This window comes from Lucilia sericata, unplaced genomic scaffold, assembly GCF_015586225.1.
Source record: "Lucilia sericata isolate MDLA Ls3-8-SP2 unplaced genomic scaffold, ASM1558622v1 Contig000696F_arrow, whole genome shotgun sequence".
Classification (NCBI taxonomy): Eukaryota; Metazoa; Arthropoda; class Insecta; order Diptera; family Calliphoridae; genus Lucilia; species Lucilia sericata.
In genome coordinates this window covers 25,722-147,338 of record NW_023994699.1, presented here as the reverse complement: position 1 = coordinate 147,338, position 121,617 = coordinate 25,722, and the positions used below count along the sequence as shown (strand labels likewise).

At 29.9% G+C, this 121,617-nt stretch overlaps 10 protein-coding genes across 17 annotated transcripts; 7 read left to right on the top strand and 3 right to left on the bottom strand.

Moving 5' to 3' along the window:
* Window positions 1–3,210: 3,210 nt before the first annotated feature.
* LOC119607460 (xyloside xylosyltransferase 1) lies at window positions 3,211–4,874 on the bottom strand. Its single transcript, XM_037961376.1, has one exon. The coding sequence runs from the start codon at window positions 4,763–4,765 to the stop codon at window positions 3,308–3,310; it is 1,458 nt and encodes a 485-aa protein (XP_037817304.1). The 5' UTR covers window positions 4,766–4,874; the 3' UTR covers window positions 3,211–3,307.
* Window positions 4,875–10,254: 5,380 nt separating this feature from the next.
* Window positions 10,255–18,453, bottom strand: LOC119607461. Of its 3 annotated transcripts, none has more exons than XM_037961379.1 (3): window positions 18,371–18,453; window positions 17,664–18,070; window positions 10,255–10,748 (listed from the first exon to the last, which is right to left on the bottom strand). In XM_037961379.1, the coding sequence occupies exons 2-3, from the start codon at window positions 17,845–17,847 to the stop codon at window positions 10,609–10,611; spliced, it is 324 nt and encodes a 107-aa protein (XP_037817307.1). In that variant the 5' UTR covers window positions 17,848–18,070; window positions 18,371–18,453; the 3' UTR covers window positions 10,255–10,608. The 3 variants fall into 3 exon arrangements, with proteins under 3 accessions (XP_037817307.1, XP_037817305.1, XP_037817306.1); XM_037961377.1 differs by lacking the exon at window positions 18,371–18,453 and adding an exon at window positions 18,168–18,323; XM_037961378.1 differs by lacking the exon at window positions 18,371–18,453 and adding an exon at window positions 18,182–18,305.
* Window positions 18,454–28,706: 10,253 nt separating this feature from the next.
* Window positions 28,707–30,026, top strand: LOC119607448 (ejaculatory bulb-specific protein 3). The gene is made up of 2 exons (XM_037961351.1): window positions 28,707–28,921; window positions 29,236–30,026. The coding sequence occupies exon 2, from the start codon at window positions 29,243–29,245 to the stop codon at window positions 29,624–29,626; it is 384 nt and encodes a 127-aa protein (XP_037817279.1). The 5' UTR covers window positions 28,707–28,921; window positions 29,236–29,242; the 3' UTR covers window positions 29,627–30,026.
* A 1,830-nt stretch (window positions 30,027–31,856) lies between these two features.
* Window positions 31,857–44,834, bottom strand: LOC119607452 (lysosome membrane protein 2). 5 transcript variants are annotated; one of them, XM_037961356.1, is made up of 7 exons: window positions 44,557–44,834; window positions 40,766–41,143; window positions 38,308–38,399; window positions 38,012–38,239; window positions 37,653–37,934; window positions 36,999–37,590; window positions 31,857–32,612 (listed from the first exon to the last, which is right to left on the bottom strand). In XM_037961356.1, the coding sequence occupies exons 2-7, from the start codon at window positions 41,112–41,114 to the stop codon at window positions 32,302–32,304; spliced, it is 1,854 nt and encodes a 617-aa protein (XP_037817284.1). In that variant the 5' UTR covers window positions 41,115–41,143; window positions 44,557–44,834; the 3' UTR covers window positions 31,857–32,301. The 5 variants fall into 5 exon arrangements, with proteins under 5 accessions (XP_037817284.1, XP_037817288.1, XP_037817285.1 ...); XM_037961360.1 differs by having other exon boundaries at window positions 31,871–32,612; window positions 44,821–44,832; XM_037961357.1 differs by having other exon boundaries at window positions 31,871–32,612; window positions 44,537–44,808.
* A 5,981-nt stretch (window positions 44,835–50,815) lies between these two features.
* On the top strand, window positions 50,816–54,154 carry LOC119607453 (chromatin-remodeling ATPase INO80). The gene is made up of 2 exons (XM_037961361.1): window positions 50,816–52,970; window positions 53,551–54,154. Exons 1-2 carry the CDS (start codon window positions 52,104–52,106, stop codon window positions 53,935–53,937), a joined length of 1,254 nt encoding a protein of 417 aa, XP_037817289.1. The 5' UTR covers window positions 50,816–52,103; the 3' UTR covers window positions 53,938–54,154.
* A 617-nt stretch (window positions 54,155–54,771) lies between these two features.
* Window positions 54,772–57,886, top strand: LOC119607451 (anaphase-promoting complex subunit 2). The gene is made up of 8 exons (XM_037961355.1): window positions 54,772–54,908; window positions 54,975–55,419; window positions 55,492–55,736; window positions 55,795–55,990; window positions 56,049–56,753; window positions 56,810–57,073; window positions 57,130–57,377; window positions 57,440–57,886. Exons 1-8 carry the CDS (start codon window positions 54,855–54,857, stop codon window positions 57,638–57,640), a joined length of 2,358 nt encoding a protein of 785 aa, XP_037817283.1. The 5' UTR covers window positions 54,772–54,854; the 3' UTR covers window positions 57,641–57,886.
* A 48-nt stretch (window positions 57,887–57,934) lies between these two features.
* On the top strand, window positions 57,935–63,537 carry LOC119607454. Of its 2 annotated transcripts, none has more exons than XM_037961363.1 (8): window positions 57,935–58,064; window positions 60,315–60,569; window positions 60,642–60,816; window positions 60,887–61,203; window positions 62,564–62,743; window positions 62,811–62,942; window positions 63,007–63,159; window positions 63,245–63,537. In XM_037961363.1, the coding sequence occupies exons 1-8, from the start codon at window positions 58,062–58,064 to the stop codon at window positions 63,275–63,277; spliced, it is 1,248 nt and encodes a 415-aa protein (XP_037817291.1). In that variant the 5' UTR covers window positions 57,935–58,061; the 3' UTR covers window positions 63,278–63,537. The 2 variants fall into 2 exon arrangements, with proteins under 2 accessions (XP_037817291.1, XP_037817292.1); XM_037961364.1 differs by having other exon boundaries at window positions 57,935–58,081; window positions 63,245–63,359.
* Window positions 63,538–64,923: 1,386 nt separating this feature from the next.
* Window positions 64,924–68,386, top strand: LOC119607456 (adenylate kinase). Its single transcript, XM_037961366.1, has 4 exons — window positions 64,924–65,210; window positions 67,274–67,510; window positions 67,578–67,745; window positions 67,812–68,386. The coding sequence occupies exons 1-4, from the start codon at window positions 65,103–65,105 to the stop codon at window positions 68,025–68,027; spliced, it is 729 nt and encodes a 242-aa protein (XP_037817294.1). The 5' UTR covers window positions 64,924–65,102; the 3' UTR covers window positions 68,028–68,386.
* Window positions 68,387–73,209: 4,823 nt separating this feature from the next.
* LOC119607450 (obscurin) lies at window positions 73,210–107,177 on the top strand. The gene is made up of 31 exons (XM_037961354.1): window positions 73,210–73,532; window positions 73,832–73,946; window positions 77,363–77,481; window positions 79,399–79,551; window positions 79,614–79,784; window positions 79,865–80,030; window positions 90,528–90,620; window positions 91,625–94,007; window positions 94,764–95,036; window positions 95,224–95,466; window positions 95,535–95,670; window positions 95,733–97,339; window positions 98,240–98,527; window positions 98,595–98,761; window positions 98,827–98,941; window positions 99,003–99,236; window positions 99,295–99,663; window positions 99,723–99,979; window positions 100,043–100,254; window positions 100,318–100,457; window positions 100,515–100,707; window positions 100,775–101,767; window positions 101,838–102,139; window positions 102,200–102,554; window positions 102,621–102,761; window positions 102,827–103,012; window positions 103,076–103,895; window positions 103,958–104,658; window positions 104,732–106,516; window positions 106,683–106,788; window positions 106,853–107,177. Exons 2-31 carry the CDS (start codon window positions 73,938–73,940, stop codon window positions 106,982–106,984), a joined length of 12,849 nt encoding a protein of 4,282 aa, XP_037817282.1. The 5' UTR covers window positions 73,210–73,532; window positions 73,832–73,937; the 3' UTR covers window positions 106,985–107,177.
* A 979-nt stretch (window positions 107,178–108,156) lies between these two features.
* LOC119607455 (peptidylglycine alpha-hydroxylating monooxygenase) lies at window positions 108,157–115,705 on the top strand. The gene is made up of 8 exons (XM_037961365.1): window positions 108,157–108,605; window positions 111,418–111,475; window positions 111,598–111,685; window positions 111,934–112,006; window positions 112,069–112,201; window positions 112,270–112,318; window positions 112,384–112,722; window positions 114,705–115,705. The coding sequence occupies exons 1-8, from the start codon at window positions 108,405–108,407 to the stop codon at window positions 114,871–114,873; spliced, it is 1,110 nt and encodes a 369-aa protein (XP_037817293.1). The 5' UTR covers window positions 108,157–108,404; the 3' UTR covers window positions 114,874–115,705.
* Window positions 115,706–121,617: the final 5,912 nt, after the last annotated feature.

The following is a 121,617-nucleotide window of genomic DNA, read 5'->3' as shown; positions in this document are numbered from 1 at the left end:
CAATTACAACTTAATTTAAAATAAGTATAAAATAATAATAATAATAAGTATATGTATGTACAATTTATATACTTTTATGTATTTTGTTTTCTCTCTAACTCTCTCTATCTCTTAACTATATACATACACATACATATATATTTACACCACTATATATACATACTAATTATATATATATATATACACAATATTATATATAAATATATACAATTCATATTTATTATTATTTTTTTTAATAGAATTAAGGTGTTACTATTTTTAATAAAACAAAAAAAAGAAAAAGATCAGTGAAAAACAACAAAAATCATTAATGTTAGTAAGCAATAAGAAAAAAAACTAAAAAAATATTTAATTGCGAATTTAATTTCTTATTTTTTTTTATAAATTTTCACTTGTTCAACATGTTTTTGATTTTTGTTTTATAACAAAGTATAAAGTGTATAGAGTGGTAAATATTTATGTTCTTCTTAACGTGGTTTAACATAATTTAAACAAAATATTTAACAACAACAATTTTATATTATTATTACTATTATTTTCAATAACAACATATTAACAATTTATTTAGTTTTAATATTTCTTGAAAAAAACAAAAAAAAACAAAACACAATCTAGTACATTTATTAAATAAATGCTTTAATTAGAATTATATTTTGAAAAAATAATAAAAAAAAGATTATGAAAAAACACTTAAATAACAATATTTAGAGATTTGAAGATATTACAATAACAATTTGCCTGTTGTCAGTTAAAGAAGAAGAAAGTTTTTTTTCTTATAGAACAGCATTTAGGTTATGACTGATACTCATTTCTGGGAGGGAGGATATATATATGAAGGTAGCAATGTTTGTGAATATTCATTTAAATTTGCAGTGACAATAAAAGCCTTCAGGGAGTAGTTTTTCCACATACGAACAATATGGCTAAAGGACGAGTTTTGCAGTAATACATTGTAAGGACCCACTGGACAATCGACTACAAAAGGGCGTAATCTTGAAAAGAGATCCATAATTTCGGAGGAACACATTCCATCCAGTGCACCAGAGAATAGATAAGTAATAATAAGTAAGTAAGTAAGCAGTCGAGTTACCCTAAAACTCGTTCCCACGACAATTGGATCTTCGCTCCGTACCAACTCGTTTCCCAATATTGCCAAAAAGCTGAAAGAACGTCTAGTCACAGTGAATCTGTTACAACAACAACGTTGAACTCCATTCCATTTTTTTGTTGGATATACATAAGTGGTGTAAATAATATCAGGAGGTGGTTTATAGTCCCCCCTATTCTATTCGAAAATTGGAATTCCAATAAAAAAAAAGGAATCGTAAGAAAAAGAAGAAGCAATTCCATTTTATTTCAATACTTTACGATTGTGTGTATTCTGCATTACCTTTATGTAAGTTGTTTATGTGGCGGAGTGTCGTATCGATACGCAGAATACCAAAGTTGCCAAATGCAGAAAATTCTATTCGAAAATTTATAGTTTATTATACTCCTTCAAGTTTGCAAGACAAAAACTCATCGCAAATAGGTCATGAAAGTATGCAAGACTAAAATAAATGAATACACAGGTGAACAAATTTTTAACCTAGTGACGAGAATTTTTATAAAGGATTGAACTTCAGATCAACATAGCTCAAAGAAGAAACAACATATAACAGAGTTTATATTGAAGCCAATGGATAGCACTTGCAGACGATATAACAAGTTTTACAAATAGAAGTTAGTTTGCTTTGTTATAACTTCTCGAATATGTTAAAAAATTGGAATCTTCAACATTTAGTCTAAAGTATCTAGAAAAGCTGATGTGGAGAATATCGTCAGTTCAGATTCGGATACATTGAGACTTAATTAATTCTTATGAAATGTAGAATTTATTTCCTGGTACATATTTGACATTTTTAAATTATGTCGGTCTATGATAATTTTAGGTTTTATATATGTATATGTCTTTAGCAGAGTTTCTGTGTAGAAACAACAAGTATGTATGTTATACAGTAATGTATCGCGTTCCGATCGTAACGGTTTCAATTTCGATCGATTTTTCTTAAAATTTCGAATTATTTTGTTAATAAAAGTTCATGATTTTATTTAAAATTGCTTCTGTTTTTAACTTCTTAAAATAAGAATCAAGTTTTTAATTTGAAGTGTCAGAAATATTGGCCTGAATCTATGGCAAAATTGGACCAAAAGTATTAAGTGGTTAAAGATTTTTATTTATTTTAAAATAATTTTCGAAATTGCTCCAGAAAATGTTCTTTTTGATGGTTTGTTAGTATAGTCTATAGTTTGGAATATAACCTCGACTTAGTCCGGTGTTTATTCTGATATATTGACGAGACAATAATGTGCTCTACAGTCCTATCTATAATTGATGAAATTCGCTACACCTTTCTGTTTTAACTAAACAAATGCTCTTGCAAAAAGTAAACTAATTAACCAATCGTTACTACGCTCCGGAACGAACCGAGTCATACTCGGCCAAAGATTGTCAAGCCAGCAACAGCTGTATCAAAAGAAATTTTTTCCCCCAGGAAAGAACTGTTGTCGGCCACAGTCTGTTACAACAACAACCAATTTTGAAATCGATTAAATACCGGTTCTGATACCAATAACGGAAAAAAACTAGTTTACGTTATTAAATTTGTTTAGTTTAAGGTTTTTTTTATACGAAATAAAACACAAAATTTTTATAATTTAAGGAATGTCCAATTTTTTATTATATATTTTTTTGTTAATTAAATATATGTATTTATTTACTGAATATATATACTATAAACTATTATTGTACATAACGTTGTATGTACTTTCTTTCTAACTTACATAAAATGTATGTAATAATGGTAACTTTGAGTTTCGTTTTAAACTACTTAAATTTCGAGTATAATTTCGAAGAGTTAATAAGAAGAATAAGAAATAGATTCGTAAATATTTTTTTTTGTTTAGTTTGAATTGTTTTGTTATTGTTGTTGTATATTTCAAATATATGTAGTAAGTATATAATATACGAGCGATATCACAAATAAAAACTAATTACTATATATTTTTGTTTAATTTAGATTTCTTTAATTTTGTTTGTTTAATTTTCGATAAGTATTCGAAGTTTATCATTTTTTCGTCTTTTTGATATTCTTATTAACACCTAACTACCGGCTAAAGGCTAAATTATTGTTGATACAATCATTGTCTTGAGAGAAAGAGATGATTTGATGTTGTTGATGATTTCATGTAGTGAATCTGTGAGCTAGTGAGTAAATGAACACACGTTAACGGTACATTTTATGTGGGTCTTCTGTGGTAAACAGAATCATTCGGGCACTCGGGCATTACAGTTGCCGTGATACATTTTGATGCGTCCCTTACAAGTGAAATATTTATCAAAGACATCACTATAGCCATGATCCTTCCACCACGTACACAACTGGCGATTCCACACACAATCGAGGCGATAGATGAGATTGGGGAATTCATAGCCGAGTAAAGTGAAAAAGTCCTGATCACCCAAATGTCCTTTAAACATATATTTAGAGGTAAGTTTCCGAACTTCCGAATCATGTAGCTGTTGATGATACACCTGTGATTTGCGTATTCGTTTCAGATGCAACAACACCACACCCGAATTGAGTCCAGGATAACCATGTCTTAGGCTATGCCTTTCTGATTTTCTTAGTTTATGTTGAGTATGTTGGGACTCTTCGGAAACCATATTATGCATTTCACTTGTAGACATATAAAAGGGACTACCAAAGTCGGTATTTGGATAATTGGCCCGATATCTATAGAGTATGTGGCGATAGACAGGCGTCAATTCCGGCGCCAAACCATATAGATGATCGGGAGAAAATCTATCGAATTCATTGAACAATAGACGGACATCGGTACGGAAGACTATGTCACAATCTAGCAATATTGCACGTTCCATATTCTCGTCGGCTATGCGATGCAAGCCTAACGATAGGAAGAATAACGAATCACTATAGTACGATTTGGGTGTTGAGCTAAAGTACGGTGTCATTGTATTGACAATGTCCACTACTTCCTCGGCACACAAACGCATATTGTATAAACTATAAATAATAGAACGTCTATAACGACGCACTTCAATTTCTAAAATCTGATCCACAGAATGTCCACTCGTTTCATCCGTAAGTACGTGCAAATGCAGCAGGACTCCCGAGTTGGCGAATTTCAAAAGGCTTTTAATGAATAATTCAAATTTAACATGCAACTGATAGTTTTCCTTTGTGTATATCACAAAGATATTGTAATCTGAGCTGGCGGTTCCTATTCCCGATCCTAATACTGTTGAGCTTAAGTTGAATATTTGCACCGAGGCATTTCTGGTGGATGGTGGCTTAACGAGCAAAGTTTTCATAATTAACGACTTGCGAGATCTCTTTCGGGTTGTCGTCGAGGCAAAGTCTTGAGATCTATATCTAAGAGTGTCTTCAAAATCAGCTTTCTGTTGTACTTGTTCATTTTGTGGTCGTTGTGGGTCTTGCGGCAGTGTTGTGGCCTTTTCAGGACTTGTTAATAATTCGCCACCGTATGTGGTGCCTGCCTCAGCCGTAGCTGCTGCTGAATTACGATTGCTAAGAAACAGTGCAAACAGTGACCGTCTACCAATTACGCTGGTATTGGCATAAAAAATGATTATACAAACAATTGCTGATATGATTAAGAACATTACTTTGGCCATCTTCAGATGGCCCAATTTGCGTGTAGCACCACTTAATAATTTATCTCCCGGAGACATCTCGGCCATGTTATCTTTCGTCCAGATAGAATTAAAAACAACTTCTTTTTCTTGACCCTTTTTTTGCAATCCGTTCCAGAGCCCTGCGCCGACAAATATTAACGGCGGCGAGGACTGACACTAAATATGTCGGCAGCGGCTTAAAATCGACTCTAAGCCGGCTATTATTTCAACTATGTTTAGTTTTAAATTTTCAACGATTTTAAATAAAAACCGAATCCGAGAGATCAGAAAATGGGATTTTGGAAGCAAATATATTGTTTATAACAACAAAACAGAGAGAGCACAAAAGTTATGCAGGGATGTATAAAAAAAATCTTAAAAATTATAAACAAAAGCTTTCGAAAAATATTAGTAAAATAACAAAATAGTACCAGAATCCTTTTTAAATTTTCGTTCAATTAGGATACTGCGTGTTTAATTTTATGTTTATATATTCAATATTTTAGAAAACTAAAAAAGTACCAGTTGAAGTACGAAAAAGTACCAAAATGTCTATTTTATATAATTTCATGTTCCTAAGTTCAATATTATAGACAATTCAAAAAGTACCAGTTAAAGAACGAAAAAGTACCAGAAAATACTCCAGTTTAAATTTTATAGATCCTCATTTACTCCGGGCTCTATATGCTTAATTTCATGTTTATAGGTTTAATTTTAAAGAAAACTCAAAAAAGTACCTGTGTAGAACGAAAAAGTTCCGAAAAGTCTCTTTATTATTAATTTCATGTTTCGATTTCAATAACATAGAAAACTTAAAAAGTACCAGTTGGATAATGAAAAAGTACCAAAAAATGTCATTTGGTACCGGGGTTCCAAATAACACCCCATTAGCATATTTAGTGTTTCTAAATCTAAACATTTTATCTAAATTGTATCATTGCGTTTGAATAAAATCAAATTTCCCATTTTTACCCCTTTTGGTAATTTTTTTCTCCCCATTAACGAAACAAAAATTCTATTCCAAAAAGTTGCAACATCGTAGTGGGAGCCAATTATTATGTATAAACAATGTTTTATGAAAAAAGTACCAAAAATAGGTACAATTTTCACCCCTTAAACGTCCGAATATCCAAAAAGTACTAAATTCATATTTTTATTTTTTCGTCAAGTTATGAAGGAGTCAAAAATATTGTTTGAATGTTCACTGGTTTAAAAGATACATGGGGTGGAAAAAGTACCAAAATACAGTTTTTACCCGTTTATTCCCTAAAGGGGCCGAATTTAAAAAAAGTGCCAGGCACCGCTTATTTTTTAAATGAACAATTATGGCGCAATTTACATTAAGACTTTTCAGACGTCTGTTTTTTCCAATTCTCTTTTGAGAATCTTCCAAAAAATCATGAACATTTATACGGTGATTTTTCACTATGCATGTCTATTTTTGATGTTTAATTGTATAATCCTTTTTAATTACTTATTCGTAATAAAAATAAAATGAAATTTTTAACATAAAAACCATTTAATTTGATTTAAAAAAATTTAATTACACGCTATAGTATTTTTTTAATGCAAATTTTAATGTTTTCATGTAAAAAAAGACATAATTATTTTTTTACATGAGCATAATATCAACAGTACGAATGAGTTTAAAGAGGAATGTCAAAAACAATCATAAAAATCCCAAATCATGTTTGTTTTCTTACCCCCCATTCTTCTCTACCCCGCTCACCGCCAATCATCGACAAACATGAAAACAGACGTCTGGGCAAACATGAAAAAAATCATCGTGTAAATTGGGTGTATGTTAAATAACCAAGATATATTAATTATAAGGTAGTGTTATCAGAACAGCTGATCGTTTTTTGCTATTATGTTCATTTTTCGCCATGGTGTATAATTAATGTCAAACTTTGTTTACATTTTGTAAATGTCAAACTTTGTTTTCATTTTGTTAATGTCAAACTGGTTTCATTTTGTATATGTGCATTTTGTGATTAAAGTGAAATTGTGTGATTAGGGCATATTTTTGTGTTTTTAATCTTTAAAAGTTAAAACATCAGAATAAATTATAAACAGATTCAAATTTATAAAAATTTTTTGTTTAATATAAATTCGCTTTGATTTATTTGTCAGCTGTTTTTGAAATTTTTCCCTTACAGCAAATTCGCCTTCAAGTGCAGGCACAATGTCAAACTACATATAAAAAAAATATGACCAATTCGCTTGGTATTCTGAATTCGCCGATGACACTACCTTATAAAATTAATATACCTTGTTAAATAACGACGTTTTTACCCTTTTTTAACCCCCAAAAAAATAGTATTTGGTTTCAATAAAAGTAAATTTTTTCAATATCCTATCCTTCAATTTAGAAGATAAACCTACGCCGTTTAAAACTAATGTGGCCGGCTAACACATAACATCTCAAAAGCGGCTTTATCACTACTTTCAGCTGGATTAGTATATTTAACGGAATTAAAATTTAAAAAATTTTTCAGAAGCCTAAAATTTTAAGCAAAAATCTTTTTAATTATTTAGTATTTACGAAAAACAAAAATAAACGTTTTTTCTCCATATCTGCTTTTTTAATCTAACAAAGAAATTATAAAATTTTATAACATGCGCAGGAACAATATGGAAATGGATAACACACATAATAACTAATGGATAACAGTAACAGTGTTACTTATGCAAATGTTAAATACTAAAATTTTATTGTTGTGTATTTTACTAAAAATTGTACTGATAAATTAACCGTTAAAAATTTTTTAATTGAGCTGTTTTAAAATTTTGTTTTTCTGATTATTTTGCCAATTGAGACATTATTTATTAATGTTGAAATGGAATGAATTATATCTTTTGTTTTTCTGTTTAATAGAATTGTTAATAATTTCTATATTTTCAATACATTATAATATTAAAAGGAACTGGTATAAAACTTGTCAATTGACATGATCTTCTTAATCTTATAAACCCGTTTTAGTTAAATTTTTGATCAGTTCTACTATATATAATATATACTATTCTATATCATTTCTAGTGCAGTTCTATTTCAGTTCTAGTTCAGTACTAGTTCAGTACTAGTTCAGTTCTAGTTCAGTTCTATTTCAGTTCTAGTTCAGTACTAGTTCAGTACTAGTTCAGTTCTAGTTCAGTTCTATTTCAGTTCTAGTTCAGTTCTAGTTCAGTTCTAGTTCAGTTCTAGTTCAGTTCTAGTTCAGTTCTAGTTCAGTTCTAGTTCAGTTCTAGTTCAGTTCTAGTTCAGTTCTAGTTCAGTTCTAGTTCAGTTCTAGTTCAATTCTAGTTCAGTTCTAGTTCAGTTCTAGTTCAGTTCTAGTTCAGTTCTAGTTCAGTTCTAGTTCAGTTCTAGTTCAGTTCTAGTTCAGTTCTAGTTCAGTTCTAGTTCAGTTCTAGTTCAGTTCTAGTTCTAGTTCAGTTCTAGTTCAGTTCTAGTTCAGTTCTAGTTCAGTTCTAGTTCAGTTCTAGTTCAGTTCTAGTTCAGTTCTAGTTCAGTTCTAGTTCAGTTCTAGTTCAGTTCTAGTTCAGTTCTAGTTCAGTTCTAGTTCAGTTCTAGTTCAGTTCTAGTTCAGTTCTAGTTCAGTTCTAGTTCAGTTCTAGTTCTTCAGTTCAGTTCTAGTTCAGTTCTAGTGTCAGTTCTAGTTCAGTTCTAGTTCAGTTCTAGTTCAGTTCTAGTTCTAGTTCAGTTTCTAGTTCAGTTGTTCAGTTTGTTCAGTTCAAGTTCAGTTCAAGTTAGTTCAAGTTAAGTTCCAGTTTAGTTCTAGTAGTTTTAGTTCAGTTCTAGTTCATTCAGTTCAGTTTTTGTCAGTTCTAGTTCAGTTCTAGTTCAGTTCTAGTTCAGTTCTAGTTCAGTTCTAGTTCAGTTCTAGTTCAGTTCTAGTTCAGTTCTAGTTCAGTTCTAGTTCAGTTCTAGTTCAGTTCTAGTTCAGTTCTAGTTCAGTTCTAGTTCAGTTCTAGTTCAGTTTAGTTCAGTTCTAGTTCAGTTTCTAGTTCAGCAGTTCTAGTTCAGTTCTAGTTCAGTTCTAGTTCAGTTCTAGTTCAGTTCTAGTTCAGTTCTAGTTCAGTTCTAGTTCAGTTCTAGTTCAGTTCTAGTTCAGTTCTAGTTCAGTTCTAGTTCAGTTCTAGTTCAGTTCTAGTTCAGTTTAGTTCAGTTCTAGTTCAGTTCTAGTTCAGTTCTAGTTCAGTTCTAGTTCAGTTCTAGTTCAGTTCTAGTTCAGTTCTAGTTAAGTTCCAGTTTAGTTCTAGTTCAGTTCTAGTTCAGTTCCAGTTTAGTTCTAGTTCAGTTCTAGTTCAGTTCTAGTTCAGTTCTAGTTCAGTTCTAGTTCAGTTCTAGTTCAGTTCTAGTTCAGTTCTAGTTCAGTTCTAGTTCAGTTCTAGTTCAGTTCTAGTTCAGTTCTAGTTCAGTTCTAGTTTCAGTTCTAGTTCAGTTCTAGTTCAGTTCTAGTTCAGTTCTAGTTCAGTTCTAGTTCTAGTTCAGTTCTAGTTCAGTTCTAGTTCAGTTCTAGTTCAGTTTTAGTTCAGTTTTAGTTCAGTTCAAGTTCAGTTCAAGTTCAGTTCTAGTTCAGTTCTAGTTTAGTTCTAGTTTAGTTCTAGTTTAGTTCTAGTTTAGTTCTAGTTTAGTTCTAGTTCAGTTCTAGTTCAGTTCAAGTTCAGTTCTAGTTCAGTTCTAGTTCAGTTCTAGTTCAGTTCTAGTTCAGTTCTAGTTCAGTTCTAGTTCAGTTCTAGTTCAGTTCTAGTTCAGATCTAGTTCAGTTCTAGTTCAGTTTTAGTTCAGTTCTAGATCAGTTCTAATTCAGCTCTGGTTCTAGTTCTGTTCTAGTTCAGTTTTTGTTCAGTTCTAGTAACTATTTATTTATAAATCGTGTAGTATAATGGAACCATAAAGGGTTAACGATTTAAGTTACACAAAATGTGTAGTTTAATCACGTGTGATCAATATTTAACACAGTTAAGAAATGATTAACTTCAGTTCCAAAGTATCTTATGTCTTAAGCTTTTTATTAATTTAAACCACAGGAAGTTCATTGTCGATTTTTTGTGCAATAAATTGCAGTAAATAATAAAAACCAACAAAAAGTAAATACATTTAAAATTTTTATTATTTCATATACATAGATGTATGTAATTATTTTATTGGATGTATGTAATAGTAGTTGTTGTTTTTAGTTTTAGTATTATATAGCAGTAAAGTCTTTGAAATTAAAGCAATTATAATTAATAATAATTTTTAGGTTATGGTTTCTTTTTCTTTATTTTTTATTTGTTTTTGCAACTAATTGTTAATGAAAAATCACAAAAACACGCAGAAACATAAAATTATTATTATTATTTTTTTTTTTTTGATATTTATGAGCAATCATTGGGAAACGTTTTGAGCATAACTCCATAGTCCATTACTATTTAAAGTATATGATTATGTAGTCTGTTCATATCGTCCTAGTAAAACAGTGTAAATTCTTTTTATTTAATTATAAAAATACAAATTTTGTTTAGTTAAAACCACACATTTATAAATGAATCGAATGAATAAAAAATTGTAAAAACTAATTTGAAATTTATTTTTAAAATGTTAATCTTAAATTTTATTATGTGATTAATTAAAGCAATTACTACATATCGGTAGTAGTAAAGTGTAACAAGTTTGTGCTATTTTGATAAATGAACATTTAGTTGACAATTAGGAACTGTTAAATATTACTATTTAAAACATAAATACATGCATTTATCTATTTATAATTTTGTTTTACGTAGACGATACATTCATACAATATAATTTTCTGTTTTTCTTTAATTTGTTAATTTTTCAATACATTTAGTTTAGAATTAAAATTGCATATTTCGAAATTGTTGCTCAAATTTTATATCTTTTAAATTTCAATTGTTTTTATAATTTATGTCTTGTATTTTCTTAAAAGCATAGCCCAGACATCAGGATATTTCGTTTGTAAAAATGTTGTCAATTTCTGAGCATTTTGGGCCTGCTGGGGTGAACAATTGCGACAGTTACGTACAATCACCTCAGGTAGAGCAGCTGAAATAATATTAGAATACAATTAAAACAGATTTCAATTACAGTAGTTTTTCGATTTAACGAACCTATATGTTGTCAGGCCTGTTCGTTAAATCGAAAAGTTCGTTATATGCAGTTCTAACTCGAAAGTAACCTTTGGGGTACATAAATAATTAAAATTACATAAAATCTAATTTATAAAAATATGTTCCATGTATTTTATAAGAATTTTATGAAAAACTAGCAATTTATATCACAATGTAAAAACAATAAAGAAATTTGAAAAAACTCAGTTTATTTCGTATAACTAATCTACGTTGTGGAAAAGCACTCGGACGACATAATTCTTAAAGAAGTTTAAACCCAATGGCTGGAATTGCGATGAATCTGAACCTGGCCTCAGAATTCCTTAGGAAATAGATTAATGTAAAGTTATTAAAGCGTTTCATTGTTTCACAGTTTCATTGTTTTCATTCTTTGAAATATCTGAACCCAAAGTTGTATAAAATATTTTTTCCTTTATTTCACAGCTATTCCTGTAAATATCCTTTTTCCAAAAGAAAAACTATTTATATTGTTTATTCTATAACATATCGTTTCTTACAATTTCTTAGAATTGATTTTTATTGGAAAAAATTATGGTCACAGTGGGGACTTGTTAGTTTGGCGAAAAATAAAAGCGAAATGTTAAGGTATACGATTGGCAAAGTCTTTATTTTGAACACCAATTTCTATGATTTCAAATTCTGAGGCCAAATTCGGGTTGAGCACGAGCTTATAGAAAAGTATACTTTGGCCTCTCTAAACATTTTTTGTTCCGATTTTCTAATTCGATCAACATTAGTTTTTGCGACATTAAGGATTATAGATTTGATTATCTCATATTTTTGTATAAATCTTTAATAAAAAAATCTCAGATTATCTAGATTCTTCATTTTACTAAATTAGAAAAAATCAACTCTCGAAATCCATATTCGAAAGCAATGGAAAAGTAAATACCCCTCCTAATAACGTCAAAGCTTTTCTGGCATGATTTTTAGTTATTTTTGTTAATTTAACTCTAATTTAAATTATTTTATTTATATTTGTTCGTTAAACTGAGTACAAAAAATATTTTTTGTTCGTTATGTAAGGTACTCAATGCAAAAATATTGATAGTTCGCTAAATGCGATGTTCGTAGAAACGAATGTTCGTTAAATCGGAAAACTACTGTAAATACAATAACATGTTAATGAAAATAAAATAATGAATCGTTAAAAATATATAAAACAAAAATTAACATTTACAAATATAATGAATAGGGGTAACAATGCTATAATTACTAATGAATTCTAATAAATTATAAAGTTTAAATTATTAACGTTTACTGGCTACATAGTGTGTTGGATACAAAATATGTATCTAAACACCCTGCGTTTTTAGACGGGGTCAATATTGCTCCTTTAGAAATTATTAAACCAAATCTGTTATTATTATGTGCAAATAGGAAATTAGTTCAGTTCTGTTCTAGTTTAGTTCTAGTTCAGTTCTAGTTCAGTTCTAGTTCAGTTCTAGTTCAGTTCTAGTTCAGTTCTAGTTCAGTTCTAGTTCAGTTCTAGTTCAGTTCTAGTTCAGTTCTAGTTCAGCTCTAGTTCAGTTCTAGTTCAGTTCTAGTTCAGTTCTAGTTCAGTTCTAGTTCAGTTCTAGTTCAGTTCTAGTTCAGTTCAGTTCAGTTCAGTTCAGTTCAGTTCAGTTCTAGTTCAGTTCTAGTTCAGTTCTAGTTCAGTTTCTAGTTCAGTTCTAGTTCAGTTCTAGTTCAGTTCTAGTTCAGTTCTAGTTCAGTTCTAGTTCAGTTCTAGTTCAGTTCTAGTTCAGTTCTAGTTCAGTTCTAGTTCAGTTCTAGTTCAGTTCTAGTTCAGTTCTAGTTCAGTTCTAGTTCAGTTCTAGTTCAGTTCTAGTTCAGTTCTAGTTCAGTTCTAGTTCAGTTCTAGTTCAGTTCTAGTTCAGTTCTAGTTCAGTTCTAGTTCAGTTCTAGTTCAGTTCTAGTTCAGTTCTAGTTCAGTTCTAGTTCAGTTCTAGTTCAGTTCTAGTTCAGTTCTAGTTCAGTTCTAGTTCAGTTCTAGTTCAGTTCTAGTTCAGTTCTAGTTCAGTTCTAGTTCAGTTCTAGTTCAGTTTCTAGTTCAGTCTAGTTCAGTTCTAGTTCAGTTCTAGTTCAGTTCTAGTTCAGTTCTAGTTCAGTTCTAGTTCAGTTCTAGTTCAGTTCTAGTTCAGTTCTAGTTCAGTTCTAGTTCAGTTCTAGTTCAGTTCTAGTTCAGCTCTAGTTCAGTTCTAGTTCAGTTCTAGTTCAGTTCTAGTTCAGTTCTAGTTCAGTTCTAGTTCAGTTCAGTTCAGTTCTAGTTCAGTTCTAGTTCAGTTCTAGTTCATTTCTAGTTCATTCTAGTTCAGTTCTAGTTCAGTTCTAGTTCAGTTCTAGTTCAGTTCTAGTTCAGTTCTAGTTCAGTTCTAGTTCAGTTCTAGTTCAGTTCTAGTTCTAGTTAGTCTAGTTCAGTTCTAGTTCAGTTTCTAGTTCAGTTTCTAGTTCAGTTCTAGTTCAGTTCTAGTTCATTTCTAGTTCATTTCTAGTTCATTTCTAGTTCAGTTCTAGTTCAGTTCTAGTTCAGTTCTAGTTCAGTTCTAGTTTCAGTTCTAGTTCAGTTCTAGTTCAGTTCTAGTTCAGTTCTAGTTCAGTTCTAGTTCAGTTCTAGTTCAGTTCTAGTTCAGTTCTAGTTCAGTTCTAGTTCAGTTCTAGTTCAGTTCTAGTTCAGTTCTAGTTCAGTTCTAGTTCAGTTCTAGTTCAGTTCTAGTTCAGTTCTAGTTCAGTTCTAGTTCAGTTCTAGTTCAGTTCTAGTTCAGTTCTAGTTCAGTTCTAGTTCAGTTCTAGTTCAGTTCTAGTTCAGTTCAGTTCTAGTTCAGTTCTACTTCAGTTCTAGTTCAGTTCTACTTTAGTTCAGTTTTAGTTCATTTCTAGTTCAGTTCTAGTTCAGTTCTAGTTCAGTTCTAGTTCAGTTCTAGTTCAGTTCTAGTTCAGTTCTAGTTCAGTTCTAGTTCAGTTCTAGTTCAGTTCTAGTTCAGTTCTAGTTCAGTTCTAGTTCAGTTCTAGTTCAGTTCTAGTTCAGTTCTAGTTCAGTTCTAGTTCAGTTCTAGTTCAGTTCTAGTTCAGTTCTAGTTCAATTCTAGTTCAGTTCTAGTTCAGTTCTAGTTCAGTTCTAGTTCAGTTCTAGTTCAGTTCTAGTTCTAGTTCAGTTCTAGTTCAGTTCTAGTTCAGTTCTAGTTCAGTTCTAGTTCAGTTCTAGTTCATTTCTAGTTCAGTTCTAGTTCAGTTCTAGTTCAGTTCTAGTTCAGTTGTAGTTCAGTTGTAGTTCAGTTCTAGTTCAGTTCTAGTTCAGTTCTAGTTCAGTTCTAGTTCAGTTCTAGTTCAGTTCTAGTTCAGTTCTAGTTCAGTTCTAGTTCAATTCTAGTTCAGTTCTAGTTCAGTTCTAATTCAGTTCTAGTTCAGTTCTAGTTCAGTTCTAGTCCAGTTCTAGTTCAGTTCTAGTTCAGTTCTAGTTCAGTTCTAGTTCAGTTCTAATTTTGTTCTAGTTTATTTCCAGTAAATAAGATGATTAAAATTTTCCAACTTATTTCCAAGTATATTTATCATGAATATTATTATTTAATTTTACATTTATAGACGAATAATAATTAAATAATTTGTTAGCGTTAACGAAAATTTCTTGCCAATAAAATTGAATAAAAAAATATTAAAGTTAATATTAATAGAAAAAAGATTAGACAAAAAAAAAAAAAAAAAACATAAATGACTGGCAAACTTAGTCATGTGTAAAATAAATTCTTGCTTAATATTAACGAAGTTTGTATAGATATCTGTACATTATATACATAGATTGATATCGAGAAGTTTTCAAAACTTTTTATTACAATTTCAAAACACGCAACTTCAATATGACGTCAATTTTTTATTTTTAACCCTACAATCAAACAAAGGGATTCTAACTAACTGACTAACTAACTACTAACTATTGATGTTAAATATATAAAACAATGATTAATTTTTATATAGTATTTATTCGAAATTGTATAATAAAATGAAATTTTCAGTTTAAAACTTATATTTGAAAGTAAGTATTTAATATTTGGAAAACCAAATTAATTTCATATAAAATGAATTGGCAACTAATTTTTTATCAAAGCCTGATTTTTGATTTTGTTCCCGAATAAAATTAGTTTAAATTTAACAGTCTTCTTAGAATAGAGTATATACAGATTATTTAATAAAACTGGAAATATACCGGAAGGGGAATAATAATATTATATTTATGTACATATATTAATACAACAATAAACCTAGTTATGCAAAAACTTTTTCTAAATCAAAATGCTTTTTAATTAAAGATGAATTTTATTAACCTAAATTTTGGAATATATGATCAAAAAGACAATTAATATGTATTTCTCGTTTAAAGAAATGTATATTCCAGATGTTTTATTTTAAAATTTAATGATTTTAAATTGAGTTTTAATTTTACTATTCTGGTTCTTATATTCTCATGCATTTCAGACTCAAATTGGGGTCAAACTACTGGATAAAAACGTGCTCCTGAATATGAGATAACATGCAGGCTCTTAAAGGGTTAACATACATAAATATTTATTGATGTTTTTGTTTCGTTTTATTGGCAAATTCACAATCATCCGAAGAATAAATAATTATTAATTTATGAATAGATACCATATGCATGCATTAATTTGTCTGCATATTAAGGTGGTTCGACTTACAAAATAGACCCCTTAATGTTGGTATTTTATAAGATTTTAGATATTCCGTAAAAGTTTAAATTTTGTAATTTGGGTTGGAAAGGAAGCCATTTCGAATATAGTCTAACGCTTTCATTTTCATATAGAGAGTTTTGAAATATAGAAAGATTGACACTCCTAATACTAATAGTTCTGGTTCAGTTCTAGTTAAGTTCTAGTTAAGTTCTAGTTCAGTTTTAGTTTAGTTCTGGTTTAGTTCTAGTTCAGTTCTAGTTCAGTTCTAGTTCAGTTCTAGTTCTAGTTCAGTTCTAGTTCAGTTCTAGTTCTAGTTCAGTTCTAGTTCAGTTCTAGTTCAGTTCTAGTTCAGTTCTAGTTCAGTTCTAGTTCAGTTCTAGTTCAGTTCTAGTTCAGTTCTAGTTCAGTTCTAGTTCAGTTCTAGTTCAGTTCTAGTTCAGTTCTAGTTCAGTTCTAGTTCAGTTCTAGTTCAGTTCTAGTTCAGTTCTAGTTCAGTTCTAGTTCAGTTCTAGTTCAGTTCTAGTTCAGTTCTAGTTCAGTTCTAGTTCAGTTCTAGTTCAGTTCTAATTCAGTTCTAGTTCAGTTCTAGTTCAGTTCTAGTTCAGTTCTAGTTCAGTTCTAGTTCAGTTCTAGTTCAGTTCTAGTTCAGTTCTAGTTCAGTTCTTGTTCAGTTCTAGTTCAGTTCTAGTTCAGTTCTAGTTCAGTTCTAGTTCAGTTCTAGTTCAGTTCTAGTTTAGTTCTAGTTCAGTTCTAGTTCAGTTCCAGTTCAGGGCTTTAAAAATTTTCTTGAATTTTGACTCAAATGTTAACAACATTTAGAAATTTAAAAAAGTTTGCAGATATAATCCGTTATCTTCAAAATGTAGAAGGAATAAGATGAACTTTGACCTTTTAATAAATTATTTATATGCATTCTTCATAGTTGAAAATACATTATGGACATACATACCTACAAAAATCAGGTATTCATTGTTCGTGATGATATAAAAATCTTTCGGCTCAGAATCATTTTTAGGGTCTAATTAGCAACGTCCGTCTGTCTGTCATCCATGTAATGCTTGTTATCAAACTACTGGTTACAATTTTGCAAATAATTATATTATATTTGAAATATTATCTTCTAAAGACAAAGCCTATTGAAAATGGATGAAATTGTTTTATTATATTACCTAGGCCCCATACAACCGGACCTTTCAATACGCCTTTAAAACTTATAATTATGTTAAATATAATAGTATCTGTACAAAAATAAGCACAACTAACTTTCGTATAAAGTAATACGATACTGCTGATTTTCATAAAGATCGTATTCACTTGATCCATATATAGTCCCCTGTAGAAACGGACTTGAATATCTATAATTCACTTAAAAACAATAGTTTCATGATGAAATTCGCAATAAATAGCTTTTGTATGAAATTAAATTAAAAGTTTCTGAAATTCAATTGGAAATTCGTGAGAAAATGTCGAGTAACTGAAACAAATAATAATTTGAAACATGAGTAGTACCTCCCTAATGTTTAAACATGCACGTGTATGTGAAAATGTATATGAATTTATGATATGAACGTCAGATTCATAATTTATGTATTCAACTACTGATACTTAAATACAACAAGAACAACTAATTTTTGGATATTAAAACCACAAAATAATATTTTATGCATTTTAGTGGAAATTTTCGTTTACAGTTTGCAAAAACAACAAAAAAAAAACTTGAAATTTTTCCATTTCAATAAACATAAAATAAAAAAAATTAATTAAAAATTAAACAAAAAACTTGTCCTGATTTTAAGCGATTCATAATTTTATAAAAATGCATATACATACATACACATACATATGTACATATATGCATAGCTATAACTATATATTCATAAAAATTGATTAATGAATGAGTGAGTGAATAAATGGATGGATGGATAAACTAGTAGCTATAGATAGACCTTTATAAGATCTTGCAAAAAAATAACTGGGTTATGAGCACGTCAAAAAAAAAAAAAAAAATAATAAAAGAAAAGAAATAATAATTTTGATTTAACACATACACAACAAAACTCATACTAACAAACTTTAGTATATAATCTAATCCTGCTTTTAAACAGAAAATCTTTGATAAATAAAATAAAAACTAGACATAATTTTACCTTTTAATTGGCGGCCCAATTGATCACAGGGACTCTTTTCGAGAACACACATTATTTGACGACTAACAATGACCTGATTATTAAGTAATTTATTTATGTTCTTTTCATCACAGTTTACCACCACAGCAGCAAAGATTAAATAAATCATAAAGGACATGACAACACGCGACATAATGGGTTTCATTTTACAAATTTTTTGTCCTTTTCTTCTGGCTGGTTGGCTATCTGTCTGTCTGACTAATTGATTAATTAACTTAAATCACTCACTGACTAATGAGTTGTTTGTCTGTCTATCTGTCTGCTTGCCTGTGTGTGTTTTGTTCTGGTTCCTTCCGCTGTTGGCTGCTGACTAATTTTATTATGTATTGTGGAAGTTTTTGTTGTTGTTTTAATTATTTTGTTTATAACTAAAATCATATAATAAAATAAAATTTTATATAAAAATCATCACAAGTTTAAGTTTAACAATAATAAACAGCAATTGTTTTTTGTTTATAGATTTACTTTAATTTAATTACGTTTATGGAATTTTTAAACAATTTTATTTGTTGTCTACGACAGATGACACACGTAGTCGCCTGTTAAATGTTTCAAAAATCACCGTCCAAATGTGTTTTTTTTCGCACTCGATGACGGAGTAAATAAAAACCAGAAAAAATATAAACAAAATTATGCATGCGCATCACACATCCTTTATGTATGTATACCTCTTTATGCTGGCTACCGGAGTCACATCAATAGCACCAACAGCCACCAATACCAGCACCATATACATCCATCCTCAACCCATCAGTACCAGCTGCTGCCGCAACATGATGTTAGTTAATATCGTAAAAAAACGAAAAAAAACTGCAAAATATCGTATTTAAGGAAATACTTGTTAAGACATTTTTAAAACATGTAGACGTTACTTTTTTTTTAACATAACATTTCCGCATTTGTTTTGAATTGTATTTTAAATTTACAAATATTTTGTTTGTGTCTTATTGACAATAGCTTTTTAATTATTCCACAATTTATAAAGTGTTAAACATACAAAATTTGTTCATAGAGTAGGCCCGGGTAGCATTATTCTCAAAACACCAGTAGACTATCAATTACATTTGACGTCATGTCTTACGATTTGTTTGCGAAAGTTGTGTGACATATTACGATTGTAAAAGATTTAATAAGGAATTCCATTCTGTTTGTAAGTGGAAAGGAATCGATTCAAATTTGGTCCCTTCACTTCTTTTGATTTTCAGTACAGTTTCATTAAGATTTAATTTATTAAATATTTAGTTTGATATATTCTACAACCTTTACCATAAAATACATAATTCATAATTATAAAATTTTCTAAATACATACAATTATTATAGGAAAGTTTTCAATTATTTGCATTGAATAAAGAATGATAATGAAAATCTTCCATAGTGATCATTATAAATAAATGAATATTTGTGAGTAAATTTAATTGGAAAATGTTTGTGCATAAATACAATTAAATACATATTTATGATTGAATTAAGCAATTGTTTAATTATAAAATTATGCATGTGCATGTCATTACAATTAATAATTTTCCAAAAAAAAAAGTATTGAAATTATTTTTCTTAAGAAAAAGCATACAATTTTCGCAACAAATAAATAAATAAATATTTGATATTATAAGTTAAATCATTAGTATTTATTAGTTTGTTATTTTTTTCTTAAGATTTAATTAGTTATTAATTTGTAAGTAATATTTTTTGTTTTATTAACAACAACACAACCTTAACTAATTTTTAAATACAAAACTCTATTCAGTGTCAGCTGATTAGAGTTAAATCAACTTTGGACTTTTCAATTTCAATATTAAAAAAAAAATTAATAAAGAATAACAAAATAATAATAAAACACAACTTAATCGTATACATGTGGGAAATATGTAAGTACTTGTCAAGAAATTATTAGTAGTAGAGTAGCGATTTGGGAAAATTTAAATTTTGAAATAGTACTAACTTTTTCTAAAAAAAGTATATTAATTAGTCTTTTAAACAGTCTGTGGACTAGTATGTTGACTAATATGTTTGCTAGTCTATTGACTAGTCAATAGATCATATCATAACTAGTGATTATTATATTGAGTGGACCATGGATAAGTCTCTTGATTTGTATGAGCTTATAGACTCGTCTGTGGACTAGTCTATAGATCATTCTATTGACTAGTATATTGACTGGTCTACTAATTGATCCCAATCTATTAACTACTCTATTGTCTAATCTATTGACTAGTCTATTAACTATTCTATGGACTAGTTTATTGCCTAGTCAATAGATTATATCATATGTAATGACTATTATATTGAGTGGTACATGGACTAGTCTACTGATTTGTATGTGCTTATAGACTAATCTGCGGAATAGTATATTAACTAGTCTGTGGACTAGTCTATTGATCATTCTATTAACTAGTATATTGAATAGTCTACTGACTGAGCCTAGTCTATTGTCTAATTCATTGACTATATACTATTGTCTAATCTATTGACTAGTCTATGGACAGTACAGTCTATTGCCTAGTCTATTTTCAAATCTAATGACAAATCTATGAATAAGTCTGTTTACCAATATATGCTAGTCTATTGACTAGTCCATTAACTAGTCTATGACTTGTCTATTGCCTACAGGCTACATTATGGAGGAGATACTGTATTAGTATATAGACTAGTCTAATAAATAGTCCATGGACAAGATTATGGACTAGTCCATTGACTGGTATATTGGCTAAGTAGTCTATTGTATAGTCTGTAGACTAGTCTCTTCTACAGTCTATTGACTAGTCTATTTTCTAATCTAATGACAAATCTATGAATTGACCAATATAGTTTAGTCTATTAACTATGCTGTGGACCATTCTATTGTCTAGTCTCTTTACTGGCACATGGCTCTATTCTACTCTACTCTATTAAATGGTCTATGGACTAGTCTATTGTCTAATCTATTGACTAGCTTATTGAACACTCTAGAGTCTAATCTAAAAACCAGTCTATAGACCAGTCTATCCACCAGATTATCGAACAGTCTATTTACTATATAGTTTAATCTATTGGTTAGTCTATAGTCTAATCTAATGGCTAGTTTATTGGCCAGTCTATTCACTAGTATATTGACTAGTTTATAGAATAGTCTATGGGCAAGACTATGGACTTGTCGATTAACTAATCAATAGACTAGTCTATTGATTACAGACTAGTATATGGACTGGTATATAAATCTGTGTATTGACTAGTTTATAGAATAGTCTATGGACAAGACTATGGACTTGTTGATTAACTAATCAATAGAGTAGTCTATTGACTACAGACTAGTATATGGACGAGACTATAGACTACTTTATAAACTAGTCTATTGACTAATCTACAGTCTATTATATTGACTAGTCTATTAACTAGTCTATGTACGAGACTAGTATGTGGGCTAGTCTATTGACTACAGGCAATATTATAGACTAGTCTATGAACTAGTCCATTGACTAGTCTATTTTTTAATATATTGACTTATCTATGGACTAGTCTATGCATTATTCTATGGACTAGTCTGTTGACTAATATTTGCATAATCTATGGAACAGTCTATTGCCTAGACTATTGATCAGTCTATTGTCTGATCTGTTAACTAAACTTTTTCACACAATCTGCTGCTAAGAGTCACCCTAATAAAAGTTTATTTGTAGTAATATAAGTGCTAATACCAATAACAATAATAATAATGTCTAAAATTACAGGTCGCTAATAATTTTTTCTGTACTTTTTTTTCCATTTCTCAAAAAAATCGAAATTGTATTTTAATATTTAGAGAAAAAAAAAAAAAAAACAAAATAACACATGTATGAATCTAATGTAAATACTAATTTTGTTTAACATCAATGCAAGTATTGATATTCATTTAAATGTAGTCATGTATTTGAAGAATAGTTTCAATAGAAAATCAATACAAAAGATTATATTTTTTCTATTTAATTTATTGACTTAACAATATAACGTTAAACAATATTATAGTGTGAGCAAAAAAATAAAAAAAAACTCTGAAAACAAGAGGTATTTTCCATTGGATTTAAAAGTTTAAACAATTTGTATGCGGTTACAAACAATCAATGAATTGATTGAATGAATGAAACAGTATTGAAATTCTACGTAAACTAATTTACAAGTTTAAATTTGAATACTGATTGTTGGCGATTTAACACCACATTAACAGACAATTAAGGATTTATATAGAAAAATAAAACAAACAAACAGACATACACATTCGTACATACATAAATCTAGTTTTAAATTACTAAATACAATAAATAATAACAAATATAAATATAATTGTTTTTGCAAAAAAAATATATAAACAAATAATAACACTAAGAATACTTAGAAGAAACCCAATAACAACAACAACATCAACCATAATATTAATAATAAATTCTATACTTATTTCAAATTGACCCTAATATGCGTCCAAGCATTTCGGTTTAAAAAAAAATAAGTAAGTAAATAAATAAATGGAAAATTTTAAAACAACAAGTTTCATGATATTGAACTCGAAATTGAATAAAGTTATAACCCTGGATTTGCAACCCCCAACAAACACAAAAAACATTTATTTAAATCTTTATAAAATTCTAAAATTTCCAAAACCTTATAGTCAAAACTTGTACGGTTTGTTCTATATTTTAGATGCATATGACGTTATTTGTTTAATTAATTGTTTTTTATTTATTATAGCATTTTTAACCTTATAAACAATTAAAAATTGTTAAACAAAATAATTCCTTATTTTAATGCATAAGTATTTACCTGGTAGCCGGTGAGCAATTATTAAAGTTCGCAGTTGTTTGTTATAATTGTAACGCCTCAATTATTTATTCAATAAGGTTAATTAAACAACAATAATTGTTAAAAATTTTAGTGGAAATGTAATTTGTTTTTTTTTTATATGTATATATATTTTATTTTCTATTAAATGTCTATATGTTTTGTATAAAAAAATGTTAATACAAATAACTACCGTATTAAAGGGGAAAGAATCCTATTGAGTAGAAGTGGGATTTGAATAAGTAGCAGGTTTTAAATAAATGTTTACAATTAACTTCGATACGATTTGGGTTTACTTTGGAACTAACGGTTGAAGTACACGACACGCGTTGAGGCACGCGTTTTACGCTTTCCAAACGTTTCGCGCTTTATAAGCTGCAAGTTAGGCACACACCACGCGTCATTTTGATCTTTGTTTTAATGTTTTGTAAGACTATTACAGTTTAGTTAGTTAGTTAGTTAGTATAGTAGTTAGTTATTTAGTAGTAGTTATTAGTTAGTTAGTTAGTTAGTTAGTTAGTTAGTTAGTAGTAGTTAGTTAGTTAGTTAGTTAGTTAGTAGTAGTTAGTTAGTTAGTTGTTAGTTAGTTGTTAGTTAGTTAGTTAGTAGTTAGTTAGTTAGTTAGTTAGTAGTTAGTTAGTTAGTTAGTTTGTTAGTTAGTTAGTAGTTAGTTAGTAGTAGTTAGTTAGTTAGTTAGTTAGTTAGTAGTTAGTTAGTAGTTATTAGTTAGTTAGTTAGTTAGTTAGTTAGTTAGTTAGTAGTTAGTTTTAGTTAGAGTTAGTTAGTTAGTTAGTTAGTTGGTTGTTAGTTAGTTAGTAGTAAGTTAGTTAGTTAGTAGTTAGTTAGTTAGTAGTTAGTTAGTAGTTAGTTTAGTTAGTTAGTTAGTAGTTAGTTGTTAGTAGAGTTAGGTAGTTAGTTAGTTAGTTAGTTAGTTAGTTAGTTAGTTAGTTAGTTAGTTAGTTAGTTAGTTAGTTAGTTAGTTAGTTAGTTAGTTAGTTAGTTAGTTAGTAGTTAGTAGTTAGTTAGTTAGTTAGTTAGTTAGTAGTTAGTTAGTAGTTAGTTAGTAGTTAGTTAGTTAGTTAGTAGTAGTTAGTTAGGTAGTAGTTAGTTAGTTAGTTAGTTAGTAGTAGTTAGGAGGTAGTTAGTTAGTAGTTAGTTAGTTAGTAGTTAGTAGTTAGTTAGTTTAGTTAGTTAGTTAGTTAGTTAGTAGTTAGTTCGTAGTTAGTTAGTTAGTTAGTAGTTAGTAGTTAGTTAGTTAGTTAGTTAGTTAGTTAGTTAGTTGTTAGTTAGTTAGTTAGTTAGTAGTTAGTTAGTTAGTTAGGTTAGTTAGTTAGTTAGGTTAGTTAGTTGTAGTTAGTAGTTAGTTAGTTAGTTAGTAGTTAGTTAGTTAGTTAGTAGTTAGTTAGTTAGTTAGTTAGTTAGTAGTTAGTTAGTTAGTTAGTTAGGTAGTTAGTTAGTTAGTAGTTAGTTAGTTAGTTAGTTAGTTAGTTAGTAGTTAGTTAGAGTTAGTTAGTCGTTAGTAGTTAGTTAGTTAGTTAGTAGTTAGTTAGTTAGTTAGTTAGTTAGAGTTAGTAGTTTAGTTAGTAGTTAGTTGTTAGTTAGTTAGTTAGTTAGTTAGTTATAGTTAGTTAGTTAGTTAGTTAGTTAGTAGTTGTTAGTTAGTTAGTTAGTTAGGTTAGTAGTTAGTTAGTTAGTTAGTTAGTTAGTTAGTTAGTTAGTTAGTTAGTTAGTTAGTAGTAGTAGTTAGTTAGTTAGTTAGTTAGTTAGTTAGTAGTTAGTTAGTAGTAGTTAGTAGTTTAGTTAGTTAGTTAGTTAGTTAGTTAGTTAGTAGTTAGTTAGTTAGTTAGTTAGTTAGTAGTTAGTTAGTTAGGTAGTAGTAGTTAGTTAGTTAGTTAGTAGTTAGTTAGTTAGTTAGTTAGTTAGTTATTAGTTAGTTAGTTAGTTAGTTAGTAGTAGTTAGTTAGTTAGTTAGTTAGTTAGTTAGTAGTTAGTTAGTTAGTTAGTTAGTTTAGTTAGTAGTTAGTTAGTTAGTTAGTAGTAGTTAGTTAGTTAGTTAGTTAGTTAGTTAGTTAGTTAGTTAGTTAGTTAGTTAGTTAGTTAGTTAGTTAGTTAGTAGTTAGTTTAGTTAGTTAGTTAGTATAGTTAGTTAGTTAGTTAGTTAGTTAGTTAGTTAGTTAGTTAGTTAGTTAGTTAGTTAGTTAGTTAGTTAGTTAGTTAGTTAGTTAGTTAGTTAGTTAGTTAGTTAGTTAGTTAGTTAGTTAGTTAGTTAGTTAGTAGGTAGTTAGTTAGTTAGTTAGTTAGTTAGTTAGTTAGTTAGTTAGTTAGTAGTTAGTTAGTTAGTTAGTTAGTTAGTAGTTAGTTAGTAGTTAGTTAGTTAGTTAGTTAGTTAGTTCGTTAGTTAGTTAGTTAGTTAGTTAGTTAGTTAGTAGTAGTTAGTTAGTTATTAGTAGTAGTTAGTTAGTTAGTTAGTGTAGTTAGTTAGTTAGTTAGTTAGTTAGTTAGTTAGTTAGTTAGTTAGTTAGTTAGTTAGTAGTTAGTTAGTTAGTTAGTTAGTTAGTTAGTTAGTTAGTTAGTAGTAGTTAGTTAGTTAGTTAGTTAGTTAGTTAGTTAGTTAGTTAGTTAGTTAGGTAGTTAGTTAGTTAGTTAGTTAGTTAGTAGTTAGTTAGTTAGTTAGTTAGTTAGTTAGTTAGTAGTTAGTTAGTTAGTTAGTTAGTTAGTTAGTTAGTTAGTTAGTTAGTTAGTTAGTTAGTTAGTTAGTTAGTTAGTTAGTTAGTTAGTTAGTTAGTTAGTTAGTTAGTTAGTTAGTTAGTTAGTTAGTTAGTTAGTTAGTTAGTTAGTTAGTAGTTAGTTAGTTAGTTAGTTAGTTAGTTAGTTAGTAGTTAGTTAGTTAGTTAGTTAGTTAGTTAGTTAGTTAGTTAGTAGTTAGTTAGTTAGTTAGTTAGTTAGTAGTTAGTTAGTTAGTTAGTTAGTTAGTTAGTTAGTTAGTTAGTAGTTAGTTAGTTAGTTAGTTAGTAGTTAGTTAGTAGTTAGTTAGTTAGTTAGTTAGTTAGTTAGTTAGTTAGTTAGTTAGTTAGTTAGTTAGTTAGTTAGTTAGTTAGTTAGTTAGTTAGTTAGTTAGTTAGTAGTTAGTTAGTTAGTTAGTTAGTTAGTTAGTTAGTTAGTTAGTTAGTTAGTTAGTTAGTTAGTTAGTTAGTAGTTAGTTAGTTAGTTAGTAGTTAGTTAGTTAGTTAGTTAGTTAGTTAGTTAGTAGTTAGTTAGTAGTTAGTTAGTTAGTTAGTTAGTAGTTAGTTAGTTAGTAGTTAGTTAGTTAGTTAGTTAGTTAGTTAGTTAGTTAGTAGTAGTTAGTTAGTTAGTTAGTTAGTTAGTTAGTTAGTTAGTTAGTTAGTTAGTTAGTTAGTTAGTTAGTTAGTTAGTTAGTTAGTTAGTTAGTAGGTTAGTTAGTTAGTTAGTTAGTTAGTTAGTTAGTAGTTAGTAGTTAGTTAGTTTAGTTAGTAGTTAGTTAGTTAGTTAGTAGTTAGTTAGTTAGTTAGTTAGTTAGTTAGTTAGTTAGTTAGTTAGTTAGTTAGTAGTTAGTTAGTTAGTTAGTTAGTTAGTTAGTTAGTTAGTTAGTTAGTTAGTTATTAGTTAGTTAGTTAGTTAGTTAGTTAGTTAGTTAGTAGTTAGTTAGTTAGTTAGTAGTTAGTTAGTAGTTAGTTAGTTAGTTAGTTAGTTAGTTAGTTAGTTAGTTAGTTAGTAGTTAGTTAGTTAGTTAGTTAGTTAGTTAGTTAGTTAGTAGTTAGTTAGTTAGTTAGTTAGTTAGTTAGTTAGTTAGTTAGTTAGTTAGTTAGTTAGTTAGTTAGTTAGTTAGTTAGTTAGTTAGTTAGTTAGTTAGTTAGTTAGTAGTTAGTTAGTTAGTAGTTAGTTAGTTAGTTAGTTAGTTAGTTAGTTAGTTAGTTAGTTAGTTAGTTAGTTAGTTAGTTAGTTAGTTAGTTAGTTAGTTAGTTAGTTAGTTAGTTAGTTAGTTAGTTAGTTAGTTAGTTAGTTAGTTAGTTAGTTAGTTAGTTAGTTAGTTAGTTAGTTAGTTAGTTAGTTAGTTAGTTAGTTAGTTAGTTAGTTAGTTAGTTAGTTAGTTAGTTAGTTAGTTAGTTAGTTAGTTAGTTAGTTAGTTAGTTAGTTAGTTAGTTAGTTAGTTAGTTAGTTAGTTAGTTAGTTAGTTAGTTAGTTAGTTAGTTAGTTAGTTAGTTAGTTAGTTAGTTAGTTAGTTAGTTAGTTAGTTAGTTAGTTAGTTAGTTAGTTAGTTAGTTAGTTAGTTAGTTAGTTAGTTAGTTAGTTAGTTAGTTAGTTAGTTAGTTAGTTAGTTAGTTAGTTAGTTAGTTAGTTAGTTAGTTAGTTAGTTAGTTAGTTAGTTAGTTAGTTAGTTAGTTAGTAGTTAGTTAGTTAGTTAGTTAGTTAGTTAGTTAGTTAGTTAGTTAGTTAGTTAGTTAGTTAGTTAGTTAGTTAGTAGTTAGTTAGTTAGTTAGTTAGTTAGTTAGTTAGTTAGTTAGTTAGTTAGTTAGTTAGTTAGTTAGTTAGTTAGTTAGTTAGTTAGTTAGTTAGTTTAGTTAGTTAGTTAGTTAGTTAGTTAGTTAGTTAGTTAGTTAGTTAGTAGTTAGTTAGTTAGTTAGTTAGTTAGTTAGTTAGTGTATTAGTTAGTAGTTAGTTAGTAGTAGTTAGTTAGTAGTTAGTTAGTTAGTTAGTAGTTAGTTAGTTTAGTTAGTTAGTTAGTTAGTTAGTTAGTTAGTTAGTTAGTTAGTTAGTAGTAGTTAGTTCGTTAGTTAGTTAGTTAAGTTAGTTAGTTAGTTAGTTAGTTAGTTAGTTAGTTAGTTAGTTAGTTAGTTAGTTAGTTAGCTAGTTAGTCAGTTAGTTGTTAGTTAGTTAGTTAGTTATTTAGTAGTAGTTAGTTAGTGTAGTCAGTAGGCTAGTTAGTAGTTAGTTAGTTAGTTTTAGTTAGTTAGTTTAGTTAGTTAGGTAGGTAGGTAGGAATGTAGGTGGAAAGAAGGATGTATGTTAGATCAAATCCTCAAAAATACATCTGGGCCTGTTGTATGATCCTTTACCTGATTTTTGTTGGTAATCGAACCTACAACCTCCGGTCGGACAGTCTACAACATTAATTACTAACCTGCCGGAAGCAACTTAGTTAGTTTTTAGTTACAAATTTTATATGTTTCGTCCAATCCGAAGAAACACACCTAGGACACTATCGAGCTAATTCATTTCTGGTGGGAACCTAAATTACTACCCATGCTCTGACAGCATAGAACTCTAACTACTAGCGAAGTTACCCTCAATTGAATAAAGTGTCCTAATTTAAACACGGGGGAACATTCGCCAATTGTCAATTCTTTCCATCATTACAAGTTTTTGACATTTATTACCATATTTTACTTGACTCCAGTTGCCGAATTCTCAGATAGTTATTTACCAAAAAGTAAATACAAATTTGGCGTAATTTCAAAAATTTTTTACGGGGGTTTTGCAAACATTTATTTTAGTTAAAATTTTCTTTAACTTGTTGTTTACAAATGATTCAATCAATCCTTCACCCCAAATGTGTTTAACTAATAATTTATTACAACAATAGTATTGATAGTATTTTATAACGTTGTAATGGCAATAACATTAATTTTATTATTTAAACAATTTAAGTGCGTGTGTCAGAGTAACTATAAAATATTTATGTGTTATTTTTTTGCTTCTCTTCTTAGTAATGAAAAAAGATTAAAATGTAATTTTATTAATTTTTAATTGAGTTTATAAAATTATAATGGAAAAATATTGATACAAACAAATGGTGTTTATGTAAAATTATAAGAGAAAAAAATAAATTAAGAAAATTAAAAACAATCAACCAGACGGACTTGTTGTTAAGTATGTGCGAATGTAGTTGTTGCCAATCTACGTAAATAAATTAGTCAGACTGACCGACCGACCGACCGACCGAACGTTTGTCTATCCAACAGTCGTTTAACGAAGTTGGCAAGTGAGTAAACAAGAGTCTAAGTTGTATGTTAGTATGAATATCTGATCGTTTGTTAGTCCGTCCCCCTTTTTGTCTGTTTATCTCTGAATGTATGTAGATTTTATCACTGGGTCGCAGAGATCACTTTTAGCTGGATAAAAAAAAAACAAAAATAACACAACAACTACGTAACTTTGTTTTTTTCCGAATACTACAATGACGTTTTACGAGTACTTCAAGTTAAATATGTACTCGCAACACATCTCTAAACACAGCCAAAGCTGAGCTAAATTGAACTGAGCTGAACTGAGCTGAATCAAGCCGAGCTTAAAGTTATTTTGACCAGCTCAATAATATAAAAGGTATAGTGGATTCACTACTGAAGTTAGTCGTTTGTCTACAGCTTTTAACTAAACATATCTTGTCTTGGTTCAATATCAAACAAACTTGTAAGTGTTTTTTCTTTAAATTGAAATGTTTAAATTTCAATTGAATTTAAAAAAAATAAATCAATAGTTTTGGTGTTTACAAAATCAACAAAAATAAAATCTTAAAAAATTCAAAAACAAATTTTCCTTAATTAAGAAAAGAAACAAATTAAAATAAATAAACGTGTTTTTGTTGTTGTTTTAGTGGTTGTTGTAGTCGGGTGTCTCCAACTACAACTAGTTTTATGGGAAATTTATTGATTAAATGATTTTGCAATAAACCCATATTTTTATTAATTTATTTATTAATTTTTGTGCTGGTTTTCTTGTTGTAGACCAAAAATGAAACTCGCCATTGTTGTTGTCGCCTTCATGGCCATCGCCGCCGTAACTGCTGAAGAGAAATACACAACCAAATTCGATAACATCGATGTTGATGAAATTTTGAAATCCGATCGTTTATTCACCAACTACTACAAATGTTTGATCGATGAAGGCAAATGTACTCCTGATGGTCGTGAATTGAAGAAAACTTTGCCCGATGCCCTCCAAACCGGTTGCAAAAAGTGCAGTGACAAGCAACGTGAAAACTCCGATAAAGTAGTCCGTTTCATCATTGACAACAAGCCCGAAGAATGGAAGGTCTTGCAACAGAAATACGATCCCGAGAATGTCTACTACAACAAATACAAGGATGAAGCTGCTGCCCGTGGCATCAAGATCTAAATCAACTCCCAAACAATTGTGATGTGATGAACAAAACACTTCTTTTAAAGTCAAATTTTGTTGTCCTAAATACTCAGTAGTAAATCCGATGACAAGTTTTCTCTTTTTCTATAAATCCAAAAAAAAAAAAAAAAATCCAAAAATATTTGAAAAACTTGTTATTAAGAAGAAAAAGGCTTTAAAATGAAATTTTGTACATAGAAATACCTTTTAAATATTTGTATTTGTAAATTTCTATTTTTTATTATTTGTTATTTGTAGTTACACATTATGGACCCAATTACTTAACTAAAGAAAAAAATTACATTTATATTTTCTTGTAAAATACCAAAAGGAAGCACATTTTAGTTTGTAGTTTTTTATTTGAAGAAAAAAAATGAAATAAAAATTCATTGGCTGTTACAAAAACCATTTTTAAATATAAATCAAGAGTGTTTTTTATTTAATTTGATAAAAAAAGAATTGTTACATTTATAATTTTTAAATCATGATACTTAGACAACTTTAAGTTTTTTAGTGTGAGTATCAAAGGTCAATTTATCCACAAACTTGTCAATATACTAGCCATAGACTAGACAAAAGAAGAGAACATACACTAGTCCATAGACCAGCCAATAGCACAGTCCATAGATTAGTAAATTAAATGTTAATAGACAAGTCCGTAAACTAACCTAGAGACTACTTAATAAACTAGTCCATAGACTATTCAATAGTCTAATACTCAATGGACTAGTCCATAATCAATGGACTAATCCACAGAATAGTCAATAGATTAGTCATTAGACTAGTCAATAGATTTGTCTAGTCTATTGACTATAGATTTGTCCATGGACTAGTCAATGAACTAGTTGGTAGAATAGTCAACAGCCTATTCCATAGACTACTCCATAAACTAGTACATAGACTAGTTCATAGAATAGTCAAAGGACTAGTCCATCGAATAGTCAATATAGTTAATATAGTAATCCATAGAATAGTTCATAGAATAGTAAATGAACTAGTCCATAGACTAGTCCACAGATTAGTCCATGGAATAGTTAATAGACTAGTCAATAAAATAGTCAAAAGGCTAGTCCATAGACTAGTCCTCAGATTAGTCCATAGAATAGTCAATAGACTAGTTCATAGAATAGTTAATCAACTAGTCCATAGATTAGTTAATAGACTACTCCATAGTTCACTCAAAGGACTAGTCCACAGAATAGCCAATATACTAGTTAATATAGTAATCCCTAGAATAGTTGATAGAATATTCTGTAGGCTAGTCCATAAAATAGACAAAAGACTTATCCATAGACTACTCCACAGATTAGTCCATAGAATAGTCAATAGACTAGTTCATAGCCAATAGAATTGTCAGTAGACTGGTCCATAGATAAGTCAATAGACTAGTCCATATACTAGTCAATATTCTTGTCTATAGACCAGTCAATATTTTGATAAACAGACTAGTCAATAATAAGGCAATAGACTAGTCCATTGACTAGTAAATAGACAGGGCCATTGACTAGTCAATAGACTATTTTATAGTCTAGTCAATAATTTAGTTCATAAGCTAGCCAATAGACCAATCCATAGACTAGTCAATAGACTACTTAATAGGCTAGCTCATAGAATAGTCCATAGAATAGTCAATAGACTACTCCACAGATTAGTCCAGAGAATAGTCAATAGACTAGTCCATAGCCAATAGAATTGTCAATAGACTAGTTTATAGACGAGTTAATAAACTGGTCCATATATAAGTCAATAGACTAGTCCATAGAATAGTCAATATTCTAGTCTATAGACTAGTCAATATTCTAATCCACAGACTAGTCAATAATAAGACAATAGACTCGTCCATAGATTAGTAAATAGAATACTTAATAGACTAGCTCATAGTATAGTCATTAGACTAATCAATAAACTAGTCCATATACTACTCAAAGAACCATAGTCTGGTCTAGTCCACAGATTAGTCCATAGAATAGCCAATAGACTAGTCCAAAGACCAGTCCACAGATGACTCCATAGAACAGTCAATAGTCTAGTCAATTTGATAGTTAATAGATCAGTCTATAGAATAGTCAATAGACAAAATAATTGATTATTCTATTGAATTGTCAATAGACTAGTCCATAGACCGGACTAGTCAATAAACTAATCCATAGTATAGTCAATAGACTAGTCCACAGACATAGATATTAAATAAATAATTATTTATTAAAAAAAACTCAATATTTATATTATTTATATTTAAAGTGTATAAAAAATGGCCTTTATTTTTCTTAAAATTTAAAGAAAATAGCAAAAACTAAAAAAAATAAAAATAAACGAGAATAATCGAAACTAAAAATTAACAATATAAAAAAAAAACAAAAAAAAAAAATATAAAAAATTTGTCATTATTAAAAAAAAAAATATGTAATAATAGTAATCTAATCAGCATGATAATGCAGATTCATCTTTCTACTTAAAACTGACTAAAAACTAAAACTAAACATACTCTTACAAACATACTAGATACAGCTAAAATAAACTCACACAGAAACATACATATACAAATATTGTCAAAGTATCTGTGAGAGTGTCTGAAATTCCTATTTATATTTGTTTACAAAATTTGTATGGAGTTTGTTTCAATTTAATATTTGATAATATTTTGTTTATAATTTATTTTAGTTATTCACAAATCATGATTGTTGCATCTGTGACAAACTGACCGATGACAGGTGTAATGCCCGCAGTTCGGCATTTAAAAATTTCTCATTTTGCATCAGATACTCTTCACGCTTACGAGCCAAATAATAAAAACCGGCCACAATTAAGGCAAACGTTACCAAACACATCAATAGTGTGCCATACTTGAGGGTATACTGAATGAGATTTAGACCAAAAGTACTGGCATACAAGGTGTCGATCACTTCATCCGTAAAATCACCCGAAGTAATTTCAATCCATATCAAGGGTAAAATCATGCCATGATCAAGACGCTTCAATTTATCTTAAAAAACAAAACAAAACAAAACAAAATACATAAAATTAATTATTATTAAAGAGTCATAAATAAAACAAAAATCAAATATACAACAAGTGTGTCTACGAAATTATATTTAAATATTAAACAAAATTCAAATTAAGCATAAATATGTTTATTTTAATTATAAATGTTTATAAATCTGATACGAGTTTATAGATTAATGTGATTGCGTTTTTATGACTGAAGCTGTTGTATTTGTTTTTATTTTTTCTTTAAATGTTTATCAAATATTCAGATCACATAATAGCAACAAAAAAATTAACATATTCTTCTCATTTAATGGAAATATTTATACAAATATAAAATATTAATTAATTTGCAGCTTATAAATTTGTGTTTAGAGTACAGCAAATAATGAAAAAAAAAAAAAAAAAAAAATACTAAATACAAACACAAATTCATAAGAAATGAACTAAATTAACATAAATAAATACACAGTAGTTGAGATAAGACGGCCAGTCAGACTGTTCTTTTTTTCTTCGGAAATTGATTTTAAATTATAACCTTTAATTCAATCAATAAAATGGTGCGACTCCGTGACAGTTGTGTCTATCGAGAAGATATTATTAAAAAACTCAACTTCCATAAGCTTCTGAAACTTAAAACAACATATAATTTTATTTCAGCATCAATTACTAAAAGATCTGTTCAGTTTTGAAACTAGAAACAATGTATAGTTGAGTTTCAGCATCGATTACTGAAAGTTCAGTTCAAGTAATAATTGCGATTTTAAAGATTATCTTTTACACTTTAAGATTTAATTTAATTTTAAAAAATGCAAAAATAGACTTTGGGCATTGACTATTTTATATCTTAACGCAGTGTGTTATAGTTTTATCTTTTATTTGAATAATCTGTTTACTTCCGAAACTTGTGAAAATATGATGATTGGTTTGTTGCCATTAGCCCATACAAATATGCAAGACTTTTTATGCTAATTAGAAAAGGAAATAATTAATTAATTGCAATGTCTAAAAAATAAGAAGTTGGTTTAGATTAGTTCAAAAATCTAGCAAAGAATGCCTAAAGAAAAAGATAAGGCAGAGGGTTAGTTTTCCGGCGAGGATGATAAATTAATTTCTTAATTTAACTCGATCAAGAGTAGTCCACTAAATAAGTAACAAACTAACTGACTAACTAACTAACTAACTAACTAACTAACTAACTAACTAACTAACTAACTACTAACTAACTAACTACTACTAACTAACTAACTAACTAACTAACTAACTAACTAACTAACTAACTAACTAACTAACTAACTAACTACTAACTAACTAACTAACTAACTAACTAACTAACTAACTACTAACTACTAACTAACTAACTAACTAACTAACTAACTAACTAACTAACTAACTAACTAACTAACTAACTAACTAACTAACTAACTAACTAACTAACTACTAACTAACTAACTAACTAACTAACTAACTAACTAACTAACTACTAACTAACTAACTAACTAACTAACTACTACTAACTACTAACTAACTAACTAACTAACTAACTACTAACTAACTAACTAACTAACTAACTAACTAACTAACTAACTAACTACTAACTAACTAACTAACTAACTAACTAACTAACTAACTAACTACTAACTAACTAACTAACTAACTAACTAACTAACTAACTAACTAACTACTAACTAACTAACTACTAACTAACTACTAACTACTAACTAACTAACTAACTAACTAACTAACTAACTAACTAACTAACTAACTACTAACTAACTAACTAACTAACTAACTAACTAACTAACTACTACTAACTACTAACTAACTAACTAACTAACTACTACTAACTAACTAACTAACTAACTAACTAACTAACTAACTAACTAACTAACTAACTAACTAACTAACTAACTAACTAACTAACTAACTACTAACTAACTAACTAACTAACTAACTAACTAACTAACTAACTAACTAACTAACTAACTACTAACTAACTAACTAACTAACTAACTAACTAACTAACTAACTAACTAACTACTAACTAACTAACTAACTAACTAACTAACTAACTAACTAACTAACTAACTAACTAACTAACTAACTAACTAACTAACTAACTACTAACTAACTAACTAACTAACTAACTAACTAACTACTAACTAACTAACTAACTAACTAACTAACTAACTAACTAACTAACTAACTAACTAACTAACTAACTAACTAACTAACTAACTAACTAACTAACTAACTAACTAACTAACTAACTAACTAACTAACTAACTAACTAACTAACTAACTAACTAACTAACTAACTAACTAACTAACTAACTAACTACTAACTAACTAACTAACTAACTAACTAACTAACTAACTAACTAACTAACTAACTAACTAACTAACTAACTAACTAACTAACTAACTAACTAACTAACTAACTAACTAACTAACTAACTAACTAACTAACTAACTAACTACTAACTAACTAACTAACTAACTAACTAACTAACTAACTAACTAACTAACTAACTAACTAACTAACTAACTAACTAACTAACTAACTAACTACTAACTAACTAACTAACTAACTAACTAACTAACTAACTAACTAACTAACTAACTAACTAACTAACTAACTACTAACTAACTAACTAACTAACTAACTAACTAACTAACTAACTAACTAACTACTAACTAACTAACTAACTAACTAACTAACTAACTAACTAACTAACTAACTACTAACTAACTAACTAACTAACTAACTAACTAACTAACTAACTAACTAACTAACTAACTAACTAACTAACTAACTAACTAACTAACTAACTAACTAACTAACTAACTAACTAACTAACTAACTAACTACTAACTAACTAACTAACTAACTAACTAACTAACTAACTAACTAACTACTAACTAACTAACTAACTAACTACTAACTAACTAACTAACTAACTACTAACTAACTAACTAACTAACTACTAACTAACTAACTAACTAACTAACTAACTAACTAACTAACTAACTAACTACTAACTTACTAACTAACTAACTAACTAAACTAACTACTAACTGACTAACTAACTAACTAACTAACTAACTATCTAACTAACTAACTAACTAACTAATCTTCTCGTCCAAAATCTAATTTACCACAAAAAATAATTTTATTTTTCATTAAACAAAACGTTTTCAGACCAAGTACAAAAGTATAGTCGGGAATAGCCGATCATATAATACCCTATACCTATTATGAGTGTATTTTATATAGAATTTATATCTGATTTCTGTATAGATACTTGTTCATTTGTCGGTCCGGTTGTATGGGGACTAGTTAAATAATGGACCAATTTCAAAAATTTCCAAAAGGCTTTGTCCCTAGATCGAAAATCATGTATGTTTCAAAATATCTTGAATATTGCGGCCTGTACCTTGCGTACAAGGTTTACGTGGACAGCCAGCCAGACGGATGACTCAGAATATTCTCAGTCAATCGGTATACTTTAAGCAGGCCGTAAGACCAATATTTTTTTGCGTTCAAAGTTATTTATAAATATTCTTATGGCTAATTTATTCTGAAAATATTTAAGATTTAATTCTTCTAATTCTTTTAATAAAACGATTTCCGGTTTAGAAATTATGTAATTTAAAACAAATAGTAAATAGTGAAAGCAAAAATAATGTTTTTAATGAATTTTTAACTATTACTAATGAGGGGAGTTTGAAAACTTTCCTCATCATTTTCTAAGTAAAAAAACGCTGACCTTTGTTTATAAAGTTTATTTTATATATTAAATAATTTATCAAAATCTACACATGTTTCCAATTACAGTAATACATTTCTTAAATGTTTTTGAAATCTATTTACGTTTTCATTATCTTACAGTGGTTCAGATTATTAAAAGACAAAAATCCAAGATGAAATAATAAATATCCTAGAACCTTCTTTAAATTGTTTTTAAACTAAGAGTTATCTATTATTTAATAACTTTCATATTTATGTTAAATCTGATTGCACACAAATGTTTGAACCCACTGTTAAGCCCCTGCAGGGGTTTTTAATTTTAAACACACTCTTGCAATGAATATGCAAATAAATTATTTATTTTTAAAGTTACGTATAAATTTGTTTTTTTTTCTTCACTTTATTTACTATTTACACAACTCATTCATAAATAATTTACAATGAATGATCAATATTTAGATGATCAATTTACTTTTCACAATACAACTTATAAAAAAAACCTTCATCATGTTTAGTAATGATTTAGTTTTGTTTTGTGCAAGACAGTGAAGTAAACAAATCAAACCTATTAACTGGCTATATAATATCGGATATGTAAGATTTGATTTCATAGTTTTGAAACTCTGCACTTACCTTTAACAAGTTGTCCCTTATGCAAACCGAGATTAATTTGTATGCGTGATGCTCCACTTATTGGAAATCCAAATCGTGGATGCACATCTGCATATGTCTGATGCAATTCCTGTTTTGGTTCTATGCCCTCAAAGTCTTTATAAATAATTGGATCACCCGAAAAGAAATGTGGAAAGGAGGGATAAATGGGGGCATCATCATAACAACGTGTGGCATTTATAACACCACTGGGCAAACAGGTTTCTGTATTGTGACAATAACAGGCATTATTGGGATTTTCTTCGGGATTTGAGAATACATTAAGGGGAGTGCGATAACGTAAAGCATCGATATTATTGAAAATGGTGACTTCTTTTTCAAAATGCAGCGGTATTTTGCGACATAAAACCTGCAGGAAAACATTGAGTGGTTCTCTGGTCTCCACCATATGAGGTGGAAACATGGAGGGATCTGAACCGTCGACACGATTGCACTCATCATCAGTCCAAAAATCCAAACTTGGTTTACCATTAAATTGTGTTATAATGCTAAATTTGTGTATATCATCTTCGCCGGTATTGATTTGTAAAGAATCTACACTGGTGCCATTGCGCTGAAATAAATTTGAAAGTTATTAAATGTTTCTATTCCTTAATAAAATTCCACTGGACCTACATTCATTAATAAACCAAATTTAGAATTACCACCACTGGAAAATAAATTCTTTAACGATAATATCTTATCCGTATAACCCCACAGAAAATCTTTGGCTACGAGTTTCTTAAAAGGTTGTTCTCCAGTATTTTTGACAGCATTAAAAGTAATGGTTTTGGAGATAAAACTTTTGATCTTATCCACAGTTAGTGAGGCAGCTAAAAATGGTACATTTGGCACTATAACATTAATATCTTCCTCATGAGAAGATTTTTCTGGTAAAAATTCATAACTTCTATGATCCTATAAATATTGAAAATAAATAAAACTATTAATTACATTTCAGAATAAAATAAAAAACATAAAATCATTTAACTTACCCGGAATGTTACTGTATAATTATCATTAAAGACCACATTGGCTTTTGTGGTGTGTTCCTTATAGATCAAGGGACCAATATCATCAACTTTTATCTTATCAGCCTTGTACTCTAAATAATCTTGTATATTTGTATAATTGAAAATGTGTACTTTAAGTAAGGTGTCATATTTTGGATTAGGATTCATCCAGGATTTAGCTGTTTCTGAATTATTAGCTAAAATAAGATTCTGTAAAAACAAATACATCAAACATGATTAAAAATAACATTAGCTTATCGTTATAGTAATTAACAAACCTCTAACATTGTGTTGTTGTAATACTCTGTAAACCACATGACAAAAAATCCTGTTAAACTTATAATAAATAACAAGAAGACAACCCCCAGAACTGTAAATAAAATAATACAATTTTATACATTTTTATACAAATTTCTAATAAATTATATTCTAAATAAAGATATTGCTAATATTTTAAAATAAAAAGTAACAATTTCAATAAAATGTTTAAAAAGTTTATCTGTTTTTAGCGGGCAATAAACAAATAATAAATTCTGAAATAACAACGACTTTTAACAAAAAGTACTAAGTTAACAAAAATTAAATTGTTTAGTATTTTAACAACGTAATACACATAAAAATAATAATAATAATGAACCTAAAAATAAAATTAAGTTTAGCAAACAAATAGGCGGCGCCGAATTTTGTATTAATTTTAATAAACTGTAGACACTTAGTATAGAGTGATACATCTTAAAATAATGATAAGTCCATGCAAAGGTCAAATCCTTAAATAAAAATGTTTATTTATAATATATACTCTATGGAGTAGTCTATTGACTACTCTATGGACTAGTCTATTGACTACTATATGGTGTACTCTGTTGACTACTTTATGATGTAGTCAATTAAATACTGTATGTAGAAATCTATTGACTAATCTATGGACTAGTCGATTGACTATTCTATGAACTAGTCTATTGAGTAATCTATGGCCTAGTCTTTTGACTATTCTATGGACTAGTCTGTCTATTGACTATTCTATGGACTAGTCTATTGACTACTCTATGGCCTAGTCTATTGACTATTCTGAGGACTAGTCTATTGACTATTCTATGTCCTAGTCTATTGACTATTCTCTGGAATAGTCTACTGACTACTCTATGGACTAGTCTATTGACTACTCTATGGTCTAGTCTATTGACTACTTTATAGTCTAGTCTATTGAATACTATATGTAGTAGTCTATTGACTAATCTATGTAGTAGTCTATTGACTAATATATGGACTAGTCTATTGGCTACTCTATGGTCTAGTCCATTGACTAATCTATGGACTAGTCTATTGACTATTCTATGGACTAGTCAATTGACTATTCTATGGATTAGTCTATTGACTATTCTATTGAAATCCTTAAATAAAAGTGTTTATTTATGATATATACTTTATGGAGTAGTCTATTGACTACTATATGGTGTACTCTGTTGACTACTTTATGGTCTAGTCAATGGACTAGTCTTTTGACTATTCTATGGACTAGTGTATTGACTATTCTATGGCCCAGTCTATTGACTATTCTGAGGACTATTCTATTGACTATTTTATGGCCTAGTCTATTGACTATTCTATGGAATAGTCTACTGACTACTCTATGGACTAGTCTATTGACTACTCTATGGTCTAGTCTATTGACTACTTTATGGTGTAGTCTATTGAATACTATATGTGGTAGTCTATTGACTAATCTATGGACTAGTCTATTGGCTACTCTATGGTGTAGTCTATTGACTACTTTATTGTTTAGTTTATTAACTACTCTATGGAATAGTCTATTGACTAATCTATGGACTATTCTATGGACTACTATTCTATTGACTACTTTATGGACTAGTCTATTGACTACTCTATGGTCTAGTCTATTGACAACTCTATGGAGACGTATATTGACTACTCTGTTAACTACTCTATGGAGTAGTCGAGAGACAGTTAATAGAATAGTCAATTGACTACTCTAGAGTAGTCGACAGACTACTCCATAGAGTAGTCAATTGACTATTCTGACTAGTCTATTCACTAAAACATAAATTGCTATACAATTACCAATTATATAAACTACATACTTGAAAAGTTTTTAATTTTAACATAAATGTATTCAATATGTATACCAAAAATACAATAGTACTGAATTTTCCATCCCTGTAGATTCAATCTATTAATAACTTCGGTACTATAACAATTTTAATAATGCAGACCAGTGTAAAATAATAAACAAAATTATAAAAATATACAAATAAATGCTCTTTAATCTGTGTTTTTTAATTAAATGAAAATTGTCTAAGATTCCATGAACATCAATCATTACTTTTTTTTGCCAAAATTCGGAAACCTCAAAACAATTTTTTTTCTATTTTTAATTGTCAAAATGTTATTTTTATTCGCATTGAGAATGAAAAAAATTAGTGCGATTATAAATGTAAACAAAGCAAACAAACAAACAACGAGTATTATCAGTGTATCATTTCATTTATTGTTGTTGTCATAAATTGTTTATCACGTTTTTATGATGACTGTTGTTGTTGTTGTTATTATTATAAAAATTACTTTTATTTTAATTGTTTTCATGGTTTTGTTATTGTTTACATAAATGCAAAATGCACCTACTTACAGCTATAAAAATATGTATGTATGTATGTTTTGTGTGTATGTATGATAAAGTACATTTTTAAATAAGACAATTGTATGTTTGTAAATACTTACGTATCAATGTTCCCATTTCTTTTGTTCGCTGTTCTTTTTCTCCAATTATTTCATAAACTAATTCGAAAAGACTTTGTTGTGTTTTTTTACTTTCACTGCGATTGTATTTAACAACTGCAGCAGCAGCAGCAGCCCCACCACCATTTTCGCCATTGCAATGTTCTGTCATTTTTTTGTCATTCATATGATTTTCCTTGTTGTTATGTTGTTCTTGTTGCTGCTGCTGCTGTTGTTCATTGACATCTTTGTTGCTGCAATCATCATTTGTGGCTTCAGGAGAATTTAGTGGCACATCAGATTCTGTTTTATCACTGTGGTTGAGTTTTTGTTCTTGCTGACCTAAAGCCATATTTGAGCGAGTATTATCACTACTTTATTCTGGCAATATGAAAAAAGAAAAAGATGAGTAGTTTCATTAAATATTGAATTGTTCGATCTTGTTTTTGTGCTTAAAAGAGTTGCCGGAAGTAAAGGGAATCTTTTAATATCAATAGGGAAAAGGAAACATTTCTAGCAAATCTATGCGGAAGTGTATTGAAAAGAGAACACATCTTTGCTAAAGTACATAAAGTATATACATACTCACAGTATGTATGGGATGTCTACGGCGTAGTGTAAAATAGGGTCGTTTGTTTGTTCTCATGTATTAGTAAAAACTGATAAGTCTACTTGAATTTGCTGATTTTTTCTGTCTATAAGAATTTGATAAGAAGACGCGAGTTTTAAAAAGAACTGATAGTGGCTTTTGCTTATATACAAAAAAAAGCAAAAACTTTCTAGTTCAATGACATTTCTTTGCACTTAATAACTATAAAGTCACCTCTAGTATTAATAATTTAAAAAAATATGGAATTATAGTATAGGATATAGTATATTTAAAAGGAATCTGTACACTAAGCACCATTGCCAAAATTATTTTGTCACTCTGTTACATATTGCAGGTCTATACTCTTCGAGAGTTTTAATCTCAAAAATATAAAATATTAAACACTTTACAAAATCTCGATTAATTTCGATTGTGGTTGCGATTCTCACTCTTTAATTATGTTTAACACTCTTTTTAAATAAATTATTTTTAATTATTTATATTATATAAACATTCAAATTTATTTAAATTACTTTCTCGTAACGTTAATATACAACTTTGCTGTTTTAGGGTTTAACGACTAATAAATTTTATTGTTTTTAACAATTGTCTAGTTGAATTTAGAATTTTTCATTTATTTAAATTTTACTTAAAATGTCAATGTAAGTTTCTAACTAATTATCTTAAAAAATATTTACATTTCACAATATTTAAATATTTTCTAATAAGTTTATATATTTGACAATTTTGTGTTTTTATTAATAAATACTATATATCGTCATCTAAAATGCTAAATACCTAATTCTTTGCCGAAAAATATAGTACAGATCTATATATATAAAAATGAAAAAGTGTTTGTATGTATGTTTGTATTTTCCTGAAATTTTCACAGTGTCTTCCTATATGTCTGGAAGGAACTATTGGCTACTTTTTATTTTAAAATTTCATGTGGACAAAGTGCCACGCCCACATACATAATAAGTATTTAATATCACATATCTCAGAAACTGCAACAGCTAAAGTCCTCAAATTTTTTATGGACAACTTCGACATCCACATGAACATATGGGGACAATATAGGCGGACTAGCTTTAGTAGGCATGGCCCCTCCCATATAAATAAAACCTTAAATTAGTATATCTGAGAAAATATAACAGCTAGAGTCCTCCAATTTTTCGGATCCACTTTAGTATCAACATGTTTACTTATGACAAAAAAATAGCGGACTAGCAATAAGGGGCGTGGCACCTTCCATATGAATTAAATACAAAAAATCGTTTATTTGGGAAACTATTAGAGGTATAATCGTAAAATTAACATAAAAGTGAACATTTGGAAGTAAAATGTGCAGATATTCATTTGGGGTTCTTGGAACCTCATATATGATTTAAATACAAAAAGTTGTAAATCTGAGAAATTATTAGAGCTAAAATCCTTAAATTTTTCGCTAACAACTCTGAGATGTGAATATTTGAATCTAGAATCCTCAAATTTTGCACGAAGAATTTTCACATTCCTGTGAACATGGGAGGTACCATACCCCTATTGTGGACTATCAAAAGGGGCTATGGTACCTCCCATATGCATTAAAATAAAAATTCGACAAAGTTCAAAGAAGGTTATACACTTTAAGCCTATTACATTTACTTTTAAACGGCCTTTCTGTTAGACCTGTATTGCAGGCTTGGGGGTGGTTAATGACTACATTTTCAATTACAATTACATTTGACGTAATTGTAATTGAAGCTTTACCAATTACAATTACTTGTAATTGTAAATGAAGTTTTGCCAATTACAATTAGTGGTAAGCTCACTATTGACAAACAATCCGTTGCTTAGTGAGCTTACTACGTCTGTTAACATTTAGACAACGGATGTGTATAAAATTTAGATTTCGACAACGAATGGTTGCAATGTTGACAATGCAACGTTGATAAATTATAAACTCCTTGGTGTCAATTTGGTACCAGGCGTGTATATTTATTTTTCCCTCTGTGTAGGATTAATTTTAGACCAGTCCTGGTCATTTGCGGAGTTGTTTATATTTTTAATTGCTTGAAAATAACTTTTTCTAACATTTTGATCTTATTAAATTTATCACTAGTTTGCATTTTAGTTGACGATATGTATTTTTTTATTTATTTTTTGTACTTGTAAACAAATAATAATGATTCTAAAACGAAAAAAAATCGTTAGAAACAATGTGCAGATAATGCGCGCGTACAAGAAGAGTCCAAAGTTTATTGCAATGGGGAATGAAATCAACTCTGATGGATTGTTCATAGAAAATTCTAAACAGATAATATTTGTATTAAATAAAGTTTATTATCACAATTGTTTTTTTTTTTTACATTTATGTTTTACATTAGTAGTAGTATTTTATTATAAAAACTTAGTTCGAAAAAGTAGAGTTTTTGCCATTTTTTTTTTTAACACTTATTTACGAATTAATTAATTGATTTTTTTTTTAATTCTGCACTTTTATAATGTTTTTATTTAAAATGTTAAATAGATTAGTTTAAATTCAATATTTCACTTTTTATAATTTGTTTATAGTCCTTCAATCCATTCGTAAACTTCAAAATATCGAAACAAATTTATGTTTAATCCGCATTATTGTCATTTCCACTTTCACCAATTAAATGTTTAATTATAAATAGGTTTTCTTTTAATAATAAATAATTATTTAATCCTTTATTATACATGTTATTTTTAGACTGATTAATTGTTTTATCTTTTCCGATTAGAGCTGATAATTTAATTGTATTGAAAATAGTTTTTGGCACACTTTGATAATATTCAATATTTTATGAATTGTTTTTTTTTTTTTTGCTAAATTTCTTAATATTTTTTCTTAATAAAAATTTTGATAAGAATTTTTTTCTACTAATTTTAGAAACGTTTTTCTAGATGGATTCTAATTAATACACTTCCCCTAATAACTTTTTTAAAAAAACGTTGACATTAAATTATTAAGAAATAATTTTAAAAAAAATCCCACATAATTTATAATTTGTTTTAAAAAAAACACTTTTCACAATTATTTGTATAAAGAATTATTTTAATAAACTTAGACCTTGTTTTATTAGGAAATAATTTAGTAAAAATCACTTGTTTTTAATATTTTTTACATAAATTTTGTTATAAACGATAAAATAATTAAAATAATTGTGTAATTGTCTTACATTTACTGAAAATTACATACATTTTAATTTGAAACATTAAAAAATTATTCGAATTCTTTAAAAACTTTTCACTTTTGTTAGTTTATTTGAATAATTAGAATTAAAACACATTTAAGGATATTTTTTTTGCAATTATCTTTTTGACACTCCGTGTAAACGCGTTATTCTTAATTTTAATTAATTTTGAAGAAAAAGTTCTTTTAGAACATTTTTTTTTAATTTAATAGAGGTACGAGCTCTGCGATAAGGTAACGGCAACTGACTGACAACTTAATAATTTTTACCATATCGGTTCTACTAGGCAATGGGTGAAATATGAAATAATAAAATAATAATTCTAAAGATCACCCATAATAATAATCACACAAATAAAATATTAAATGAAACATACAATGAACAAAAACAAAAATATTTATAAAATAAAACCAAAACAATGTGTACGTTGAGGATTTTAATATAAAAATACATATTCTTATTTGAAACACACAAACATATTTACATGCATACATACAATATACTCTTATTATACTATATATTAATTATTTGTTTCAGAAATCACTGTGATGCCTGTTTTTTCCTACGAACAACAAAAGCCTTATCTACACTGTCCGAAATTCTAGACTTTACAAAAAACAATACGACGAAGTTGTCTTCCCAACTGAGAGAAAGACAAATTTTTTTTTACATTACTTTGACCATAAAGAACAAAAACAAAAACGAAAACATTTTGTTTTTACACAAATACTGTTGGAATCACTTATCCAAGATTATCAATCCATGATAAAGAATAATAGACCCAAAAAATGTGAGAGCGAGAGAAAAATTGAGTTTTCTTTGTTTTTGTTATGTATTTCTGCACATTTCCTGTTATCTTTATATAATATTTGTTGATTATAAATTTCTATTAAAATAGCGAGGATGTTCAAATTATTAAAATAGTACTTTTTTGGGGACAAATTAAAAAATAATTATAAGAGGCCATGTCTAAAGTTAGATCAATTGTCCAATCTATAGCCCAAAGTTGAGTCTATAGTCTAATACAGGCATGGGAAATTCAGTACTTTATATTTTTTGATATCGAAAAATTCTAACTTATTAACTTTAGATAAGAAGTCCAGATTGTAGTTAGTCTGAAGTAGACAAGATTGTAGTTAGTCTAGTCTATAGTCTAGACTCTGATCTAGTCTATAGTATAGTCTATAGTCTAGTCTCTGGTCCAGTCTATAGTCTAGTCTCTGGTCCAGTCTATAGTCTAGTTTATAGTCTAGTCTATAGTCTAGTTTATAGTCTAGTCTATAGTCTAGTCTATAGTCTAGTCTATAGTCTAGTCTATAGTCTAGTCTATAGTCTAGTCTATAGTCTAGTCTATAGTCTAGTCTATAGTCTAGTCTATAGTCTAGTCTATAGTCTAGTCTATAGTCTAGTCTATAGTCTATAGTCTAGTCTATAGTCTAGTCTATAGTCTAGTCTATAGTCTAGTCTATAGTCTAGTCTATAGTCTAGTCTATAGTCTAGTCTATAGTCTAGTCTATAGTCTAGTCTATAGTCTAGTCTATAGTCTAGTCTATAGTCTAGTCTATAGTCTAGTCTATAGTCTAGTCTATAGTCTAGTCTATAGTCTAGTCTATAGTCTAGTCTATAGTCTAGTCTATAGTCTAGTCTATAGTCTAGTCTATAGTCTAGTCTATAGTCTAGTCTATAGTCTAGTCTATAGTCTAGTCTATAGTCTAGTCTATAGTCTAGTCTATAGTCTAGTCTATAGTCTAGTCTATAGTCTAGTCTATAGTCTAGTCTATAGTCTAGTCTATAGTCTAGTCTATAGTCTAGTCTATAGTCTAGTATATAGTCTAGTCTATAGTCTAGTCTATAGTCTAGTCTATAGTCTAGTCTATAGTCTAGTCTATAGTCTAGTCTATAGTCTAGTCTATAGTCTAGTCTATAGTCTAGTCTATAGTCTAGTCTATAGTCTAGTCTATAGTCTAGTCTATAGTCTAGTCTATAGTCTAGTCTATAGTCTAGTCTATAGTCTAGTCTATAGTCTAGTCTATAGTCTAGTCTATAGTCTAGTCTATAGTCTAGTCTATAGTCTAGTCTATAGTCTAGTCTATAGTCTAGTCTATAGTCTAGTCTATAGTCTAGTCTATAGTCTAGTCTATAGTCTAGTCTATAGTCTAGTCTATAGTCTAGTCTAGTCTATAGTCTAGTCTATAGTCTAGTCTATAGTCTAGTCTATAGTCTAGTCTATAGTCTAGTCTATAGTCTAGTCTATAGTCTAGTCTATAGTCTAGTCTATAGTCTAGTCTATAGTCTAGTCTATAGTCTAGTCTATAGTCTAGTCTATAGTCTAGTCTATAGTCTAGTCTATAGTCTAGTCTATAGTCTAGTCTATAGTCTAGTCTATAGTCTAGTCTATAGTCTAGTCTATAGTCTAGTCTATAGTCTAGTCTATAGTCTAGTCTATAGTCTAGTCTATAGTCTAGTCTATAGTCTAGTCTATAGTCTAGTCTATAGTCTAGTCTATAGTCTAGTCTATAGTCTAGTCTATAGTCTAGTCTATAGTCTAGTCTATAGTCTAGTCTTAGTCTATAGTCTAGTCTATAGTCTAGTCTATAGTCTAGTCTATAGTCTAGTCTATAGTCTAGTCTATAGTCTAGTCTATAGTCTAGTCTATAGTCTAGTCTATAGTCTAGTCTATAGTCTAGTCTATAGTCTAGTCTATAGTCTAGTCTATAGTCTAGTCTATAGTCTAGTCTATAGTCTAGTCTATAGTCTAGTCTATAGTCTAGTCTATAGTCTAGTCTATAGTCTAGTCTATAGTCTAGTCTATAGTCTAGTCTATAGTCTAGTCTATAGTCTAGTCTATAGTCTAGTCTATAGTCTAGTCTATAGTCTAGTCTATAGTCTAGTCTATAGTCTAGTCTATAGTCTAGTCTATAGTCTAGTCTATAGTCTAGTCTATAGTCTAGTCTATAGTCTAGTCTATAGTCTAGTCTATAGTCTAGTCTAGTCTATAGTCTAGTCTATAGTCTAGTCTATAGTCTAGTCTATAGTCTAGTCTATAGTCTAGTCTATAGTCTAGTCTATAGTCTAGTCTATAGTCTAGTCTATAGTCTAGTCTATAGTCTAGTCTATAGTCTAGTCTATAGTCTAGTCTATAGTCTAGTCTATAGTCTAGTCTATAGTCTAGTCTATAGTCTAGTCTATAGTCTAGTCTATAGTCTAGTCTATAGTCTAGTCTATAGTCTAGTCTATAGTCTAGTCTATAGTCTAGTCTATAGTCTAGTCTATAGTCTAGTCTATAGTCTAGTCTATAGTCTAGTCTATAGTCTAGTCTATAGTCTAGTCTATAGTCTAGTCTATAGTCTAGTGTATTTTGAAATTTCCTCTAGATGATCGCATTAGTTTTCCTTGTTATAAAATCTATAACTGAAGCAATTCGATCATTTCTGCCATAGTTTCGAATTATTTTCAGTGTGACAATGGTATACTTGAGTACAATATTTACAGTTCATTATTACTTGGTGTGAGTTTTTGGTTCCTATTGAGCACTTCATGTTAAAGACTTTAATATTTGTGAAATTGTGCTCTCTTTAATCATTGTTGTTGTTGTTTTGTTCAACTGATTCTTCATGCTTTGAGGGATCTAGAAAAAACATTACTTCAATATGAATATGCAATTAAATGTATACCCCGTAGCTCGGTAGGATGATCCAGTAACTAATTAGGTATGAATTAATTATGTGACTAGTTTTTAAAACATGTTCGGTTATCCTAGGAGGAATTTAAGTGATCCTAAACAGATAATTACTATAATTTTCAATCGAAATCCCGTAATTTTAGATACATAAATATTTTTTCTTCTCTCGAGTTCTAAACACACTAAATTGACAATTGATATTCCCTCGGCATTACAAAGAGTATAGAACTGTCAAACCAAAAATAATACATATGATGTCTAACTTGAAAACATTACGTACTCTTTAAAAGGGATTAATGGACTCCCTCTAAAACTACGGGGTACTCTACATATTGTATGATGGTAGATAATGGTTTCATTATTTTTTAAGGTCTCTGGTGTTTGGACATTTACGACTTAAATACTCTATTCGAAGCCTACAACAAGTGATTGTCAAATACGATGTGAAAGAGTGATTGTGTTGTGGTTGTTGGTATTGTTTTCAGAATATCTGTTATCATTCGTAGTGAAATATACATTTTGCACAAACTATTTGTTTTATTATAGTTTATATCAGTTCTGTTTTAAACAATTTGGTATTTGGTACTTTTTAGTTAAATTTTAATTGTTGCTACAATTTATTTTAAAATCGACTGTAGTCAAGTTATTGAACTTTTGTTATTTGTTGTTGGTTTTTGCTAATTCTCCCATTGTTGTTGTCATTGGGGATTTTTGTTATCAGCTCCTTTATTTATTACAATTAACAACAAAATAATTTCAGTCTACTTGGGTGTTTTGTTTTATTTGTATTTTTCTGTAAATACTTGTACAAAAATACATATTTCTAGATTTTGTTTCTTTGTATAAATCCCTGGTACATAAGTAGTACAATATATTTTAATAAAAATTAATATTCAGTATAAAAATTAATAAGAACATGTTTAATCTTTTACTTAATTTTACTTGAAACACACTTTTTTTCTGATGATTTTGAGCACGAAGTTGATGTGATAGCCTTTTGTGAACTCGTTGTATACTTATCAAATCAAATAGAATATAATTTTAATAATTTGCGCAAAATATTAACATATATATTTTTTTTTCTTATTTCAAACTGATAAATAAAAATTGTATGTGAGAGTGAGTATATGTTATAGATTTGCTTGTCTTGAGATTTTTTATTACGATTTTATAGAATGAAAATCAGAATGATCGATAATTGAAAACATAATATTTTTTATTGAATATTGATCAATATGGATCAAGACCCATTTTAATATACTGATGAATAACTCGGGTATGCTACACGTTCAATATTTTTTTCTTCAGTATTTGTTATATTTTATGGTATACGAGTCGGCGGATGATTAAACAAATACCGCGAAAATACCGAAATAACAAAAATTTTGAAAAAATTAATTTTCTTTTATATTTTTTAACAATTTTTAAAACAATATTTCATTTTTATTTGCTTTATTTTATTTTTTTTTCCAAATTTTAAAAATGTATCGTGATTGATATCACAAAACATGCTACACATTCAATATTTATCACGTGATTCATTATAAATATTGATACGAATTTTGGATTTCAGAAAATTGGGGTTTTCTGTGATATGGAACACGATCCATCAATATTACATGCTACACGTTCAATACATATCACAATACAGCAAATATCACGATATATATTGAACGTGTGACACTGCCCATAGACTGATAAGAATCTTTAGGTTTTCTATAAAGATCGAAAAATTTCTTTAAAGTTTAAACTGAAAATTTAAGAAAACGTTTTTTAAAGAGAAAAACAGTCGAAAATTTTATAATAAAGAGAATTTTTGTCGAATAAAGAGAAAATTTATGTAAAATCTAGAATTTTATTAAATTAAAGAAAAATAAAATAATTTTGAAAGTTTTAAGAAAATGTGAACGAACAATTGATCTGAAATAAAACTGAAATTATATTTTTATGAATCATATTATATTAACAAATTTTCGAATATAAGTTTTTTTATTCTCATGATCCAGAAAGTATTTTAACAACTTCAATTATTTTCTAAAATATCTTTAAAACTACGAATTTCCGCATATTTGAAATTAAGAACTGGCTCAACATTCAATTTAAAATTTCAACCTAAATTGATAAATTAACCAAATACGTCAATGACGTAAAAATTCAACTTAAATCTTTTTAATTGAAGTACAAAATTTTATGCCGCAGTTAAACTAAACAAAATTATTGCCAACATTTTCTGTAAAATAGTCAAAAACATTTATCTAATACTTTTAAAATGGTATTTAACGGCTTTAACTCTTTCAAATAAATGAAACACTCTATATTTTTATTACATTTCAACGAATAAAAAATTAATTAATATTAATAACTTGCCTGTAACAAAATTTCCGCTTTAATTTATACATATACACTTGTATATGAACCACCCTGCATGTTTCGTTTCATATATCAACGACATTTTTCGCTTTTGTTGTCTCCTCTTTTCTAGATGTTCGAAAAACAATATGTAAACAAATACAACTCTGTTTCTTTGTTTTTTTACCACTCAAATTGACAATTACTGATTATTTTTTCTACATCACTATTTGACAAAAAATTTTTCATTGTATAAAAAAAAGCTGAAACAGAAAGTACGTATAAAAAATTTATTCCGAGCAATATTAATCATCAATTCTTAAAAAAATTAGCAAAGAAAGAACTTTAAACATTGAATATTATTGAGAATTAACATTTAAACAAATGAGTGCAAGCAAGAAATTGTTATGAACAATAACAAATGAACTTTTAAGAAAACTAAAAAATATATCACGAGTGTCCTTGAACAATTACAATACGTTCGTTATTTTGCTAAATAAAATATAGGAAAAAAATTATATAGTGCCTATAAAGATCACGTCGACATTAGACAACCAGATACTTGAAAACCAGTTGAAAAGAAAAAGTAAAAAAATTTACCCTGCGCACACATTCAAAGATACAAAAATAAAAATACACACACACACATTTAGTAGTGTTGTCAGTGCTGGTGGTATTAAAAATAAATAATCACACGAAACGAAAACAGTTCAACTGAACTGAACAGCAACTGTTCAAGAGAACATTTCAAAGAGGGGCAAAGAGAAAATTTGTCATTTCGTTAAAAACACAGAAATAAAAGCAAAAATATACATATATTTTACTTTATTTGATAACAAAGACACACAAGGAAAAACAGAAAGAAAAATATTAATAAAAACAACAACAATAACAAAAATATTGCAATCGTTCGACTGTTGCTTTCATCATCAAATTTTCCAATTTTACTAGGAGTTTTACCTGTATTTGTACAACAACACGAAATAGATTAACTAATTACAACAATACACAGGAAGAGTTTAGCTTCTTAATCCTTTTTCCAAAACCAATGTTATTTGTTGCCAATAATTACGATGTACAATTCAATGCAAAAGGAATGAACAACATGGAGCAATTCCGCTGCCATTATCGCCCGCTACCAGTATGTGGGACTATTAAAGTAAAAACTAATAAAAATAATACTATTACTGCTACTACTACAACTGCTGCTGAATTTATTACAACTAAACAACTACAAAAACAACAACCACAAGTTAAAGTACAACATGATGATTTTGAATCCTTGCAAGTTTTGAATGAAGCCATTGTTAACGAAGTAGACCATACTTACCCCAACAACGTTAGAAACGATATTTCCTCCTCTTCCCCCAACTCTATTTGCTGGTTTAAGAAACACAAACGTCAGCAACGTCACTTACGAGTACTACGCTCTTCTTTATTGAAAATCAATTTAAGAAGACAACGTTTAGATCCCTTTAAAAACTATTCCCGACTAAATTGGCATCATATACTATTGGACATATGATTTCCAATTGCCAGAAGACGACGACAACACAACAAAAACAAACAAAACAAAGACAGCTCAATACCTGCCTCCTAAAAAGCATACATAACAAATCATCCAGTTTAGATTCCAAAACATCCCATCCAACGCCTACTGAAAGTACAACGTCCACAATGTCAACATTGGCAGCGGACCTTAGAACCGCAGCGGTTGCTGCGTCAACTGGCCAGAAGAAATCAGGCGTTAAGCCTCCCATGGAGGCCGTGGTGGTGAATAGCATCATATATTCAAAGCCCTCATTTTGTAGAATAGCTGTAGATCTGGGTGATGTATCGGTAGATAAGAAACCTTCAACAAAATTGACAAATGGGTCTTGCCCAAATAATTTTCTCAATAGTGGCGCATTTTGTTCCTCAGCCTTGGGCTTGAAAGATGCAGCATTAAACATTAATGCTGCCACCACCTGTCTGGCGGGTTTGGCCGCTTCCTCCTCCTTAAATGTGGGGGAAGATACAAAAGTGTATAGAATGTGCACGACCATCAATGGCTCCATACATCATCAAATATCCGACCTGTGCGATAATCTTCTAGCCATGGCCGGATTTTTCGGTGTCACAAATAATGAACATGATGATATTGATGATAGTTTTATAGAGTTTGCCTACAGAGATGATGGCTGCGATGGCAATAATGATGATGATGATGAAGAGGAAGTCGACGACGACAATGATGATGACGATGAGGAGGATTACGTGGATGGTGAAGAAGACGACGACGATTATTATGATGAAGATCTTGATGACGATGATAATGATGTAGTCGATTTCTCATATGAATGTCCGATTATACCCGCACCAAAATTAAACTGTGATAAAAAGAAGAAGGTAAGGAAAACGTCATATGTGAAACTTTTATAGAAAGTTAATATTGGTTGGTTTGAAATAGTTAAAATATTGCCGTTTTTCCATATTCTCTATTCATATTGTCACAGTATTATTTTTATTTGCTGTTTTATCCATATGTTTTTTGTTGTACATATTTCAATTGCTTAGCAATCTTAACATATTTTAATTTTAAATGTCGTATTAGGTCATTGCACAAACAATATTTTGTTTCTAACGGAAGATATTTTATTTAACTATTTAAAATTCTAAAATAGATTTTATTTTCAAACAAAAAACAATAAACTATAAACCACAATTTTCAAGGTCAGCCAATGTTAAATACTGCTCTATTGATAATTTGATTTAGTTAAGCAAACCCTCTTATATTTATCTATAACAAAAGAGGACGAAAAAACCATATCATAAAGTATGTTTTCCTAAAAATACAATTATCTACTTAACGAATGTTTCAATTTTAAAATTAACTAAACTAGTTTTTTCCAAAGTATACACACATTTTTTAACACATCGAGGTCAAATGTAATTGATTTAATTTAATTTTTTTTTTTCAAATTCACAGGTACGTTTCAATACCAAACCCACAGTACATGTTATGCATACTTGGAGTTATGCTTACCGCGCTGCACGTAAAGGTGAATGGGAAATGTATGCACGTGATCGTGAACGTTTTAAATTGAGAATACAAAGAGCAGCCTCAACAATAAATCCCATATTGGAAAGAGAACATCGTCAGAAAATTTATGAAAAACGATTTGCCAACCTCTACGACAATGATGATGATAATGACGTCAATCAAGCTGAACAACCTCACACAGAAGCTGATCAAAAAACAGTTACGCCCGAGTTGAAGGAAACCTCCAATAATATTGAATCCAAAAAACCACACCAAAAAAAGAAACGCAGAAAGAAACGATTTTGCAAAATGGGAAACAAACATTATTTTTAATTTGTATTTTTGTTTGTTTTTATCCATTTTCATTCATTACTTTTATGATCATTTTATTACAAATACAATTAGAAATTTTTGTTAATGTTAATTGTTTTACTTAAATCTTTTTAAAATCATATTCGGTTTAAAATTGGTTGGTGAATTTACTGTATATAAAAGAAAATTAAAAAAAAAAAACATTTCTGAAATTTAATATAATTTTTTTAAGAAATTACTAATACATTTTTTTCATTTTATGCGGTTAATCTTAAGAGTTATTTATAGAAAATATATTTTAAATTTAGTAAATAAAAAAAGCACTGAAATAAACAAACGAAAATCTATTTTTATTTTGCAACAACAAACATTTGTTGAATCATTTTGTTAAATACCTATTCAAATTATTTTAGCGTGAGCAACAGTGGTTCAATAGAAAATATTGTTCTATACTAATACATAGTTCTGTTAAAAAGAAGATTGTCTTCTTTTTTATATAGAGATTTTCTTAATTTGGTTGAGGAGTACTAACCAAACCATTCCTATAATACACATGTTTTTGCGTAATGTTTTGCTCACTGGGTTCACGTGAGCCAAATTGGCTGTTGTGTTTGCTGCACGAATTAAAAATTGCGTTGGCAGCATGGGCGAATTTCTGAAATTTTTGTGTCTGGAGTTTGACGTCACATTTTTGTGAACATATTTTACATGTTTAATGCGAAACTTATCGTTAAATGTATTAATGAAATGAACTTAAAATTTAAATTCATTTCAATAGATTTAAAAACTATTCGTTAACACCCTGTTCTGCTACATATTTAAAATGACATTTATATGATATTTGATACAGCCTGTTTTGTTTTGATTTTATTGCGAAATTGTTTACATTTATTTTGTGCCGGCATCTGCCAAAATAAATTATTTTCTTTTTTTATAAAATGGAAATTGTTTGGTCAGATTTCAGTGAAACTTGCCCTATTCTCAAAGAGTGTGTTAGTACTTCAATTAAATTTGCTAAATATCAAATATTTTAGTATTAATATTCCAACATTTTCCAGCTGGACTCGTCTGACTTGGCTCTAGAGGACGCCTCTACTTTGGATTATATTTATGAAATCCTATGGATGGAAATTGGTACTTTTGTGCGTAGTAAATTATCTGTAAAATTTTGGTCTTGTCTTAATCACAGTCAAGCTATTACCAAATTCTATCGTGATGGAGAATCTTCCGAAGATATTCAATTGCAGTATAAATTATTTACAAATTTTGTTAATGCGGTTAAAAATCTAGATGCTTTCTATCAATTCATCAAAACCAGCTTGGAACGATTAAATGCAATACGAAAATTGGATCATAAAAAATCAATAGAAAAGTTGAATGAACTTTTGCGGGCATCATTGCTGGCTCAATTGCCTACACATTTCAATAATGTGGTGTTTTCCTTCTATAGTGTTTCATTTAGGGTTTTCTTTAATTTACATCAGAGTACTAGTGGATCTCAAGGTAAGATACAACATTTAGTTACAATTAATGTGCTACTAAATGATAACGGTTTCAATGATTTTTGCTAATCAGATGCTGAAGATTTAGATGAAAGTGGTTTAACCTGTAAAGGCTGCAACCAGGAACTGGAGAAATGTCAATGTTTAACTCTACTACAAACCATAAATGAAGTAAATCAAAAGTTATTAGATTTGGAGTTGTTAGATCGTCTTGCTGGACAATCGATGACATTTTTAGTTCAAATCAGAATAAAAGAACACATAAAAAATACATGTCTTGGCGTTTTCGATAGATCTCATTTGAAAACTCTGCTAACGGTAAATATCTAAAATATTTCCTAAATAATTAAACTTATTTGTTCTTTTCAAATTTTAGTGGCTAGATGATGTGGTCATAAAATGGTTAATGCAAATATTTCATACTAATGCAACTGATGAAGAAATGGATATAGATGCTGAAGCTGGCAATAAGAATTCAGATGTTATACAAAGTTTAAAAGTTAAACTAACTTTTTATGTTTATGAGAATTTTGCTTTAAGTGTAATTGATCAATTTTTTAGTATTATTATAGGTAAGTTAGTAACATACTAGGATTCCAATTAAACTTAAACTTGCTTCCTTTACAACAGATTTTCCGGATTCTATACCCGCCATAGAGGATCTTAAGATTTGTATGGAAAAAATAAACTTGCGTCGCCAAATCATCAACACTTTAAAGACTTCCTTAGAGGCTCGCATTTTGCATCCTGGTGTAAATACTATGGATATATTAACCGGTTATGTAGCGGCCATTAAGGCTATACGTTATTTAGATAATACCGGCGTTATACTGGAAACTGTTACGGCGCCCATTAAAGAGTATTTGAGAAAACGTACCGATACTGTTAGATGTGTGGTCACCAGTTTAACCGAAGAGGGACCCACAGATTTATCCGAAGAATTGGCCAAAGGAGATACAGTTAAAGAAGCTGCTGGCGGCAATGTTAATGATGAACTTAGCAATTGGGAAAATTGGCAACCAGATCCATTTGGTTTGGATTCTTCCACTCTACAAATGCGTGCTGTTAAAACTTCACGTTCGGCCGATATAATATCCATGGTAGTGGATATTTATGGCAGTAAAGAGTTGTTTATGAGTGAATACCGTAATTTATTAGCAGATCGCTTATTGACCCAATTGGAATTTAATCCCGAAAAAGAAATAAGAAATCTAGAGTTGTTAAAACTAAGATTTGGTGAATCTTTATTACACAATTGTGAGGTAATGCTTAAAGATATAGCCGATTCGAAGCGTATTAATGCTCATATCCATAGTGATTATAAATATGTGGAGAGTAAGTTATTTAGAAGATTTATTGGATGTAATGTAGTATAATTGTAACTTTTCCAGATAAACAATTTGATATTTCCTCTTTAATAATATCGGCTCAGTTTTGGCCTTCTTTCAACAAAGAAAGTGTTGAGTTACCCGAAGAAATTGCTAATGAATTTCAAAAGTATACAAAATCCTATGAAGAGTATAAAGGCAATCGTACTTTAAATTGGCGCACAGTTACAGGAAAGGTTAATATATCTATAGAATTGGGCGATCGGGTATTGGATATGACTGTGGCTCCTACACAAGCTGTTATCATATATCATTTTCAAAATAAAAGTATGAATAACAAAGTTTTTTTTTGCCTTTTTAAAAAAATAAACATATTCTTTTAGGTGAATGGTCTTTGGATGATTTAAGTTCTCTGGTTAAGATACCTCCTTCGGTGTTAAGAAGACGTATGGCTTTCTGGCAATCTCATGGTATTTTAGTAGAATCTCAACCTGGTATTTTCAAATTAATTGAAGAAGATTTACCCAAATCCCAATTGGAGAAGTTGCCAATAAATGAAATTATAGCAGAAGATGAAGATAATGAATCAGCCATGGCTAGTGCCAGTGATCAAAGAGAAGAGGAATTACAAGTAAGTTGTTAAGGCTTTTATGTTAAATAATTGACATTTACTTTGTTTGCTTTAATTTTTAGGTATTTTGGTCCTATATAGTTGGTATGCTTACCAACCTGGATTCTTTGCCCATAGAACGTATACATCAAATGCTGAAATTATTTGCCTCAAATGGCTTGGGCATTGAATTTACACAAGATGATCTTAAAGATTTTCTACAGCGTAAAGTACGCGATCATAAGTTGATATATTCGGGCGGTGTTTATCAATTAGCTAAATGATTTAACTAACACTTTAAGGAAATTTGCCATTAGCAGTGTTTTTTTGTGTTAATGTAATTTAAATTTTATATGATGAAAGAAAAAAATTAAATAATAAATTCCATGAATTGGCACTTTTGTGAGATATGAAAAAAAAAAAAAAAAAACTGCAAAATGTAAATAGTCGTCCCTCCCTGTCAATGCTGTAGATAAATACTGTTATTATAGCTCGTCTGTTATTGAACGTATACGACTGTGACTCTAGTGGTGCGTTCGGGGTAAGTGGGTATGAAATCTAACATTTTCTTATTATCATACAAATAAATCATTTATTAATAAAAATAACGCGATAAAGTATTTACTTATTATAACGGCAGTAGAACCAGACCGAAAAAAAGTTTTAATAATAATATAAAATTGTTTAATAAATAAAACTATAACAATGGTTTGTCATACAAAAAGATATACATATTTTAAAATTTATTTAAATTATTACAAAGAATTATTAGACAAGAAAGAGCTGTATTTCTAAGTATTTTCTTTTAGCATAAAAGGATTTGCTAAATAAAACTTATGAACCACTTGATTGACAATGTTATTGTGAAACTAGATATTTTTGTTGTGAAATTCACGTTTTTGTTTTGATCTAAGCGAAATTGTGTATTGTGTGAAAATATATTTTGTCTTTATTTTGGTCTTACAATAATATGCCAAAATTTGTTATATTTTGTCTTAAGATAAAATGACAAAATTTGTCATATTATGTCTTAAGATAAAATGCCAAATTCTGTCATATTTTGCCTTATGATAAAATGCCAAAACTTTGACATAATTAGCCTTAAGAGAATATGTCAAAATTTAACTTCTTTGCCTTATAATTAGATCCTGAAATTTTTCGTATTTTGTCTTAAGAAAATTTGTCAATATTTGACAGATTTTGTCTTAAGATAAAATGCCAAAATTATACATATTTTGTTTTAAGATAAAATGTCAAATTTTGGGCATATTTTGTTTTACGAAAATATAACAAAATTTGACATTTTTGTGTTAAGATAAAATGCCAAAATTTTACATATTTTGTTCTAATAAAATATGTTAGTATTTGGCATATTTTGTCTAAAGTTAAAATGCAAAAATTTGACATATTTTGTTCTAAGATAAAATGTCAAATTTTGGCATATTTCCTCTTAAGAAAGTCTCAGAGAAAATATGACAAAATTTAAAACATTTTGTCTTAAATATGTCAAAATTTGGCATATTTTGTCGTAAGATAAAATGTCAAAATTTGTCATATTGTGTTTTAAGATCAAATGTCAAATTTCGTCATATTAAGAAAATATGACATAATTTTATATATTTTGTCTTAGGAAAATATTTCAAAAATTTGTCCTAAAATGCAAAAAATTTGTCATATTTTGTCTTAAGATAAAATGCCTAAATTTTATATATTTTGTTTAAAGATAATGTGACAAATATTGGCAAACGTCCAGAGATTTTATATTTTTAACCTAACTGGAACCATAACGCTATAAAATAAACTCAAAGTCATCATAAAAATTTATAAATTTCTTAAATAAATCCTAATAAGAATTCGAGATTTAATTAAGTTTTCGCGCGAAAAAACCCTATTCGTTAGTATCATTATATCCAATATAAAGCTAAATACACACATATCCAATTATGTTTATGCGTGAATGAACCTCGTGACACTCCTCGATCCCCTCCCTTTGAGAAGGTTAAATAATTATAATTTGCTTTTACAATTATTTTTCGCGTTATCAATGTTTGTTTTTTTGTATTCAAACATGACGTTAAAGCTAATGCTCAATTCTATACATTTGCAAAGACTAATAATAATAATAATGGGTGTCGAGATAGGTATGGGGTATAAGGGTTCTAAATAGAGACACAGTAGCAGTATTAGTAGTATGATTTTATATGTATTAAATGTCGTGTGTATAGTTTAATATAACGTAAATATATTTATTGTTATGTATGGAATTTTTGTTGTATGTTTTTGTACTCAAATAAAAAAGAAAAGAGTTAATAATGGATGAATTGATAATGTACTTTTGTTAGTGTGGTTGTTGGAAATAATATTTAATTCAATGACAAATTTGACACAACTAACAAACGGTGAGAAATAAAATAAAAAAGAAGAAAACAACTCAATTTAACGTGTAGTAAACAAAACAAAAGAAAATTTTAAACAACATTTGAATGGATAGATGTCGGACGCATATAGAAAAGTAGTCAGAATAAAAAGTAGCAGTCAGCCAGTCAGTGCGCAAAATCTTGAAATGCATGTAAAGAAATTTCGAAAGTTGAAATGTCGTTTGAAATATTAAGGGTTGAGAGACAACTTGAGTCGAGTTTAGTTAAGTTTTCTATTGTTTAGCGACAGACAACCCAAAGCATTCGATACATAGAGACTAAAAAACCAAAAAACCTAAAGAAATCAATAATAATAATGTTTTTGTTAAAAATAACTTTACATCAGTTGTAAAGAAGCAAGGAAGAGGGACTAAATAAAGAAAAACATAGAACAATAAAACGCGAAAAGTGTTTGAGGCGTAGAAAGGAAGTTGTGTGACCGATTAAAATCGAGTCCTTTTTTATGCTGTAATTGTTGAATTTTTATTATAATTAAGTTATTAAATTATTAAATTAAAAAAAAATACTAAAAACTCTATAGTTTAAAATGGATTCTAGTCATCATGTTACGGTGCCACTACGTTATGGCATTAAGAAAATGCGAAAGCGTCGAGATTTAGATGCTCTTTTATCACAAAGTCATAATAAAAATGGTGGTAATGGCAGTGGTGGCGGGGGTGGAGGTTGTGGTGGTGGCGGAGCCTTAAGACGCTGTAATAATAGTCGAGGAGCTGTCTATTCACAAGATAAACTATTAAATAATGCCTCGACAGATGACCAAGAAGATTACACTTGGGTAAGTTTAAGCATAAATGTAAAATAGCTGAAATTCCTTTGTTTATTAATGATAATTTTTTTCATATGACAGCAACCTAAAATTAAACAACCTCCTCATCATTGTGGCCATAATAAACAAATGATATTTCGTTTATATGGCATATTATTGTTTGTGATTACTCTGTCCATATTTGTGGGCTTTACCTATTGGTTAAATTTCAATTTACAACAACAGATCTATGAATATAGACAAAAAGTTGAACAAGGTAAGTTTTAGTTGTTTTAAATTTACTACGTTTCTTTATTTTTAATTAATAAATCTTTGGTGATTTACAGTTTCTGCCGCTAGCCAAATTTTGCCGGACACTTTACAGGCCTGGCATGAAACTTCAAAAAGTTTGATCAAAAATCAAACTTCTATGTCTTTAAAAATCACCGAACTGCAACAGTCTTTGCAGGAGTTATGGAAAAACTTTAGCGAATATCGTTCGTCCCAAGAAGCTCAAAAAAGTTACGAAAAAGAAGAGAAAATTGTGGCCGATTTCGGGGCAAAAATCGAGGCTATAGCCACGGATGTTGAAAGTATGAAGGAGCATTATAATTCGGTTAAGGAGAAACAAACAGATTTGCAGCAAGTTTTTGAAAAATTAAAGGTAAGTTTATGCGAATATTTTAGGAATAACATAATTTGTTTGTGTCACATTTCAATGACCGGTATGAGGCCTGACCTCAATTTATTAGAGGTCAAATCTATATCACCTAAATATTATGTTTTGTTTTGTCACAGTTTATTTATTTAATGCTTTGGTCTAAGGGAAACATTTAGTTAAAAATTAACCTTTTAGTGAAAATTTTAAAAGGAAAATAATTAATTTCACTAAAATTTCAGTATTAAGTAAAAATTAGGGTTTTTTAAAACATCGAAATTTTAGTGAAATTTTGAATTTTAAGCAAAATTTTGATATTTTAGTGAAAATTTGAATTTTTAGTGAAAATTCAAATTTGTAATGTTTCACATTTCTAGGAAGTTTTGAATTTTTGGTGAAAATTTAAATTTGAATTTTTAATAATATTTAGTGAATTTTAGTGAAATTTCGAATTTTTTAGTGAAATTAAATATTTTGTGAAATTTAGAATTTTTTGGTGAAATTTTGAAATCTCAGCGGGATTTTTAAAATATTAGAAATTTCGAATTTTAAGTGAAATTTCAGATTTTTTGTGAAAATTTAAATTTTCAGTGAAAATAAGAATTTTAGTAGATTTCGAATTTGAAGAAATATATTAAATGTTAATTTTGAATTTTAGTGAAAATTTAAATTTGAATTTTTAATAATATTTCACATTTCTAGGAAATTTCGAATTTTTGCTGAAATTAAATATTTTGTGAAATTTAGAATTTTTAGTGAAATTTTGAAATCTCAGCGGGATTTTTAAAATATTAAAAATTTCGAATTTTAAGTGAAATTTCAGATTTTTTTTGAAAATTTAAATTTTCAGTGAAAATTCGAATTTTAGTAGATTTCGAATTTGAAGAAATATTTTAAATGTTAATTTCGAATTTTTAGTAAAAATTTAAATTTGAATTTTTTATAATATTTCACATTTCAAGGAAATTTCAAATTTTTAGTGAAATTTAGAATTTTTTTGTGAATTTTTAAAATATTCAAATTAGAAATTTCGAATTTTAAGATTTTTTGTGAAATTTAAAATTTTCAGTGAAATTTTGATTTCTTAGTAGATTTCGAATTTGAAGAAATATTTTAAATGTTAAGTTTAATTTCGAATTTTATTGAAATTTAAATTTTTTAATAAAATTTGGAATTTTAAAATTTTTAACTCAAATTATTAATTTTTATTTAAAACTTGAATTTTTATTTAAATTTTAGTTTTTATGAAATTTCGAAATTTTAATGAAAATTGGAATTTTTATAGTAGTGATTATCAAAATCCTATTTTTTTTTTTTTTAAATTATACAGCCTTAACATTCAATTTGTTTTCATTTCATATTTTAGTCCAATTTTAGTGACGGTTTGAAAAATATGGCCCTACCCATCAACTATACGGAGGAATTAAAGACCTTAAGAAGCGATTTACAAACAAAAATTGATAAACTCGAGTCCAATACCAGCTATATCAATGATACCTTAACGCAAAAGTCAATTATAATGCAAGAAGAGCTGGTTAAACACAAGGTAGGCTTAATATGCAATTAATAAACAATTAAAAATGAAATTTAATAAAACCATATCTCCTTAACAGACCAAATTGGATGAGCTATTTGATCGCAGTGCCAATATAACATCTCATGTAACATCTTTAGAAAACTCTTGGCCGGAATACAAACAAAAAGTCATTAATCTTGGTAACGATATACCAAGAATAGAAAAAGATGTTAGTTTTTATATTTTAAAAAAACATATTATAAAGATTTTCTAATATTTAAATTATTATTTAGATTTCCATGTTATCAGTGGCTAGCCAAAAAATGGAATTATCATTTAAGAACATTTGTAAAGAATGTCAAAATTCTTATATCGAAGCCTTACAGCACAATATTGAAGATGAAGAGAAACCTGTGGAAAAGGTTCCAACATCTCAAACCAAAACGGTATTTTCTTATTAAAATTTGTTTTTGAATAAATTTATTTACAGTTTTTAATAAATTGTTTTTTTCTCTTTTTTTAATTTACCAGACAACGAGCACTTTGCGTCCCCTTAATGTGTAGTATGTGATTATCGTCTAATGAAATAAAAATATATAAAAAAACACAATTTTATTACAATTGGTAGCATGTAATTAACAAAAAACCCCAACTTCTAATCCAAAATTTAAACTTAATTTTTAATTCACTATTAATAGACGATTTTAAACAAACAAAAATATTAAAATTAATAATTGGCCGCCATAGTTGATAATTTTATTGCAATGTTTTAAACTTAATTGAAAATTAAACGAAACATTTTTTGTTTAAATAAAAAAATAAAACTGAATGGTGTTTGTTTTTAATACGAGGAGAGGTTTTTATTAATAACTTTACCATCTTATTCATAAACCATATTTTATTTTATAAAAGGTTTATAAAACATAATTTCCAAAAAAAGTTTGGTTTATAAACAGTTTATAAAAAAATTTGGCCCTTAATCTTTAGCTTGAAAATATGGAAATCTAAATGTCAATACATATGTATCACCAGTGTAGAGAGAATTTCATTCTAACTGACAGTGGAATTATATCCGAACACAAAATGGATAGATAATAACTACGAATTTAAACCATTAGGAGCGGAAGTGTTCAATATGTTTTAAAAAGTGATTATCGAAACCGAAAAATACAACTTGGCCAGCAACGAGCCTGTTGTGCGCTCTTTTACTAGTGTCTCTGGTGGGAATCGAACCCACAATCTCCGGGCTAACAGACTAGGATACTAATCACTAATTCGCCGGAGGCATATAGAATTACTATATTTTTTTTTTACTCTTAAAGTTTGTTGGCGAGTATTAAAAAACTGTAAAGGTTATCACACGTTGATTCGGTGACAGTCCCCAAATTCACCTATATCTTTATATAGGAAGTTGGAACCCCGAAAAATTATTATTTGGTCTTCACCAGTTAAATTTAACATAACCTCAAACGAGGTAAATAAACCGAAAGCACGCAATTAATGCAATTTTTGAAACAGTTATACGAAGTAAAACATTCAATTGGTGCGAGTGAGAAGTGACTCTGTCGAAAGCTTGTCAATAAACACAAGCCTGAACGTTCTTATGATATAATAACGATGACGAGAGAGTTGTTCCCCAACTTAGATCTGAATAACGACTCGAATAGAATTACATACTGTTTTTGAATTATAAAAAAACAAAACATACACTCAATCTATTCCAAATGAAAACTTTTCTGAAAACTTTTTAAATTCAATTTGTAATAGATTGTATTGAAAACAATTAATTTTTAATTCAGTTTGTGAAATATTGAATGCAATAAAAATTCAAATTCATTCAAATACATTGAAAGATTTAAAAATTAAAGCCTCCATATTTCCATTCAATACAAAAACCAACATATTTTGCTCTATAACTTCTCTAAACTTAGAAAATACAACAAATTAATCGTTTAAAATTTATTATCAAATATTTTGCCAATTTGGCTTTTATTAATTCTTATGTTGTTTTTTTAATAAAAGAAACTAAACAAATTTAGTAGAAAGTGAAAATAAAATGTAAACATTTTAATGCTAATAAACAACATGGTTGTATTTTGTTATGACATTTTCTCCAGTTTCCATGTCATTCCCCCATATAATAAATAATACAACAACCATGTTGTTATCATTTTCAAAAAAAAAAAAAAACACCAACCACGTCACAGTAAATTTCTCGTTTCGTTCCCCTTCGTTTAGAATGACACTAGTAGTTAGTTAGTGGAAGTGTGTTTATTGTTTTTTTCTGCTGTCAATTTAGTTTTCATTAAACTCTACACGCTTCCTCGCGAGCCGTAAAGGGAAAACCTACACCAGACAAATCTCTGCTAAAAGCAATAAAGTAAAGAAAATGGCACCAAACGCAGCAGCTCAACCTGTTCCACGTTCACGTTATGAACCAGAAACTGGCATCAATGCTATTCTATTGGGTCCTCCTGGTTCCGGCAAAGGAACTCAAGTAAGTTTTGTCTCCCAACCAAAGTGTTTGACATACAATTGTACATTGTTCCATAAGAAGGAATATAAACAAAACACTGCCGAAAAAGAAGCACATTTTCTTTGATAAACTACTGCCGGGAAGAATGTTTAGCCAACATTCAAATGAATTGAGGCAATGGGGGCAAAAGTGAAAAACTAATAATTACATAACGCTATGTATGTATATTTAGACATAAACATGTTTGGGGTGATAGGAAGCTTTTCAATGGATTGATTAAATTGTTTAAAAGAAAATGAAAAAATCTTGAGAAAAAGTGTTCTTTCTTAAGTGGCACATGTATTTCAGCATTTTTATGCTATTTTTACGGTCAGTTCAAGGTCGTAAACATAATTTGCCGCTTTTTATTAAAGATATACATAAATTAAATTTCAATGTTTTCTTATCACACATAAGTTATTATAATTTCTGTTAATTTTCCATAATTAGTACTTAAATAACCAACCACTAGGTGGTACCTTTTTAATTGTTATTGAGTAATTAAAACATTATGTAAATAGTGAAGAAAGGGGGATAAAAGTGTAAGAAATGAAATGTTATGCATTGTTAATGTTACAAAATATTTTGCATAGTTTTCCATTAAATTAATTAATTTTTGTTGTTTTATTGCAAATAATTGATTATTATTTATAGTATTTGTACTTTTTGTTAAGTACCTTTGATTGGCCTTGAATAGTATTTTCATTTTTTATTTTGAAAACATCTACCCAATCAAAGTTTAGAATTTTTTTACTTTTGCGATAAATACTTTCCTATGATGACCGAAAATATATATTTCTGTATTGTTGATTGTATATTCTTATCTTTTTATTGTTATTTTTATAATTAAATAAGAAAAAAATACCCAGTCAAATGATTTTTTATTATTATTTGTTTAGCAAGTGAAAAGAAATTATTATTACTATTTTATTTAATTAATAAAATGTTAATCTATTATTTAAATACAATTAAAAGAAGTTGTTTTTGTAACAATGTTTGGCCGACTATGACTCGGGTCGTTTCGTAGCAAAAATCCAATTATCATGGGATTATTTAAAAGGAGTAAAAATAGGCAGTTTACATGAATAGCTTTCGTTCGTATAGTTTAAGATGGTTGCTATTGAAAGGTCTCGGCATAATTCAACTTACTTTTGAATGAGTACTTCATACCATCTGTATTACTTTTAAGTAATCTAGTAATGACTTATGTATAAATCAAAACTTCTTTTAAAAGTTATATTTGTTAGGCAAACTTTATTAACTTTATCTCTTAGAAATTACTAAATACGATGCTGTGCAGTTTGGCACGTACATATTTGTGAAATTATATAATTGCACTTTGCCCATAGTGCAATATTTTGAAACTACTTATTTAATCTATTAAAAAAAAAGAATAATCTATATTAAAAATATTGAACTTAAGATAATTTATTATCATGTGAACATTATTTTCTTGCAAAAATTATGTTCGATGTTATCGTTATAAACTATAAGTGATTGATGAATAATTCTTACCGTTTTTGACTTAAGGTTCAAATTGTTTAAATATTTGATAAGCTTTCGAAAAAAACATCAATAATTTTATGTTTATGAATACGAAGGAATACACCTAGGCTTCTATCACACCTGATGTGCTCTCCTTTACCAGTACCTCAGATAAGAATCGAATACACGACTTCCGGTCTACAGACCGGAACAATAACCTACCGGAGGCCACACAATATGCGGCTTAATCCCTAATATGTTTGCAAGTAAGAGTAGCTTCAACTGTGATTGATGATTTACTTTTCGAAATATTTCTCTTTTCAAACATCAAACCAAAAAGCGCAACAATTTGGCTAACAACTTTATTGAATAGTCTTTAATGAAGTTAGAACTGATCTACGACCAGTCATGTTATGTACCGTCTTGCAAGGAAAACTCCAAAAACTGTTTCCATACTTATTTCTGTTTAATCTAGAATTTTGACAAGTTTTTTCAGCATAAAACGTTGTTTTGTTGATTTAAATTGACATTTAACTAATAATTTTACATCTTCTTTCTAGGCCCCTTTGTTGAAGGAAAAATACTGTGTCTGCCACTTATCCACTGGTGATATGTTGCGTGCTGAAATCAGCTCTGGTTCCGAATTGGGTGCCACTCTCAAAAAAGTCATGGACGAAGGCAAATTGGTGTCTGATGAATTGGTAGTCAATATGATCGATAAGAATTTAGATAAACCTGAATGTAAAAATGGTTTCTTATTGGATGGCTTCCCACGTACCGTAGTACAAGCTGAGAAGGTGAGTTTAATACATAATAAAAAGCAAGAAAAGACAAATAATTAAAGTTTAATTAACTTTACTACAGTTGGATGAATTATTGGCCAAGAGAAAATCTGAATTAGATGCTGTTATTGAATTTGCCATTGATGATAGTTTGTTGGTGCGTCGTATTACCGGCCGTTTGATTCATCCCAGCAGTGGACGTTCTTATCATGAAGAATTTGCTCCACCCAAAGTAAACATGAAGGATGATGTAAGTTTTAAGCCTACCATTGAAATTAAACTTATGACTAAAATAAATATTGTCTCTTTTTTACAGGTCACTGGTGAACCTTTGATCAGACGTAGTGATGACAATGCTGAAGCTTTAAAGAAACGTTTGGAATCTTATCACAGACAAACCAAACCTTTGGTTGACTACTACGCCTTGAGAGGTTTACACTTCAGCGTTGATGCTGCCAGAAAATCTAGCGATGTCTTTGCCCATATTGATCAAATCTTTGTCCGTCAACGTCAACAAAGAGCGCAATCTTGATTAGGCTTGTTTTTAAGCAAATTATTTATTTAATACTTGATTTTTGTTTACAAACCTATTATTATTTTTTCTTTTTTTTTAACTGCCAGAAAAGTAATAAATGCAAGATTTTAATTGTTTCCCCTTTCTCACCTAAAGTTTTAGTAAATTTGAATTTATTATTTTAATTTAAATTTATAAAATAAAAACTTTATTTACAAATGCATAAGAGAAAAAAAAAGAAAACAAACATAAACAACCTGTACTATAACAAAATGACTAATTCTTCTTGTAAATGTGTAATAAACAAAACAAAATTTTAAAACAACAAAATAATATACTACTTAAATATAAATAAAAAAAAAAAAAAAAATCTAAATGTCCAAATATACATACACTCTTATATGAATGTTAATAAAACGTTCTTTTTAAAAATAGCCATCAAAATACACAGTAGTAGCTGCAGATGAAAAGTATAAACAAAATGGATACCACAAATATCCATAAAAATGATACATATTATTAGTGCATTTACAAAGAATTATAAAATACATTAATAAATAAATAAAGAATATTATTATTTAGGTGTCAGTATATACAAACAAACTTCTATATTAAATATATTTGTAATTTTAGTTGTTTTTCATTCATAAGGGTAATTAATTAATAATTTTTTTTGTGTGTGTATCTTATACAAAACAAAAAAAAAAAAGGAAAACAATCAAATAAAAGAAAAACTACTTGTTATCATGGTACTAAAAATAAATAAAAGAAATTATTCAAAATAAATTCAATTTTCTTTTATTTTAAGTGAGTAGTAGTTATGTTTAAGTTGAATTCATTTTCATCATTTTGCACAAAGATTTCATTAAAGATTATGAAGAAGTTAAATGTTTCTTCTGGAACTAGTTCTTTTCTCAACGATACTTATTTGAAATGACTGTGGCAGACTATACGAAATTTAATAGTTTTTAAAATTCCCAGTGATTCCAGAACCGTTTATAGAACGACATCACCAGTTTCATGAAGAGAACATAAACGTGAATTAATTATTATTTTTGAATTGAGTACTAATGTTAAAATTTTTTAATTCAAAATTAGCTGCTGCTTATGCAAGATAAAAATTTCTTTCTAGAATGTTAAATTTTATATTTATGCAAGTATTTATATGACATTTGGATTCTAGAACTGAGGCCTATTGCACAAGATCACACTTGTTATGTTGTTGACAACTTAGTCAAGTTTTGACAGGCACCATTAGGTCTTAATTATTGTAATGTTTTATTATTAAATTAAATAAAATTTATAGCAGAATAGAGCTAAAAAATATTCGAATCTTGCATTTAGAATTTACTAACTAACTATCTATCTATCTATCTATCTATCTATCTATCTATCTATCTATCTATCTATCTATCTATCTATCTATCTATCTATCTATCTATCTATCTATCTATCTATCTATCTATCTATCTATCTATCTATCTATCTATCTATCTATCTATCTATCTATCTATCTATCTATCTATCTATCTATCTATCTATCTATCTATCTATCTATCTATCTATCTATCTATCTATCTATCTATCTATCTATCTATCTATCTATCTATCTATCTATCTATCTATCTATCTATCTATCTATCTATCTATCTATCTATCTATCTATCTATCTATCTATCTATCTATCTATCTATCTATCTATCTATCTATCTATCTATCTATCTATCTATCTATCTATCTATCTATCTATCTATCTATCTATCTATCTATCTATCTATCTATCTATCTATCTATCTATCTATCTATCTATCTATCTATCTATCTATCTATCTATCTATCTATCTATCTATCTATCTATCTATCTATCTATCTATCTATCTATCTATCTATCTATCTATCTATCTATCTATCTATCTATCTATCTATCTATCTATCTATCTATCTATCTATCTATCTATCTATCTATCTATCTATCTATCTATCTATCTATCTATCTATCTATCTATCTATCTATCTATCTATCTATCTATCTATCTATCTATCTATCTATCTATCTATCTATCTATCTATCTATCTATCTATCTATCTATCTATCTATCTATCTATCTATCTATCTATCTATCTATCTATCTATCTATCTATCTATCTATCTATCTATCTATCTATCTATCTATCTATCTATCTATCTATCTATCTATCTATCTATCTCTATCTATCTATCTATCTATCTATCTATCTATCTATCTATCATCTATCTATCTATCTATCTATCTATCTATCTATCTATCTATCTATCTATCTATCTATCTATCTATCTATCTATCTATCTATCTATCTATCTATCTATCTATCTATCTATCTATCTATCTATCTATCTATCTCTCTATCTATCTATCTATCTATCTATCTATCTATCTATCTATCTATCTATCTATCTATCTATCTATCTATCTATCTATCTATCTATCTATCTATCTATCTATCTATCTCTATCTATCTATCTATCTATCTATCTATCTATCTATCTATCTATCTATCTATCTATCTATCTATCTATCTATCTATCTATCTATCTATCTATCTATCTATCTATCTATCTATCTATCTATCTATCTATCTATCTATCTATCTATCTATCTATCTATCTATCTATCTATCTATCTATCTATCTATCTATCTATCTATCTATCTATCTATCTATCTATCTATCTATCTATCTATCTATCTATCTATCTATCTATCTATCTATCTATCTATCTATCTATTTATCTATCTATCTAACTAACTAACTAACTAACTAACTAACTATCTAACTAACTAACTGTCATTCCAAAATGTTTCCCTTCGAATCGAAATTTACAATTTGAATTCCTCAGAGGCAACAGAGAACATAAGTCAAAACCCAGATTGGACTTTCACATGACAACAAATTTTATAAATTAAGGTGTCTTCGTGCAGTTATAGAGTGCCAAAAAATGGGGTTTTCCAACTTTATGATGCGATATCAGTTTCGGTTTCAGCGCTGCTCAAATCTATACAAAATATATATATTGGTTTCTGGGTTAAACATTTACTGGCATGCCCAATTATTAATTGTTTTGGGGAAGATATCGTTTACTCATGGGACTTTAGATGTAGTTTTGTAATTTGAAAGACTTTTGAAACTACTTTCAAACTTCTGGGGTCAAATCAAAACAATTTGAATGAATTTTAATATAAAATTCAATCTATTCGATCACGAATTTTGTGATTCGCCTTTCGGTTTAATCGAATAATTCGAATTAACAAATGTCAATCCTAATGAGCCAGTTTCGATGTAGTTGTTTTCGAAAATCTTCCGCCTTATATGTATTATTTAGTAGTTTTTGCAAAAAAAAAAAACATGCATTTTAATTTTTGTTACCTTCAATGATTAAGAGATTTTCTTCTGATTTAGTTATTTGTAGTTGTTGTTGTTATTTTCCTCTCACACAGGTGTATTTGAAATGTTTGTTTGTTCATGTTCGTTTGCCATTCATATGCCGATTGGCAGCGTGACTAAATTGAAAAGTATTTTTGTTTACAATTTTTCACTAATGAATTTCACTACCTCATTCGCAGTCATTATCGTCATATACTTATACATATATCTTTTTCAAACATTTAACATTATTTTTGGCAAGAATATATTTTAAACTATAAAAGGGTATACATTTTAGGATCCCAGAAAAAGTTATAGTTTTGTAAGGTTAAAGAAAAGATCTAAGCAGAATTAATAGAGTCAAAAATTGCTTTTTCTTTACAAATCTGTAAACGCTTTACTATATTTTTGTTAAGTTTCATGTTATGATGCTTTTGAAAATATACCCTTTATTTAAAATAATATGTATTTGAAATTTTTAAAAATTATTTCCATGTTAGCAACATAAACAAGCACTTTTAATTTAAAATCAACAATATTTAAAATTTGTTTTTTTTTTATTTTTTGCAACGAACGCTCAAGAAAGAGACTTCCGCTAAAAGACAAGGGCATTTTGAATAAAAATAAAAATTTAGAAAAACACTACTACAGACTACTTGAAAACATTATCAAAATGAAATTTATTAAAAGATTAAAATTTTTAATTTGACATTTTCTAAACATGTTGTTGTTTTGAAATTATAAAAATGTAAATGACACACATTACACACATCTATAGAACATGGGTACATGGATGTTTTTTTGTAAATATTTGAATTCAAAATTTTACAAAATGTTGCAATAATAAGCCAAAAAATAAAAGATACATTTGGATTTATAAATTTTATAAACGTATTAGATAGTTGGATGGATCTTTTTTAGCCTCATGTTTATAGTTTTTAGGGATTATAAGCGAAAATGCTTACAAAACAGACAGACATTCTCGTTAGGAATAAACTGAGAGGAAAACAGACGGAACCACTGGGGAATAGAATTAAAATTTTAAGAAAAAAACAAGAACAACAATGAACCTAACATCATATTAAATACAAAATATATTTTGCAATTGAGAAAAAAAGCTAAATATAAAACAGTTTTTTAAAAGAATGTATTGTTTAATATTAAGACAAATTCAATACAATTTGAATTCTTGACTATAGTTGTTATTTATTAGGTCTTAGCCCAGACTGGCTTAACCTAAACATGTGGTTAATACTAACTATAGACTAGACTATAGACTAGACTAGACTATAGACTAGACTATAGACTAGACTATAGACTAGACTATAGACTAGACTATAGACTAGACTATAGACTATAGACTAGACTATAGACTAGACTGTAGACTAGACTATAGACTAGACTATAGACTAGACTATAGACTAGACTATAGACTAGACTATAGACTAGACTAGTCTAGTTTATATGTTATAGACTAGATTATAGGCTAGACTATAGACTAGACATTCAAAATTCGGTCCTGTGTAATTATAACCACATCCATTTCATACTCTTAAAGAACTGGTCAACAGAACAACTAAATAGATTTGCACATGTATTTGCATTACCAACAAAATTTTGAAATTTCACAAAAAAAAAAATCACATTATATTTTCAGCTATAAATAACTAAAAATAAGTATAAAGTATATGAAATCAAAAAACAACAACAACAAAAGAAAACACAAATACAACAAAGAAAATTTCGTAAAAATCGACCGACTTTACTCAACAAGCACTTTGTTGTTTATTGTAACACGGATTGTGCCTCGTACATGTCGTTTAGTGATTTAGAGTGGCCAACAATTGACGGTTTTTATTTTTGAAAATTTCGAAAGGAAACACAAAAAACCACGAAAACCAAAAACCAAAAAAAAAAGTACAACAATTGTGATAAAATATCAATCAGTGAATCGAACGAAGAAGTAGTGATCGACTGGCACACAAATAATTTTCTTCACATTTAAACATCGAAGTAGATTTCGTGTACAACGGTTGATCCCATTAGTACGTTGATCGGGTTGTCGTTTGAAAAAAATATACTATACTCTTCGTCTCATGAAAAAAATCAAAATATTGAAATTTGTAATAATTCATAAACATTTACTAGTAAAGCAAGCGAAATTTTTGAATCAAAAACAAACGGAAAATTTGTTTTTTTCTAATTAGAAAAAAACTAACTCACCTTGTTGGAATTAATTAAAGAATTTTATTTCAAAAAAAATTAATTTTCTCTTAAATAAAGTTACATAATTGCTAGAAATTGTGAAAATTTTTTAAAGAAATATAAATATTTTTTATTAAAATATATTTTTTAAAGTGTATTAAAATTAAAAATTTATGGATGTAATTATTTTTTAATTTTGTTCATATTTTTATTTCAGTGAATTATTAAAAAAATAATATTTAACTACTTTAAAATGTAAAAAATTAAAAATCAAGAATTAATTAAAGAAAAGTAAAACAAAAATCAATTTAATATATAAAAATATGGAAACGGTGAGTTGAAATATGGGTAAAACAAGTAAAAATTTAAAAAATAAAAGTTATTTTCAAAATGTGTCAAATAAAAGTATAAATATATTCGAAATTAGAAAATAAAAATAGATAAAAGTTCATATGGCTTTTGCCGTTAAAAAGTGAATAAAAAAATAAAAAAAAAATCAATTGTTTAAAATGTGAAAAGTGCATAGAAACAATAAAATATTTTTAAATACACTGGCAAAAATTTTAGCTAAGAAAAGAAACAAATATGTATGAAGAAAATAAATTGAATATAATAAATTGTAAAAACAAATATTTTTTAAAACAAGTTTTAATAATAAAATTAAAGAATTTAAAATCAAAATTCAATCATTTTGTTAGAATGAATAAAATCTTAAGAAAACAAATAAAGTGATGGAAAACTGTTAAAAAGGAAAAATGCTGGCCGTATAAAAGGATCTAGTGAAATAGGTCAAAGTTTATATTAAATTTAAAACAATATAAAGAAATAAAATTCCAGGAGAAACTATCAGGAATTAAGATTTACTTGACGATCTTAAGAACTAATATATAGTTGCAAGGCGATCATTGTAAAAAAAGTGTTCAAATGTTTTCCGAAATTGGGTAATTCTTTAAATACTCCCTAAATGTTAATCAGCGGAGCGGAAAATAAACTGAAAAGTCAAATAAAAATGAAAAAGAATCGAAAAAAGCAAAGAATTAGGTATTTTCTTTAAACAATACAATTAAGTGAAAAAAGCGGGACTTAAACGATGTTTTAAATAAAAATTTGGTTTAAAAATTATTATAAAATCAAAGTGAAACTACATGAATTGGATATAATTTAAAAGAATCAAATCAGAGACTGAATCGGATAATTAATCCGATAAATTTTCATCATTACAACAACTAGATGTTATCTTCGAAAGTTTTCGAACGTGTCCAGTAAATCGGTTTGAAATAGTTCTGCATTTCAATTCGAATCGAAATTTTCTCCGTTTGGCAACTTTGGTATTCTATATTTCGACTTGATATTCGAACGTGTCCACTAAATCGCTTTGAAATAGTCACCTCTATTCTGCATTTCAAATCGAATCGAAATTTTCTCCATTTTACAACATTGGTATTCTATATTTCGATTCGATATTCCGTCTCTAATCTAACAACTGGAATGAAATGGAATTGCTTTTTCTTTATACGTTATTAGTTGATTGCCTTTTTTAGATCGTAGCTTTACTAATAAAAAAGATCAAGAAAACGTCATCGAAATGCAAAATAGACTGAGTCTTCTTACAGATTACTACAGAATAATCCAGTAGTTTAAAACACAAGATCTTGGAATCCAATTAAAATAGGTATATCTTCATTCTTGAATAAAATCCTGTAGTTCAAAAAACACATGATTTTGGAACCCAATTTAAAACCAAGTGTATATTCATACCTGAATGAAATTTGTTATATGATGCGTCAAGTAGAGTTCTAAAAATCTGAATTTTTCCATTACGTTAGGTGTTTGAGATATCATGTCCTAGATTAAAAAAACTCTGCTCTGGTTTGAGACGTTGTATCAGCGTGGAGACATATTTATTTATAAAATGCATAATGCTATCGGATATCTCTGTGGTAACGTCTCCGATTGCCGATAACATCGTCTAGTCTATAGTTGGCAAGTTTGGACTGTAGTTTAGTCTGCTCCATAGTATAATCTATAGCTTGCACTGTAGCCTATAGTTTGGACAATCATCTGGGCTAGCCTAGTCTATAGTATGATCTATAGTTTAGTCCATAGTTTGAACTAAAGTCCATCACTTTCGATCGGATTTGATTTCTGTGTCAGGCCTTAAAAAGGTTTTCCAAAAATCACTTCCGCACTCAAAATTTTAATATAATTTTAAGTTTTTTTGATTAATAACAGTAAATCCGAATAATAGAACGGATCAAATGGATTACATGTAAAGAAATATAAGGGTTCGGACGCTTTCCAAAAGATCCTAAATAATAGTAAAACCAGTTAGTTCTATACTTAATAAAATAAATCAATCACCTTAGGATAATTTAGATTAAAGATTAATACAGAAAGGAAAGTACAGGCGAAATGTAGCGAAACATTTATTGAAAAAGGAACCATTATTTTGAAGCCAGCAGATAGGACTTTCCGACTATATAAGAAATTGGATCTATAAAGATGACAGTTATTATATCGTATAGGACGTTATTACATCGTATAGGACGTAAATCGGATCTTTAACAATATGATATCTCGAAAACCGGGATTGATGAAGAAGACAAATTCAGGTACAACGCAGCTCAATCCTACAAAAAAGGCCTCTGGGTTAAACATTTTTTCGCCCACAGCTTTAATTAAAACTTGTACTAAAGTTTCTTCTGCCAATTTCTTCAAGTGTATGATGTACATACGTATATTTTTATTTTGCATAAAATTTTCGCATTTAATTAAAAATGCATTTTTCTTGTATTTGATTTGAAATTTTTGATGAAATTAAATTTATCGTTAATTTTACTTTATGAACCAATGACACAGTGAGGCAAAAACTCAAAATCTAAAAAAAAAGATCTTTAGAGGAATTTCTGCAGCAGACTCGTGCATAGAGGGGCGGCAAAATACCCACAAAAAATCTAACAATAACAACAAAATAAAACAAATTGCAACAAATAATAAAATTAAAGAAAACACTAGTGAATCGTGAAATAACACGAAAGCATCGTTTATATACAATTTAATTAATGTAATACACTCACAGAAATATATTTGTCTTATATATTTATAAATAAATAAAAAAATATATATTAAAAATAGTATACAAAGTGTTGTTGTTGCAAATGCATTGTTTATAAATGAAAAATGTAATGCATTTTAGCAGTTTTAGTCAATTTTAATTATCACATCAGCCAACCGTTGACAGATAATTTGACAGTTTTACACTTTCATTTATAAATTTGACTCCCTCTCGTTTTTGTTTTTTTTTTAATTTTGTCATTTCTCTTGCTCATTTTGTGTTTATTATTCGCGATTATTTTAAGATGAGACTGTTTTGTTTATGATTTCGACATGACAACATAACTGTAAACATATGAAACGTGAAAATGAAACATATTTAAGACTCAAACAATTTTATTTCAACCTTCAATTATGAAAGATTTATTAAATGTTAAATTAAGTATTTCAAAATCAAAAAAAAAAAAAAAAAAAAATGCATTTTAGTCAAGGCAACATCCAAATAATTTAAAATTTTAATTGATCGTGTATGAATATCAAAAGGATGGTGAATGAGAATGATGATATTAATATTTTAATTTCTTTTTTGTTTTCAATATTCAACATATTTTGAAAATAATTTATTATTTTTGTGTATATATGATTGATGTTTTATTTCATAAAAGTGCAATTTGTTAATGATTTGCTTTTCTAGGCATTTGATATATTAGTTGTAAATCAAGATTTCAAAGCGGAAACCTCGGACTCTGTCACTTTAACACGCGGTGACATTGTGGAAGTGCTGAAAACCACTGAAACCAATGGAAATTTGAAGTAAGTATTTTTCTCAATTTTAATTTGTTATTAAAAAGTAGTTAAGTTAGCATTAAGGTGTTTATATTTAAGATTTTGATATTTTATTTGAATAGACTGAGACCTGTACTTTTTATACAGTCTTCACTATAGTTTGGAATAATCTAATCTATAGTTTTGAATATAATCTAGTTTATGGTCTATATTATAATCTAGTATATAATCTGGATTCTAATCTATATTTTCTAACAAAGTCAAGTCTAGAGTCCGGACTATAAGAGTCTATAGTCTGTATTATAGTCTCGACTATATCGTAGCCTATTGGACAATATAGTTTAATCTATAGTCTGGACTATAGTCTAGTCTATAGTCTGGACTATAGTCTAGTCTATAGTCTGGATTATAGTCTAGTCTATAGTCTGGATTATAGTCTAGTCTATAGTCTGGACTATAGTCTAGTCTATAGTCTGGTCTATAGTCTAGTCTATAGTCTGGACTATAGTCTAGTCTATAGTCTGGACTATAGTCTAGTCTATAGTCTGGACTATAGTCTAGTCTATAGTCTGGACTATAGTCTAGTCTATAGTCTAGTCTAGAGTCGGGACTATAATCTGGACTATAGTCTAGTCTATAGTCTGGACTATAGTCTAGTCTATAGTCTGGACTATAGTCTAGTCTAGTTTATAGTCTGGAATATAGTCTAGTCTAGTTTATAGTCTGGACTATAGTCTAGTCTATAGTCTGGACTATAACCTAGTCTATAGTCTGGACTATAGTCTAGTCTATAGTCTGGACTATAACCTAGTCTATAGTCTGGACTATAGTCTAGTCTATAGTCTGGACTATAGTCTAGTCTATAGTCTGGACTATAGTCTAGTCTATAGTCTGGACTATAGTCTAGTCTATAGTCTGGACTATAGTCTAGTCTATAGTCTGGACTAAAGTCTCATCTATAGTCTGGACTATAGTCTTGTCTATAGTCTGGACTATAGTCTTGTCTATAGTCTGGACTATAGTCTTATCTATATTCTGCTCGATGATCTTGCCTATAATCTTGATGATAGTCTTGTCTGTGGTTTTATCTACAGTCTGGACCATATTCTGGAGTATAATCTAGTCTATTGTCTGAACTATATGCTAGTCTATTGCACTATAATCTAGATTGTAGTCTGATCTAAAGTCTATATTCTGAACTATAGTCTTAACTAAAGTCTATAATCTGAACTATAGTTAAGTCCATAGTCTGGAATATATTATCTACCATACTCTAGTCTATACACTCTACTATAGTCTACCCTATAGCCTCTATTTATTCTTATTTATAACTTCAACTACAGTTTAGCCTATTGTCTGGCCTATACTTTAGTCTAGTCTGGTCTTATCCTAGTCTACCATCTAGACTATAGTTTAGCTTGCAGTATAGACAGTATAATCCTGTCTATAGTTTAATTCATAATCTGGACTATAGTATGGTCTATAGTCTAATCTATTGTCTGTACTATAGTCAAGCCAAGTATTTGCTATAGTCTTATATGTAGTATATTCTAGTCAATAGTCTCCACTATATCCTAGTCTATTGGACTATATAGTTGAGTGTATTGTCAGGACTGGAATCTATATACTGACTCTAGTCTTCAGACTGACTCTAATCTACTCTATAGTCTGGACTATGGTTTTGTCTATAGTCTGGACTATAGTTTAGTCTATAGTCTAGTATATAGTCTGGACTATAGTTTAGTCTATAGTCTAGTCTATAGTCTGGACTATAGTTTAGTTTATAATCTGGACTATAGTCTAGTCTATAGTCTGGAAAATCTATAGTCTGGGCTATAGTATAGTCTATAGTTTATCTTATAGTCTGTAGTCTAGACTATAGTATAGTCCTCAGTCAAAATTTTCAAGTTTTATTAATTTCCGATAACTGTTATTTATTTTTAGAAATGTAGCAGATGCTGATGCTACTGCCAAATGGTTGGTTCGAGTATTCGGTGATAACGCCAAAGAGGGATGGGTGCCGAAAAATATTTTAGATGCCGGCCTAAATGCCATGTTAAATGGCAACGAAAAAGAAAGTGCTGATTTTCAGAAAAAGTAATTATTATTGTATTAAAAGGCAAAAGATAAATTATATTAATTAAATTTCCAATAAATAGAGCCGTTATACGAGAACTAATCGAAACAGAGGAGGAATTCAATCGTGATTTACAAAATGTAGTTGATCGTTATATTAAAGCCGTTGATGCGGCCACAGCGCCACGTAATGTACGCGATAGTAAAGATATAATATTTGGAAATTTTCAACAAATTGCTGAATTTCATAATATGTGAGTAGCATCAACCATTTGTATATGGAACTGAAGATTTTGAATATAAATTTGTATGTATTAACTTGATAATTTTTTAGGGTTTTCATTGATGGCGTCAAGTACTATGCGGATAAACCGAATATGGTGGTCAAAACCTTTTTACGTTTGGAAAGAGATTTTGATATGCATGTTAAATATTGTAAAACCGAACCTTTAGCCCAAGAATATTTAGCATCGAATAAAGAAGCCTTTACATTCTTTCAGGTATGTTGTAGTTGTTAGAATTATATAAAAACCACATTAAAAACTTCATCGACTTCGACTTAATAGAATCTGATTTGATTCACAACTTTTTTTTCGGCGTCAGTCTAATATTGTAGCACTTTTACTTTTGTTTACCTTTAGTTTTATATTCGAAATTTTGTCACATTTTTAAACGGTCTTCTATTTTAATAAAAATAGAATTTTATGTTTTTTTTTTATTTTCATCTCATCTTCAACCACCTGAGTTTGTGATCATTTTCTATTTAGGCTAAAAAAACATCATCATAATTTTCATTTACTTTCAATCTACAATATACGTGCGTGTTTCTTAAAAAAACAAGTTCAAGTTCATTTTACATCAAAGAATTTTCAAACTCATTAAAAACACAAAATTTTGTGTTTCACCTATATTTTTCTTTTTTTCCCAAGACTACAATTTAAAATTCCCCTTAAAAAAAAAAAACAAAATGACCTTGATCAGTGTGTTCATATAAATATTGAAAACTTCATTATAGAATTTTTCTAAATTGGAAAATTGTTGTTAACAAGTGTGTTGACTGTTAGAATTATCTAGATGATATTAAAAATATTTGAGTTTTTTTCTGATTTTTATTAAGTTTATTTTTCCCAGATTTGTGTGTTTGAATTTTTAATTATTTATTATAATTTGTGAAGTTGTTTGTTAAACAAATAAACAAACTATTATTTTGTGATTATTTGTCTGATGTCAGATCATGGTCATATTTACTATATAGAACAATTTTCATGGACCAGTTTATAAAAAAATTTAGTCTTTATTCTCTTATTTCTTTTACCAGTAGTTTTATTTTATTCCAGTGTATATTTATTTATTTTGTTTTTCTTCGGTTCACAGCAAATAAGATTTAAATTAAAAATATTTAATAAATTTTACCGCATGTTTTTTTTGTAAGTTATAATAGTATTAGTGCGTGTGTTTATATATGTATGTGTGTTTGAATATTTTTATGAAAAAGCTTTTATTTCCGCTCGTTATTTAAAAAATAATTTTCTTGTGATCTTTAAAGCTTTTGAGCAAAAAATTTCATAATATTTTTTTGTTATTTATTATTTCATTTTTTGTCTTTTACTTTAATTTTAGATAAATTTAAATTTTATTTTCTGTGTGGTCAACCCAATTTGTATTGACCACCAATTATCATTTAGCAATAATTTTATAAGATTTACAGAGATATTGAACACTGGTTAACAAGTTATATGCTTATACATATTTCAGAATTTTTCAATTTAAAAGCTCTCTAAAGTTTTTTCGTATATCGGACAAAAACCTGATCACAAATGCATAAACTAGTTCATAAACTACTCAGTAGACTTATCAATAAAATAATTAGAATACCAGTCCACATACTAGTCAATAGTTAGTTCAGTTCAATTCAGTTCTAGTTCAGTTCTAGTTCGGGTCTAGTTCAGTTCTAGTTCAGTTCTAGTTCAGTTCTAGTTCAGTTCTAGTTCAGTTCTAGTTCAGTTCTAGTTCAGTTCTAGTTCAGTTCTAGTTCAGTTCTAGTTCAGTTCTAGTTCAGTTCTAGTTGAGTTCTAGTTGAGTTCTAGTTCAGTTCTAGTTCAGTTCTAGTTCAGTTCTAGTTCAGTTCTAGTTCAGTTCTAGTTCAGTTTTCAGTTCTAGTTCAGTTCTAGTTCAGTTCTAGTTCAGTTCTAGTTCAGTTCTAGTTCAGTTCTAGTTCAGTTCTAGTTCAGTTCTAGTTCAGTTCTAGTTCAGTTCTAGTTCAGTTCTAGTTCAGTTCTAGTTCAGTTCTAGTTCAGTTCTAGTTCAGTTCTAGTTCAGTTCTAGTTCAGTTCTAGTTCAGTTCTAGTTCAGTTCTAGTTCAGTTCTAGTTCAGTTCTAGTTCAGTTCTAGTTCAGTTCTAGTTCAGTTCTAGTTCAGTTCTAGTTCAGTTCTAGTTCAGTTAGTTCAGTTCTAGTTCAGTTCTAGTTCAGTTCTAGTTCAGTTCTAGTTCAGTTCTAGTTCAGTTCTAGTTCAGTTCTAGTTCAGTTCTAGTTCAGTTCTAGTTCAGTTCTAGTTCAGTTCTAGTTCAGTTCTAGTTCAGTTCTAGTTCAGTTCTAGTTCAGTTCTAGTTCAGTTCTAGTTCAGTTCTAGTTCAGTTCTAGTTCAGTTCTAGTTCATCTAGTTCAGTTCTAGTTCTAGTTCAGTTCTAGTTCTGGTTCAGTTCTAGTTCTGGTTCAGTTCTAGTTCTGGTTCAGTTCTAGTTCTGGTTCAGTTCTAGTTCAGTTCTAGTTCAGTTCTAGTTCAGTTCTAGTTCAGTTCTAGTTCAGTTCTAGTTCAGTTCTAGTTCAGTTCTAGTTCAGTTCTAGTTCAGTTCTAGTTCAGTTCTAGTTCAGTTCTAGTTCAGTTCTAGTTCAGTTCTAGTTCAGTTCTAGTTCAGTTCTAGTTCAGTTCTAGTTCAGTTCTAGTTCAGTTCTAGTTCAGATCTAGTTCAGTTCTAGTTCAGTTCTAGTTCAGTTCTAGTTCAGTTCTAGTTCAGTTCTAGTTCAGTTCTAGTTCAGTTCTAGTTCAGTTCTAGTTCAGTTCTAGTTCAGTTCTAGTTCAGTTCTAGTTCAGTTCTAGTTCAGTTCTAGTTCAGTTCTAGTTCAGTTCTAGTTCAGTTCTAGTTCAGTTCTAGTTCAGTTCTAGTTCAGTTCTAGTTCAGTTCTAGTTCAGTTCTAGTTCTGGTTCAGTTCTAGTTCTGGTTCAGTTCTAGTTCTGGTTCAGTTCTAGTTCTGGTTCAGTTCTAGTTCTGGTTCAGTTCTAGTTCTGGTTCAGTTCTAGTTCTGGTTCAGTTCTAGTTCTGGTTCAGTTCTAGTTCTGGTTCAGTTCTAGTTCAGTTCTAGTTCAGTTCTAGTTCAGTTCTAGTTCAGTTCTAGTTCAGTTCTAGTTCAGTTCTAGTTCAGTTCTAGTTCAGTTCTAGTTCAGTTCTAGTTCAGTTCTAGTTCAGATCTAGTTCAGTTCTAGTTCAGTTCTAGTTCAGTTCTAGTTCAGTTCTAGTTCAGTTCTAGTTCAGTTCTAGTTCAGTTCTAGTTCTAGTTCAGTTCTAGTTCTAGTTCAGTTCTAGTTCTGGTTCAGTTCTAGTTCTGGTTCAGTTCTAGTTCTGGTTCAGTTCTAGTTCTGGTTCAGTTCTAGTTCTGGTTCAGTTCTAGTTCTGGTTCAGTTCTAGTTCAGTCTAGTTCAGTTCTAGTTCAGTTCTAGTTCAGTTCTAGTTCAGTTCTAGTTCAGTTCTAGTTCAGTTCTAGTTCAGTTCTAGTTCAGTTCTAGTTCAGTTCTAGTTCAGTTCTAGTTCAGTTCTAGTTCAGTTCTAGTTCAGTTCTAGTTCAGTTCTAGTTCAGTTAGTTCTAGTTCAGTTCTAGTTCAGTTCTAGTTCAGTTCTAGTTCAGTTCTAGTTCAGTTCTAGTTCAGTTCTAGTTCAGTTCTAGTTCAGTTCTAGTTCAGTTCAGTTCTAGTTCAGTTCTAGTTCAGTTCTAGTTCAGTTCTAGTTCAGTTCTAGTTCAGTTCTAGTTCAGTTCTAGTTCAGTTCTAGTTCAGTTCTAGTTCAGTTCTAGTTCAGTTCTAGTTCAGTTCTAGTTCAGTTCTAGTTCAGTTCTAGTTCAGTTCTAGTTCAGTTCTAGTTCAGTTCTAGTTCAGTTCTAGTTCAGTTCTAGTTCAGTTCTAGTTCAGTTCTAGTTCAGTTCTAGTTCAGTTCTAGTTCAGTTCTAGTTCAGTTCTAGTTCAGTCTAGTTCAGTTCTAGTCTTCTAGTTCAGTTCTAGTTCAGTTCTAGTTCAGTTCTAGTTCAGTTCTAGTTCAGTTCTAGTTCAGTTCTAGTTCAGTTCTAGTTCAGTTCTAGTTCAGTTCTAGTTCAGTTCTAGTTCAGTTCTAGTTCAGTTCTAGTTCAGTTCTAGTTCAGTTCTAGTCAGTTCTAGTTCAGTTCTAGTTCAGTTCTAGTTCAGTTCTAGTTCAGTTCTAGTTCAGTTCTAGTTCAGTTCTAGTTCAGTTCTAGTTCAGTTCTAGTTCAGTTCTAGTTCAGTTCTAGTTCAGTTCTAGTTCAGTTCTAGTTCAGTTCTAGTTCAGTTCAGTTCTAGTTCAGTTCTAGTTCAGTTCTAGTCAGTTCTAGTTCAGTTCTAGTTCAGTTCTAGTTCAGTTCTAGTTCAGTTCTAGTTCAGTTCTAGTTCAGTTCTAGTTCAGTTCTAGTTCAGTTCTAGTTCAGTTCTAGTTCAGTTCTAGTTCAGTTCTAGTTCAGTTCTAGTTCAGTTCTAGTTCAGTTCTAGTTCAGTTCTAGTTCAGTTCTAGTTCCTAAAAGTAATTAATTTCATTATTATAAATTAATGGAAATTTAGACGTTTTCATTTCCTCTATTACTACTGTAGTCATTAAAAACATCACCACCAGTACTTGGTCCTTCTTTCTTTTTCGTAAACAACACTTGTTGCCACAACAGACAACAATTAAATCTATTCATAGATTTAATTAACAACAAAATTCTTTACATTTACAACAAACAATTAAAACCAAGAAAAAAAGCTCTTAATGAATGAAAAAGTTCAAAATCCTTAAGGGCTGAGAGGTGAATTTACAAAATTGTAATTTTACAGAATTAAGTTGTTTAAGAGAAAATAATTAAAATCACAAAACCAAAATTTTACAAAATGTTTAAATTAAAAGTGGTAAAAGGAAAAAGCGAACACAATTGTTTTTCATTTTGCGGCTGTTTTTTCGTTTTTAATATTTTATTTGAAATAGAGCTAAAGACACATAATATTTATATTTAGATTTCCACCAAAAAATGAAAATTAAAGAAAAATAGAAATGAAAATCTTGTTGAAGCTTTTTTTCAAAGTTCTAGTAGAGCATTTTAGTCACTCTTTAGACGTTCGAGTGTACGTGTCGCGCTGAAACACCGTCTATTTGGATACAACGTGTTGGATATATATATTTTTTTTTAAATTTTCAAAATCTTCTCTGTTACTGATTCTAGCAGAAGAAGAAGCATATATAGATATATATTTTCTGAACCAGATACATATATTTCCAAGATATTCTAAATAGATATATGTACATTTATATATTGTATTTGTAGACGTCAAGTTATATTCAAATACATTCAAAAATATATATTTGTACTTGTGTGTGTAGTTTAAAGAAGTGAAAAAAATCCCAAAAAAAAAATAATTTATTTATTTGAAAAAGTATAAAAAAAAATTATATAAATTCAATTGAGAAAAAAATTGCAAAAAAAAAAATAAAATATTGAAGTTTTTAAAAGATTATTGTAAATTTATATATATATGTGTACTGAGCATATATAGACAATATAATTTACATAAAAGTGAGTGAAAGCTTGAAGTCAAATATTGAGTATTTATTTTGCACATCTCTAATCATTCATATGGAAATCATTAAAAAATATTATAACTTAATATCGGGTGACTTATAAAAATACTTTGTATGTAGATATAGTAATCATTTTATGAACTTTTAAAAAGAAAATATTATTTAATGGACTCTTAATGGACTTTTGTTTAAGAAAAAAAAAAAAAACATTGAAAATGAAAAGTGTTAAAAAAGTACTAAAAGAAATTAAATTGTATATACAATTTTGCATAATTTTAATTTTTCTATATTTATTTGAAAGTGTACAGTGAAAGCTTTTCTAACTGGACTTTCTAATGGCGGCATATTTAAAAAAACAACTTTTTGGAATCTCGCTGTTTTAACACTACTGTGCCCATATTTCAAATAATTTTTTTTAAATTCAAATATTCCTTTATGTTGTAGATGACTTTTTATATTTGGCTTTTTTGTTGTTTTACTTTTAAATAATGTCTGATTTTATTTGCCAGTTGTATTCTTAAACGCCCACTAATATTTCAAAATGATTATTCTAGGCCAAGACTTTTTCGTATAAAAAATATATAGAAATATCATACATTGATGCCACATTTTTTGAAAAATCATTCTTGTTTATTTTTTAAACATTTAGCAGGGTCGTAAATTATTTGTTTAGAAAAAGAATTTGTCAAATTATAAAGTTTTTTAAAGATATATTGTCAACTTGTCTAATGTTGACAATGTCAAAAGTAGGTTTTCATAATATTAGAACAGATAAACTAGTCACGTGACGGGTCACTTATGGTGATGGACTGCTTCTTGTAAAGGTCTTATAAGATCTAAAAACTTATGATAATCCATACATAATTCTATTTGGCAGTTTAGATTACCAAGTTAGTTCGATTCGAAATAAATCTAGTTGGAAATATATTGAAAAATAGAAAATTTCTATTTCAGTTTTAGTTCAGTTCTAGTTCAGTTCTAATTCAGTTCTAGTTCAGTTCTAGTTCAGTTCTAGTTCAGTTCTAGTTCAGTTCTAGTTCAGTTCTAGTTCAGTTCTAGTTCAGTTCTAGTTCAGTTCTAGTTCAGTTCTAGTTCAGTTCTAGCTCAGTTCTAGTTCAGTTCTAGTTGAGTTCTAGTTCAGTTCTAGTTCAGTTCTAGTTCAGTTCTAGTTCAGTTCTAGTTCAGTTCTAGTTCAGTTCTAGTTCAGTTCTAGTTCAGTTCTAGTTCAGTTCTAGTTCAGTTCTAGTTCAGTTCTAGTTCAGTTCTAGTTCAGTTCTAGTTCAGTTCTAGTTCAGTTCTAGTTCAGTTCTAGTTCAGTTCTAGTTCAGTTCTAGTTCAGTTCTAGTTCAGTTCTAGTTCAGTTCTAGTTCAGTTCTAGTTCAGTTCTAGTTCAGTTCTAGTTCAGTTCTAGTTCAGTTCTAGTTCAGTTCTAGTTCAGTTCTAGTTCAGTTCTAGTTCAGTTCTAGTTCAGTTCTAGTTCAGTTCTAGTTCAATTCTAGTTCAGTTCTAGTTCAGTTCTAGTTCAGTTCTAGTTTAGTTCTAGTTCAGTTCTAGTTCAGTTCTAGTTCAGTTCTAGTTCAGTTCTAGTTCAATTCTAGTTCAATTCTAGTTCAGTTGTAGTTCAGTTTTAGTTCACTTCTAGTTCGGTTTAAGTTCAGTTTTAGTTCAGTTCTAGTTCAGTTCTAGTTCCAGTTCAGTTCTAGTTCAGTTCTAGTTAAGTTCTGGTTCAGTTCTAGTTCAGTTCTAGTTAAGTTCTAGTTCACTTCTATTACACTTCTGGTTCAGTTCTAGTGCAGTTGTTACAGAATAAAATCAAATAGATTCTAATATGAAGGGGAATGGTTTGTGTGTTGTACAATAATATAGAGAAGGCTGTGTCCCCTAGATGCAACTGAAATTACACTAAATTAGTTCCGTGACAAGTTTTATGATGGTAGGGATTTCTTTCAATTCTTTATATGATAGTTGCAGATATTTAAACTAAACAAAATCAAATACTGCACAACAAATTTTAATTAATAATTTTTTTGTTTTGAAAATTTTTTAACGTTTTGTTAAATTATTTTATTCTTAATCAATTTGCTCAAATATCCCGTAGGTACGCTTCTGTTTTTCTGGTGTATTTAATTATTATTTACACAAAAAATAGTAATAAATAAAAACGCCACCCAAACAACAAAAAAATATTTTTAATTATTTGTATGTACTTTTTTTATTTTATATGCACACTTATATGTATGTAAACATTTTGTACATACATATGTATGTATGAGCATTTAATTTCTTTTGAATTTTGATATAGTTTATTGCCTTTCAAATACTTTTTTTGCAAAAATGTTTGCCAAAATTTATTTTTATAACAAAATTAATTGCAAAATTGTAAATACCACAAATATAATAATTTAAATTAACACATTTTTCATAAACAAATAGTTTTATTATATTTCACAAAATTGTTTCAAAATTTACAAGTAATTGCATTAATCTGGCAACACTTTTCCACCGTTAACTGTGCCATTAATTTTGACGAAAACAAAAATTATTTATTTATAATAATAAAAAAAAAGAAAAACGCACACAAAATATTCAAACATATTAGAGAATTTAAAAAAATGTTTTTCTTAATTTGTTGTTTGTTTGTCTAAATATTTTTAGACTTTTTTATAACAAAATTTTGTTGTTATCTAATAATGAAGGCCAATAGATTCATATATTTATGTAGATATGTACATATGTTTGTATATTGAATATTTAAACCACAATTTGTTGCAAATACAGATTTTGTAAATAATTTTTATTTTTTTTTTTTTTTAGAAAAATATTTAACTGGAACAGTAATAAGAATTAAAAGCTGTAAATGCATTTTTCTTGTTTTTGAATATTATTTTCAAAATTTATTGACATCTCCACATAATAACGGCACACAAGTGTTGTGCATTTGTCAAAAATTGACAAAGTTTAAAATTTATTTATTTGGCTTTGCTGTTTTTTAATGACTTTGGAAATTATTAGTCCATGTTTTAAATATTTATTAATAATATTTTAAAATTTGTTGTAAAAAATATTTTTTGGTAATTTTTTGACATAATCATAATTTTTTAAATAATTTACATGGTACAATAAATCTGTTCCAAGGTAAACTCAAAACGTCAAGTTGGTAAAACTATTTCTAAGGTGATAGCTTATAAAATCTTGTTAAATATTACAAGGTTTTTTTAGAATTCATAAAATATTATTGAGACCTTAATGAGTTATAATTGTAGGAATTAAATTATTCTTTTGGCGAATCTAAAAATGAATATTATCTATTAACAGATCGGATAGTTTTAACAGCTCGTTTCTAGTTCCGTTAATGTTTAATTCAAGTTCATTTCTAATTCACTTCTAGTTCAGTTTAAGTTCAGTTCTAGTTCAATTCTAGTTCAGTTCTAGTTCAGTTCTAGTTCAGTTCTAGTTCAGTTCTAGTTCAGTTCTAGTTCAGTGCTAGTTCAGTTCTAGTTCAGTTCTAGTTCAGTTCTAGTTCAGTTCTAGTTCAGTTCTAGTTCGGTTCTAGTTCAGTTCTAGTTCAGTTCTAGTTCAGTTCTAGTTCAGTTCTAGTTCAGTTCTAGTTCAGTTCTAGTTCAGTTCTAGTTCAGTTCTAGTTCAGTTCTAGTTCAGTTCTAGTTCAGTTCTAATTCAGTTCTAGTTCAGTTCTAGTTCAGTTCTAGTTCAGTTCTAGTTCAGTTCTAGTTCAGTTCTAGTTCAGTTCTAGTTCAGTTCTAGTTCAGTTCTAGTTCAGTTCTAGTTCAGTTCTAGTTCAGTTCTAGTTCAGTTCTAGTTCAGTTCTAGTTCAGTTCTAGTTCAGTTCTAGTTCAGTTCTAGTTCAGTTCTAGTTCAGTTCTAGTTCAGTTCTAGTTCAGTTCTAGTTCAGTTCTAGTTCAGTTCTAGTTCAGTTCTAGTTCAGTTCTAGTTCAGTTCTAGTTCAGTTCTAGTTCAGTTCTAGTTCAGTTCTAGTTCAGTTCTAGTTCAGTTCTAGTTCAGTTCTAGTTCAGTTCTAGTTCAGTTCTAGTTCAGTTCTAGTTCAGTTCTAGTTCAGTTCTAGTTCAGCTCTAGTTCAGTTCTAGTTCAGTTCTAGTTCAGCTCTAGTTCAGTTCTAGTTCAGTTCTAGTTCAGTTCTAGTTCAGTTCTAGTTCAGTTCTAGTTCAGTTCTAGTTCAGTTCTAGTTCAGTTCTAGTTCAGTTCTAGTTCAGTTCTAGTCAGTTCTAGTTCAGTTCTAGTTCAGTTCTAGTTCAGTTCTAGTTCAGTTCTAGTTCAGTTCTAGGTTCAGTTCTAGTTCAGTTCTAGTTCAGGTCTAGTTCAGTTCGAGTTCAGTTCTTGTTCAGATTTCGTCTTGATCTAGTTAAGAAATAACTAGACTACGTTCCATCAAGAACGTAAGAATATTGAAAGACTAGAACTTTTAGCAAGAAGAAGACTTTAAGTGTTTTTACACACTTATTTCTTTGAGTGTAACGCCACTAATTAGCGATCGGCTGCCAAAATATTATTACAATTATTACAAAATATTACAAGACCTACCTCAATTGTGCATTTAAATACAAATTTTGAAATATGTAAACATATAAATAAATAACTAATAAATACAATGAGTGCAATCACTTGTAATTAGCTTTTAAACAATTTCCTTAAAATGTTAATACGATTTTAAAATTTTGAGTGCAATTTTAGCATTTTCTCGATTTGTTTAAATTTAAACAAAAATTGCAATTAGATAAAGGAATCTGTATTTTAAAATTGTATATGTATATGGAGAAAAAAGTAAACAAGATCTTATTGATTCATAGTTTATACAAAAATCTATTTTTAAATAATTTACATGGGCGATCATCATTATATACATATATATTTCTGAATAGATTTGTTTGCAAAAACGAACACAGTAATTTTAAATCATTTTATTTTTGCCAATTGTGGGTGTGGATAATTATAAACAATGTTCAGAATTGAACTAATAAAAAAATATGTATTAAGAAAAACAAAAATGTCATACTCAACATGTGGGCGAATTGGTCATAATATGAAAACGTCATAAAATATTTCACTTCTGAACATGCATCATTATTTCCTATTTTTTGCCAATAGAATTTAGTGAATTAAAATTTTAATTATTAAAAATTCTTTTCAGGAAATTTCGAATAGATATAACGACGAAAAAACTTTGAGTGAACATCTTAAATTGCCCATACAACGAATTAACGATTATCAACTTTTATTAAAGGTTTGTATGAAATTATATTCAATTTTTATATGATTTACAAACAATAACAATTACAAACAGATATAACTATATAGAAAATTTTCCACTAAAGTGCGATAAAGCAGTGATTTTGATTGTCAAGTGCCTTTATAATGTTTCCAGGGGGGAAGTTTTGTAATTTGAAAAGTTTTCCCCTTTTGAAATGTGTTATAATTTGATTTTTGTTATACTTTTTATTGAATTTAACAAATATTATATATCACTTTAGTGGAAACATTTAACCCGATATTCATAAAGATGACAATGGTTTATACTGTTATAAACCATTGATAACTTTACGAATCATTTGTGAATAGCGGTATTAGTCAATAATAACAGTAAAACTATAGCAAACATACTTGGTACAATATTCTCATACATTTAAGTACAATTACTTTTAATATATACTTCCCAATAATAAACTAGAATCCTATTTCCACAACTCCAAAGAATTAAGTTCCTTACTCCTTACTTAATCCCAAGAAAACGAGCACAATTTAGTAGTTTGAAAATATATTTTGTTTAATATTTTAATACTAAAACATACAAATTTACACAAAAAGTAGTTGAAATGCTTAAAGCTTACAACACTTTAATAATTTGACACTTACTACATATATAAATCTATAAGCTTTTGTTTTTTGAAAACGAAATTTTTACCCAAAAACTACAAATTCTAAAGGAATACTTTAGCACTTCATTAATTTACACCTCTGGTCACAATTTCAACACTACACCCAACTCCCCACTATAACCAATGCTTATACTTCCCAAAAAAACACAAAAAACTACATATATTCCCTAAGACAGAGGAATCACTTCATAAACCACTTCTTCACTCATTCAACCATCCACAAGATGGCTTCTATCAAATTCTAATAAACATTTTCACCACAAAATAAAACACTCAAGAAATGTAAATTGCTAAAAAAACAGAAAACAAAAACGAAAAAAATCGTCAAAGAAAACTTTGTTTTATTTCACAGGATTTGCTTAAATTCTCACTGAGCTTAAAAGAAAACATTAAAGATATCCAAAAGGCTTTAGAGTTAATGCTTAGTGTTCCTAGCCGAGCCTATGATAATACATTCTTGAATAGCATTGAGGGTTACCGAGGTAATATTAATAAAATTGGACGTCTGCTTTTACACGAATGGTGGACGGTGATCGATAAGGAGGGCAAGGCTCATGAACGTTATTTATTCCTATTTAAGTCACGCGTGCTAATCTGTAAAGTACGCAAGATAAGTGAGAAGCGTTCGATATTTGTATTGCAAGAGATAATAAAAATACCCGACTGTACGGTAGAGGAGGATACGGCGAATAATTTAATCAAGTTCACCGCCAAACCCAATGCTAAGGATGCCCAGCATTTGCCCATATGCCTAAAGCCTCATGGTAATGATCAAAAGGATATACTAAAGAAGTGGTATACGGAAATTTGTACTCATATAGATAAAGAAGTTACTTTACAAGAACATAAGGCCGACGATTTACGCATAGATTCTACACAAATCCTACAAGAAACCATTTTAAATTTGCCGCAAAAGGCCGAAGCCTATAATCCCGATACTAATATAAAAGCCTCCGATGTGGCCAAAGATTATTTCCTAACTAAAGAGGAAAAAGAACGTTATCAGGCTGAATATCAAGAGTTATTGCGTTTGGAACAAGAGTCCATAGAACGTTATAATAAAACGAAATTGGAAAGTTATCAGTCGGTGCAAAAATCATCGGTGTCTAGCAAAGAAACCAGCCAGCATTCGGAAATACAACAAAGAACCGAAACCATATCGAAAGTATCTCAACGGACAGATGGTATTGGGCAGCAGATAACGACACAAACACAATCGGTTCAAGAGCAAGAAAAAGTTGTTGTAAAGAACGATAATATTGTTGAGGCACAAAGATCAGCAAATGTCAGCTGTTCTCAAGAAACAAAAACTGAAATTGTAAATAAGGAATCAGCAACACAAACTGTACAAGAAGCTCAAGCCAAAGAAAGTGTAATACAAAAGACTGTTAAAATAACAGAACCCAAAGAGGAGCCTGTACCAAAACCGGCACCGGAACCTAAACGGGAATCTCCCAAACCCTCCCGAGAATCTCCTAAGCTTACTAAAGAGGAGCCTTTAACAAAAGCGGCCGCTGAACCCAAAAGAGAATCTCCCAAATCGGCCAGAGAATCACCTAAGCTTACTAAAGAGCCTTCAAGAGAATCTCCTAAACCTAAGAAAGACTCTCCTAAGCCACAAGAGTCACCTAAACTGACCGAAGAACCTGCTAGAGAATCTCCTAAGCCTAAAAAAGATTCACCAAAACCAAAAGAAGCTGCCACACCAACACCCGAAGTACCAAAGGCGACACATCAACAAATAACTGCCATTAAGCAGGAACAAAGACAAGAATATATAGAATCATCTTCTAGAGAAGAACATAAAGAAGAGATAACCCAAATTGCTGCTAACATAACTACAGAGACTGAGATCTTACCACCCTCGTATCCAGTTGAGGAAATCGACGAAAATCTTGGTAAGAATGACACGCCTATAGAAGCAATATATGCGTCCCATGCTTTTACGCCAGAACCTTTGCCAGTTCCCCAAATCACAGTTACACAAGATATTATACCCAGAGTACACAAACCCATACAGCTAAAAGACATTGTTGGCTATCAGGAGTCGATCCGGCAAGCGGCTGGAGGTGAAGGAAATCCCAGTGGATCTGGTGGCCAACAAAATGTCTTTAATATCTCTGATAGCGCTTCGCTTAGCCAATGGAATGATCGTCTTTATAACATACAAATGGGACGTGATGGCTTTGGGGATGGTGCAGAACCACCCCAGCCTCCCATGCCACCACATTCTGTACGCATGCCCGGTTTTTTCCAGCCATTACCGCGCATTTCATACGAAACATCTATTGAAATTCTGATAGTTAAAGCAAGTCCCCCTTCGCCACCCCCACCCATAACACTGATACCACGCGTTGTGGTGCTCAACGATGCCTTAGAGATGAAATCACAAAATTTCCTAGAGGGTATTTATGAAACAGATAGCTTTGATACTTCCTTGCGTACGGCCAAAAAGAAAATCAGATCCATTAAGTCGACGGTATTAAAATCGAAAGATTCCACCAAGTATGCCGTGGATACGGTGAAAAAAGCTACTGCCCGAGATTTTTTGCATATCTTTACGCCACCCATTAAGCAAAAAAGACCCATTTATGAAATAGTTGAAGAACCATCTAGAAGTGATGTCGAAGATGATTTCTCCGAATCGATGTATGGTGATCTGCACTCTGAAGTAAGAGAACATAGTGTAGCACGTACCGAGGATCATTTGTCGGTGACATCTAGAAAACGTTACGGTACCTATATAGAAAATGTTAATGTCAGTGTCAATGTTTCTTAAAAGTGTTGGGTGTGTTTGTTTCGTGTCCTCCGCCCCTCCCTTCAAGTCGTAATGCTGCCAACAAGAAATTTATGCTGCTTTTAAAAGCTTCAGCCTAGATTTCTTGCTAGTTGGGTCAGATAGTTTGCCATAGTGTTTTTCGAACTTTTATATAACGTATTTCCCTTCATCCATGTCTTGTAATCATTTCATGTATGTAGTTAGTTTTTTAAATATGTATACATAAGTACTATTTATGTAACTGTGTTTTCTTATAATCTATTCAAAATTTATTTGTAGTTTCGATGTCTAGCAAAATTATTCTATCTTACTTTGGAAATCAAACTTTTACTCGTACACCTGTATGTTTGTTTCGAAATTTTGTCAAAAATACTTATTTACTTGTAATTAATACCAAATTTTATTTAATTTAAACAAAAATATAATCTAACAATAAGCTTTTCTTCTTATTCTTTCCCCCTTTCTCAAAATTCCTCCACACATACAAATTTCTGGCATATTCTATATCTCCACAACCACCACCACCATCATCATAATTATTATCATGCACACTGAAAAAAATTATTTACTATAATCATGGCATGTTTTGAAAACTACTTCATATAAAAATTTGCCTTATGCTGACGCTGAATTGCTGAATTTGCGAAAATAAAATATAAAACTAAAAAAAAAACAATGTGAAAATGCTTGGTTGCCTTTGAGAAATCTGTAGACAGTAGAGCACGCGATTTCTCGAGGGGCACCTCGTATGATAGTCTCGCTGAAGTAGATGCACTTAAACCACCAAGAAATGTTTTAGTTGGCAGCACTAGTACACTACTACGGTCACACAGTCGCTTAGAAGATCGTCCTTATTCCCGTCAATCAATAGCATCCGTTAGAACTCTTGGAGCACGCTCTACCACATCCCAAATGGAGGGCCGTGCGCATAAATCGATAGATAAACCTATCGTTATGAAAATGCTAAGATGTGCGCAGGTTCAACGTAAGTGGTTTGCAAAATAAATATTTATTGATAAAAAAAGTGAATGTGAAAAAAAATAATTCTAAATATTTAGCTATAAATATTTATGTATGTATGTATTTGCATATGTAGACATGAATCTGTGTACAAATCTTTGGAGCTATTGTGTTCCGTTATTAATAGTTATTCTTTGACGGACATTTTTTAGCTGGTGAACCCGCCCACTTCGAAATACAATATAAAGAAAAACCCGGTTTGGTAGTTTGGTTAAAAGACAACAAGCCCTTGGATGACGTATTAGCTGATCGCATCACCCAAACTGAAGCCGCGATGAACTCATATCGCTTGGATATTAAAAATTGCAGTGAACGCGATACTGGCGCTTATACTGCTAAAGCAACAACTGGTGCTGAGGTCACCACTTGTACAGCTCAATTAGTAGTTGGACAAGGTGAGTTAACGGTTAAAAAACTTTAGGTTAAAAACGAAAATTTAAAATTTCCTTACTAAAAATTACAGCTGCCGAACATGATGAAAGTAAAACTAATGTGGCTCCCATTTTCTTGGTCAGCCTTAAGGATGCCGAGATGTTGGAGAATACCATGTTCCGCTTCCTGATCAAAATTATGGGTGATCCCAAGCCCAAAGTAGAATTGTTAGTATTTAAACATCTAATGAGTAATCAGTAATAATTAATTTCCTCTCTCTTTCTAATAGCTTCAAGGATAATAAAGAGATTTTGGACTCTGATACCAGACGTCATATTGTACGTGAAAAAGACTACTTGGGTTACTATGAATTGGTAATCAATGAGGTAACTAAAGATGATGCCGGCACTTATCAGTGCAAGGCCTATAATAAACATGGTGAAGCTTTCTGTGAGGCTACCGTCACCACCGCAGAGGATAAGAACCCCTTTGGTTCGTTGGCTGGTCAAATTTTACCTCCCGGTGAAAAGCCTGTATTCCAATGGAAACGCAACGGAGCACCTTTCGATCCCGAAGAACGCTTTAAAGTGTTGTTCGGTGAAGATGAAGATTCATTGGCTTTAGTGTTCCAACATGTCAAGCCTGAAGATGCTGGCATTTATACATGTGTAGCACAGACTACAACTGGCAACATTTCCTGCAGTGCTGAACTATCCGTGCAGGGTGCCATACAAACCCTTAATAGGGAACCCGAAAAGCCCACTTTGGTTATTGAACACCGTGAAGCTAATACCCATGTTGGTGGTACCGCCATTTTGGAATTGCAATGCAAAGGTTTCCCCAAGCCAGCTGTACAGGTCAAGCATGAAGGTGAAATTATCCAGGTTGATGAGAGACACAAGTTCTTGTACGAAGATGATGAAACAATGTCTTTGTTGATCAAAAATGCCACCACCGAAGATGCTGGCATTTACACAATTCATGCCATGAATGAATTGGGTGAAGACACATCCGAAATTAGTTTGGTAGTAAAAGCTCCACCTAAAATCAAAAAAGTCAAAGATATCACTTGCCATGTAAGTGAGACTGTCAAGATTGAGGTCGAGGTTGAAGGCTACCCCAAACCAATTTTGAATTTGACCAATAACGGCAAAGACATTACTTGTGAGAAGAACATCAAAATCTCAGAAGTATCGATTGGCAAGAGCACTGAAAAGGTTGTCATTGAAATTGTCGACATTAAGCTCTCGCAATCTGGAAATTTCTCTTTGAGGGCCACAAACGATCTGAGCCAGACCTCAGAGTACTGGAATTGTACGGTACACTCGAAACCGGTGTTCGTTAAACAACTCGAGGAGGAGTATGTGCACGGTGAAAAGGAAACGGTTATCATGACCTGCAGAATTGATGCTTTCCCTGAAGCCAAGCTTACCTGGTATCAAGAGGGTAAAGAGATTAATATGAAGAATAGCAAATATTCTGTATCCTGTGATGGTAACGCTTACACTTTGAAAATTACCGGTGTAACCAGAGTTGATGCTGGTGAATATTCAGTTAAAGCTGAAAATGAACACGGTACCGCCACCAGCAAAACAAATCTGCTAATCAAGTGCACTCCTGAAATAACCACCAATTTGAAGAATATCACCGTTACCGAGGGTGATACAAATGTCATGCTTAATATTGGCATTGATGCTTATCCCAAACCCAGTGTTAAGTGGTACCTGGATGGTATTGAAATCGACGAAAGACGTAATGAGTTCAGACGTCAAGAAGAGGGACATGATTATAAATTGATCATGAAAGAGGTTAACACTTCCCTACAGGGTACTTACAGCGCTGTAATTATGAATGATTATGGAAAAGTACAAAACGAATGTATTGTTACCGTACAATGTAAGTATGCTAGTTATAAGGATTATATGGGTAGGGAAATGACTTTCGATTTGGTTTGTCTGGGAACTCGGGGATGGTTTTTGTCAAACAAAAGGTTTGTTAGCAAATTCTAGCAAGCATGCAAATAAAGCTTTAAAAATCCAGTATTTACTAAACTTGCACAAAAATACTAGTTTTAAATGATAAATTGACAAAATAACAAGTTAGAGTTGTATTTTCGGCTAAAACGATTCTTATATACCCTTCACCAAAAGAGGTTTTCTTTATTTTATTATTTTTTCCATCCCTGCACAATTTCCCATTCCTGTTCGAGCTGTTTTTGCTCGGTTTAGTTTTTATAAACAAGCAAACTAAGTACAACAACTTGCATCTGCATGCATAAAAAGTTAATTTTTTAAGAAATTCTCAGAGGTTGTGTCGGTTTTTTGCTCATTGCTCCGTTAATTCTGGACCAATTTGGCCTATTTTAAATAAAAGCACGAAAGCACGTCTGACAGAATTATTAAAGATTTGGATCCCGAAGATATCTGATTTTGAATAGGAAACTTCTCGAAAGCATGTGTGATACAATTATTGAAGTTTTAGATCCCGAAGATATCTAGGGTCTTCACAAAATTTATTACAAGAAACATCCAGACAGACGGACGGACATGGCTTAATCGAGTCCGCTATCTATTAAGATCCAGATTAATACTTTACAGAGTTGAAAAATTATATTATTATAAACGGAAGGACAAACGAAGGTGAAGGGTATAAAAATTAATTGAAAATAAATCTTAATTGTATATAAAATTGGGGCATCTATAGCTATTAATAGTAGAGTAGAGTCTGCTTATAGTTTGTTAAATATTGTACCTATGGTTCTAGCAAATGATTAATTTTAATTTTTAAACCAAATAGGCAAACCTAAGATAAAGAAACAATTAAAGGATACCGAATTGGAAGAGGGCAAAACCTTGACCCTCGAAACCGATATCTATTCCGAACCCGAAGCCACCGTCAAATGGTACAAAAACGGTCAAGAATGTTCTGCCGATGCTCGTTTGAAGATCCATCATGATTCGAAACGTTATGAGGAATACAGCATGACTTTGAACTTATGCAAGCCAGAAGATAGTGGCACTTATGAAGTAAGAGCTAAGAATTTGGTGGGAGAAAGTATATCCAAATGTCAAGTTAATATTTTGAGTAAGTTGTGAGAAATAAAGATGGGTACCGTTAAGGCAAATATTAAAAATTTTTAATTATAATTTAGCTAAACCTGAAATTGATCATGTGGATATCTTTGAGAAACACAGTTTCGAATCTGTACCCTTGAAATATGAGGTCATTGCTCATGGCATACCCAAACCCGAGGCTATTTGGTATAAGGATGGCAAAGAAATTAAGCCCGATGAAAATACCGCCATTATTGTGGAGGGTGTAAGTTTTTTTGTTCATCATAAATGATTCTGGAGATTAATATGTTTCTCTTGTTTTTGGTTTAGCAAAAATATCGTTTGGAGAAGAAATATTTGAAATTAGAGGATGCTGGTACCTATAAGGTGGTTATCAAGAACAAAGTGGGTGAAAAGACCCACCAAGGTGTCTTGTCTTTGTCGGGTAAGTTTAACAAAAGTTTAATAAAATCATAAATAAAACCTAAAGTTATATTATTTTAAAGGTATTGCTGAGTATCGTAAACCAATTGTTAAGAAGGGTCTGGCCGATATCAGCACTTATAAGGGCAAACCTTTGTCATTGCCTGTTGTCTTTACTGCTGATCCAGAGCCCAAAATCACTTGGCTTAAGGATGGCAAACCCATACAAGCCAATGAACATGTCAAGTTGGAAGTGGTCAAAAAGGATTTGGAACATGGTTTGGTGGAATATGCCTGCACTTTGAATATTGACAAAAGTAAGTTTGGCAAAAAAATTTGATCAAAAGTTATGTTTTTAATTTTATACTTCTTTAGCTGAACATGCTGATAATGGACGTTATGAATTACAAATTGAAAATAAATTTGGTCAAGCTACTATTAGCTGTTTCGCTGATGTTTTGTCCAAGCCTGAAATCATTGGTCTTAAAGATCAAGGTTGTATGCCTGGCCAAACTGTCTGCTTTGATGTGGTGGTACAAGCCAATCCTAAACCCAAGGTTACCTGGAGTCGTGGCAATGAAAACTTGTGCAACAATGAAAATTGTGAAGTTATTGCCGATGTTGAGGCTGACAAATATAGATTAGTATTCCAGACAGTGGCTGCTAATGATGGTGGTACTTACACTTTGACGGCGGTCAATAATGAAGGCACTACTACCCAAGACTTTAAGCTCAATGTTCATGGTAAGTTTATTGTTGTAAGCAAATAAGAATTTCTTATAATTTTCCCTCCTTATTTTCAGTTGAGAAACCCACATTCATTACTCCACCCGAGGATCAAGTGATACATGATTATCATGCCGCTTTAACCAAGGTTTTGGTACATGGTGTTCCCTTGCCCAAGGTTGAATGGCTTAAAGATGGCAAACCCATTGATATTGAAGCCACCGATAAGCTTACCGGTGAGAAAATATATCGTGTGTCTCACAATGTGGTTGCCACCGATCAAGTTGCCAGTGAAATGGAAGTTGTGCACTTCCGTTTGAACGATATTGCTAAAGTAAGTCTATATCAATATATAGTCCAAATTTTGGAACAGATTTTAATATTTCGTCTTATTCAGTACGCAGCTGTGGGTGTTAATGACATTGGCAAGACAGAAGCTCCCTTCAAACTTACTATGTTGGATTTGGCTCCTACTTTTATCAAGAACTTGGAACCTACTCAAGAAGTTACAGAAGGCAGACCTCTTACATTACAATGTGTGGTCGATGGCAGTCCTTTGCCTGTAGTACAATGGTTCAAGGATAACGAAGAGGTCAAACCTACCGAGCAGTAAGTTATTTTCAAGTTCAAACGATTTTTAATCATTTCATCTAATTTCCTATTTATTTTTAGCATTAAAATTACCACTACACCTCAGGGTCTTATTAAATTGGAGATTGAAGAGTGTGTACCCAATGATTCCGGTGCTTATAAATTGGCTGTTACTAATGAACATGGCAAAAAGGTGGCCTTGTGTGCAGTTGCTGTTAATCGTAAGTATTTTTAACAGATTTCTCAGTTGAAATTTAATATTTATTTTCTCTCGACAGCCAAACCTTTGGAACCAACATTTGTTAAAACCTTTGGTGATCAAAAGATTACTGTCGGTGAACCTTTGAAGTTGGAGGCTGTGGTAAATGGTTTCCCTGCTCCCGAAATCAAATGGTTCAAGGATGAAGTTCTTTTGAGACCCAGCGAAGCTATTAACTTTATTAATAATCCCAATGGCCAGATTGGTATTGCGTAAGTTTTCCTATCTCCTCCATTTTCCTCTATATTTGATAAAATTTTAATTATTTTTCTTTTACAGCATTGATTGCTGTACTCCCCACGATGCTGGTATCTACAAGTGTGTCATCAGCAATCCTGGCGGTGAGGTCAAGGGTGTAGCCAAAATTCAAGTGGTTCCCAAAGAAACTAAACCTGAATTTATTGCTGAATTGCAAGATGCCAAGAGTATTGAAGGTTTCCCTGTTAAGATGGATGTTAAGGTGGTGGCCAATCCTATGCCAGATGTTAAATGGTTCCACAATGGTCAAGAACTTTTGCCACAAAACAAACACTGTACCTTGGTGCAAAATCCCGATAATACCTACAGCATGATTATCGAAAAACCAACACCAGCTGATTCTGGTCTTTATGAAGTAATTGCTACCAATGACAAGGGTTCTGCTGCTTCCAAGGCTAAACTGTATGTAGCCCCAGTAACCGATGAAAATGCTGCTGAAGAAGCTCCCAGTTTTGTATCCTCGTTACGTGATGTTAGCGCTGATGAGGGTCAACAACTTGTATTATCCGCTCCATTCGTTGGTAATCCCATGCCAGAGACCATTTGGAGCAAGGATGGTGTACCACTTACACCCAGTGAACGTATTCTCATGACCTGTGATGGCAAACATGTGGGTTTGATCATCAATCCTGCCGAAACATCCGACTCTGGTGTTTACAGCTGTTTGTTGGCCAATCCCTTGGGTGAAGATACCTCCAAGTGTAACGCCAATGTTAGCAAAATCTACAAGAAACCCATTTTCACCCAGAAAATTACCGATCAACAACAGGTCTATGGTGGTGATGCCAAGATTTCTGTTTCAGTTTCTGGTGTACCATATCCCGATTTGCAGTGGTACTTCAATGACAAACCCATTGAGGATGGTGATAAGTACTATATGAAAAATGATGGTGATCATCACACTTTAACCGTACGCGACTGTGGTGATCGTGATAAGGGCACCTACAAGTGCATTGCCACCAACAGGGAAGGCAAGGATATTACCCAAGGACGTTTGGATATTGTTAATGAAATGTAAGCAATTATATTTATTTAAAAGAATTTTTTTTGAAATTTTTACAATTGGACACTTTTTTCCGAATAGCAAAAAACATATTCGCTCTGAACCACCAGTATTCCTTAAGAAAATTGGTGATTGTGACATTTATGCTGGTATGGCTGCCAAATTTACCGCCATGGCTACTGGTTATCCCAAACCTGAAGTTGAATGGTTCAAGAATGGTCAAAAACTCTTCCCCACCGATAAGATCCATATGGAAACGGAAGCTAATGGTTTAATGCGTTTGTGCATTAAAGATGCCGATGAAAATGATGTCGGCCGTTACAGCTGCCGTATATACAATCCTCATGGTGATGATCAATGTGAAGCTGAATTGATGTTCGATAGTAGGTTTTCCGAGCAACAAATATAAAGTAGGATTTAACCTATTGTTATGTTTTTTTTAGCATTCGACAGTCCTTCTCAGGCTCCTTTGGGTGATCAATATAGTGATTACAAGAAATATAAGCATAGCGGTGCTCCTAATCCACTTTCCGAAGCTCCTTATATTTTGAAGATGACCGATCGCAATTTGCAATTGGGCTGGTCACCTTCAGTGCCTTCAATGCCACGCTATCCCATTACCTATCAAGTAGAAATGATGGATCTGCCCGAGGGTGAATGGCGTACTATTCGCACTGGTATTCGTAACTGTTCCTGCTATGTCAAGGACTTGGAACCTTTCAGAGATTACAGATTTAGAGTGCGTGTAGACAATAAGTTTGGTGTTAGTGACCCCAGTCCTTATATTCAAACCTATAGGTAATAACTTGAGGAGCTTTACAAAAGTATTGTTTTTAAAATATTTTCTTTTATTTCCTTAAACAGATCCAAATTGGTGCCCGATCCACCAAAGACTTACACATATTTGGCTCCTGGTGTAGATTTCAGACCAGAAACCTCACCTTACTTCCCCAAGGACTTTGATATTGAATGTCCTCCTCACGATGGCATGGCTCAAGCTCCTCAGTAAGTTATTGTTGATGAACAAATTCCTTTTGAATTAAATTAACATATATATTCTCCACCTTTAGATTCTTGCGTCGCGAAAAAGACGTTACTTATGGTGTTAAGGGCCACAATACCGAATTAATGTGGTTCGTTTATGGTTATCCTAAGCCTAAGATGACTTATTACTTTGATGATATGCTAATTGAACCAGGCGGCAGATTTGACTTCAGTTACACTCGTAATGGTCAAGCTACTTTGTTCATCAACAAGTAAGATTTCCCTTGGACTTTATATGTTAACAAATTTCTGAAATTAAATTTTTTTAAAAACAGAATGTTGGATCGTGATGTAGGTTGGTATGAAGCTGTAGCCACCAATGAACATGGTGAAGCCAGACAACGTGTACGATTAGAAATCGCTGAATATCCACGCTTTACTAAACGTCCCGATGAAACCTTCATCATGGCCCGCAAGAATGGTCGTATTGAGGCTCATGTTGTAGGCGTTCCCATGCCAGAAATTCGCTGGTATAAGGACTGGCAACCTTTGGCTGATACCACCCGCATTAAGATGCGTCATATTGAACCCAATATTTACATTTTGTCACTCAGTGATACCATCATTAAGGATGCCGGTCTCTATTCGATTAGTGCCCGTAATGTAGCCGGTTCGGTTAGTTCCTCGGTCATGGTCCATATTGAAGATAATGAAGATCAATATATATTCAATACCTATGGCAGACATCCATATGTGCGTACTAAGCAATTCCGTTGCGAAGACAAATATGATTTCGGTGATGAATTGGGTCGTGGTACTCAGGGCATTACTTATCATGCTGTGGAAAGGGCCACCGGCTACAGTTATGCTGGCAAGGTTATGTATGGCAAGCCAGAGATTAGACCTTTCATGCTCAATGAAATGGAAATGATGAACATCATGAACCACAGAAACCTCATACGTTTGCATGATGCCTATGAAACTGATCGTAATGTTACTTTAATTTTGGAATTGGCCGCTGGTGGTGAATTGGTCAGGGATAATTTATTGAAGAGAGATTACTTCAGAGAACGTGATATTGCTTCCTATGTAAGACAAGTGTTGTGGGGTTTGGAACATATGCACGATGCCGGTTTGGGTCATATGGGTTTGACGGTAAGTTTGTGGAATATTGTTTAAATTAGTAGAGACAATTTTTAAGTATGTTAATTTTTTAGATCAAAGATCTTTTGATTTCTGTTGTGGGTGGTGATTTCTTGAAAATCTCCGATTTCGGTTTGACACGCCGCATTCATACTCATGCCTTGACTACCCTCGACTATGGTATGCCTGAATATGTCTCTCCCGAAGTGGTCAACAAGGAGGGTGTTGGTTTTGCTCACGATATGTGGAGTGTTGGTGTTATCACTTATGTTTTACTTTCCGGTCACAATCCATTCCGTGGTGCTAATGATCGCGAAACTTTACAAAGAATTAAGGAGGGTCATTGGGACTTCAGCGATTCCATTTGGACTCATATCACCGATGAAGGTCGCGATTTCATTAAACGCCTTTTGGTTTACAGCCCCGAAGAACGTATGGATGTAAAGACAGCCTTGAGACATCCTTGGTTCTTTATGTTAGATAGACGTGCTTCTGATGAAGAATATCGCATCAGCACCGATCGTTTGAGAAACTATTACAATGACTTTAGAGATTGGTATGCCAATGCTTCATGCAAGCACTACTTCAGACGTAGACGTTTGAGTGGTTGTTGGACACATCCCTCGAAGATGGTTTACCCACCAGGCTTGGTTTACACTCCCGAGCCAACACCCGAACGCACACCAGAACCCAGAATACGCAGCAAACGTGTTGAAACCTATTCGAAATATTTGCATCCTGAATACGAATTGGGTATTATTCAATCCGAAAGCCAGTAAGTAGTTAGAATCTTCTTTAAGAAATATTTCAAGAATTTATGAATATTATAAAATATTAATAATTTTCAGCTACCAATATGGTCCTGATACCTATTTGTTGCAATTGCGTGATGTTAACTTCCCCGTTCGTTTGCGCGAATACATGAAGGTGGCCCACAGAAGATCACCTTCGTTTGCCATGAACGAAAGCTTAGATTGGTCTTTGCCCATCATTCGTGAACGTCGTCGTTTCACCGATATTATGGATGAAGAAATAGATGATGAACGTACTCGCAGCCGCATTAGCACCTATACTGCTCAGGACTCTTACACCATTCGTAGATTGCGTACCGAATTGGGTCCTCGATTGGATGAATACACCGAAGCCGAAGCTATGATTGAATGCAGACGTGAAGGCTATCCTCCCTTCTTTAGAGAAAAGCCTCAGGCTTTAGCCATTACTGAGGGACAACCGGCCCATGTTCATTGCTTTGCTGTTGGTGATCCTAAACCCAATGTTCAGTGGTTTAAGAATGATATGGTTTTGATTGAAAATAATCGTATTAAATTCCACACCGATGAAGATGGTCGTTCTATTTTGCGTTTCGAGCCCGCCATGCAATTTGATGTTGGTGTCTATAAGGCTGTAGCTCGCAACAAGGTAGGCCAAACTGTAGCTAGATGTCGTGTGGTAATTGCTACCTTGCCCGATGCTCCTGATTCTCCCGAAATTTCGGCTGCCAGTGGCAGTGAAATCTTGTTGCGCTGGAAACAGCCACGTGATGATGGTCACACTTCCGTGTTGTGTTATAGCTTGGAATACAAACGCTTAGATGGAGATGCCTGGATTAACATTGCCGACAATATCGATCACGAATTCTATTTGGTGCACGATCTTCAACCCAACACTCAATACCAATTTAGATTAGCTTCTAGAAACCGCATTGGCTGGAGTGAAATGGGCATTCCTATTACTGGTGCCACCAGTGGCATGGATGCTCCTAAGATTCATATTACCAAAGCCATGAAACATTTGCAACAACTTACCGAAAATGGACATGTTGTTTTGCCCGAAGAAGAACGCGTCCACACCGATTACCATTGTGAACGTGAACCTCCCAACTGGGTAACCGATCATTCGGTCAATGAAAAATATAGTTTCATTTCGGAAATCGCTCGTGGTGAATTCAGCACTATTGTTAAGGGCATACAAAAGTCATCGGATGCCGTTGTAGTAGCCAAGATCTTCGAAGTCAGCGATGAGAATGAGGAGGATATTGTAGCTGAATTTGATAACTTCAAGACATTAAGACATGAACGTATTCCTGCCTTGTTTGCCGCCTACAAGCCTCTTAATGTTCCCATTGCCATTTTCATTATGGAGAAATTGCAAGGTGCCGATGTTTTGACCTACTTCAGCAGTCGTCACCAATACACCGAACAAATGGTGGCCACAGTTATTGTACAACTCTTGGATGCTTTACAATATTTGCACTGGCGCGGTTTCTGCCACTTGAACATTCAACCCGACAATGTTGTTATGGCCTCTGTCCGTTCGATACAAATTAAATTGATCGATTTTGGTTGCACCAAGAAGGTCAACAAATTGGGTGTTCAAGTTAGACCATGCGGCATGTTGGACTTCCAATCTCCTGAAATGGTTATGGAGGAACCGGTATTCCCACAATCGGATATTTGGTCAGTAGGTGTTTTAACCTATTTGTTGTTGTCCGGTACAAGTCCCTTCCGTGGTGCCGATGAATATGAGACCAAACAGAACATCACATTTGTACGTTATAGATTTGAAAATCTATTTGGTGAAGTGACACCTGAAGCCACCAGATTTATTATGTTCTTGTTCAAACGTCATCCACAGTAAGTTTTTGATTATTATTGTTTTCGAAATTAGTCAGATTTACAGTTATATTAAAACCTTTAGCAACAGATACAAAACTGAAAACCCTACAAATCTGACTAAAACTATAGTGTATATTTTGTAATTTTGAAACAAAAATTAACTCATACTTTTTGTCTTTTAAAGAAAACGTCCCTACACCGAAGACTGTCAAGAACACAGATGGCTTATGGCTTCCGATTATATGGTTAAGAAACGTGAAAGAGCTCACTTCTTAGGCAATCGTCTCAAGGTAAATTCTACACTTTCTTTAAACATTTAATACTAGATAAGTCAACTATTGTTCTTTTTTTTAGGAATTCTCTGATGAATATCACTCTCAAAAGTCTGCTAAAGCTGCTCCTAAAATTAACTTTGAAGGTGGACCCACTCCCTCTCAGCTTTTAAGATCTAACAGCATACAAGAGGAATTATTTACCACCTATTAAACAACAAAAAAATGCATTATTTATTTAGATTCAATAATAACATCTTCATCATTTGCGAAAAAAATAAAAAAAAAGCAAACATTTCAAGATCCACTCATTGTAAACTTAATAACGAACAAAACATATTTTATTAAAAAAAAACTCATAATACGAAACGACTTATTTACAAACAAAAAAAAAATAAATAAAAAAATTGTATAGAAAATCAAAAAATTTTAAATATTTTAAAAAAATTGGTTGCAAATTTATTACTATTATTAGATTTTTTTTAATATTTATAGAAAATTCAACATAAATTTATATTAAAAAAAAGAACAAAGTTGTATATTTATTTAATAAATATAAAATTAAAGAAAAAACTAATTATATTAGAGATTTATTTAAGGATTAATTAGCGGGTTAATAACAGAATGAAAGTTAAAAGTATAGTTTTAAAGATTTTGGTCATATTGAAGACGTTATAATAGTGCGAATGCATCTTTATTGGAAGTCCTGTTTGTTCACTTTAAAATAAAGTCTAAACTTTTTATATAACATTCTTCATTTTCGAGATATTTTAACCTAAAGTTGGAAACAGCCATAAACTAACTAAAACATAATTTTTTACTACATTTCGCTGTTATTTTACGACATACTTTTAGAACATCATTTTTCCTAATCTTTTCCATACAAATTCCTTTTGAAGTGTTTAAAAATCTCTGATATTTGCTGAGATATCGTGTGTTGATGGTCAAAAACAAGGTTTTCTCAAACTTTATTACATTATATCTCGAAAATCTGACGCAAGGAAGAAATTCTGATGCCAGATTCAAATTCAGGACAGCTTAATCCTTTAATAAAGTAAATTTTGGTCTCTAGGTTACAACTTTTTCCACATTTTGTTGGTCCATAGTATGCAATCCTTGAAACAAAATATTTTAACCTCCAAAACAGGAAACATTTCTTAACGGAAACGTATAAACATAATATTTCTATATCGGAATGTATTTTTACAACTCAACCCACATACCGTTAGTATATAAACAGCTGTTTCCCTATACTTTTTACTGTATACGTCAGCAGCCATATTGATTTTTTTTTTTTACCCAAAACACTGTGTGTAATAACAAAAATAAACAACAGTGTTTCATATCTCATGTTGTTCTCTCACAAGATTTTACTTTTTTCACTCTGTTCCCAGAGATGAAAACATCGTCATTATCATTTTTGGCGCACACAAAACAAGAACAATAAATACATTTTTTTTTAAGTAGAAGTAAATTTTTAACAAGTATTTATAAAAATAAAGAAAAAGCACCGACTAAAATTCCCCACACAATAGTTGTTATTGTTTTTTTAGTTAAAAGAAAGATTTAAAAATATAAACAAATAAAATTAAAAGTGTTTTAATCAATAACTCAGACAACAACAACAGAAAAAAATGTTAAAAGTTTACTCAGGGATGGCTTTAAAGAAGAGGCTACAAGTGTTAACGTTTGTACTTATTGTTTGGCTAAAATTAACATATGGAATCATAGATGACGATGAATACAACAGTATCTACAATTCCCAATTGCAGGCGGAGCAAAATCATGAAGTGGGACGTTTTCCATTTCTAATGCCAAATGTTAGACCAAAAACGGTAAGTGTCAGGTGAATTTCATACAGGGTTTTTTAGCACAATGGAAAATTTTAAAGGATTTTTTTGTAGACGTGTAGGAAATTTGCTGCTACGTCAATATGAAAATTTTAACAGGTGGCAGTTTCTTTTTTCAGTTATTTTCTATACGGAACACAGTTTTATTTTTATTTTCTTTTCAATTTTATTAAACCTACAATTGTGTACTTTGTGTAAAGTATTTGTTTAAAAAACAATTATACAAACAAAAGTACCAAAAAATTGAAACACAACACCTACTCGTTCGTCTTGCCTACTACCCTCTCCTAAGTTATTTGCTACTTCTACCTGTTTCTTATTTTTTTTTGTGTACCTGCCGGACTCTGTCTACACTCGTGTCAGGGGTTTTAATTTTTTTTTTAAATTTTTGGGTTTTTTTAATAACAACATCTTTAATTTATTTAAAAATTTGTTTATACATAAATACTTATTTATTTATTTATTTATTTATTTATTTATTTATTTGTTGAGATGATTTTGTTTGACCTTGTAGAGATTACAATTTTAATCGGAGTGATTTCTAATGATATTTATTAAAGAGTAATTCGTAGTTTTGTTTGTCTTTGCAAAAAAACATGTTTTTGCAAGTTTATATTCTTTTAAAAAGGGGAATTTTTATTATTTGCGGCACTCACTTGGTTTTAATTAATTCAGAAATAATAAGAATTTGCTTAACGTAACCGACTAATTGAAATTGGAAAAAGTGCTGGTAATGTCTTGAGTATTGAGTAATAATGAATTTAATGAAAAAAAAAAACAACAATAATTTACATATTTTTACTGAGAAAGCTACTACGAAGCTATCCATGACAGAGGTTTGAAAGATTTATTTTACCAACAGACTTATATTACTTTGCTATAAGAAAGGCAATTTCGACTTTATTTATTCGATTGGAGCTATTTGACCAAAAATTTTAGTTTTCGCTACAAATTTCGATTACTCGCAAAAAACTTGATTTGTTAAGAAAATAGATTTTTCTATAAACATTTTTACTAAAAATTCTGTTTTTCACTACAAATTTCGATTTTTGAAAAAAAATGATTTTGCGTTAAAAAAATAGATTTTTCAAAAATTCGAGTTTTCACTAAAAATTTAGATTTTTCACAAAAAATTTAGATTTTTCACAAAAAATTTGATTTTTCGCTAAAAATTTCTATTTTACCCAAACATTTTTATTAAGTACTAAAAATTATTTTTTTTTTTTTTAATTATTTTTCACTAAAAATTTCCATTTTTTAGAAAAAATTCATTAGATATAAAAATATACATAAAAAAAAAACAAATTATAGAAAATAATAAATGTTTTAACTAGATTTTTTAAAAAAATTTTGCCAAAAAAATTATATTTCATTAAAAATTCAATTGTTTCGAAGAGATTCATTAGAAATTAGATTATTTATTCAAAATTTAATTTTTTATTAAAAAATTGTTCAGTTCAGTTCTAGTTCAGTTCTAGTTCAGTTCTAGTTCAGTTCTAGTTCAGTTCTAGTTCAGTTCTAGTTTAGTTCTAGTTCAGTTCTAGTTCAGTTCTAGTTCAGTTCTAGTTCAGTTCTAGTTCAGTTCTAGTTCAGTTCTAGTTCAGTTCTAGTTCGGTTCTAGTTCGGTTCTAGTTCAGTTCTAGTTCAGTTCAGTTCTAGTTCAATTCTAGTTCAGTTCTAGTTCAGTTCTAGTTCAGTTCTAGTTCAGTTCTTGTTCAGTTTTAGTTCAGTTCTAGTTCAGTTCTAGTTCAGTTCTAGTTCAGTTCTAGTTCAGTTCTAGTTCAGTTCTAGTTCAGTTCTAGTTCAGTTCTAGTTCAGTTCTAGTTCAGTTCTGTTCAGTTCTAGTTCAGTTCTGGTTCAGTTCTAGTTCAGTTCTAGTTCAGTTCTAGTTCAGTTCTAGTTCAGTTCTAGTTCAGTTCTAGTTCAGTTCTAGTTCAGTTCTAGTTCAGTTCTAGTTCAGTTCTAGTTCAGTTCTAGTTCAGTTCTAGTTCAGTTCTAGTTCAGTTCTAGTTCAGTTCTAGTTCAGTTCTAGTTCAGTTCTAGTTCAGTTCTAGTTCAGTTCTAGTTCAGTTCTAGTTCAGTTCTAGTTCAGTTCTAGTTCAGTTCTAGTTCAGTTCTAGTTCAGTTCTAGTTCAGTTCTAGTTAGTTCTAGTTCAGTTCTAGTTCAGTTCTAGTTCAGTTCTAGTTCAGTTTTAGTTCAGTTCTAGTTCAGTTCTAGTTCAGTTCTAGTTCAGTTCTAGTTCAGTTCTAGGTCAGTTCTAGTTCAGTTCTAGTTCAGTTCTAGTTCAGTTCTAGTTCAGTTCTAGTTCAGTTCTAGTTCAGTTCTAGTTCAGTTCTAGTTCAGTTCTAGTTCAGTTCTAGTTCAGTTCTAGTTCAGTTCTAGTTCAGTTCTAGTTCAGTTCTAGTTCAGTTCTAGTTCAGTTCTAGTTCAGTTCTAGTTCAGTTCTAGTTCAGTTCTAATTCAGTTCTAGTTCAGTTCAAGTTCAGTTCTAGTACAGTTCTAGTTCAGAAAAGTTCTATTGTAAAGTTTAATTGAATATCTATAATAATAATAAAACAATTAGTACAATTTTTTATATTAATGTAAATCCCACTCTGTTTTTTATCAAAATTTATATTTCCAATTTCTTCTTTTTTTAATTAAAACGTATTATTTTTTTAGCTTTATAGCGCATATTTTTTAATTTAATATCTAGCCTAAAACTTATCTTGGTTTTATATAAGGATTTTTTATATTAATATTTTGCTATTAATTTTCATACTTAAAACATCTATTTTTGGATTATCTTTCTTTTAGCCTGAATTATATCTTTGTACACCGATAAAGGTGGATTCCACAAAAAGTTATTACATTGGTGAGTGCTGATAAAATCATGTATTTTTTTATTTATAGACATTTTAATAAAAAAAAACTTATCTACAATTTATTAATATATTTTTGTTTTTTTCTTATTATTTTGCAAACTTATCAATTTAGTGGGTTATGAACCGAATGCCACAATGAATACGGCCCATCATATGCTTTTATATGGTTGCGGCGAGCCTGGGTCTAGGAAAACTGTGTGGTAAGGAATAAGGATAATAGATCCATAATTTATGCTTTCTACTATCAAAAAAAAAAAAACTGATTTGGAATATCTTGTTTTAAATATGAGTTTAAGAATATTTTTATAATTTATTATAAACATCGAGAGAATAATAAATATTGCTTCACTCTTTATCATTTATTTTTTTAATTTTTTAATTAACGTCATTTTAATTTCATTTATTTTAATTCTTTATGAATAACACTTTTTAATTTAATTATTTATAGGGATTGTGGTGAAATGGCTAAAACGACTAATGAAGAAAAACCTAGTCCTTGTGGTTTACAATCACATTCTCAAGTAATTTCTTTTAGATTACTTTAAATATTAGTAAAGTATTAATGTTATTCCCATTTTAACAGATTCTCTATGCCTGGGCTAGAGATGCACCCAAATTAGAATTGCCCGAAGGTGTGGGCTTTAAAGTTGGCAATGATTCTCCCATTAAATATATTGTACTGCAGGTACATTATGCCAGCATTAAAAAGTTTCAGGGTAAGCAGGATAATTTTATGAAACTATAAAACTTTTATGCTAAATTTATACTTAAACTTTTACTACAGATGGCAGCACTGATGACTCTGGTGTTTTTATCAGATACACCGAAAAACCGTAAGTTTTATTTGAGTTAATAAGTAAGTTTTCATAATTTAATTTTTCAATTGTTTTAATTACAGCATGGACAAATTGGCTGGTGTTTTATTGATGGGTACCGCTGGTGTTATACCACCCATGTCCATTGAACATATGGAAACTTCTTGTGAAATTAATGAGAATAAAACTATTCATCCCATTGCATATCGTACACATACACACAGTTTGGGTAAAGTTGTTTCCGGCTATAGAGTACGTCCCGATGATCAGGGCATGCATCATTGGACTTTACTGGGGAAACGTGATCCATTGACACCACAAATGTTTTATCCAGTGGAAAATTCAGAACCTATTATTAAGGGTGATATTATAGCGGCTCGCTGTACAATGGAGAGTCATCGTAAACGTGTTACGGAAACTGGGTGAGTGTGAGAAAATTTTAATTAAAGGGGTTTGACTGAATAGGATGTGGCAATGTTGCAGATATTCTATTTGACTAAAAATTGTTGTTTAAATAACTTTATTTTCAAGAATTATATAATTTTTTGTTTAATTTTTATAATTTTTTGGTTGAATCAGATCATTTTGAATATTATTTGTGTAGTTTATGATCGTGTCTGTACTCTAATGTAGGGTTTAATTATTGATGTTATCTATCAGTAGTTTTAAATGAATTTAATGAATTTACTCTTTGTAATCCTAACTGTAGATCATCCTATATTTTTGACTAAAATCTGATTATAATCTCAACACTCGATCAATATATAATCTTAACTCTAGATCAATCAATAGTTTTAACTATAGATCCGAAAATATTTCTTTATATCAATCTATAATTCGTTTAAAGTCTTGATTATCGATTAAAAGATAATCTTGAATATAGAGCATTGTTTAATCTTGCCTGTAGATCGAACAGTAATCTTGACTATTAATAACTTAATAGTCCTAACAATAGATCATTGTATATTCTTGACTATGAAGCAGTCAATAATCTCGACAATTGATCTATCTATAATCTTAACTGTAGATAAGTCAATAGTTTTAACTGTAGTTCAGTCAATTGTCTGCACTATAGATCTGTCTAAAGTCTTGACTATTGATCAGTAATACTGATTCAGAATATAATATGTCTAAAGTTTCAACAATCGATCAATTTGTAATCTTGAATATAGATCATTTTATCGTTTTGACTTTCTGTAGTTTAGTTCTTTGTCTAGTCTAGCTCTTAGTCTAGATATCAGTCATACTATAAATTGGTCTACAGACTTTACTGTAGATCTTTGTATAGTCTCGATAATCTATCGGCCTATAATCTGGATTATAGTTATGACTATAGATCATTCTATATTTGACTAGTCTATGTACTAGTCTGTAGTATATTCTATGATCTAATTGCCTTGTATAAGTCTACAGTCTTTGATATAGTCTAATGATTATGTTGTCTCTCATGTAGTCTTTATCAACGGTTTAGTCTATAGTTTTGTCTAATGATCTAATGTTTGATCTTGTTTGTGATCTAGCGATCTAGTCTGCAGTATACTTTGTAATCTATTCTCTGATCTACTTCTTAGACTTATCCCTACTCATGGCAGTGATCGAGTATGACAATTAATCTCAGATTTAGTCTGAGTTTTAGTTTCTTCTTGTCTAGAGTATTTTCTTTGATCTATTCAATGACAATGGTCTTGTACTACATTATGTTATATTATACTTTCTTGTCTGTGATCTACTCTTTAGTTTAATCTGTTGTCTATTCTATAAGCTAGTCTGATCGTTGATCAAATCTATAGTATAGTTTATAACCTATAGTTTGATCTATTTTATAGACTTGTCTCTAATATAGTTTGTGATCGAGTATGAAACATAGTCTCCGATTTAGTTTGTGTTCTAGTATGTGATCTGCATCATGGTATATGTTTGGTCTGTTGTTTATTCTAATACCTTGACTGATCTGTAATCTATGGTCTAGTCTTAGATCTAGGATATAACCTATTCTTGTCTTCCATCTTGTATAGATGTTATATTTAGTTATTCAGTTTATGACAATACACGTCTTTGCTATAGTCTGTGGTCTAGACTATGATATCTAACATTATAATTTAAAAACAGAGTAAAATTTATATTATTGTTTATTAAAGACTTTTTTTTTTGTTGAATTTGTATCTTTTTTTTGGGTAAAACCTAAGTTTAATTGTATTATTTTTAGTATTTTTGTGAAACTAGTGTTTTTATTATTAGAATTGAATGGACTTATTAAAAAAAAGATAACAACAGACTAAATACACTTTGGTAAGTATATTTGTAAATATAAATGCAATAAGTAGGACTAGAGAAAACACGGACATGAGCCCCTTAAAACTTTAAGAGAGAAAAAAATTAAAAATAAATTGATTTTTGATTACAGCGCCACAAATAAAGATGAAATGTGTAATTTCTACTTAATGTACTACGTGGAAAACGATGAACCTTTAAAAATGAAATATTGCTTTAGTCAAGGACCGCCAATGTTTTATTGGAGCAATCCCGATGTTGGCCTCAACAATATACCACATATCGAAGCGAGCACTTTGTAAAAATGTTCAAAAAAGAAAAAAACAGGAAATGAAACTCAAAACACAAATGAAAAAAAAGGAAAAAGAAAACCCCCACAAACAAAGCTTTATATATTTTTATTTTTACAAAACAAACAATTGTTATAAACATCACAATATTAGGGACAAGTGCAACAAAATAATAATTTAAACAAAAAAAAAAAAAAGAAAATTTTAAATTAAATTGAAAAAAACACACAAATATCAACAAAATCATAAAGATAAAAAAACGATAATGATCATGACAACAAAATGATAACGCTTAGTAGGATGGCAAACAAATTAAAATGAAATTGATAATGTTTAATAAGTTTAACGACAAGTACATATATTACATAAATTATCAATAACTTGACCATGACTCTTGTTGTTTTTTTTATATTAGCCATCAAACAACAACAATTTTTAAAAAGAACAGACACAAAACTAAATTAAAACATTCCAAAAATACACACACACAAAAAGAAGACGTAATATATTTGTATGTATATCATATTATAAAACATTATAATTATAATTATTAATAAATGTATAATATCAAAAATATTAAATAACAATGAAGGTAATAATGCAATTATTATAGAAAAATTGTATAGACTTATTTAAAAAAACAAAAAATGAAATAAAAGAAAAAAGTATGTAAATCTCTCTGCAACTGTAACTAAAAAAACAAACTACAATACGATTATGAACTTTTACAACAACTACTTCTACAATTAACTAAACTATTCATAAGTGTTATTGTAACTGTAAAACTGTAACTGTAAACATGTAATAAAATACTGAATGTCATTAGAAAAAATCAAAAAAAAAACAAACGGTGTTTAAAATGTTTTCTAATTATGGTATGAATGATATGACAACCTGATGCCTGACACATTAAAATATATAAATTTTCAACATTTCTGGAACTGAAACGCTGAAACACTAAAATATGTATTACAACAATACAGTGAGTAACAAAAGTTTATAAATGGTTTCAAGAATTTTAAAACATTGGCTTGTTATACGTTTTATTTATTAAGTTAAAGTTATTGTTTAATAATTAATTTATAGTTTTTTTTTTACTAGGAAGTTTTAAAGAACATTTATCCCCCACTGTTATCCCATTTAATTGTCAATTATTTGTTATTTTTAAGATTTATTATGCACACATACGTTTTGTCTCTCTGTCTGTCTGTCTATCTATAATTTTTTTTTTACATTTTATATTATTTACAAGTTGACAACATTTTAATCATCACCACTAATCATTTACTTGTCTTAACTAAATATGGTTAATTCTATGACAACGACATGCTTTTCATTTTACAAACTACAATATTTAATTGTTGGTGACAAAACAAAAATGCTACGCAAAAATTCTTCCCAAAATAGCTAGAGAATTATACTGCTTGCATAAATATGTATGTATATAGCAACAGTTATATACAACAGAGCATATTACAGTTAGAAATTTTCCATTGATCTTAGACACTATTTAAGAAAAAAAATGAAATGTTAAAATTTTTCTATACACATGTTTGTAATTAAGCATGAAACATTTATTTTACAACGTAAACACATACATAAACATAACAGGCGAACAGGGCTAAAATGAATTGTTTATATAGCAACATCATTAGGAGTTTGTATTCCCGGCAGACTTGAGTTACTGGCAGCACCTCAATTCCCCAGGATTTCAATATCATAAAGATGAGGGTGAATGTGTATTTCACGATGGTCTTTTTCAACCACAGGGTAAGCTTCTGTGACGACTCTCCACCCAATAGCTATATAATCTCCGACCATTGATGCCCCGTTGTTTAACTTCCGAGATGCAAAAACATTCATCACCATTTAACACAGCACACTTCTCATTCATTCGAAACATTCATAGAGAACAACATCCGACACACTCACTCTAGATATACGGGTGGGAAAGGTCCGCATACCTCTACATTCATGCCGTATCATATAAGCTTAACACCAACTCATTCCCAACTTTTAGTCTTACAGTCACTCCTTTGTATCTGTTGTCTTGGCAAAATTACCGAACCGAATAGACCTTTCCAATAACTGGGACAAGACAAATTCCAAAATTCTGACCTGCTTCCCGTGGTACCAGATTATGTTGTTCTCTGGTTCGATCCCATGACAAACCATTGCATGGAAAGGCCGAGGGTATATTTTATCATCACCAGTTTATAGTCCCGGTAGACTATAGGTACTGGTAGCGGGATTGCAATAACCTCAAGATCAGAGTCTTTCATCAAGGTAACATGCAAAATTCTGCTCAGTACATTTTCAAGTTAATTTAGAAATCTAAGCCGTTTAAATTTAGGTCAAAAAGTTGAAACTACACTCGGGGAATATGTTATTCCCTTCGTAGAATGTAACGAATAAAGATTAAAGATTCATTAATACTTCACAGAGAACAAAAATAGAAAGGACTGGAACTAGACTGAGGCTTATGATAGATGATCAGAATCCTTACTATAGTCTACATTCGAAAATTCCCCTGCTGAAACCAAGTAAACTGTAATATCCCCCATTTCAACGAAAAGCTATTTCCCAGTCCTTTCAGCTTAGGGCCTTGTATTCTAGACAATGGTGATCCCAACCGTCTCTAGTTTCTCAAAGTACTCTCACCACTTACCATCAAAATCTCTAATAGAAAAATATCCCATTATGGACCCTTTCAGTATCCTTAGACTGCATCTATCTAGATCAATAAGTATCATGTTAGCTTTTACAACAAGTCATGGCCATAAGGCCTTTGATACTTTGAATTCCATTCTACTATGCCAGGATTGATTGACAATGTCTAGAATAAAATAGTTTTTTGAGATGTCCACTGGTAATGGTTAATTAGATTGATTTTTTGTTTAGTTCTTACTGCGTTCTACTGTATGCTCACTATATATTATATACATATATTTTTTATACATAAATAAATATGTATGTATTTTGCAAATACGTTCTATGTGAATATTACACTGAACCAAAATTTAAATAAAACATTGGCCGAATTGCCGCATTCTAGATCGAATTGATTTTCGTAACGAAAACAAATTACCAAATCAAAATTTTATTAAAATGTACTAGATTTTTTTTGTTCAGACAAAATAGCGTTCAATTTAACATGATCTCGATCGGGTTCTATAACAATATTCGAATAGTCTAAACTCACTTTTCACAAATACAAATTAAAAAACTTTAAATCCGACTATCGTCGTCTGTTAGTCTACCCTGTCTGTAATCAAATTACAAATATTATTCAATTTTTTGATATCTGACTTAGACGATATACACATGTACCAGTAAATCGCCCACGTGTTTATTTCAATACGTGCTTAGACGTAAAACTGTCTCGATTTATTTTGTTGATCACATAAGTGTGAGGGTTTAGTGTGAGGCATCGTCACACTAAACCCGTTGAGTTATCAGGCATTAAGAACGTGTTGATATTATTACGTAAAAGTTAAACTTCAAAAATAATTCCACGAAAGGATGAATCACATTCACTTTGGTTGTAATCGTTCCAAGTTTTTACCTATGTTCCATACGAACGTCAGCTGGGAATATTCTTTCCTGGTAAAGTTCAATATTTATGGGGCCGAAAATATACTGTAAAGTTGGGGGGAAAATCAGACTAAGTATATTTGATCCTAGGCCTCATATAAGACTTTCTTCTGAAAATGCCTTTAACGTATAGATACTAGTATCTGGATGAATTTTGCAATAAATCTCCTTGAGGTTATCATAAATATGCCGCTTAAAGAAATATCGAAGCATTATAAATAGCACCTAGACCTTATTTATCCCTTTATTAGAATAATACTATGTAGCAGCCATGGAAAATTTAGTACTTTATTCCAGTACTTTTCGATATCGAAAAATACGACTTATTCGGTTCTTTTTGAACTTATAGGCTAGACTTGACTAAAGACTAGACTATAAACTAGACTTGACTATAATCTAAACTATAAAATAGACTTGACTATAGACTAGACTATAGAATAAACTATAGGCTAGACTATAGAATAAACTATAGGCTAGACTACAGACTAGATTATAGACTATACCAGACTATAGACTAGACTATAGATTAGACTAGACTATAGACTAGACTAGACTATAGACTAGACTATAGACTAGACTATAGACTAGACTATAGACTAGACTATAGACTAGACTATAGACTAGACTAGACTATAGACTAGACTATAGACTAGACTATAGACTAGACTATAGACTAGACTATAGACTAGACTATAGACTAGACTATAGACTAGACTATAGACTAGACTATAGACTAGACTATAGACTAGACTATAGACTAGACTATAGACTAGACTATAGACTAGACTATAGACTAGACTATAGACTAGACTATAGACTAGACTATAGACTAGACTATAGACTAGACTATGACTACTAGACTAACTATAGACTAGACTATAGACTAGACTATAGACTGGACTATAGACTAGACTATAGTACTTTAAAACCTAGAAAAGTACTATTTTCTATATAAGTTATTACAATTTCAAAATTTAAATTTTCCATGCCTGCTTTGTACATTGGTGTACATATGTATGTATTTCTTAATTATTTGGTCAAGAAAATTCTGAACCCAGGTCCTTTTAGGAAAACAGCTTACAGTTCTTTTAGCTATAATAAATAATTCTTAAATAATTTAGCAATTTAAGAGTGTATTTATTAGTTTTCCTTATATGTAGACATATTTGTGATTATAATTTATTTAACCAGTTTTGTTTTTATTTGCAATTTTCTAATAAGACAAGTTTATGTTTTCATGTCAACTTTTTAAATTAAATTCTAATATTAAATCATCGAGTTAATTCTATGTACAAAAAAAACTTGTTTTAAAGTTTCTCTTAAAAATTCATGTAATAACCAGAAGTAATTAATTTATTTGTTAATTTAATTAAAATATTGGTTTAAAAATTCATAAGAGATTATCCAAACATAGTTTTTTCTCCAAAAGGAAACTTTGATTTCATAAACTGATAATTTGACAGGACTTTGGAACATAAACAAGTGATCTTTTTATTTAAGATTTACAGTATGAATGCCAGGATCCCTTAGAACTTAAGGAAATATATTTGTTTTTTTAACATTCTTTATAAATTACGTTTTTAGAAATGAGCTTTTTTAAGATAAACATTTAAAATGAATCATTTTTTAGAAATACATTTTTTCATAAATTGATATACAATTATTTTTGTTAAAGCCCAACAGTAAATAAGTTTAAATGTACAATTTATAAACAAATAGAAATTGTATCTACCGAAAAAAAAACCAACGAAATTTAATGTCGTTTTTATTAAATTGTGCAATAGAAAAATATACTTTAAATAAGAAACTTAACACAAACATACATATAAACAAATATTATTTTGAGGCATGAGTAATTATGGACAAATTAGAGCCCAATATATTTTAACGTCGTATTAACAATCCAGATATCAAGGTATCAGAGTTTATTGTTTTTCATATTATCATGTCGTCTTTTAGACACATGTCGGACAAAACTCACTTCCAATTCGCGTTATCAATTAGACGAAAATACACACATATACACATGCATCAGTGGGTCACACGTGTTTATTCAAATACGTGCTTAGACGTTAAACGGTTCGATTTATTTTTTGGTGGCCAAATACATGCGTATGTATACGTTAATTGTCATGTTTTTGTGTAAGAAACTGCGACTGATGAGTTCTGTATTTTAAGGGGAAATGTCATAGAAAATTTATTTTGAATTATCAGTTATTAAGAATGTGTTGTAATAATTACGTAGTAGACATTAATGTCGAGACAAAACTAATTTCCAAATTTAGTAGAAATTCATGTTCCTAGTTTTATAGTTTAAAAGGTCATGAGTCACGTAATAATATAAATGATGAGAAATATTGTCTGAGTTACTCCCCATTTCTCCGATCTTTAAGTGTCCTGGGTTACACTCATACACTAACAAAACTAATTAAGTCGTTAATAGTTCTTACTTTAAATATGAAATGAAAGTCGAAAATCGGTTAAAAAGATTTTCAGTTATTAAAAGTCCCATCTACCTTTTTGAATCGCTGTAAGGCCATGTCCATCGGTCTGGCATGTACACCTTGTGCATTGGTTGAAATAATTCGATAACATTTCTTCTGGTCTATCTATGTTCCTTTACTAGTCCATTTCAACTCCGGAGTATTGTTTAAAGTTTAAACAAAAATTGACAAAATATGCAGTCATTTTTATAAAAGTTTGCGAAAATTAGTTTGGCTCAAAAATATGTTTATTTTTAAAATCTGACTTTAACCCTAAACTGCATATAAGTTTTCTTTCTGAAACATGCATAAAGGAATCGATATAAATAAGTTTCAAATGGACCGTAATCTGATCTTAGCCTTCTTTCGAAAAACCAATTTATCATCAATAAATGGCTTATATAAAGATTAACTTCTTGATGTTAAAATGATAATTCAAGAAGTTATTATCATCGTCTGAAGAGGGCGCAATGATTTATTGGACTCTGTAGTTGTCAGTTTATTTGAAATATTGGGTTTCATAAATCATAATTCATGTTGTTTGTGACTGTCTCCCATTAAGGTCTTGTATGACGAGAGTAAAATTCATTCAGTACATGGACTAGGGTATGGATTATTCTATAGATTGGTCTAGTGATTAGTGTAGTATATGGACTGGTCTATTAAATAGTATATTAAC

Coding starts and splice junctions, on each gene's coding strand:
- LOC119607448 (XM_037961351.1), top strand. CDS start 29,243: ATGAAACTCGCCATTGTTGTTGTCGCCTTCATGGCCATCGCCGCCGTA.
- LOC119607461 (XM_037961379.1), bottom strand. CDS start 17,847: ATGAAACCCATTATGTCGCGTGTTGTCATGTCCTTTATGATTTATTTA. Junction 10,749..17,663: donor ATTGGGCCGCCAATTAAAAG/GTAAAATTATGT, acceptor ATATTATTTCAG/CTGCTCTACCTGAGGTGATT.
- LOC119607453 (XM_037961361.1), top strand. CDS start 52,104: ATGATTTCCAATTGCCAGAAGACGACGACAACACAACAAAAACAAACA. Junction 52,971..53,550: donor ACTGTGATAAAAAGAAGAAG/GTAAGGAAAACG, acceptor TCAAATTCACAG/GTACGTTTCAATACCAAACC.
- LOC119607452 (XM_037961356.1), bottom strand. CDS start 41,114: ATGGCTTTAGGTCAGCAAGAACAAAAACTCAACCACAGTGATAAAACA. Junction 38,240..38,307: donor ACAACAACACAATGTTAGAG/GTTTGTTAATTA, acceptor TTGTTTTTACAG/AATCTTATTTTAGCTAATAA. Junction 37,935..38,011: donor ATTATACAGTAACATTCCGG/GTAAGTTAAATG, acceptor CAATATTTATAG/GATCATAGAAGTTATGAATT.
- LOC119607454 (XM_037961363.1), top strand. Junction 61,204..62,563: donor AAGTTTTTGAAAAATTAAAG/GTAAGTTTATGC, acceptor TTCATATTTTAG/TCCAATTTTAGTGACGGTTT. Junction 62,943..63,006: donor TACCAAGAATAGAAAAAGAT/GTTAGTTTTTAT, acceptor ATTATTATTTAG/ATTTCCATGTTATCAGTGGC.
- LOC119607456 (XM_037961366.1), top strand. CDS start 65,103: ATGGCACCAAACGCAGCAGCTCAACCTGTTCCACGTTCACGTTATGAA. Junction 67,511..67,577: donor CCGTAGTACAAGCTGAGAAG/GTGAGTTTAATA, acceptor ACTTTACTACAG/TTGGATGAATTATTGGCCAA. Junction 67,746..67,811: donor AAGTAAACATGAAGGATGAT/GTAAGTTTTAAG, acceptor TCTTTTTTACAG/GTCACTGGTGAACCTTTGAT.
- LOC119607460 (XM_037961376.1), bottom strand. CDS start 4,765: ATGGCCGAGATGTCTCCGGGAGATAAATTATTAAGTGGTGCTACACGC.
- LOC119607450 (XM_037961354.1), top strand. Junction 101,768..101,837: donor TTGGATATTGTTAATGAAAT/GTAAGCAATTAT, acceptor TTTTCCGAATAG/CAAAAAACATATTCGCTCTG. Junction 103,013..103,075: donor GCTACTTTGTTCATCAACAA/GTAAGATTTCCC, acceptor TTTTAAAAACAG/AATGTTGGATCGTGATGTAG.
- LOC119607455 (XM_037961365.1), top strand. CDS start 108,405: ATGTTAAAAGTTTACTCAGGGATGGCTTTAAAGAAGAGGCTACAAGTG. Junction 112,007..112,068: donor GTTTACAATCACATTCTCAA/GTAATTTCTTTT, acceptor CCATTTTAACAG/ATTCTCTATGCCTGGGCTAG. Junction 112,723..114,704: donor AAACGTGTTACGGAAACTGG/GTGAGTGTGAGA, acceptor TTTTGATTACAG/CGCCACAAATAAAGATGAAA.
- LOC119607451 (XM_037961355.1), top strand. CDS start 54,855: ATGGAAATTGTTTGGTCAGATTTCAGTGAAACTTGCCCTATTCTCAAA. Junction 56,754..56,809: donor TGATTATAAATATGTGGAGA/GTAAGTTATTTA, acceptor TAACTTTTCCAG/ATAAACAATTTGATATTTCC. Junction 57,378..57,439: donor AAAGAGAAGAGGAATTACAA/GTAAGTTGTTAA, acceptor TTTAATTTTTAG/GTATTTTGGTCCTATATAGT.